The following is a 144,179-nucleotide window of genomic DNA, read 5'->3' as shown; positions in this document are numbered from 1 at the left end:
AATGGACAATTGAATCTTGTCACATGTGATATGAATGAAATCTGCATCTCGATACATATAACTGAAAGGAAACTTTCGACTCTCAAGACTCGAATCTCTGAAGATTCATCCTAATCTGAATCTACGAGGTCACTGCCACTGCAGAAAAAAAAAACAAGAGTGTCTAAAGGTGTCTTAAGGTAAGACACGTGTCTTAAGTGTTTTACGATAAGACACGAGTGTCTTAACAACCATGCATCCGTTGCTATAGCAAATAAGAGGGGGGCTAGAGGGCATCCTTGTCTAATGGACCTTCTCAACATAAAGCTCTGAGACATCTCACAATTCACACACACCTTTGCAGAGGCATTTGATAGTAGTTGAGCAACATAGGAGGTAAATTTCTTTTCCAATCCCAGGCTGTTAAGTGACTGTAGCAGAAAGTCCCAATTCATCCAATCATATGCCTTATTAAAGTCTATTTTAATGAGACATATCTCTTGATTTCTTTCTTTAGCATGAGTGCACCCTTCCCATAAGTTGATGATTGCCTCTAATAAATGCATGTTCTTGATGAATCCTTTCTGTTCCTCTAGAATCCACTTGTCCATCTTGTATCTCAATCTCAGAGCAATTGCCTTAGCATATATCTTATAGGAACAGTTTAGCATAGTGAGGGGCCTCTAATTTTTTAAGACTGTCCTGTCCCCTTCCTTTGGTATAAGTTTAATGACCCCTCCATTTAAATGCTCTGGGAGCAGCCAGTAAGGAGGGGCCAACAGTGTCCCAAAAGACTTTGTAGAATTCAGTAGGTAGCCCGTCTTCCCTAGGTGTTTTGCCATCAGCCATTGCAAACATAGCCTCTTTAAGTTCTTGAAGGGATAGGTCAATTTTCAACTGATTTTTGTCTAGGTTAGATATAGAGGATTTTTTGGCTGCATGGCACCTATTTTTAGCATCCAGGACCTTGGTGTCTATTATGTCCGCTGTGCTTAAAAGGTTTTTGAAGTGATTGACTATGATCTCCATATTTTCTATTTCTGATTTGGCCAATTCCCCACCCTCCTTTTGCAACCAAGGGATTTCCTCATGCTTCCTCTTTTTTCTGATCCTTTTGAAATTCTCCTTAGCTGGTCTGTCTATCTTGCCTGCCCAACATTCCCTGTAGTAGACCTTGGCATTATGAAGCTTGATTTGTTCTTGTACTCTGACCTCTTTTCTTTTGATCAATAACTGATGTTGGGCATTGATATCATTGCTTCTAGCTCTTTGTTCAAGACCCTCAATATCCTTCTTAAGCTTGTCCATTCTTCTTCCTCTAATGGTTGCTTTGTTCTTTCTGGATTCCTTTAAGATTGTTTGGACCTTTTCAATAGCATCCTTCCAACCCTAGGACACAGATCCAGCTATTGCAAAAGAAAGGTGCCATATCTCTATGATCTATCTTTCAACTATTTGAAGCTTGAAAAGGGAAGGATCAGCCTTAAACCAAGAGTTTCCTTTCTTCCCAATTCCCAAATATATACAAGCTAACATTGGCTTGTGGTCTGATAAGGTGAGGGAAGAAAAGGTGGATTGCTTGACTTGTAGGGCTTGGTCAATCAGAGATTGGGCAATGTAGACTCCATCTAGCCTGGCTTCTCTCCTCAAATTACCTACCTATAGGTTGCTCCAAGTGTAGATGCTGGGAGTCCCAATGTCAAACACTTGTAGATTTTCTTTGAGATCTTCCTATATTTGATGTTCAAAACCCTTGAGTACTAATCCCTTCTGCATTTATCTGTCCTTGATATTCTCAACCATATTGAAGTCCCCCATAATAATACAGTCACTTCCTAGATTCAGCATTGAATCCCAAGTGATTCTTCTTTCCATAGAGCCTATTGGGGCATAAACTGAAATGACTATGAAGCAAAAGCTTTTCATTCTGCATTCCAAAGCAAGCCATCTGTGGTTTGGTCCTATCTGCACTTGATGACACAATCCTTGTAGTGAGACAATATACCCCAATTGCAGTGCCACCCCTTCCTTCATCATGACTTGTGAAATACCAAATTCTTATGCTGTCTACCTTTTTTAGCCTATTATCCAGGGTGTCATTTGTAACTTTCACCTCTTGTTATACAAGAAATGTTGGAGACAGAGAACTCTCTCTCAGCCACTTGGCTAATTCCTGACTTCTCCAAGGGTCAGTTAATCCACAGACATTAAATGTGAGAAAAGTGAATGGTTTATTTACCATTCTTACTCTTTCCCTTTTTAGCCTTGGGGGTTGGGCTTTTGGGTGGGACACTGTGACCCTTTACTTGGGAGATCCTTCTCTTATTCAGAGTTGTGGCTTGTGATTTGGCAGGAGGTCTAGAAGGGTTGTTCTGTTTTTGGGCCAAAGGATGTTCTTCTTCTGAGTCTCCTAACTCTGATTCACTCATGCTGGTATCTACTTGATTTACATCCTCCTCAAACTCTCTAGACCAGCCAGGTTTGATTTTAGCTTCCTCCATTTGAGCATCCTGAATCTACTTCTTAGTTTCTTGGTCAATAAGAGCTTCAAAATTATTGTTGGTTGCCAAAGGAAAAGTCACTCTCTCCTTTTCTTGTTGTGCAGCAAGTTCTTCTAAGCCTCTACCTTCTTGTTTGAACTGTTATCTGTCCCTATTTCTGTAGTTTTCTCCAAGTTGCCCTGCCTTTGACAATCCACTTTGGTTTGGAAGATTGGCTTGCTGTTGGCTCCTGTACTGGTTTAGGTCCATTTCTCTTTAAAGGGCAGTTTTTGACTGTGTGTGTTGAGAGCCCACACAAAAAGCATGAATTGGGAAGGTTCCTATATACAAGGGGCTGCTCCATATAGACACTTCCATTCTTGTTGACTATCACCAGGGTTTCTGGAAGTTCCTCAGCCACATCCAATCTAACACACACCTAGGGATGACCTCTAGGATTAATGAATTGCTCCTTTTCCACATCTATCACTTGGCCTAAGCTTCTGCAAAGGTTAGGGGCTTGGTTCACTAAGGAAAAGGGAAGGTCAGGGAGTTCTGCCCAAACAAGTATAAAGGTTTATCAGGGTTGAAGTCTTGGGAAAAAAACTCTAAATAAAGGGTTTGATGTCTTATGGTCCATAGGGCATGGTGAAGAGCTTCCAAGCCATATCCTCAGTTTCAAATAAAAAAAAGAAGAACCCTTTTCTTAGAAATCTAACACTAGTGACTACAAGCCCTTTCCTTATCCAATTGTTTCTAAGCCATCCCTCTAAAAAGGCAATAGGGAAGAAGCTCCAAAGTTTTTGGCCTGCCCATAGGAAGGCCTTAGTGAAAATGTGCGATAAGAAAGGAAAAAAAGGTATTTTTTTAGACATTTCTTTTTATTTTAAGGTGATTGGTCCATTATGATCCATTGAATTCCTTATAAGCTGTTATAAGGGGATTTCAATGTATGCATTCATTTCTTTGGACTGCCCCCCCCCCCCCCTCTCTCTCTCTCTCTCTCTCTCTCTCTCTCTCTCTCTCTCTCTCTCTCTTCTTCTTCTTCGTCTCTTGGGTACGCCACATGAATGAAATTCATCTTATTTTGTCATAGAATGCACTACACATCCTTAAACTTATGTCTCACTCCCACACTCACTAGTGCAAGATCCAAATCTTCATAGCTCATCGTGCCTAGTCACTTTTAAATATCCATATAGATTAAGACAAGATCTCCATTTGGATGACACTGCTAATTGCTTCTACGATGTTAGGGATCGCATCCTCACTTTCACTTTTAGAATGGAATTCTGGCCAAAATATGCTCTGCATCTGTAAAGATAATGCTCTTGGGCTAGCTTAGCATTCAATGCCTACTGGAGTGTGATCAATGTGCTATGATTATTTGGGCCTCGTAATAACTTATTATCTAGGATAACCCTTTAAAGATGGTTTTGGGAAGAATCACTGGCACTGCCAACATTTCTCCACTAGCTTCAAAAATGGTGGCTTCCGAATAGCTTTGGTTCCTTCCAAAATTTGGTTGCTTTCTTGAGACTTACCTTTGCTCCCTTTGTTGTTCCAAGGCTCCCCAAAACCTTCCTGGGATTTGGGTGTGCATGTCCTTTCTACAATTATTGAAGAAACGTTTCAATGCTTTTCTCTAATTGCCTCCACAGTTCCTCTAAGTGAGCTTGGAGCCTCTTCAAGGAAGGTTCATGATATTTCTCATGATGCTCCTGCTCATTGGATACGATTCTCTCTCAGTATAGCTTGATTACCCCGCCCTCTCAAATTCCATGGGATGAGATCAATCATATCATATAGTTGGATCTACTCTAGCTCTATATGTCACATACTTGGGAGGAAAAGGGGGGGTCGGGGAGGAGGGGGGGCGGGGGCGGGGGTAGGGAACCAAGGGTTTCCTACCACAGTTCAATTCTATTGCAATCACTTCCTGAGCGTATTCAAGGATCAAGTGGTTATCAAACCCTAGTACCCGCAGGATAAACGAGTCTCACATGCATTGAGGATTGCAATTAGATAGCTACGCATCTCATTGCACTAATGAGAATTGAGATAGGGGGAGCCATAAGAAAACCTAGAGAGCAGTGGATTTGTAGGCTTTGCTCATTGGAGGATGTGGAGATCAAGGAGCACTTTCTTTGTACATGCCCAACCAACTATGAGATTTGTGAATTATGAGATTAATCGTATCATACAGTTAGACCTTTTCCAACTTCACACATCTCGTGCTTGGGGGGAGGATCAAGAGATCCCCACGAAGACCCAGTTCTATCATGACCACTTTCAAACGATATCGGAGCATGGTCTCATCATCAGGCCCCAGTACCTCGAGGATAGAAGAGTCTCACATGCCTTTCGGATCGCTATCGTGGCGGACAGATACAAGTCTCGTCCCACCAACAGTGGATTGAGGCTGCCATGGCTAAAGCCAAGACTTGGGGTGCAGAGGGGGTTGAACAGCTTGAGCTTCTGGGTGGAGGCCAATGGTGACCATTTCATCTCCCAAGAGATCATTGACTGAGATGGGCTCCTATTGTACACCCTTGCCCTTGGCGTGTGGATCCGAGTAAGAACGCTCGCACTTAGAAATCCTCATATTGGGCGAGCAGCTGACTGCAGTCTGGCTGAGCAGGGCGACTGACCGAAGTGGCGCTGGGCTCTATTCGTGCTCGCTTTGGGGTGACCTCTATCTCCTCTTAGTCGACTGGTATTGGTCCCGTGGCAGTTTTGTCGGCCAACCCATAGTAGCCGATTGGCAATTGCTGTTGTTGCAGCATGTGATAGAGAATGGGCATGTACAGCATGGGGTTGTTGATGACCTCACCATGTGTCTTGAGGTCTTCCTGCATTTGGTTACAAAAGGAGTCTATCTAGTTAGTGACCTGGGGGGCTTCCAGTCTCGCCAAGATGTTGGGCACGATTGATTGGTGGTGATCCGTGTGCTTGAATTGGGTCAATCACTGTAGGGCCCATGCTGACTTTTCCATCTCTGGCTTAATGATTTCTGAGAAATGAATGCATCCCTTGCTCTTCTTGCGATCATACTGGTAGATGTCAATGAGATCCTCGGGCATCTTCTTCTTTTGAGAGTATTTGTCAGTGATGATCGGTAGGCCAAAGGTGGCTCGCACCATGTCCACATTGAGGTGGTAGAAGTGGGGAGTGCATGTCACGTCGCAAAGGATGCCGACATTCATATTGGAGTTATAAGCTTGGAGAAATTCTCCCAGAAGCCTCATATCCAGGTGATAGGGAAGGCGGTCTGCCATGGGTCCTAAACCTATCACTGCGAGAGAATCTTGAACGGTCGGCTCCTTAAGCGCTTGATATGCCACTGCATTGTGGTAATGGAGGATGTAGTCATGACCCTTGTATGCATAGCGGGATGGCACATCCGTCAAGCTATTGGAACCATGCCTCTCCAAGCGGCGAGTGTGTTTGCGGTCACACAATTTTATATTCCCCTTGTGTGGGGGCCGGGGTGCGCTTCCTTAACGTCCTTTAGGAGGGAGTGCTTGTTGTTGTAGGCACCTCTGGGGTGGCCTGTTGAGTAGAAATTTCTTCCTCCACTTGCAAATCTTCAATTGGGAAGTCGAAGGGCATACAAATTGTGGCAGAGGACGTGCTCTGTGATTTGGAGGGGCCAGTGGCTTGCGTAATAGGGGGGTGGAGACCAAGCTCCCATCTCGAACTCAAAAACAAGATCCATGGGGAAAAATGATGGCAACTGAGTAATGAGGGAATCGGTAGAAGAGGAGGCTGAGGATGTGAACTGAGGGCTTAATTACTGTCTGGATGTAGGTAGGGGGCTAGGGGATTCCTAGCAAAATTTTGGCAGAGTTTGATTGTAACTGCTATGGCGATGACGTGGGGGGATAGGGGGCCTTTTTATAGATTTCACTATCCCTACAGTTAAGGGGATGGTGTAAGGCGATGGGACGTGGGGATAGAGGATAAGATGACGTTCAGTGGGTTTTTGGTAAGGCGATGGTCGATGGGTTGTCAATAAGGTGATGGTAGGCAGAATAAACACTAGGGCAATGAACCGTGGGGATGAGAGGAGGGCAACAACTGATGAGATAGCAGTATGGCAATAGCCGACGAGATAGCAATTTGCTGACTAAGAGAGAGGAGAAAAGGGAAAAAAGGGAAGAACGGGGAGGGTGGAAAGGACAAGGGGTGGGGGAAGGGAAGAATAGGAGATGAGAGAGAGAGAGAGAGAGAGAGAGAGAGAGAGAGAGAGAGAGAGAGAGAGGTGGGGGAAAAAAGGTTATGAAGGGGTGGTTGTGAACGTGAGGTGTACGGATTAGGTGTGTGGCAGACTGTGAGATCAGATTACGAGAATACAAAAAATGCAAAATGGAGGTACTAACCATAATCATCTAGTGTTGATCGTGAATACGTGTGGGTGTATGTGTAGGGAGGTGACTTGTGAGCTACGGGTGCATTGTGGTGACATGCGTACAGACTCACCTAGATGTGGACTCGATGATGATATGGAATGCGATGGAGACAAATGTCATACCACTGCATAGTGTGCTAACAACCATGTAGAGCACGTGTCTAACTTGTGTCTCATTCTGGTTGCCAAAGGTGTATTGGCACGGTGACGATCCTTTGCGAGAAGATATTTTGTCATGGGATAAGTGGGTTCTTGTGTGATTGCCATCGGCATGGAAACTTGCTCTCATGGTTTGGGCAGTGTCAGTGATGGTATGAGTGGAATATCCTTTGACAGCTCCTCCTCGAACTTGGAGGAAGGTTCTTGTGTAACTCCCCCCATTATAGGGGTCGATTCTTGTGATGCTTCCTCGCTGTCCTGGGTGATCCTCATGTTGAGTTGTACAATTCGCGGTACTAGGGCACATTTGGGACTTAAGGGTCTCTTTGTTGTGGTAGGTTCAACTATAGGTTCTTGTGGTACTGCATCTATGGTTGACACAGGTTCTTGTGTTACTACCTTCAAAACCCCTACGGGTTGGGATTTGAACTTCAGTACCGAGAGGACTGGCTTGCCTTTGTAACTAACTTGGTTTTCCAAGAGCTTAGTGGCGACCCAACGCTTGTGAGAATGCTGCGATTAGGGCCTGGGAGCCGAGGTAATGGATGGTGTTGTGTCCTCCTCTTTGGTGCGGTTTCCCTTGTAAGAGTCGTCCTCCAAGGAGTGATTAGGGAGCCATACTCTATTTGCATCTTTCAGGCCACCAGTTACTGTTGAAGTAGCATTGAGCACAAAGAATAACTTCTTGTACCTATGGTTCACGGCATTCCTGAGTGGGCGACAATAGTGGCGGAGTAATTTGCAATCGTACCTAGCCACCACCATAGTTGGTTCTCTATTCCTTTTGGGGTTGCGGACTTTCTTTGAAGGGTCGGGATTCTGAGTGTTAAAGGTGGATGGGGTCTTAGGTCTGCCCTCACTTAGAACTTCTTTGCCACATGGCCTGGTTCAATACTTAGCAAGTTAAGGCTGGTGCTCTTAGGTGGGGTGACAGGAGTTGTTGGTCTTCTCAAGGGGCAATCCTTGAATAAATGTTATATTCTGTACTTAGCACACAAGGGTATAGGGCTTGTCATGGGTGGAACAGTTGGGGTAAGATCCCTGTAAAGGAAATCCTTTAAGAAATGCATCCCCTGGCACTTAAAGCATGATACCAAAGGGTTTGAGGTGCCCTTATAGGAGAACTCAATTGCCCTATGCGGGCCGTGGTAGGTATAACATTGGATTGGGGGCCTTCGAGCAAAAGATTTCATGTCTCTCACCCTTGCAATCAACGGGGTGGTCTAGAACACTGGGACTTGTTGATCCTCTTGCAGGAGGTAGTGACTTAGGGTGCCACTTCCTTTCTCATAAGAGTAATAGTCTAAGTGTCCGTGGTCCGGATCCAGTAGTTCCTCCCAATCATTGGGATTTCCTCTACCAATACTTGATTGATGGGAGTTATACGGGGTGGGGGAGGTTGGGGACCCAGTATTGCGGTGGTAGGGGAGCCTATTATGCTCTGTACTACCCTAGACTAGCCAAAGGGGAACATTCTTTGTTTATAGGATAAGGTGAGGTTGTCAGGGCTAGTGGGGGTCTCAATTGATACATAGGTTGGGGCAAGGCCCTTGGTAACAGCATTGGGAGGTATCATGATTTTTCTATATATGAGTGTGTGTAGTAGAGGGTTGTCCTTTCCCTAAGGCAGGGACACTCATTGGTGGGATGGTTGGCATTACATATCCCACACCACACATTGTCTCTACATGGAAACAAGTTGGGGTTACTCGGCGCCTCCTTAGAGGTCCCTGACCTCCACTGTTGGCTAAGCTGATTCAATAAATTTGAGGCCAGCTCACTCATATCCAAGCCCTTGGGCTTGTTGTTCTCCTTCTTGGTTGGCTCCACACTGGAAGACCTTACTGATGGTGATAGTTATGATGGGGTCGGGGTTTTATCCTGGGTAATCTTATCCATCATGTTATCGCTTATACAGATAGCCACCTTGCTGTATAGTTCAAAGGAGGTAGGATTCATAACCATCAGCAGGTGGTCATGCAGCTTTGAGTCTACCAATCCGATGAGGAAGTGGGGTAGCAATCGTTTGTCGCTCATCCGCTCATATGGTTCGCAACGGGAATTGAGGTGTTTGATTCTAGCTATGTAATCCCAGAGGGATTCCTTGTCATTCTGCTTCACCTCATATAATTGTTTAATCGGGCTCCATTTATGTCCACTAGGGGTGAACCCTAAAATGAATGCTTTCCTCAATGTCTCCCAGATGACCTTTTCTTCTGAGGTGAGAGCCCTATACCATTGGCCTATCTTGCCATCCAGACTGCGGATCTCCTTCCATAAGGAATTTGGTCATCAACATGGAGACGGCTATGGGCCGACTCCTCGAGGGATGCGAGATCCCTGCTAGAAACAAAGGTGCATCCGAGGGTGGTGTGGCACCCCTTCCTAGTGCATTCAACAGGATGCACATTGTCTCATTTGATAGCACCATTTGGGAAGTTGGTGGAGGCGAGGCCATTGTGGGCCTAACAGGATGTAGAGATGGGGCCCTGGTGGTGGCACAATCCACTGAGTTTCTAGTACTAGCATTGGGGTGAAAGCACATGGCCCTCCATCTATTAGAGCAATAGCTATGGGCAAAAACGGTCGGACTTCTGGGTGGGTCACGAGGCATTTGCATGGAGGTTCCTTGCATTGGGCGATAGGGTGGAACTTGTGGTTCCACATAGTTGGTGAAGGTCGAGGGCACCTAGAAGGTCGGGAGTTCATAATAAGCCCCCCTGTGAGAGCCTCTTGCATCTCCCTAGCTAGGGTCTCGTCCCACAAAGTCCCTCATCCATGGGTCTTCATCCTCCATGCGTTCCCACTGAGGGTGCCTTGTGAAAGCTAGGTGGTTTTAGTCCCTGTCAGGAGGTGGTTGTTGATGGCCTTCCCTTCCCATAGACATACTGGGCAAAGGTGTTCTCCATGTCTGTTGAATCTATCCGGCCTAATTGTCCAAACATGTTGGTGATTGTACCTCTTAACCTGGATGCTCTAGAATGAGAAGGAGAGTTGGGGGGAGTCAAACTAGTGAAGGGGGCTTCAGAGGCTCTCGGACCCATGAGGCCTTGCATCTCCTCATTCAATCTCTTCGTTTCATTGGAGCTAGATGGATCCTCCTGTCGAGGTCCTATCACTAAGTGAGGGCTAGGAACCAATCTTTTGGTTTGGAACAATCCCCAATTGGGGCAAAGGTGGGATGCAGTGTAGCTCGAAGCACTGTCAAGCATGGGTTCCTTGGACAAAATTCTTCCAGATCTCAAGTGCATGTATAATCTCTAAAATGGCACACTCTGGTTGACACACTCTGGCTGAAGCTTTAATTCTGTATTTTTTTTGGACTACCCCAGAGATATCCCGACGGGCATGGGGATAGGACTAAGGCAACGGTCGTAGGGATGAAACTAAGGCGACGATCATAGGGATGGAAAGTGACACGTGTTAGTCGGATAGAATGCAGGTGGTATCCCCACGGCTGTGGGGTTGGAGCTATGGCTATGGGTGGTGGGATGATAAGGTCAGTGGGATGCCAGTATAGCAATGGGCGCGAGGTTGACAATAAGACAACGATCATGGGGATGAGCCTTAGGCGTCCATCGGCAGGTTATCTAGCTCAATGAGATATAAGTATGTTGACAGGTGTAGGGTTTACAGTAATACAATGGTCGTGGGGATGAGCCTTAGGCACCGATCGGTGGGTTATTTGGCTCGATGAGATACGCGTATGGTGACGGCATGGGGTTGACAATAAGGCAACGGTCATTGGCATAAGCTCAAGACCATGGGTCAACCATTGTCAAACCGGTGAGATCACTGATTTTGACATGTATAAATTAAGGCGGCAAGTTAGATGGCGGTTAGAAGTTAGGTCGTGGGGATAAGGACTAAGGTTGTGGGTCAACGCAGGTTTGATCGGCAGAATAGTGCTATGGCAATGACCCGTGGGGATAGGAGATGTCTGGGAACACAAATTCCGTCGACTTCTATTTGGTGATTTCTGGTGAATTTTGAGTTTTGTGCCAGCTCCAAGTGTTTGTGGGTGCTATGCACTATCTATACTAAACAAAAAAGAGAAAAAAACAACAACTTTGGATGCATAAATGAAAGATTTCTATAACTTGGGTTGTTCACCCTCAAGAACCATTTCGAAATTGAGCTTCCATCTCCATTTTTAGTGTTTTTGTTAGGATTTTCTAACACACACACCTTAGCAATCTTATAAACTACCTTCCTATCACTTCAAAACACTAACAAACATAAAAAACAAGCTTCCCATGCTCAAAAATGCTTTCCAATAGTAAATGACAATTTTTCATTCTTTTTTGTCAAACTCACACTTCCTCCCTCATTCCTCTCCTACAACTCGACTAACAAAGCTCTAAGTTAAGCTTGAAACAATATGAAATGGGTAGATGAGGAGAAGGCAAATGCAATGCAAAATCATACCTTGAACTCCCGACAGCAGCGGCGCCAAAGATGTGTAGACTCAATAGTAACTCACGTGTCATGGGGATCTTGAAGGAATGTCGATGGAGCCTCCACTCCAAGCTACTCCTTGTGAGAGCAATGCAAAGCATGAGCCGGTCGCATAAGTCACTCAAGCGGCTCCCGAATTGTTGCAATGTGTTTCCATGAGAGAAAGGGGGAAGGGGTAGAAGGGAGAAGAGAGGGGAGAGAGAAGGGAGAAGGGAGAAGAGAGGGGAGAGAGAAGGAGAAGGGATGGAGAGAGAAGAGAGGGAAGAAGAAGGGATAGAGAGTGAAGGGGGATGGAGTGGCAAACACAAAGGCACTACAAGGGAAACAAGGGAAACAAGAGAATACCCAAAGACACTCTTGGAACAAAGGCACTACAGGCACTACAAGGGAAACAAGAGAACACCCAAAGACACTCTTGGAAGAGAAGAGAGGAGGGTTTCATGACTGGTGCAGCATATCATTGCTGCACTTTCGAGGGAGGCAACCCCTTGCTATGGTCTCACGTAATGTTTGTTCTTGTTCATTATAGATATATCTAGAAATAAATGTTTAAAATGAGTTCTTTACTATGAACGTACATGATTCACTTTTAAGCTTCTATACTAGGTAAATAACTTTCGAATTACTGCCGTTACAATTTCATAAAAGAGATGCAACTAAAGTGAAATATTTAATTTCGAAGCGTTGTTTCTTTGATAAGAACTTCTTCTTTAAATTGCAAAATAGGTAGAAGATTATGTTTTGCGTACCTCTTCAAGAAAATATTCATTTCAACAATGAGCCCATATCAAACTTGTGAAGACAAGAACAAATTCAAAGTATCACTTGGTATCACATGCTAAAGATATATAAATGTGTATAAGCATGAGAAAGTGTGTGCATAAGAACAGGGAAGAGCGGGAGGGGGGGGGAAAACCATACGTAACGTATGTCGGAGAGTCGGCACAACTCTCTCCGAAATTCAATAATCGTAGGGAAATGTGCCTTTTCCCCGTTTAGTAAAAGATCATCTCCACAGTGTTGGCGATGTAGTACATAAGAACGCATCAAATTGTTAATGCATTGCACTATCAGACAGAGTGTTATAATATCATACTTACGTTGAGGGTTAGCTGTGTTCGCTCCTTTTATTTGCTATGGGTTTGACACAACCTTCCATGACATTAATGTGTTAATATAAACATGAAATGCTACAAGACAACAAATAAATGTGTGTTTTCCAACAACAATGTGCAATTTCCTCCTGTCAAACAATCTTCCACATTTGGATCGTACGCATCTATAAGCTAATGAGAGGAGGTTAGTAGAAGTATCCCATCCGCCTCCAAAACTATTTTATTGTGTAGTCTACCAATGATAGCAACTTAAAGTCTTCGTCTTACGTAAGCCACAAGCACTCCGGCTAAGTGATGGATAATCTCAAAATGCTAACATAAAGTCGTATATGCCTCATACTAGCACCTACACAAAACACACACAAAGTCCTGGGCGTCCTAGATAACGAAATTCAGTAGCAATAGACCAAAAGCTAGACACATCCTCGTGGAAGAAGACAACCCCAATCCTAAAATGTAGAAAAGCATTGCCACCTCGGAGCTACCATGGCCCTAGCTACTCCCTCTAGATGTGCTACAGCATCGAGCTCACTCGTCTTGTCCTTGTAAGTTTGTTGAAATCGTTGAAGTGGAACGACGCTGGTGCTGCATCGGTCGTGCAATGCACCTTTCGCCCTCTCCTCCCTCCCATCGGGCTGCTTCGTCTAACCCTACCTCCGATCGCTCCAAATCCAAAGAGCTACATAAGCTTCCAGAGTCCAAAAATTTCAACAAGCTCGGAGAGAAGGATTCCTGCAAGCCTGAGGAGAAGGAGAACTACAAAAACGGAGATAACGTCTTGAGGCCTATATCTGTAGACAGTGCCAAGCATTAACATGAGACCATCAACAACAAATTCGACAAGCAAACAAAGCCCGGAGGGCTTAACAAAGTTGGAGAGGCTCTCAAGACCGGCGAGATTGCTTCCCTCAACTTTAGAATGCACCACATGGCTGCATAGGATTTCAAAATTTGATGAAACTCTCTCGTGCTGGCCAAGTAAAAATTGACTCATTCTGTTGGTAAACTAACACACAAAAAAAGGGGGTGTTACGTGCTTTCTGGATTAAACTATATACCCAAGTCTCCTTTTTGTCAATTAGTTTAAAACTATTATCATGTACCATAAAAGGGGAAAACCTCAACCAATGAAGCATGATCAGGCATTGGATGCTTGACCAAGGGGCTGAACAATTAGACAAATCAACAGTGTGACGGAAGATGTATACAAGCTTCTCCATCAATCTATTATCAAAGACAAATGGCAGGGGAGAGTGGTCGAGGACTTAGCTCCTAGTTCTCGCTCTTAATACTGAGCGTCTTTGTATATATTAGGCAAATAACTCGACCAATCCAGGTGCTATGAGATTTCAAATGCATTAGTATTCCAATGTGTGGGATATCTTGTTCCCCTTTGCTATACATAACCAAGGCAGGGCACTTGAACTCCTTGTTTCTAGTATTTATGATTTCTTGCTTGGCGTCTAGTCATTTACTCTAGTCTAAAGGCTAGCTATGACTACCTCACCACATAGAGGTTAGACAAACAAAAAGCGTACACATCATTCTTTGAATATACCAAATCTCACGTAGCTAAAAAATTCTTTTCCAAAAAAAATGCCAAAAGAGAACGTAGAAGCTGCCTATAAAACTCTCTTTTCCAACATATGAAAGCTGCATACTACATGTATGCTTTCCTTCTTACAACCGTCCATTTGATGGGCTGTAAGGGGCTTAGCACATGGGAAGAAATAGGATGGGAATGGGAAAAGGTGGTCCAAGGTGGTCCCATGCATATTTCTATCCTATTCCTATCCCACCATGTACTAACAAAAAAAGAACTAGGGATGGGTTTAGGAGGAAGAGGACACATGGCATCATTTCATGTATTTAGGAGGTGGGGACCACATGGGGACAAGGACACATGTCATCCTTCCATGTTTTTGAATCCCTAAAAAAGGGGAACCCATTCTGGCTGCCAAGGTGTCGAGGCCATGGTCCAGGATGGGAGAAAAAGTGGCTACTCCCATTCTAAATCCATCCTAGACCACTTGGTGTAAGATGGGAGTAATGATGACAAAAAGATTCCTATCGTAAACCCATGCTAGCCCCATCCATGTGCTAAGGCCCTAAGTAAGTATCATCAGTCGCTACCTACGATCGCCATGGAAGGTAAATTTCTTACCAGCCAAGCCACTCCTACAGGCAGGCTACTGAGGACCTCGAGGAACATCAGTTCCAATCACCCTCTTATGTTGCTTATGAGAGTTGTGATCCTCACAATATGCCATGCTGCGCACAGTTCACATTTGAGGTGACATTGAGGGCACTCCGATGGCATACCACATGGCCACCACACTGAGGACACTACTTGCTCTTCTGAGCCTCCACCGCATCCCTGTGAAGGGTCAGCACCATCAATGCACAAGCTGCTACCAAGAGTAGTATTGCTGCTGCTTTGAATATTACTCAGTCTTTATGTCATTTCCTCTACGATCTGGGACTAATAAGAAGATTGTTGTGGGCTGCCAGGTACTAGATACGATTCCTCCTTATATGTTGCTTGCCTTGCTTTTGTGCTTTTTTGAACGGACGAAAAGCAAGAAAGCTTAAATTTCGCTTTAATTCCACGAACTTTGTCGCTCTGTACAAATAATGCACCATGTATGTATAGTACTTTTGATTTAGCTTTCATTGCTCTTTCAAGTGGTCTTTTAGAGGGAACAGAGCATACTTTTGATTCAGGTGGTTTTCTAAAGGGAATAGAGCATACTTCTGGTGCATCACTTGATGAACAAGAGACAATCTTTGGAACTATCGCATGTTTCACCCTTCACATTGAAAAATCGTTTAAATAAATGATCTTATAGGAAAGACCTAGCTAACATAAGAGAAGAAAAGAATTTTGAGGAGGGATTGGCAAGACTTGACTAGTTAGGCGAGTGCATGCACAACACGAGTTTGCATGATGATAGTGGTGCTAGGTGCTCTTCCAAACACAAGCGGGTAGAGGAGAGACCTAGTAGAGGAATGAGTACCCAAGTCGATAGTGGTGATGCTGCGTCAGAGTTGGATGGGACAAAGAAATCAGAACATGGTGAGGCACTGGGAGAACAGTCCTATGCGAAGATTTTGGCGCACAAAATCCGAGCAAGGTTCTCCCCCTAGAGATGGAGGCGGCGTCCAGACTATTGCATGCAGAGATTGAGCATCATGCCAAGGAAAGCGAGAAGAAAGGCTAGACGGAGCTGGCAAGCGTCACTCCATCACATGCGAAATATACCTGGAAGAGGTCATGCCTTAGTTGGAAAGGTTGGCACAAGGCAAGGTCTACCTCTTCTTCACCGGACGCACTCTATCATTGGATGAACTGTAGCAGATCTTCATGTATGAATTTGCTCTATCCCAGGATGCCTACTCAGCCAAATTCCTAGGAAAAGGCTTCTTTCTTATTCAATTGTCTCTTGGAGCCAGTGCGCAATGATATGCTGGGGAAGCCTTTCATGAAGGACAAATCGATGTGATGGGATCATACCAAGGGTCATAAGGTCTATGGTTGTGAGTGTGATCACATGAGTGAATATGTGAATACATGTGTGCATGTAGGTGTGCCTGATTAGGTGTGACAGATGATGTGTCAGTAAGTAGGTGTGATTGAGTGAATATAGGAGTGTGGTGTGTGATTGGGAGATTCTAGGAGACATTGGTGGTCTTCTTGATTGAGATGATTGTGGATCTAGATTCCACCTACTCATGGGTAGTTGCCTATATGTACTCCATTCTATGAATGAATCAATTGCTCATTGCCTTCATACTGTCTCTACCTGTGTACCTCCATCATGCTTCCATGCTTGCATCAACATGTGGTATCAGAGCCATATCATCCACCCTAGCCTCCTGCCCACGTCCTAGTGCCACCTCATCATCTTCTTCACCCTCTTCTTCACCTCTATCATTTTGCCCCTTTTTTGCCTAGAGCTTGTAGCCTCAAATTCTCCTTATTCCACTGTCAGATTTCAAAATGCTTTTGGCTACACCTTCTACCCACTAGGACGCACATTCTAACTGTTCGGATCTATGAAATTTTGATGCCATTGTCTGTGCTGCTTCATTCTTTGCTTGCCAATCTTGCTCACAATTCTACCTACTGGAGTACAATTTCGTAAATTCCTCTTAGAGGCAGCTGGGTGATGCTATGAGCTTGATGCTCATGAATTTTTAGCTTTGCTTGATTTGTATTTGAGGAGAAATCATCATTTCTCTATCCAAAATTGCACAAGGGTATTCCCATGTATAGTCATTGTCCATTCTCCCAATTGTAAACCAAGAGCCAAATTCAGAGTGAGATCATGTTGGAGCAAGTGTGTCCAAATCAGTCTACTGCCGATGCAACTAGAGTGAGTCTAGGTTGTGGATCATGTGTGTTGCCACTAGAGGTGGGCAAGCCATGAGGTTCCCATGGACTACTGCTAGGGGTGAGGTCATCACTTTGTGGGGGGGTTATGAAGGACAAATCGATGTAATGGGATCATACCAAGGGTCATAAGGTCTATGGTTGTGAGTGTGATCACATGAGTGAGTGTGTGAACACATGTGTGTGTGTGTATAGGTGTGCCTGATTAGGTGTGCCTAATTAGGTGTGACTGATTATGTGTCAGTCAGTAGGTGTGATTGAGTGAATATAGGAGTGTGGTGTGTGATTGAGAGATTCTAGGAGACATTGGTGGTCTTCCTGATTGAGATGAATGTGGATCTAGATTCCACCTACTCATGGGCAGTTGCCTATATGTACTCCATTCTATGAATGAATCAGTTGCTCATTGCCTTCATACTTGTGCCATCGTCTCTACCTCTTGTCTACCTCGATCATGCTTCCATGCTTGCACCAACATTTCATGTACGCGGGGGCGATGGTGCTGTCAATCCCTTGGAGCCCCTCCTTCTCCATTGATGATTTTCTTTTTCATGATTGCCTAGTGTGGATCGAGTTTCCAAGCCTTCCCCAGTTGCTAGGAGACACTATTGAAAAGTTGGCAACAACACTGGGTATAATCTTGCTTATTCCTCCCATAGCTAGGGATCCTTTTGACAGAAAAAGGGTGTGGATTGTTAAATTACACGATGCAACGGAACAAAAACTGAACAAAGAATAGAGAGTACACAACAAATTGGAGATGAACAAAATTTTCCTTCAATACTGATGTAATATAGATGATGGGTCTGTCCACCCATGCACTCCCATAGTGGAGCTTAGATGGTGATCTAGACAGATACTAGGTGAAGAGCTACTAGCTAGAAGATCTCTACTGGAAGATCTGATCTGGTACAATGGACTGGGGAGGTCGCCTCTTTATAGCTATGAGGGTAGTATTCGGATCAACGTAGTCGTCGGTGGAACCGACTAGTCAACCTAGTTGGTGAAGCCGACCAGTCAACCTAGTCGGTGGAACTAACTAGTCATCCATGGAATATTCAAGGAATATTTCCTATAACATCGCCTTGGGGGTCTCACCCCCGAACCCCCAGTAAGAATAAGGGGCTCCCACACAATCACCTTTCTACCATCAACGGTCTCATTTTGATAGACCTCATCTGACATGCAAGTCAGCCTCATTTTGATAGACCTCATATGGGGGCCTTAAACTTGAGCACCTTGGACCAATGGTGGTTACCAGGAGGGTGGGGCATTGAGCATATCTAACACCCCCCCTCAATGTCCACCCATAGGTGAACTACCTTCTTGGCCCAATGCCGAGTCTCTAAAGATGACCCTGAAGCTGATCCTTCCCGAGTGCCTTGGTGAAGATATCTGCTCCATTTTGCTCTGTTGGACAGTAGACCAATTTCACTATCCCGTCCTCGATCAAATCACGCACATAGTGATACTGAATCTCTATATGTTTTGTGTGCGCATGAAACACTGGATTTTTACCAATGGCCATGCAACTTTGATTGTCGCACCTCAGCACAGTTGCCTCATCCTCTTGCACTCCCATGTGCCATAAGATCCTCCTCAGCCACACTACTTCACAAGCAGCAAAACATATTGCCTTATACTTAGCCTCGGTAGAAGACAATGCCACTGTTGGTTGTTTCTTACTGATCCAAGAGAAGATACTTGAACCTAAAGAGAAACAATATCCAGAAACTGATTTCCTAGAATCAACATCTCCAGCCCAATCTGAGTCACAATGACCAACCAAGGAAGTGCCCGTACCATAGGTGATGCCATAATCAAGAGTGCCCTTCACATACCTGAGCACCTACATCCGTGCATTCCAATGATTATCCCGGGGCTTATTGGAGAACCTGCTCGAAATGCCAACAACAAAACCGATGTCTGGTCTGGTGTTGCACAGATAGATGAGACTGCCAAACCAACTTTCTGTACCTCCCGATATCTGCTAGTGGTGAGGCATCCTCCATAGATAGCCTCGCATTTACCTCCATAGGTGTAGCTATCTCCTTGCACTCAGACATATCAAATGCCTTCAAGATCTCCCTTGCATATTTCTACTGAGAGATGAAGATCTTGCCTGGCTCTTGCCAAACTTCAATCCCCAAACAGTAGTGCATCAAGCCTAAGTCTGTCATCTCAAACTTTGTGCTCAACGCCTTTTTAGTCTGCTGGATCATGTCTTCATAGTCACCTGTAATAAGCAGATCATCCACATATAGAACAATAATAGCAGATTTTCCACCTTTCATGTACACATACAAGTTAGCATCTGAGGCACACCTTTTGAAGTTTAATTTATGAAAGAATTTGTCTATCCGTTGGTACCATGCTCTTGGGGCATGTTTCCCTATACAAAGCCTTCTTTAGCTTACATACCTTATTCTCAGAAAGGGGGGCCTCAAACCCAGGTGGCTGAGCCATGTATACATCCTCCTTGAGGTCACCATTCAAGAATGTTGATTTAATATCCATTTGATAAATTGGCCACTTTTTATGAGCAGCCACTAATAGTACTGTGCGAATAGTGGTCATTCTGGTAGTTGGAGCAAAAGATTTTTTGAAAATCAAACCCTTCAACCTACGAAAATCCTTGTGCGACCAATCTGGCTTTGTACTTTTCCAATCGGCCTTGTACTTTACCTTCCAAACCCACTTGGTGCCAATAACCTTTCTATTACGTGGTCGATCTACCAGCTCCCAAGTTTCATTCTTCATGATGCTGTCATATTCTACTTGCATAATAGCGCTTTTCCAATCTCGGTCTGCAAGTGCTTCCTCCAAACTCGCAGGCTCCTTTACTTCTGCAATAATCTCAGCCATCAAGGCCATATTGACTATGTGACCAAAAGCCCTCCTTTCCTCCTTGATTCTCTGAGACTGCCTTAGTCCATCTGCATGCTGCTCAACAGACAAAGGCATCTGGTTATCATGGTCATAGTTTTTGCTCCTGTCTTGTTGAACCTCACCTCATGGTCAAGATCAGTTATGGAAGCAACTGATAGTAAATTTCTCTTGATTTGTGGAACATACAACACATTAGATAGTTTCTTAACATCTCCATTTACAGAAACAAATGAAAACGTACCTGTACCCTCAATAGGGCATTTTGCATTATTTCCAATCGTCACGGTGATGGGTTCTATAGAGGCTGCATGGAACAATATAGACCCTTCTTGTAGGTCATGTGATGGGAGGCACCACTATCCAACACCCATGAAATAGTGGTTGACGCTTCTTGAACTGAGGAACACTCTTCCTCAATGGCCAAAAATAGATCCAACTCTACTTCCGCTGTGTTAGCTATTTCTTTCCCCTTATCTGTCTTCTTTAGGGTACCATTCTTTTCATCTGCTTTCCTGACCCGGCAATTTACAATCACATGGCCATTCTTCTTGTAATAGAAGCATTCTCCCTGAAACTTCTTCTTGCCGCCCTTCTTCTTTTTGTCACCACTAGTAGAGGACTCACCTTTGGTGGAGGAACCACCTTTGCCTTTCGCAGTGGCAGAGAACGCAGCATCCCCATTGCCGCCTCCATCTCGAGCTTTAAGCCTCAATTCCTCCTCCATTAAATAAAGCACAAAACTCATCAAATGACAATAGTTGGGGTCTCACCTGAGTGTTAAGCGCTATTACCAGTCTATCAAACCTTGGTGGACATATCCGAAGACACTGCCGAGCTAGTTCTTCGCTAGTCTTTTATATCCCAGCACCAGCCATCTAGTCATGCAGATTTTTGATTCGGGTTATGAACGCCTCCGTTGTCTCTCCATTAAATTTCTTAGCTGCGAGCTGATTCTCCAAGTTCTAGATCCTTGTCTAATTCCACGTCTCATGTTGACTCTTCAATACGTTCCAGTCCACAGTTGCCTTAGATGTATGCTGAATCAAGGTAAAACACTATCAGTAGTACTTGTAACCAAGGCACACAGAGCATCTACATTCCTCCATTTCCAAGCTCGTAGAAGGTCGGCATTAGGAGGTATCGTACTCCTCGGATTTGTTGGGTCAGGGGTTCCTTGTGGTTCTGGGTCAACAGTTCCCAGTACTGTCTCCAGAAGCTCATATGAATCCAAAATAGCAGTAATTTTAAACTTCCATAGAGTGTAGTTCGTACCATCTAGCTTGCCTTCAATGAAGGCTGGTGGGTGAATCCTCAATGCCTAGATTTTTGGTGCAGTAGCAGCTGCTGTTGAACTCAAGCTACTTCCTGTTGTGCCACTTCCTATTGCCATCACTCTGTATGCTGTTGAAGCCCTCGCCTTCTTTGGACTCTTTATGAAAGGCCTGCACACGTCGGCCAAAGAGATGCGGAATCTTTGGTAAACATAAAAAAATCTTTAAGGAACTGGGGGGACATCTGGAACCCAAGATCCACGAATTGGTCCCCCTTGAGTAGCTACATATTAGGTTTTGGCTAAGTCAAGGCGAATCTGAGCTATGGGTTGCTGTTATGGAATGCATCGCGGATGACTAGCCAACTAACTGCATCTCATCTTCTGAGGGTCAACAAACCCAATGGCTCATGGGAAGGATAGGCCTTAATGGCCTCTCAGCGAGGATTGTATATAGGAACCTTGAGACTATGGGGCCTCAGTTTGCAACCCTCAACAAGAAATGGCAAGTGTGAGAAGAGGCCATGTGTGGTGGCAGAATAGGTTCATAGACATTTGGAAGTAGTGAGGGGCAGGGAAAGCCAACTTTCTACTGTGAAAGATCACAAATCTATGGTTGCCTACTGTTAGAGGGTCGCTTGTGAAATGAATCCCTATTTTTTCAATTTGCCCTATATGCAGTAAGGCTGTGGAAGCCTTGAAACATTTGTTTTGGTCTTGTCCAGTTACCAAGGAGGTCTGGGGTAGAGTGGAAGCTGCCATCAGAAAGGCAAGGGTCATGTCTCAATTTTATATCAAAGGAAGATGGAGGATGGTTCTTCTTAGGGAAACCTTCAGGCTCCCCTCTACCCTCCTACCTTCCTGGCAATATGTTTGTGTGGCTGTATGCCTCTCCATTTGGGAAATGAGAAATTGATTGGCTTTCAAGGTCTAGGTTGCACTTGGCCATAGGGAGTCCGCCATCATAGCTATGGTCAAGGCAAACCTCAGAGATCTCATTATCTCCTTAGTATTGGCTCCTTTGTCTAAGCTTTTGCTATTCCAGGCCTTATCAACGTAGGCCGCGGGTGCCCCCCTTGTAGTCGGCCCAATTTTGTATTTAGTCTTTTCTTTTTGAGGCATGACCAGCCCCCTAATATATCCGGCTTTTTTTTTTTAACATAAGAGAAGAAAAGTCTTCTACGAAATTAAAAAAAAGAGGCCACTCATGTCACTCCTTAACACCTTGCAAGTTGCTCCTATACACAAGAAAGAACCCATATTCACAAACAAACTATCATAATCATCAAATTGAGGCAAAAATTTGGATCATTATCATTTCGCTTAACACCACTTAACATAAAACGTTATGTGCATCCTAGCTTTGAAAGGAGATCAAACACATTGCCTTTTAGGGAGATTATTCCCTTGTTAATCTAGGAGATAGCAAGCAACAGACTACATGAAGATGCTAGTCATCATGAGAAAGCTTTTAATACTACCACCAATGAGAAAGGTAAGAGCAAGTAGGAGAAAGGATAGCCTAAGAAGAAAAGTAAAGAGGCTTCTTATGAATTGTGATGGGGAGAGCAAGGAAAAAAAAAGAAGCATTACTTCTACCTGGCCAGAGTAAAGACAAAGAAAAGGTTCTTGACATAATGGATACATCAACTACCATGGTCATCACTGAGATTCTTGAAAGTTCCACTTTCAATCTCATAAGATCTGCTCATGATTGAAAGATACCTGAGAGGTGGACCTACAAGAGCAACTATGCATTCATGACCAAAGTGATGGAGTTTGATGAGCCAACCTCCTTCAAAGATGCAGTGCAAGTCCTTGAGTGGCAACATGCAATGGATGAAGAGTACAATGCACTTTTCAAGAACTAGATTTGGACCTTAACAGATCTTCTTGCAGAGAAGAAGCTCATAGGATGCAAATGGGTTTACAAAGTCAAACTCTACTTAGCTAGTGAGGTTGATAGATACAAGGCTAGGTTGGTAGCCAAGGGATATGCCCAAGAGTATGGCATAGATTATGAGGAGACCTTTGCACCAGTTGCAAAGATGACTACCGTCGTCTAGACAGCCATAGCTCTTGCAACTCACTTTGATTGGCCCATCCACCAGATGGATGTGAAGAATGCCTTCCTTGATGGTTTTCTAGATGAGGAAATCTACATGATATAGCCTCCAGGATATGTTGTTACTGGGATGGAACAAAAGGTCTGCAGGTTGCAGAAATCACTTTATGGTTTGAAATAGGCTCCTCATGCATGGAATGCAGGGATTCATCGTCACTTTCTGACATCTGGTTTTCAGCCCATCAAATTCAAATCCATCTCTTTACATCAGAAAGACTACAAAAGACATCCTTCTTGTAGTGCTCTATGTTGATGACTTGATCATCACCGGCTCCAATGGACATCTCATCTCAGAAACAAAGAGTCAGTTCACCTCAGAGTTTTACATGAAGGATATGGGATAACTCCATGATTTTCTTGGTATAGAAATATGGAGAGATGGCACAGGGATCACACTTTCTCAGGGAAAGTACACTCAAAAGGTACTTAAGCAGCTTCACCTACATGACTGCAAGCCACTCCCTACCCCTATCGAATGCAATATCAAGTTGTCACCACTTGACACTTCTCCAACTTCAAATCCTCTACAGTATAGACAACTCATTGGTAGCTTGATCTATTGTACTATCACCAGACTAGTATATCATGCTTTGGCCTCCCCTTGGAGATAGTGAGTGATCAAGGAACTCACTTCATCAACGAGACCACACAAATCCTTAGGAGTGTGTTCCTAACTTATGTAATGCCATGACATGTACAGTGGAAGGCAACCAAAATGACTAGGAGCACAAGCTGACCTTCTTCCTTGTGGGCATATCACACTGCATATAAAGTAGCAACTAATTGCACCCCATTTAGTCTTGCTTTTGAGGTGGAGGCAGTGATCCCTATGGAGTTTGTAGTATTTAGCCTATGGGTGGTCATGAGGGAAAAATTATCCGAGGAAGCCATTACAGAAAGGCGTATAGAGCTTGAAAATATCAATGAGACTAGGCTAAGGTCCGCACATGGGCATGAAGGCTGAGAAGTTATGAGATGGGAACCCTGGTTTGATCACAAGCTAAAAAAGGACCTGAATGAAGGTGACGTTTCATTATTGTATAGGGTAAGGAATACTAAAAATATGTTGAATCATTATAGTATGGGTCCATACAGGGTGTGGAAATCAATCCACAAGGAAAGTGTCTCATTGCGATGTTGAATTGGATGGGTATATCAACCACAATAAGCTTAAATGCTACTATGGTACCAACTCAACAAGCCCTCCAAGACATCCATTTGAAAAAGGAACAAAAGAAGGAGCTTATGCTCTTGAATAGACAAAACCCAAGAGGAGGCTAAGGCTAGAAATGCCAGCATCATAGCTCATGCATTAGTGGAGTCTAGACCTAGGGGCTAGCCACAACTTCCTTGCTCAAGAGGTATGGGAACTACTATAGGAGGTACCTCTCCCTCCTCAACTGCCTATGATTAGATCTGTAAGTAGACAAACAATGCAGGTTATGGGCTATGTCGCCATCACAATGTCAATAAGTAATCATTCAGTTGGACACTAAAGTCATGCCCAATAGGACCAGTGAGGAAAATGTCATCTTGGGTTATGTTGCCATTACAATGTCGGTAAATAATCATTCAGTTAGACACTAAATTTTTTATCATGCCCATTGGAACCAATGAGGAAAAAGTCATTTTGGTCAAGACATGGGGCTATCTCATCAACTACTAGGATGGCTGGCAAGAGAGGATAACAATGTTAACAAGTGGCAGCTGCACATCAGTGGTGGCCCTCATGCACAAGGATAATAGTAAGAGGCCAACCCCAATAGCTATCGCAATTTCCTAGTCATGTCGACTCTCTTGATTCCTAAAGATAGTGCAAGTCCCTCATCCTCGAAGGCCCCAATTCAACCAGAGTGCTCGCACATCAAACAAGTTTGGAGGAAGAAGAATCAAGAGCAAAAGCCTCCAACATTGAATGACACCACCACCTCCCATCAATGTGCCTTACTAAAAGCCCACCCTAAAAAAAATTGAAGAAAGTGCCAAGCATGACCAAGGTGACAAAGCAGATCACACTAGGTTCCAAAGGCCTTATTACAAGCCCAAGCATACTACAAGGGTACTACTAGGTTCCAAAGGCCTTATTACAAGCCCAAGGGTACTACAAGGGAAACCAAAAATTATGGTTGCCAAAGCCCCACTCCCATACCCCCAGCAAGTCCCCTCTACACAAACTGACCATGTGCTAATCTGACCACAACTGGCATGGTGGCCCAAGTTTGAAGAGTGACCTACTACTTGGATTACAAGGACACCTGTAGTAGCCCCATAAGAACCTGCTTCCAAAACGGAGGTAGCTCCACACAGGTCCTACTACAAGGGTGGATCTAACCTCATCATCAAACCCCCCTCAATGCTTCAATCATCTTGATTAGGACCAAAGGACTTCAAGCAAGGGACAACAAGATAACATCCTACTTTTTCCAACTCAGCAGTACCACAAGAACCTATCCCTATAATAGGGGTAGCATCACAAGAACTTGATGTAGTAAATGTGCAGTGCCACTGAATGTGACAGTGCTACCATGAGAGCCACATTGAGTTCCTACAAGAGTTATTATCGACAACCCCATGGAGGCTATAACAAGACCCTCTCCATGAATGGCAGTGGCATGTGTGACCAACTCCTTCATATCTTGGTTGGCAATGAAGTATGCTTCTCTAAAACACTCTTGAAGATTTACCACCACTTGATCACTCACTTGCACTCATCTCACTATTTAGGTTTACGTGAATCTCAAGGGTAGGCACATCACAAAACATCGACAAGAAGTCTTGTACTTAAGTCTCAACAACCACATACCCCCTGTCAATAGTACACACAGAGTCAACATACAGTAGGTGATTAGGAAATATTCTAGTCCAAGGGTCCATCAGTCCCATAACATCCAACTCACATCTTCTAGCATGAAAGCATAAGATAGGCCCTCAAGGTTTTATTTTTAGGGTGAATCATTCCTCCCGTCCACATCACCAACCGAGGGTCATATCACGTTGATTCAGAGTCAAGTATAAATTTCAAGAAATGTCAAGGAATGTCTAAAATGTCTAAAATAGTTCAAAATTTTCAAAAAATAGTCAAATATAACACCACACTAAATTATTAATTCAGCTCATGCTTAATTGCTAATTTAGTGCATGTTGAAATAATAACACAGCGCTTATGGAGATGCTAATTCAAGGCATGTGGGGATAGTTCTTAGCACCCGGGAAATTTAGTGTATGCTGAGATAGCTAATTCAATGCACACATTGAAATAGGAAATCTATAAACACCCCCTTGGGCCAAAAATGCTGAACTTGCAATTGTAACTAGAATTTGCTTTAAAAAATCCATAAATCTTACAACTGCCCACAACTTATCTCTAGCTTCCAAACCTACAAAATCTTTATGTACACCAGCTTGGAATTCTTAGACACCTCCCTGAGTGATCTTTTCAAGATTTATCACGTGCTCATCCAAATGGAGTTCAATACATCTTACGATGGTACTACTAGTCTTGCCAATCCCTCTACTAGCCTCGCCATCCCTTCCACCAATCCATTTATTACTGCAGTGCCCTCCACGTCCACATATCCATCATCATCTATTGGCCCCCTTTTCTCTTTTCTCCTATCGTGCCCCATCATACAAGAGGAAATAAATCCTTATCTAGAGCCCCAGTCATAGCCCATAAGAGTCTAGCTAGCAATCCACCACATAGCCAATAAAGAGAAGGAAGACAACCATTATGGTAGCACCCCTTCACACAAAACATTCAATGACCATCAGCAGCATGTCCCCTCTGGGACAACAATCGCTATAAGCACTCAAAGGCATCATGCTATCCTCCCTTTGTAGATATAAGCCTAATCTAGTCTTTTTCTTATTCTACCACAACACCCCTTGCTTTCAAGCACCAAAGTAGTGCCATATCTTGAGGCACTTGGAGTCATGCCAATGGTGGATAGACTTCCTTCCTTTCTTCATCGCAATATGGTGGCTCATTTTGTATATCACTTTCACATCAACAAAATGTTACATTTCTAGTTAATGATGAAAGGGAGGACCACCCACTTCAACTCAACATCGATGCCATTTGGGCTATGTTTAGTATCCCCACCATGATGGAGCCATTTGTGAAGCAACAAGACTTAAAAGTCAAGCTAGCTTGACTCATAGATTGGGATGGCAAAAACACAAGTGAGTGATTCCCTTCAATGACATTAAGGACCCTTTGTACATCAACCCTATCTGCAACTTTAGGTTTCTCATGAAGGTGGACATGGTAGATTGTCCTAATGTCATTGTGCCTAACCTTCTTCTCCAACTCTCCAACCCCATATGATACCACACAAACTAGGCGGAATACTTCTACAAGGAACTCTAGCTATAGTGCCACAAGTCGATATAGAAGATTGGAAATCTAATGCTCTTCATGCTGCTCATTATGCATATGCTAAAGAAGCAATGGTCTCTTGGCCTTTAAGGAGTAGTGGAACACAACCTGCAACCTCTCTAGCCAGTCTAGCAACAACTTCTCAGGTCTTAATAGTAAAAGAGCACATTGAAACCAAAAAAGAGTAGGAAAGACTTGAAGCCACGGCCAAATGGGCTAAGCATATGGCTAAATGGGCCAAGGAAAAGGCAGTAGACACTAGATCAGGCCTCCACATATTTCTTTACACCTCTCAAGTAGGCAAGAGTAGCCACCAAGTGGCCACACCCCCCATTGTGACCACCACAGTCTTAGAATAGTAGCAATTATAGCAACAAGAGCCCACTGATGAGTAGTTCTACCAAGATATGTTATTTACCTTTGACAAACCTACTAGTCCAAGCACTCAATTCAAACCCCCCACATCTTTGAGAACATGGAGGTGTTGTTATTCAACATTAAAGGCAAGGCCCTGATAAGACCATGCTATAGCCTCTTGGATACACCTTATTAAGGCTCGCATCTCTTTCCTACAGCTCACTAGAAATCTCACTAGAAATGGAAGACATGTTTACAACATTTGCAAAGGGAGAAACAATGTAAAGCAAAAAGGCTCCTTGTAGAGTAGTAGTAGTTAGCATGGCAGATGCATGCATTTGAACATTGCCATTAAAGTGAAGAACATGCGCTATGGTGTCACAATTGATGGGAGCATTTCAAGCAGCAATATCATGTCATTCTGATGACTGCTAGTCTTGAGTTTTCAAAAGCTTTAGCCTGCACCCAAAAATTTGACGACTCTACCAACACCTCAAGAGATCCACACCCAAATCAGTGTACTCTCTAACTTGAGAGATAGCCTACAAAAAGTGAAAGGGGTGTCAGAGACTTAGATCAAGTATCTACAAAGTGCACGACATTAGCTATGTTGGTGTCACCTAAAACAAATGCAAAACATCTTGGGTACGCAACATCAAATATGTCAATCAAAAGGAATACTATGGCTCCAACGATTGGCCACAAATTGGAAGCGATGTAGCTCCTATCCCAATGTGGGAATTATGTAGGCATTAATATAATGCAATAAAAGAAAAATGAAATAAAAGAAAATCATTCTAAGTGACATTGTTTGGTCATAACAACATGAGAGTTTTCAGGAAATCTACAAAAAAGAGACAGATGCAAGTAGTTTGATGAGCACATCATACACATGCATGACACAATGCATGTCAATAAATGTCATTGTAATAAACTAGGCTATCTAACTAGCCTAATGGTTGCAATTGTTGTTTTCTAATCGTTTCATTGTTGTTAAATATCCACCAAGGATTTCATAATAAAATAATAGAAAATATATATGTGTTAGGTTCAAGTATTGGGCTAGCTTGAGTCCTAAACTTGTCCATTGATTGTCCTAAATAGCCCTTTGGTTGGAAAGAAAATGAAGAGCAAACAAAGCCAAGATAGCGGCTGCAACCAAAAGGCTCACGAGTGGAGATGTGTCTAAAAATCTTTTTGATGTCTAGATACGGATGCCATTTTATTTTATGCATTGGATATGTTTTAGAGTCTTGCAAGGGATCAAAAAGACCGTGAAAGATATCCAACACGTGGAAAAAAATAGCATCATTGGATCCAATGCATGAAAGAAAATAGCATCATTGGACAGACTTTTAGGCATATCCAATTCTTGAAGGAGAATCAACAAGGTGAATCAACATAAAGGACAATTGAAGAAGTACTCAATCTTAATTGTACGGATGTTGCTACACCAAGCCACATGTATGTATGTATACTTCACATATATTCTGCATCATGTGTTGTGTTTTGCATACGACCAAAGTCAATATCAGCTCCCTTGAGGGAACCCCTTTGGGTGCAAGGGCCATATTGACAATCCATATACGTCTCGGTGGCATCATTCACCTACCAAAAATAAATAGCAATATATTTTGTAGGTACAATGCAAAATATAGTTTAATTGCCATTCTTTGTGTGCCCAAAGTTTATCTCCCATGGGGTTAATCTGATAGTCCTAATCTAGCTTGGTGGTTTCTTATGTACTATGTTTTGTTATAGTTTAATGAATGTCCTTAGCTTGCCCAAATTGCTTTCCAAACCAATGTACTGGTTCAAAAAGCTTTATTTTTTAATAAACCAATCAGATGGTTGGAGGAAAACATTTTTAAATAGTTTAATTTATGTTCTTAGGTGCTACTACCCCATGGTTGAATGAGCCCAGTGGTTGAAAGAGGATTGAAACAACATGTTCTTATAGTTTAATTTATATTGTTTATGTTTAATTAATTTAGTATAGCTGAGAACTCTAATCATTTAATTGATTAAAGGAGATTTGAGCATTGTAAGCCCTAGTACGAGCACTAGTACGTCAAGAAACTCAAAGATGCAAAGACACAAAGAGAGGAATGTGTGGTGTTACAAAACACATATAGACTTTGAACTAGCCTTGCAACTTTGAATGACTTGATATAGAGTCATGCCGAAGCATTTTTTCATGAAAATAAACGCCCATAGATGTAGTCATGAGATGCAATCGTGTTGGAGCATTGCTTCATGGAGATAGATTCCTATATCTCATAGATGAATGCTCAATTTGCAGCCACTTGGATCTTGCTCACACAAGGGAGACTAAGTTTGGTAGCCTAAGATCTATGTGGGAGTGGGTCAACATGCCTGTCCAAAAAAAATAAGGGAAGACAACTTTTTTTTGTTTAAAATGGAAGAGATTTTGGAAAAAGTACCAAAAAAGTGCAAAAAGTGCTAGAAAAGAACCCAAAAAGATTATAAATAACCATAAATTGAAGTGCTCTTAGATAACCCTAAATCCTACTGGATCACTTAACTTGTAGAACCACTGTGCTGACTGTAGTTAGTCCTAAACCACTTATATTTCACAACCATTTTGATGGTTGCTATTAGCCCTTGGGTCAGGCTAACACAACAAGGTCCATACAGCCAACCTACTTGAAAGCGATGGATGAACCGAGCATAGTTTTATAGCAAAGCTACAAGAGATTATGGCAATCCCACTAATCAATAGTAGCAGTTTGGCACACCAAGCAATACTACACTTAGAAGGCAGTTTTGCTTAGATGTGATGCGGTTGTAACAAGAGAGCAATGTGATGAGTTCTCTTCCTCTCACTTGAGCTTGCTAGGATAGGAAGCTACTGAGTGTTCATTGCAAGCCGAGGGGGCTTGGTTGTAAACGAAACAATACAAGCAGATGTCTTTGATGATGAATTGGAATCAGTACTCTTTCTTAAGTGTGTGTAACTTGGTATTCTCCTGTCACCATGGGGTTCTCCTATAGACAGATAACCTCAAACTATGAGGGTTAATGTTGTCATTTGTTAAGCCAAGTCGAAATTGGAACGCCTTTTTCGGGTAGGGTTCATTGTGCCAATTGAGAATCTAGAGTGGATCTCCCCAATCATCATTATGCCCCAAAATAATAACAAGTTGTGGATGTGAATGCTGCAACAGTGCCAGACCCATTTCCACTTCCATACATGGACTTCCATTTCCATGTTAGATGAGGTAGTGGGGCATGAGGTCTACTCATGGGTACAGTGGATACAACCAAATCAAGATGGCACCAGAAGACTAACCCAAAAGAGCTTTCATTACCGCATGGGGAGTGTATGTTTATACCATGATGTGCTTCAAGTTGCGGAATGCCCCATCCACATTTCAAAGAGCCATGCAAGAGATCATTGCACCATACTTGACAGAGTTCATGTGGATCTTTCTTGATGACCTAAGCATGTTCAAAGAATCACTTGGAACACCTACGATTGTGTTTTTGAATGTTGTCAAGACATTTTCTTTAGTTTAATCCTACAAAATGTGCATTGGCAATCTGCAATGGCCACTTGCTTGGGCATGTCATTAGTGTGGAGGGCATCACAATAGATTCCGACAAGGTGGCAGTGATCATGCAGTTGCCTGCACCAACAAGCCCAAAGGAAAGCTTGTGGTTCTTGGGCTAAATCTGCTAGCATGAGATGGCACCTATGGTTCCTAGCTCACATGGCCATCCCATTGAATGCTTTGGTGGCAGTGATCATGCAGTTTCCCACACCAACAAGCCCAAAGGAGTGCTTGTGGTTCTTAGGCTAAATTCGGTAGCATGAGATCGCACCTACGGTTCCTAACTCACATGGCCATCCCATTGAATGCTTTGGTGCATGTCAAGCCAAAGGCCTTGTTTATAGTCAAAATAATGTGATAAATCCTACGATCAAATAAAAGTCCAACTATCCATAGCACTAGTTCTAGTACTTTCAAATTGGGATTCAAATTGGGAACAAACGTTCCATGTCTTTGTGGATGCTTCTAATCAAGCAATGGGTAACATCTTGATGCAAGAAGAGATGGTGGGATGGTACCGGCCCATCTACAACACCAATTGTAGACTATCCATAGCAAAGAAGAACTACTCAATGATAAAACATGAGGGCTTGGGGATGATATTGTTTTGTGAACAAATTCTACCACTATCTCTTGGGCCGCTGATTCATGTTCCAGGTGGACCACTCCACATTGCTCTATTTGGTCAAGCAAATAGAATCTTACCGATCAACTGGCACACTGGATGCTACTTCTACAAGATTTTGATTTCAAAGTAATACACAAGTTAGGATCACAACATGCAGTTGCAAACTATTTGTCCTAATTGGAGTCTAGTGAGCCTACAACCAACATTGAAGATGAGTTTTTGGATGAGGAGCTATATATGCATGATATTGAATTCAGTCTTGAGTAGCTACACAACTCATCGAGAAAATGTGAACCCTGATCACTAACAAGATGTATAGGATATCCGTATCTGCAAATGATATTTTCAAAGATAAACTTGGCAGTGTTTTGAGTCAAGTTATCTTAGAGTGCCTTAGCTTTGGCCCACTTAGTAGCACATCAATAGCCATAATAATGTATTTGTTCTGTGTAAACCTGGTAGGTTTGAAGGGGCCAACAAAATCCAAACCCCATCTTTCAAATGCTTCCCAAGGATGAGTAGCTTGCAATGGCATAGACTAATTTGATAATAATCATCCAATGCGCTGACAAATATCACACTGCATACACTTAGTTTAAGCATCCTTAAATAAGTTTCCCATGGGCTCCACGATGGGGGCAGGGACGCCGGAGGGAAGAACGGAGGGAGGAAGAGGGGAGAGTGGAGAATATGCATCGCAAGGGAGGTGCAAAGGTGGAGGGTTACGAATTTCATCCTCCTTCTCAATGATAAACATAGCCTCATTCTTAGCATGCTCTGAGCAACTTCTGTTATCTTTCACTTTCATAAACAATACTAGACACAAGCACAGTCACTTTTTGCTCTACATATTTGATCTTAGAGCTACTAAAGCTAACCAATGAGTATAGATCCTCTTTAAAGGTGACATTTACTATCTGATTACTAGTCTACTCATCTTGCTTGAACTTGTCCTCCTTCTTTTGGTTTTAATCAAGCTCTTTTGTTAAGTAATTGATCATTATATGTCTAGGCATGTCACCAAAGTAACACTTTTTTTTTCTTGCTCTCCCTTGCCTTTCTCCTACTGCACTTACCTTTTTTGTTGGTGCTAGCATCAAATGCCTTCTCATTACTAGCGTCTTTATATAGTCTCTTGCTTGCTTCCTCATAGATTAACAAGGGTACTAAGCTCCCCAAAATTCAATGGTTTTTTATCTCTAGAATAACATAACGTTTTATGTTAACTGGTGTTAAGAAAGATGACAATGAGTCAGGATCTTTGCCTTTGATGTTGATGAAACATTGGGTTCTTTTGTTAGCACTGGCTCTCCTAGAGATAGTGCTTTAGGATTGAGTTGAGTGGGATTTTTGTGATTATTCTTAGTTGTTTGGGAATTTTTATCATGAATTTCTAAAATTCTTAACCTCTACTTTTAGATGGTTGTTGGCTTTTCAGCTTTTAGCTTGTGTGTGCTTTTTACTCCCCTCCAACATGGCTATAAATCAATTCAAGGGCTCCACTCTCCCTCCATGCTTGAGCTCTCCCTAGAACAATTGCCTTGGCTTCCTCCAGCTACAAGTCTTCAAGTCACTTCAAGCTTTCTGATCGCTCATCCAGGTCTCGCGTGTTCATTTGTGAGCAAGGCACTAAAGCCGATTCGCTTGATAATTGCTGAAGCCATTACTTGAAAAAAAAAGTTGCTATCCAAAAAACCGTTTTACAAGAAAGTAGATTCGCCTGTAAAAAAAAATCCCAAAGCCTAATGGATCTTGCAAGTCCTCAAAGCATTTCTTTTTTATTATTTATTACTAAACAATCGATAGTGTCTAAAGACCCATAAAACCCACAAGTTGGAGCCAAGTACTTTCATGCAGGTATCATTCGTAAAAGCTTAAAGGAAAGATAGCACTGATTTACGTTTTAAATTTAGCCTTTTTTAAATATAAAAAAGTGGCTTTGTAGCCAGTGTGAGAGCATGCAAATAACTATAGAAACTTGGCAAAGCCTAATGGATTTGCGAGTCCTCAATGCGTTTCTTTTTTATTATTTCTTACTAAACAATTAGCAGTGTCTAAAGACTCATATAACCCACAAGTTGGAGCCAAATGCTTTGGTGCATACATGCACGCTTCTTGTGTATGGGACCAACTTGCAAAGTGTAAAGGAATGGCATGTTTAACCTCTTTCTTAATTAAATTGTGTATACAAAAGAAGACTTTGCCTTCTCTTATGATAAATCGTTCTTTTGATTCTTATTCTAAGAGCGAATCATCAGATTTGTGCCTATATGGCAATCCATAAGAACGACAAAGCTCACAGTCATATCCCCTAATGGAATTCAAGAGAAAAACAAGAAGTTCATAATGGCGAAAGCAAGCTTGATGATTAAGCTTTTTGCTTAGCATTCAAAAAGCACAAAAGCAAGGCAAGCAATACATGTATAATTTGTCGCAGAGGAAACAACATCGACACTGAGAAATATTCATTATGGCCAAAGGAGCAGTAGTGCTACTCTTGGCAACAGCTTGTGCATTGATGGTGTTGTCCCTTCATGGGGATGGGGTGGAGGCTCAAAAGAGCAAGCAGTGCCCTCAGTGTGGCAATCGTGTGGTGTGCCCATCAAAGTGTCCTTAGTGTCACCTCGAATGCGAGCTATGCAGCATGGCATACTACGAGGTTCACAACTGTCATAAGCAACATGATCACTGTAAGCACTCCCAAGGTGATTGTAGCTGATTTTCTTTGAGGTCCTAAGTAGCTCTAGCCAACGCTTTGCAAGTTAGAAATTTACCTTCCTCGGCAATCTCAGGTAGCTTTCTTCTTAGGCTGATACTTACTTTCATTTTGCTTGAATGGACGGTCCTTTGGCTACTAACAAAAGCAGGGGGGAATCTTTTGGCGAGCTTTTTAATGTGAGCTTTTTTACCATTTCTTTGTTTTTGTGAGCTTTTTTTAGAAATCCATACATGTTTTTATTATAAGAAAGATGGGGAGGTTAGAAAGAGGGGGAGAGAATATAGGATATGTTCATTTTCATAGCATGTGGGAGGGGTGGCAGAGTGTATACTATGCACAAGGGGGGGCGGATATGAGTGGCAGTAGGAGGCAAAAAATTATGGAAGATATGTCCATATTCAAAGTAGAAGGGAGGAACTATGGGAGATATGTACATTTTAAAAGTGTATAATTTGAAACTTTTGACCTCATATTTGGATTCCTCGTCGAATTCCGGTCATTTTGAGTACCAACATGACCATATTCTGATAAAAATTGAAAAAATGGTGTTTTTGTCATTTTGGCCTGTTTTGGGCCTATTTTGAGTCTAGCGCAAACTCAAAATGGGCCCAAAACAGGCCAAAATGACAAAAACACCATTTTTTCAATTTTTATCGGAATATGGTCATGTTGGTACTCAAAATGACCGGAATTCGACGAGGAATGCAAATATGAGGTCAAATCTGTCAAATTATACACTTTGAAAATAAATAAATTTCCCACATGCTCTCCCTTCCCCTTTACATTTAGTAGATGAACATAACTTTCACATTCCTCATCCTCTCTCTCCTCCTTGCACTCCTCTTTGCATACCTTATAAGTTCCCCCTCTACATTCTCCACTATGATAATGAATATATGTTCCAACTCCCCTCCCCTCCCTTCTCCATGCCACCTTACCCATGCGCCTGCCCCTTTCCCTTTCCTTTATCTTTCCTCCCCCCCTCTCTCCTCTTAACTGCAACCACAACCCAAACTTTCAACCCACCCCACTCCATGAACCCCCCCCCCTCTCTCTCTCTCTCAGGTGAATGAAAAGCTCGCAATATTCATGAAAATTGGAAAAAAGCTCATGACAAAAAGCTCACCAAAAAATCACACCCACAAAAGCATAGACTTTCTTTATAACTTTGTGCTTTAGACTTTAGAGCTTGTCACTTTTTTATCCCTTTACATACGCAGCACCCCTCATGGGGTGTTGTTATGAAATAAGTTGACGTTAGAATAGAAATTGTTCCATGAGAAGGCATGTACAAATAATTTGAGACAACTAGAATGGTAGTTGGGAATTCTTTCTATTTGTCTTTTTCTATGCTTCAAATAATGTTCTTCAAATAATGTTATTACTTCAAACCTAAACTAAATTGAGATTCTTGTATGCACAATCTTATTACCAAATTGTTTCCATGAATTATAACAGCTTCGAAAAGTTGGCATTTAAAAAACTAAGTTTAGATGGTTCTAGAGAATTTTGAATCAACCACTCTGATATGCCTTTGTTTGATGCCAGCTTATTATTTCCAAATTGAATTGTAGATCTTATCATTTTATTGACTTGCAAGTGTTGACTCAATTGTCAATTTGGTGATTTCCACACCTTGTCCTATTTTCAAATTAATGGGTGCTCCACTAGTACAGATGCATGTCAAAGTTTATACATTTGTAGCTTGTTCTATCTTCCACACACCATGCTAATTAATAATTAATTGGTAATAAAATAGTTGTTTCTTTATAAATTGAAATAACATGTAAAAGAGGTGTTCTAAAAAAACATTTGAATTTGAATTATTTTTTTGTATTTCAATGAGAAAGTTGGTTGGTCTTTACAATAAAACCTTCTATAGAACTTTATAAATGTATCACAAAATTTAAGTGCAAATACTTAAACCTCAATGTGTTCTAACTTACAGTGTGTACTACTAAGAATTATGGGACACATTAAGGCATTATGGAGTTTGCCTATGGTAAATAATGTCAATTTCGGAAAATTTGGAAACAAATTAGTCATTCATGAGTCAATTCTCCAATTTCAAGTTTTATTCATTTGTATCTCATGCTTGAACCTTTCCTTTCCGTGCTGAAATTACACTATTGCATGAGACACATGTCTTGGATCTAATGGATTTTGGAAACAAAATTATTCATTCGTGTGTCACTTCTCTAATTTCAAGTTTTGTTCAATTGTATCTTGTGCTTGAGTGGGAAATTTTTATTTTTGAACCCTTTCCTTTCCATGTCAAAATTACACTATTGCATGAGACCCATGTGCTTGGATCTAATGGATTTATCCCCCAACAATCTTCATATATTTCCTATGGGGTTTTTCCTTCTTACAAATTCATGCCTAGAACTCAATCAAACCATCTTGTACCTCCTAGGAGTCTCATCCAAGTCAACCAACTGAACTCAAGGATTTTCCCATCCATATTTGGGCAATATTTGCATTCTTACTTGGCCCAGCCAAAATTTTGAGACTAGATTCACATTTTGGGACTTCATGAGTACTAGAATGGTTCGAGGACATAGTTATGTATGGGCTAACAAGATCCAATGTAGCCTTTTTTCTTTGATAATGTGAAGTTTAGGGAATATACCCAAAGTATTGTATATGGATAACTTTCGCGATTCATACTTATGCATTACTCAATGAATTTGACAAACTTGGGATCTACAATAGTCTACACATTTTAAACTTGAATGTGAGATCAAAACATTACACAATTAGCATTTAAATGAGGTCATTAAACTATTGTAAATGCTATTATGCCTATGAAGGATGTATCTTGGATGACATAGGATATCTAAACTATTTTAAAAATGAAAAGCAATTGTCCTACTACTTGAGCTATAACAGTTGACAAACAAGAAGGTTACCAATAGAGAATCCCTACTATGGTTTAGGGAGTGTCTACTATTGCACTACAATTTGCACATACATTTGAGGTACACTTTGTTGAGATATCGAGCTCCACTCGCGATATGCCAGGGTGACCGTTGTGTATTTATGTCACCGACTTGTTAGCTGGAGATGCGGTTGGTACACCGCCCACGAATAATAGCTGGATGATAGCTATCCTTATCTACACTAGTTCATGGCTCAGTTAGTATGCCACCTTAGTTAGTTGAGTTTGGTTTGAGACCACATATAGGGTTCTTCTATTTCTTTGTACTAGAGTTCTTTTGGTTTTCACAACTAATAAGAGGAAAACTGTTTTCAGCCTCCACCTTTGTGTGTATTCCCCCATTGTGATTGTGAGAAAGCCTCAAGTGAGACTCCTTCCCTCTCTCCCACTATCTTCACATGGTATCAGAGCCTTGTTCGTGGTAAGGAGCTCAAGAAAGCAAGCCAAGTTCGTGGTGTCCTGGTAAGAGGACCAGTGTTGCTTTCCTATTTTGAGTTTGGGAGCAAATATCTGTAGGTAGCACAGCCAGAAGTGCAGGAGTGCACTGTTTCAGATTGAGATGCCCTTCGCGGTGTGGCGAGAGCGCAATATATGCTGCGGGGCCTGTTTTGAAGGCAGAAGTTCTTCGCAGGCACTCAGAAAAAGGCCTTGTTTTTTGCTGTGCGACCACTGCGCGGCTAGTCGGTGGAAAGGTGCCGCAGAAATTGCATCGTATGCCTGTGTGCAGAGATATTGGGAGTTGCAGATTCATGCATGTTGCCTGTTGATGCAAAATCGTCACTAGGAAGTGACTGTGTGGTGAAATACCACTTTCGTCAGTTTTGCAGATCTGCCCGTGTGAGGCAAAAGCTGTGTTTTTTGCAGTGACAGAATATTTTGCAGTGTTCTGTAATGGCATCTGATTCTCTTTCACAGATTGTCACTGAAAAGCTTGACAAGAACAACTTCCAGGCATGGAAGTTTAGAATGACGAATTTCTTGATGGGAAAAGGCTATTGGGAATTCATTACAGGAAATGAAGAAGAACATGTTCTTCCTAATGTTCCCAGTCAACAGGAAATGCAGGCATTCAAAGGATGGCATGAGAGAGCCAGGAAAGTTATGTACTGGCTATCTATCAGTATTTCGGACTCCATGATTGTGCATATTCAGGATGCAAGTATGCCAAAGGAGGCATGGGATACTTTGGCAAAAATGTACAGCACAAATACGCAAGCCAGGAAAATGCAACTCAAACAGGAGTTGCACAATGTGTAGAGAGAAAATTTGAGCATAAATGACTACCACATGAAAGTGAAGAAAATTGCAGATGCACTTGCTTCCATTGGGTCGCCAGTGGATGATGATGATTTGGTTTCTGTGACCTTGAATGGTCTAGGAAAGGATTATGCACAGTTCCGGACATCCATTGCCGTCCGTGAAAAATTTCCTGATTTTGAGGAGCTGATTGCTCTTCTAATTTCTGAAGAGCAGAGAAATGGTGGTGCATCTTCTTCAGCAGGAACTTCAAAAGAAACTGTCTTCTACTCAAATGCTGGCAGAGGTACTGGCAGAGGTAGAGGAGGCCGATCTGCAGGCCGTGGTAGAAATCAGAATATGCAGCAAACGCAAGAAAACCAGTCCTATGCAGGAGGACGTGGTAACTCTAGAGGCAGGGGGAGCCAAAGAGGCCGTGGTGGATGGCAGAGAAGCCAAAATGCAAACAGCAATGTTGAATGCTACTATTGTGGCAAAATGGGTCATATGGCTAAGGACTGCTACAAAAAGCAGAATGACATTATGAATGGAAAATTGCAGCAAGGCAATTATGCATCTTCTAGCAGGCAGGGTGATGACAGAAATGAGCATCTTTTTATGGTGCAGCATATGACCAATTCTGTGACAAGTGCAGAAGAACAAAATGATGTGTGGTATGTTGACTCAGGTGCATCAAACCACATGACAGGTCATGCAGAATGGATGCAAGATGCAAGGAAAATGGAAAAGCCAGGATTTGTGGAGATTGGTGATGATACTGCACATCCTATTGTGCAGATTGGCAAAATTCCTTTGTCTATGCAGGATGGGAAAAAGAAATACTTGTTTGATGTATTTCATGTCCCTAACATCACCAAGAACCTGGTTTCTGTTGGTCAAATGGTTGAGCAGGGCTTGCAGGTCAGATTTAATCCTCATGGATGCTTTGTTGAGGATATGAAAAATAATGGTCACTTGATAGCAAAAGGAAAGAAGAAGGGCAGGATGTTTACGTTGGATGCGGACATGCCTGAATTGAGTGCAGCAATGTTTGCACATGGGACTGGTGTAGTTGCAGATATTGATATCTGGCACAAACGCATTGATCATGTTAATATACAGCGACTTAAATCAATGCAAGCCCAAAATATTGTTACAGGATTGCCTAAATTCAAGGTTGCAGAAATGCACAAGGTTTGTGAAGCCTGTCAATTTGGAAAACAGGCAAGGAAACCTTTTCCTAGGCATGTTCAAGAGAGTAAAAAGCCATTGGAATTAATCCACTCTGATGTGTGGACTACAAAAGCTGCATCTATTGGAGGCTGCCACTATTTTGTCACATTTATTGATGACTTCAGCAAAAAACTGTGGGTGTATTTTATGAAAAAGAAAAGTGAAGTGTTTGGGCACTTCAAAGCTTTCAAAGCTATGGTTGAAAAAGAAACAGGCCTGCAAATAAAATGCCTAAGGTCAGATGGAGGGGGAGAGTACCTCTCAAATGAGTTTACAAGGTTCTTGCAGGAGCATGGTATAAAGCAGCAATATTCATGCAGTCATACCCCACAGCAAAATGGAATTGCAGAAAGGAAAAACATGCATATTGGAGAGGTATCTCGGGCTATGCTAAATGAAAAAGATCTACTAGATTATTATTGGGCTGAAGCAGTTGCTACAGTAGTGTATATGATGAACAGGACTCCCACTGCAGCAATACATGGCATGACGCCAGAGGAGATGTATACTGGTAGGAAACCAGATATTTCTCATTTGAAAATTTTTGGTTGCATTGCCTATGTCCATGTGCCAGATGAGTTGAGGTCCAAGTTGGATCCAAAAGCTAAGAAGTGCGTCTTTATTGGTTATTCTCTGCAGCAAAAAGGCAGCAAAAAGGGTATAGATGCTATAACCCTTCTACACGAAAGTTCACAGTGAGCAGAGATGTTGTTTTTGATGAGATGAGCAGCTGGTATAAACCAGTAAATGTGATGATTGATGTAGATGCACAAAATGGTAATGCTGCACAGAATTCACAGCAGCAATCACAAAATATCAGTGGACCTGGAGTGTCCTCTAGCAGTGGTTCACATACTTCGCCATGGACAGGCAGATTGAGATCAGGAGAATCCCCTCAAAGCAACCTCAAAGTAATGCAGAGAGTGGTATGCAAGTATCACGAAAAGGAAAAGAGAAGGTAGATCAGCCCATGTTTGATGTGAATGCAGGTCACTCTTGTGTGGATGGTGAATCCAGTGGCTCAGAACAGAGCATTGATGATGAGTTGGGTATTCCTTCTGTTGTTACACCTGGAGTAAGGAAGACCAGGGATGTTTTGAGAGCACCTGGAAGTGAGCCTATTTTGCGCAGGTCTACCAGGGTCAGGTATCCTGTGGATAGGCTGAAATATGATGGATTTACAGCCATTCACTATGCCTATATGGTCAAAGTGATACAGGAACCAGAACCCACTTCTTTTGAGCAAGCCATGGGAAATGAAAAATGGGAGAAAGCCATAGATGAAGAAATGGATGCCTTGGATGCTAATGCTACATGGGAATTGGTGCCTTTACCTAAAGGCAAGAATGCAATTGGCTGTAAGTGGGTTTATAAGATCAAGCACAATGCAGATGGTTCTGTGAATAGATACAAGGCAAGATTAGTTGTCAAGGGGTATGCACAGACATATGGCATTGATTATGAAGAAACTTTCAGCCCGGTTGCAAGGATGGCAACCGTAAGAGCACCCATTGCTATGGCTGCATCAAAGGGATGGTCTTTACATCAGATGGATGTAAAGAATGCCTTCTTGCATGGTGATTTGCAAGAAGAGGTCTTTATGGAGCAGCCAGCAGGTTATGTTCATGCTATTCATCCTGAGTTTGTTTGCAGGTTGAAGAAAGCCTTGTATGGCTTGAAGCAAGCACCTAGAGCATGGTCTGACAAGATAGGACAGTATCTTGTCACTATTGGCTTTCAGATTTCCAAGGTAGATTTCTCACTCTATGTGAGAAAAACAGAGAAAGGGATTATGCTGCTGGTCATTTATGTTGATGATTTGATCATCACAGGTGATAGTGATGAAGATATCCTTCATGTGAAAATGCTATTGAGGCAGAAGTTTGAGATGAAGGATTTGGGAGAGCTGCGTTATTTCTTGGGCATTGAGGTGATTAGATCACCAAGTGGGATACAGCTCTTGCAGAGGCAGTATGGATTGGACATGCTGTCCAAATATGGGATGACAGGCTGTAAGCCTATTTCAGTTCCTTTGGAGCAGAATGTGAAGCTGAGCGCAGATGCACGTGAGCTTCTGGAGGACCCTACTATGTACAGACGCATAGTAGGAAGTTTGATTTACATGACTATTACTAGGCCAGATTTGAGCTATGCTGTTGGGTTGGTAAGTCAATTTATGCAGGCTCCAAGGAAACCGCATTTGGATGCGGCTAGACGCATACTCAGGTATGTGAAGTCCACATTGCAGTATGGACTTTTTTATGAGGCTAGGATTCAGATACAGTTGCATGGATACACTGATGTTGATTGGGCTGGTAGTATTTTTGATAGACGATCTACCAGTGGATATGTGTTCTCTTTTGGGAGTGCTGCAGTCACCTGGAGCAGCAAGAAACAGCCTACAGTTGCCTTGTCGAGCACAGAGGCTGAGTACAGGGGTGCAGCAATGGCTGCATGTGAGGTAGCTTGGTTACATAAGCTACTCTATGATATGCATTGGGCCAGTTGTCATTTATTGTGACAACATGAGCAGCATACACTTGGTAAAGAACCCAGTCTTTCATGCCAGAACAAAGCACATTGAGGTGCATTATCACTATGTGCGGGAGAAGGTTTTACTAGGTCTTATTGATCTAGTTTATGTCAGCACAGAGGATCAGGTAGCTGACATATTTACGAAAGCATTGGGCGCAGAGAAGCTGCGCAACTTTACAGACCTGCTTGGTGTGCAGGAATTGGGATTGAGCTCGAGGGGGAGTGTTGAGATATCGAGCTCCACTCGCGATATGCCAGGGTGACCGTTGTGTATTTATTAGTTGGAGATGCGGTTGGTACACCGCCCACGAATAATAGCTGGATGATAGCTATCCTTATCTACACTAGTTCGTGGCTCAGTTAGTATGCCACCTTAGTTAGTTGAGTTTGGTTTGAGACCCACATATAGGGTTCTTCTATTTCTTTGTACTAGAGTTCTTTTGGCTTTCACAACTAAGAAGAGGAAAACTGTTTTTAGCCTCCACCTTTGTGTGTATTCCCCCATTGTGATTGTGAGAAAGCCTCAAGTGAGACTCCTTCCCTCTCTCCCACTATCTTCACACACTTGGTAACTTTTTCTTATTTTGTTGGAAAAATAAAATATTTGAAAAAATACACTCGACACTTATGAAGCTACTACATGGTGGTCTTAAAACATTGATCTTTGGAGATATTTGTAGTTTAATTTCACCCACAAATGGATGCATTAGAAATAATTCAATTCATATATGTGCAATGCACTTTGAATAAATCTAATACTATTTATCATTTGCATTGGTTCCTTTTCCACTCACTTCCTTGCAATGAGACTTATAAGCATGTCAAAGGTGGCTCGATTTCTTAATCCACGAGTGCATTTTGTTGGCAAGCATATTTGAATTTTGAGAAGAAGAGCGAGTACATGCATGATTAGAGAGAGGGAGACAGACATTAAAAGATATAAGAGAGAAGAGAGAAGAGAGAGAGAGAACACTCGCCATTATTGGGCAAGCTCGCCAAAAGATGCTTGCCAAAAAAGATCCCCCTTAATCCACCACTAGTAGCAAGTCATTTTTCTTTTCACTTTTTTAGTCATTTGGGTTTCTTTGCACTAGTTTAGGAGGCACAAGGAAATATGATTTAGTGGCATGTATTGCCAGAGATGGCAAAACATGGCTACTATGGCTTTCCAATATTGGTGCATCCATCCAACTGGCAAACAACCAAATGGAGTCCATGTTGTAGAAAGTTCCAATCCTTTGAGAGAAACCTTTCCACACCAATGCATATCAAAGGTCTTCCCATGCTTTCCACATACCCTTCCAAAGCTCTGACCCCTTAGCTGTGCTCTATTCATTTCCAAAAATAGTAGCTCCTTCAAGGAAGGACTTCCAATGTTTGCAGCGAGACCGTTTGACCTTGGTTACATTCCACCTAACCAACTCTGCCCATGTAAAACTCTAAGTTGAGGAGGGCCTCCATTGTCCCATGAATTTGATTGAAGATTTCTCAATGTCTACTATTCCCAGTCCACCACACTTTTTGGGAATAGTGCAAAATCTCCATTGAACCTTAGCCACTTTTCTCTGACCAAATTCACCTCTCCACAAAAAATTTCTAAAGAGCGCATTGATTTTCTCAAAAGCCTTCCTTGATGGGAGTGAACAAGATATAAAATAAAGAACTTTTGGGTAGATGTAGTGATTTAATACAATTTTCCTTCTAGTTGCAGGCCCTACCATTTTTCCATGTTACATCTAACTTTGTACACTACCCAATCCCATATATCTTTGTTTGAGCATCTAAGCCATATGTGTATGCCTCCTAGGAGGCTCCTTCCCCCCTTTTTTTTACCTCTCATCACAAGGCAATAGTTTGGGACATCCTGGCTCTTGCACATACCCTACAAAGGGCTAAAAATTTTGGGGGAAGGAGCCTCTCAAGAGGACGTATATCATGTGCTCCTAGGAAGCTCCTTCCCCCATTTTGACGAATGAAAGCTAAGGAGCCCCACAAACTTTCTTGAAATTTGCTAGTATTTTCATCTTTATGTGGCATCAATTTTAGACTTCTTGGTCACGATGCCTTTGCCTAAAATTGTGTGTCCCAATAAGACTTCTTAGAACATGCAAAATAGATATTAGTAAGGTTTGAGGGAGATTTGTGTCTCTTGTCTCTTAGCACTTCTAGATTACCTTTTTGTAGGAACTCTAAGTGTGTGGGATTTATACTAAAGATAGAAGATTGATCTAGGAATTTGTCATTGTACTCTTGGAAGGTTTGCATTGTGAAGCGCTTGTATGTGACTAGCGCATTCCTTGACTTGAATGGCATTATCTTGCTTGGTTATGTTCCCCATTTTGCAATGAAGGTAATCTTCTCTTGATTTGCTTCAGCCAATGTGATTTGATGGTACCTAGTATATTTGTCCATTAACAAATACACCTCATGCCCCACTACTTTGACTAGGATGTTGGCCATGTGGCAATGGGAATAAGTCTTTGACCATCTATTCATTGAGCTTTTGATTGTCTCTCAAGTTTCCATTTTCTTTGGCATAGTTACAATTTGAACAACTAATTGCTTCAATATACCTAGCAAATAAACCTTACCTTTAGAAATTGGTCAATCTTGGCCTTTATCAACTTGACATAGTTGGGGCTCATTTGCTATGGAATTGACATTGCATCTAGTATAAGGGGAATTTGGTGTTGAATCAAATCTAGCCTTCAACTCCACATATTCCCATGCAAGTACATCCTTATAATCTATAGAGAGTTCTTGGGCTTTGTTTGATAGTTCTTCATTGATTTGGATCACCTTTGGCTCTTTGCACAAATCCACATTGATTTCCTTGATGGCTTTCCTATTTGTGATTTGGCCACTACCATTGATTTAGTATGTTGGTTCTTCTAGATTTCTCTTTGTCCTTCTTTGTTCTCTATGAAGCCCTTTAGGGAGGGCAAACAATTTGTGAGACCATGGGATGGTCTTCAAGCAAGTGTTAGCGGTGGTCATCCTACCTTTGTAGTACCATCAAGACACCACAACCGACCCTACCTTGTATATATTATGCCAATCTACCCTTAGTACATGGTTAGCTTCTCCTTCTCACCTACACATTTGACAATGTAAAACTCCACACCTTCACTATTGGTTTCCTTAGCATTGATAGCAAAATTATCCCTATATTAAGGGAATCACTTTATGCATCATGTCCACCTTTATAAATTTGATGTTGGATTTGTCATTGTTGATACATTCGGAAGGAATATGATTCACATGTGCCCACTTATCAACATGAGATTTGTTGCTACAGTGCCTTCAATGTTCTTGCATACATGTATTGCAACAATAAGATGATAATTGTCTTGTCATCAATTAAGTAGAATTATCCTTTGAAAAGCTACAAACGCAATACATGACTGAGATCCATGAGCATGTCAGCATGCTCATTGATTAAACCTATCCACATCACCTAGCACAACCTACCAAAATATCGTGTTCATGTCTTGATCTATTGATGGGCAGCTCTCTCTCTCTCTCTCTCTCTCTCTCTCTCTCTCTCTTTGTTTGCCTTGCAATGCACTATCTATATATTAAACAATCTACTAAAACCATGCAAAATTTTGACACCATCCATGTTTGAGAAAAGTGTGTATATCAATACAATACAGGTAGTACTATTACAAGAGTATGCATAGAGTAGATTTAGAGAGAGACAAGGCCTACAAGTGCCCTACAAAAGCACAAGGATCAGATCCAATAGCTGTTTGAATCTCCAAATCATTCTTGAGGGGCAAATCAAAGCAACTTCCCAATAAATAGGTTGATTGCCTTATCTTGACAAGGGTACGAGGCCCAAATAATCATTGAAAAAACTCCCTCCAAAACTTGTATTGACCTCCAAATTGTAACAACACCCCACCACACAAGGTGTGTTATGACATCAAAGATACATTGCTAGTAGCAATGCAAGGCTACTGCCTAGTAAGAAGGTAATGACAATATGGGTCTAGAGTTGAGGCATAGGGTGATGAGGTATTGGACTCTCTCTCTCTCTCTCTCTCTCTCTCTCTCTCTCTCTCTCTCTCTCTTTGTGTCTCTCTCTCTCTCTCTCCTCTCTCTCTCTCTCTCTCTCTCTCTCTCTCTCTCTCTCTCTCTCTCTCTCTCTCTCTCTCTCTCTCTCTCTCTCTCTCTCTCTCTCGCCCCCCCTCCCCCTTTATTTGCCTTGTGATGCACTATCTATATATCAAACACTTTCCTTGAACCGTGCAAATTTTTGACACCGTCCATGTTTGAGATAAGTGTATATATTAATACAATACGGGTATTACTATTACAAGAGTATGCATAGAGTAAATTTAAGGGAGAGACAAGCCTACAAGTGCCCTTACATTAAATTGTAATTTGTGGGAAATATCTTGGCCACTAGTGAGATTTTTTGGCCACACTGAAGCCCATTCTCGCCAGATCCCACATAGGAAGAATGTTTTTGTGCCATTGGGCTTATACTTTGGCCAGTCATACAACCCTCTAGCATAAATCATTAGACTGCATTAAGTTGGACAAAACCCATGCCCCTATACCAATGCATAACTCAAGCCATCATTTTGGCCCATTTCCTCCACCACTATTTGATTCTCCTCCTAGACCACATGGTGGATTAGATGGTCCTCATTGCACAATTATTTTAGAGCTAATCAAGTCACACATGTCATCCAAGTGGCCATCACTCATCTCCTCACCGTGGTGGTTGTCCTCCTAGATCATGTCCTCCACCATGCGGGATTAGGTGGTCCTCATTGCACCATCATTATTAAGGCACACATGTTAGCTCAGTGTCCACCATGCAAGATTGGTGGATATAATTGTCCACATGTTTAGGCCTACCAAATTAAGTCACTAGAATTTAACTGCCAACAATCACCAAGTGAAGACCCATGCCATAATAGATATTAGTCACACCACCTATAAATTCAAACCATCATAGTAGCCCGTTTCCTCCTCCACCATTGTGGGTAGAATAATATACCAAGTCATCCACAATGGTGGGCCTTCACCATCATTTTAAGGCATTTTTCCCTGCAAGCCCTTCCACCTCAATCATTTTTAGGCACATTTCCTTGCAAGCCTTGCTACCTGTATGCTCACTCCTTATATACTTGTTCTTGTTGTCATTAGCCAACCTATATGCCAAGTGCTACTACTATTCCCCTAAGGGTGTAATAGAAACCAAGCGTTACTTACTTAAGATTGTAGTAACATGGACAAAAAGTATGAAGACATATGTAGAATGAACATCAAAGAACATAAACAAGAACTTGAAGGAAAAGCTAAGTTGTATTGTAGAAGTGGCTTTGGGCCCGATTACAAACAATCTAACACCATATGATCTATGTTGTCCCATACACCTCACTATCTCATGCAATATCTCATAACACTCTCGATACTGTGTTTCCTTCTAGCCTAAGCTCTCACTCCCGTTCTAGACTATGTTAGTCATTATCGCTCTTTTAAAGGATGTGTGTCTAGCCTCTATTTATGAGCTGGCTACTTTTGACCATAGTAGCAAATTCTTAATCTTCTTGCAAGGTTTGTGCTACCTATTCATGTTCAGTGTCACCACCGTTGCCAATTGCCATGAGGGTCATGGCTTGCCACCTCCTTGTCACCCCACCACTTGACATCCACCTTGACACTACTACCTCAACCATGTCCAAGGCAAGTATTCATGTGGTTGTTGAGGGTTAATACTCGCCTACACTTATCTTGGAGTGATTCCTCATGGTCCAAACCCTAGAGGATACTTGGGTAAGGGCCTCGGAAGGACCAATCTTACTTCAAAGCTTTGGGATTGAGATGTCTGCCCGCAGAGTGGTCATTTAAGTTCCATAATGCCTCTCTTGCTTGGCTATTGTAGGGCTCAACATTGAGGGTGTGGGATGGTCATAGCTAGTGTGGTGCTTTCTTGGCATGTGGGTGAGTTGTTGAGGTTTTTAGGGTCATGTTGGGCTTCAAGAGGATGAAGGGGGCAATCGAGTTAGGGCCCAGTTAGGGTCTGCGGAAGTCACCTTGGGCAGCTAAGAATATATTGCATTAATTTCAAGTTGAACCTTTAAGTAGAGCTACTACTCTTCCTTCCATTTCTTAATGATGTGCACCACGTTTGGGGGTATGGTGACCTTGTGGAAAAACTTAAATTGTACTTGTTTGTGGGCTGTCTGGTTGTCTATCCACTTTCCATGAGTCCTTTGCAAATCTCCATGAGGGGCACCCACATTGAGCATGACTTGGTGAAGGCAATTGCATGAAGGATTTTGACAAGCCACACGAGGTTGGAAAATTAGGTTGGCAGGGTCTTGAAAGTTGGGATTGATAGTATGGTAATTGATTCCACGATGACCCGCTATGCATCTCAATATTTTGCTATGTCTCTTGGTTTTGAGACCATATTTATAAGTCATCCGATTGTACAGACTTACTTTCACTAGGAGGTAGTCAAGGGTGATCACTTAGGTAGGCAGTTGGTGCAAAGATGTTGATGACGATGTGCTTAAGCGCCTTGGCCTCTAAGTTTTGGTATTTGATTTGCAAACTTTCTTGCCCTACGATGGCTTGAGGGTATGTTGCATAGAGTGGGATAGCTGATAGAGTTGATGGTATGACATCCATTAGTATGGGGAGCCTTGTAAACCACCTCTATTGGATGAGGAAATCTGAGGCTAGCATGGTGTAGGGAAAGGGGGAGGCTTGGGATAGCTTGTCCCAAATTGGCCGGGGGCCAGTAGCTTGGTTGTTTCCCTTTGGATTTTGATTGGAGTTCGTGCAGTCTATGGATCCATATGGCCTTAATATGAGTTTGGAGGCCACTGTATGTGATCATGATTGTCTAGAGGGTACCCTAGGCATGAAGTGTGATGATGCTATTCCATTTGCTTAAATCTAGCTGATGCTTGACCCTGCATTGGGGGGTAGCAATCCGAGAGGAGGTACCTAGCTTGGATGTTGCAAAGTAGGGACCCTAGGATCTGAAGTGCCATTAAGGTCTTCCAAGTTTCTTCACCTTGGAAGCTTAGAGGGCTATGCATCAAGGACTCTAAGTGCTCGCACCACGTCTTGGATTTGGATGAGTGCCCTCACCACCTTCTCATCCCTATTTGACTCATATTAGGCAAGTTTCTCTCTAAGTATGTCGCACTTGGTAGTGATTGCCTCTATCTTTGCATGCCTCAGTCACTCAATTACCTCCTCTTCTAGCAATTTTATCTCCTTGTGTTGGGCCTTGTAGCATGTCCTTAGGCATTTGGATTTTGTTTCTAGCTCCTATCTTTGCTCCTTGGCCTTGCACTTCACCTCAATTTCCTTTGTGTGGCTTGCTCACAAAGTGTGGTATTCTTTGTGGAGTGTGTGGAGCTCTCTGGCTAACTCCATAAGTCGATCTTGGAGTGCACTTTAGTTCAACTTGAGCTCAGTGTTGTGTGCTTAGAGTTTGCTTTCCTAATGCTTAGCCTTCTGATCATTGTGGAGCAACACTTGGGGAGGCACCTAGTGCGCAGTATGTGCTGCAAGGTTTTGGTTGCCCTTACTCCCTATTGGCTAGACATGTTCCATGCCTCTTGCATTTGATTGTAGATGAGGAATTTTGACTTGAAGTAGAAGAGGCTATTCACTTTGGAAGATTCATCTAGGTGGCTTGCTGTTCTTTGAGTGCACTCATTGCAATGACCCTAGGTCATTAGGCTAGCTTTAATGTGTTGTGGGAGGGGAAGAATGAGCCATTTAGCTTGCATTTGATGTTTCCTCTCTTAATTTAGTGGCCTCTTGTTGACCAGTCCTCTTAGTGTTCCTCCCCTCCACCCATGCGCCTTGCTCATCATCGTACTCCTTTGTGTCTATTGAGGCATTAGACTCCTCTTTGTGTGCCCTAGACTCTCACATCCAACCACCTTGCAGTAGCTTATACATCAAGGCACCAAGGGGGGGCATTGAGATATGTGGTGCCTTGGGCAATGCATGAGTAGAGGATTGGAACCAAGAGCTTGCTTCCCACAAGTTCAAGGAGATTGTGTCCCGAATTAGAGCAAGCAATGCAAGGATGTACTTCACTTCTATAAAGGGGCCACACTTTTGAGCAATAAAATACACAAGCTCTCAAGTCTCTCTACGAGTATGAGTCTCAGTCTTATAACCTAATTGAACTTGAGTAGTCTAGTTCTTTATCGTATGTGCAATTAGATTAGTTTAAGCTCATTGTAGCCATGTATGTTTGAGGCGCTCATGTTTTCACATATATGTATATGTGCGTGCACGTGCGTGTGTGTATATGTTTTCGTAAGTGCATGCGTGCAGTAGGCACGTGTGTGTGTACAACACTATTAAATAAGAAACATATAATAAAACTCAAATATAAAAAAATTATAAGACATGCTTCAGAAATAAAATAAAATAAATAAATAAACAAATATAAATAAACAAGTAAGTACAAGTACTCGTGAGCACTGCCTTCAATTGGTTCCGTCAAAGGAAAACAATTGTCAAGATGAATGAATGATTAATTTGCAACACCTGTGATAGAAGGCCGAGTATAGGAAAGTTCGAATGATTTGCAAACTGAGAGAGAGAGAGAGAGAGAGAGAGAGAGAGAGAGAGAGAGAGAAGTAGGGGGCCACGTGGCGAAAAATGGTGTGGGACACTTTTTTATGAAAAGTGTAACGATAGCGCTACCTAGAAGGCAGTGCTAATAAATAAATAATAATAATAATAAATAAATAAATAAATAAATAAATAAATATATAGTGGGTGTGTAAAATGATCTTGTAAGAAAAAGGGCAAAGACACGCTCAATTTGGTTTTAGCTGAGAAAACACTGCATTCATTTCGGCCTAGAAAAGCCCACGTCGCTAATGGGCACGCAAATCCAATTCTTTCGTTTCGTTTATTCACTTTGACGGCAATATGCTCGCATGGCAACATCCGCTAATACCAGTGTGGACGCTGCAGTCCAAGCCACCAATGACGATGCTTCTGCCAGCAAATTGCAAGTCTCCTTTCCTTTTAAACTCGGAATTCGTGTCCTGTGTGGTGGCTTTTGGATACGTTTTCTGAATTTATTTCCCAGAAAGAAGTACTTAAACTCCAGTTTGGCTTTTCACATGCATATGCTGTCCTCTCTCTGCCCTGGCAGGAGTCATTTTTGTTTTATCTGGGCAGACTAAGTACAATCTGATTAATGTCGAAACTTTACCTGGAGGCTTCGTGACCCAGAAAAAATGAACGGTCTGGCCCTCATTAAGTAATCATCTGGAAGTATACCTCTTTCTGCAAACAGAATCAATAAAAGCTGCACACTACTCTTGCTACAATGTGATGATTATGGAGCGATTATGCAGCAAAGCTTTTACATCATTCAATGACCTTAGCGGATTCTTGAACACGTTTTTCGTGGCCGGACCTTAAACATTAGGCGATTATCCATACTTAAAACCAGAATATTTTAGGAAGTCTCTCACCAAAATGGATAAAGCAAGAAGTGTGCACTTGTAGGACTTGGAAGAGGTGGCATCAACCTTTATAAGGATTCCAAGACCTGGCCGTAGAGGAGGGTTAAAGTGTGTTGACTATCCAATGAGGATGCCCACGTCTAGTCAGTTGGTTGGTATAACTATTCTGAACCAGATCATATATTGGCTTCTTTGCAAAACTAAATCAGTTGAGTCTCATCCTTATATGCACGATCACTTGCAAATACATCGTTGAACATAGCAAACCTTGATGGTTCCGCATGATGACCCCAATCATCATGGAATTAGATAATTGCTAGCAGTTTCGCCACCCAGAGATGAGTTCTAAGCTCTGAATCATCTCTGAGACTGAGGTCTGGATCATTAGTCTTGTTGATAGAGAGGGCGTGTGTTCTATACCATAGTACTGCTCTGAGGCCCAATTACCCTAAGAATAGAGGTATCCATGTCCACTCTTTCTCAAAGCATGTTTTCCAAGACGTGCACAATGGGCCACCTACGTTTAGAACTGTTTCGTATTTCAAGGACAGTGCCCCAAAGCAGTTCTAACTTGGATAGTTATGACCGTTGGTACATTTGCAGTTCTCTTATGTGTCTAGAGCTCAACTAGCGTTGGCTTCAATCTCACTCATGGCTATTAGTAACTTTGTGTTGGTGTGCATTTAAATCGTGGTCTACATAGCCTCAATCCTAGGTTACTTTCAGGCCTGTGTTAGACTATAGTTAGGTAGCTAGGTTGTGTCAGGAACATAAGATCCTCACCCACAAGTATTACATTTTCTTGCTTGGATAATGATTAAATACTTTTAAGAAGTTTTCAAGACCTTAAATTGTAGATATGAAGACAGAGATCAGTATTGCATTCGTTTGATATTTGTAGCCTGAATGACGTTTTGACACCATTCTTAATAGAAATTCCTGAAATATTTTCTCATGGATAAGCTATATATAGCTAAAAATTTAGTTATAAAACTTATTACTTTATGTTTGGCCAGCACTGATTTTGCTCTAAGTCATGAATTGTTTGATGCCCTTAAATGAACAGCATTAACGCTGTCATCACGTTTTCCTAGATATGACGCAGAGTGTTTTGAACATTGAGCATACATATTTATTGGTCAAAATTGAGTTGAGCCTGTGTAAGCTCCTCAGCTATCCATACTTTGGTACCCTTCAGCTTGTAAGATTGACATCAGTTGAAGACTGAGAGTCTTTTGGTTTTGATTTAAACTCTCTGATTAGGGCTACGCCTTCACGGTAAACTGCCCATTTTCCATCCTTTCTGGCAGCCTTGACTTTAGCTAATTCAATTGCCTTATTCTTGAGTTGAGCCTATGTAAGCTCCTCAGCTATCCATACTTTGGTACCCTTCAGCTTGTAAGATTGTCGAAGAAGCTTGATCCGCATATCTTTTGACTTCAGTGTAAGGATTACATGACCTTTATAGTGCATAATAGAAGTTGGCCTGGAGTCGTCATCATCTTGCTCATCATCATCCACCCATTCAATGTTGGGCAAGCTTGCTTTGATCTTTGTCAATATTTCACTATATGTGTCCTCCTCTTTGTACCAATCTTTTGGGAGTCCCCCTATTCTAATCTTCAGCGCATTATCACTTCTAGCTTCGTGTTCTTTGATCTCTGTTTGAATATCAGACTCAGTAGAACGGAGTTGTTGAGAGGAAGCACAGGACTATCACAGAGACATGTTTGACCATGTTGCGAGGGAGGAATCTCTCGAAAGCTTACTGGGAGTGAAGCCGTGAACAGTGCCGTTCACATCCTCAATAGAACCAAGACCAAGGTGGTTGGTGACAAGACTCCATACGAAGCTTACTATGGTAAGAAGCCCACGATATCTCGTTTACGGATTTTCCGTTCTAAAGCATTTGTTCATGTACATAAAGATGAGCTGACGTTCCCATAGCCGAAGATGTATCTTTGTGGGATACAGTGAAGAATCCAAGGCCTATCGCCTCTTTGACCTGGAAAAGAAGAAGATCCTTATCAGCAGGGACGTGATCTTTGAGGAGTCAGAGCCATAGCCTGCAGAAGAGGTTCTTGAACTTCCGTCATTAGCCCCACCCAAGGTCACCATCCAAGAGGTGGAGATGACTGAAGACCCCGAGGAGGAGGAGCCTGTTGTTCCAGAACCGGCTCCCAAGGTGACTCCAGCAAAGACACCTCCATCAAAGAAGAAGCTACTGTAGTGGTGTTTGAAGACTTTAGCAGACTCACGGGTCACGGACATTCCCGAGAGCAGTTCTAGAGTGCAGTGGTCTCAACGCAACATGAACACTCCCTCCGTGAACTACGCTATGGTGGCTCAGCTTGAGGAGCTCCGTTCCTTCCAGGGAGGAAAGGATATTCCAGAATGGCAGGAAGCCATGCAGGCAGAGATGGATGCCATTTTAAAAAATGACACTTGGGATTTAGTGCCCAAACCAACCAAGCGGAAGGTCATTGGGACTAAATGGGTGTACAAGCTTAAGTTCAAGTCAGATGGGAGCTTGGACAAGTACAAAGCGAGATTGGTGGTGAAAGGCTATGCACAATCAGAAGGACTTGACTTCGACGAGACCTTCACTCCCACAACTAGGATGGTGACCATTCGGACAGTCATTGTCTTGGCTGCTCATCACAGTTGGCCTATTTTTCAGATGGACATCAAGTCTGCATTTATTAATGGAACCCTGGAGGAGGAGGTATATGTGGCACAACCACTAGGATTTCAATTCCAGGATCCCCAACAAAAGCCCGCAAATTGAAGGAGGCCTTATAAGGGCTGAAACAGGCCCCCAGAGCTTGGTACCAGCGGATAGATGTTTTCTTTCAGAAGATCGGGCTTTAGCGGAGTCCATCAGAGGCAAATCTTTATCTTGACACAGAGAGGGATTTGCGGCTGGTATTGATTCTATATGTGGATGACCTCATCATTACAGGGGATCATACGAAGAAGGTTGCTCAGGTCAAGAGACTTCTCATGGAGGAGTTTGAGATGATTAACTTAGGCATACTTCACTACTTTCTTGGGATTGAGGTGAAGCAGGGAAATATGTAACAACTAACTATCTAATTTCTACTGCAGATCACGGGAGCAGCACCATGAATCACCTCCCAGCCAAATCTTGCTGAGGCTAACAAGCAGACAGAGATTCTCTGTTCGAAATCATACGTGAATAATTTCCTTCTCTTCTCTCTCTAGCCTCAACAAGCCCCAATTCCCTAGATAGATCTAGATGCCACATGTCATCCATATAGGGCCTTCCTAATGCAACATTTCACCCCTCTTTTGGGATGCATTAAATTCTTTGCCCCTAGGCACAACCTTTGCATTAGGCCCTTGGCCTTAGATCTACCTAGTCTGGTGCTATCAGCCCTCACCTAGGACCTTGACATTAATTCCCTCCCGATCATTTACATGAAGCGCAAACAAATATATTACAAAGATAGATCCTTTAAGGGAAATGTCGACTGATTCTTCCGAGGTCATGCTACCTCGGCTAGAGCGTAACATTCCTTCCCTCTTCAGACATCAGCGTCCTCGATGATAAACTCTGGGAACACTCTCCGCAACTGATATACGGATTCCCAGGTAGCTTCGGATAGAGGTTGACCATGCCATGCAACCAACACCGTGGGTATCTTCTGATTTCGTATTTGCATTGTTCCTCGGTCCAGGATTCTTGTTGGTTTGCACCTTGCAATATCCTCTATCTCCTGAAACAAAACCACACCTTCGATTAGTGAGTCACCTGTATGTAAAAATTTCTTTAAGCGTGAAACATGAAAAACCGGGTGCACCTTACACCCCTGTGGCAATTCTAATTTATAGGCTACACTGCCTATTCTCTTGAGAATTAACCACGGCCCACAGTATCGAGGTGATAACTTAGCACACTCTCCTGAAGTCAACGACTTGGAGTGTGAAGGAACTCTGAGAAAAACTTTTTCTCCTTCCTTAAATACTCTTATAGACTGGTTTTCATCCGCATACACCTTGGCTCTATCCATAGCCTGGCGGATATTAGCTCTCGCAAGTGCTAGCATCTCAAAGTACTGAACACTACTCTTAAGTGTTCACGATGCTCAGTAATACTTTTACTGAATATCAGGATATCGTCAATAAAATGTACTACGAACTTTCCGATATACGGACGTAGCAAATCGTTCATAAGCATGACGAATGTCGCTGGAGCATTGGTAAGTCCGAAGGGCATTACCAAAAACTCATAATGACCAAACCTGCTTGTGAAAGCGGTTTTATGCACATCCTCGGCTCTAATCCGGATCTGATGGTAGCCACACTTAAGATCTATCTTGCTGAAAATCACGGCTCCATGTAATGCATCTAGCAAATCATCAATCCGAGCCATCGGATACCTGTGCTTAACAGTGATATTATTCAATGCTCTGTAATCTATACAGAGGCGAAACGTACATCCTTTTTCTTCTTTAATATCATTGGCGAAGCTAAAGGTGAGAAACTTGGTTGAATCTGTCCCAACTTGAGGTATTCTTCTAGTTGTCTACGCACCTCCGCCTCTTCAGTAAAAATCATTCTATAGGGAGGTCTACTTACAGGTTCTGCCCCCGGGATCAGTTCAATCTTATGTTGAACTTTCCGCTCTGGAGGTAACCCATAAGGTAGTTCATCCCTAAAACATTCAGAGAACTCCTCTGTTATAAGATTAGCCAGCTTGGCCATCTCACCACTTTGTGCAAGATCAGTGCTAGCCGAAGAATCATCAACCGGCTCTACCAATGCTGTGCAAAGGAATTTAAACTCTTCCTGAGCTTTTCGGATTTCCATCACGGAAACCAACGGTCCCTCAGGTATATCTTTTTCACCTCGCAAGACATAAAGCACATCATTTGTCACCACAATGTAAATATCCTAAGTCAAAGTACAGTTGACCATTTATTTGATCTTAATTAAAGAATGTTATATGTGTTAATTACGGTCAAAGAGTCATTTTAATGGTCAAAGGATTGACTACGGTCAAAGATACTTGACTCCAGTCAAGTAAACCTGACTACGGTCAGAGAATGTTGACTTTGGTCAACAAGACTTGGCCTGCGCCAAGAGGGTTAACCCCGGTTAACCAAGATGTGCCAACTCCGGTTGGAGAGACTTGGCTATAATTAAAGCGCCTTGACCTTTGGTCGAAGCTCTTTAATTATAATCAAGAGTGTTGACCTCGGTCAACCAGAGAAAATATATATATATATTTATTTATATATATATTTGTTTAGATGTGCACATGTGTTCAGTGGGGACGCCCACCGTGACTAGGATTAGTCCACAGTGTGTTATTTTGCATGCAAAGCGCTAACAATTAATGGGTACCATGGTGGTGCGCTTTAATTAATTGTTGCAGGTACTAGGAAGGATTATTTTTCCTAAGCGAAATGGGAGCCTGACAAGCACCTAGGAAGCGGTTCGTGTGACCGAGAGCCTTGAAGACTCCAGAATGGCCCTAAGTGGCTTGTAATAAGAGTTAGTCTAGATTGTAGACAAGTGGCATGTTGCCAATTTGAATGGGGTTTGAAGCCCTTGTAAAGAAGGATTTCTTTTCACGTATGAGGAGAGAGACTTACGAGACAGCTTCCTGCTGAACTTTTGTAACAGTTTTTCTGAAAGTAATAAAGACCTTCGGGGGGGTCCAGCCCGACAATTTGTCCTGGGCCCTAGTGTTTGTCCAGAGAGAGGGAGAGCTTTGGAGAAGGGAGAGCTGTGGACAGTTTTTAATTCAGTTTCGGTTGTATCATTCATCTTGAATTGATATACGTGCTTTTTCCAATCAATGGCTGGATTCTTCCTAGAATGCCACGCCATACCCAGGGCTATATCTGCATGAGCAAGCTTGGTCATTTCAAAATCAAGCTTCTCAACATAGTCCTGAATCCAAAGCTCCAACTGGGTAACCCTTTGGTCCCATACTTCAGTTGAACTTCCATCTGCCATCCTGACTGTATACGCATAGTCAGATGGACTTGTCTTTAATTTCAGCCTCTTCACGAGCTTGGAGTTAATCACATTGTGAGTTGACGCCGAGTCAAATAACACAATGACATCATGATTGGCCACTTGCCCTTTCATTTTAATTAACTCCGTATCATTAAAGGCTGTATACCCTGTTGCTGCGGGCTTAGATAGGATGTTATCAGGTGCACTCGTCACTAGCTTAGCAACAGACACACATAACAAACAAGGTACTAACCTCTGAGAAGATCCTGCTAGCTGAATCTGCATCTCTTCCGCTCTGGGACTTCCCTCCATCTCCATGTCGCACTCTGAGATCACCATCTCAGCCATCCGACGATCTTTGTTAGGAGGACAATCCTTCCACTGATGAGGCTGAAGGCAACCAAAACATAAGCCTTCTCTCCTTGCTTTTTCCCTTTGTTCTGGGCTCAAGGGAGACTTAGACCAAGCCCGAGCTGCCATTGGGGTTACTTTCCTCTTCACTCCAATGGTGGTACTTGGTTTAGGAGTTTCAGCCGGTCTTGCCTGCTTGGCTTGACCACTCAGCTGCGAACCACTCCCTCTACTAGCCCACTTCTTCTTAAACCTAGATTTCTTCGGATACCCATACTGGGTTCCAACCTGTGCAAACCCACTTGGCTTGCTGCCCTTGGCATCCTCATAGTTCAGGGCTATAGCTATTGCATCATCTAACGTGTTCGCGTACTTGGCCCGAACTTCCATTTTTATTCGATTATTCAATCCAAATATGAAATCTTTCACTTGGATTGATTGAGGCAGGGGTTCGTCAACCTTCATTACACTCTCTCGAAACTTATCAGTGTATTCTGCCACTGATAAATTTCTCTGACGAAGGTTCCTATATTGATCCCAAGCTCGGGATGCTTCGTCAGGAGGTAAGAAGTGTTTCCTGAACTCTCTTTTAAACCCCTCTCAAGTTGTGGATGCTATACCATCTTTTTGTTGTTTAATCCACCACCGATTCGCTGCCTCACTAAACATGTGGGTGGCCTCACGGATCTTCTTAATGTCATTTCTGATTTCACAAATGGCGAACGCCTCGTCCCATTTGTGTAACCAGGTCTCAATGACATCGGAGCTACGGTCGTTCATCCGACCAGAATACTTTTCCGGTCTGTAATTGGCAATATTTGGCACTTTAGCCTTCCTAAGCTCGACCGTATGGACACTAGACTCCGGTTCCATTGGAGCCTTTCCCTTCTCCTCTCGAGAAGGTCTGGCAGACATACTATGTATCGCTCTCCTAAGTTCGGACTGCCCTGCATTGGCCTGTAATTGCTGCGCTAACAACTGTTGCAAGGCATCCTCCAGCAATGCAATCCTGCCAGATAAAGTGTGAGCTACTGGGCGCGACACCTGCTGGGTCGGCCGGACTCCTGATTCACCAGGGTCCCTCCTGGAAGCTCCTTCTTCTGCTTCCATTCTGTTCAATGGGTGTTTTGGTTTGTTTTGTTTTGTTTTGATTTGTTTTTGTTTGTTTGTTTTTTTTTAATTTTTAAAAACACCACTAGAAAGCTGTATTTACAAGCTGACACAATTCAGTGTACTAACACTCTGACACAATTCCCTATACTAGGAAATTCTTGCAATCCCACATTCACACTGATCAGGCATTTAATACAGGCATATATCTCAGATGGCGCTTTTCCCTATACTAGGGAAATTCCTGCAAACTGACTCTGACTGAAGCACACAGGCATAATTTGCCCTTGCTACAACATTAAAGCCTCATGTAGGCTGATCATTCACGAGATCCTGTCTATGAAAGTAGAGCACCACCCGACTAAATCGAGAAGAAAAAAAACAACACGAAACTAATGGAGGTCAAAGAAAGCTCCCTGGTCATCAACGATTTCACCACTTCTTGGTTCCTTGTAAATCCCGCCAACAGTCCGTAGTCACAGCCTTGGATCTCCCTCGACAGTGATGAGTGTTTGCGCGGCCTTTTATACTTGCCTACCCTGTTCAAGCCCTGCGCTTCTGCGCCCAATCTGCGTCCCAGAGTGTCGCTGGATCGTCGCCCCAGTCACTGCTTACGAGCAGGTTGCTTGGCGTTGGAGATCTCTGAGCACACGTGTGCCAAAGTAGCAGATCACGGGCTAGCCAGCTTGCTCTGCGCCACCTCTGCGTTCCAAATCACAGCTTACGTGCCAAATGATCTCCCCGCTCACGAACTACTGCTATCTGTTCCAGCACCACTCCAGGCCTGTTGTCGATCACGTGAAGGACCGAATTCCTTGCCTATCATGTGCTCCACGCTATCGTCCGCTGCGTCGTTGCAGTCTGCCCGTCGCGTGGGGTTTATGACCAAATGTTAAGACTAGCTACAACTATGCCCCACTTCCCGTCGCAATCTGCGTCAACAGAGATCACTTCGATATTCGTCGATTGCCCCGCATGGGATCTCCGTTAATGTAGTCCAGCACCAATCGATGCGTAGGCCAATTGTCCGTCGTCACGTCGCAGCATCACACAGTCGGCCCGTCGATTTGGCGCTCAGGTCCTTCGACGATCCATCTCTATCCATCACGTGAAGGTCACAGTTGGACGACTCGCCACCTACGCTCCACGCCTATCTGTCGTCAGCCACCAGGCCTCATGGACGTTTCCTTATAACCTGCGACCCTTCAATTCCATCGAATTGCCTTACGGGAACCCTCCGCTCCAGCAACAGCTTAGACACCTGCGTGTCCCGCTTCTGCACGTCACATCTCCTGTGCCTGGCCTGGGCTCTGATACCAAAATGTAACAACTAACTATCTAATTTTTACTGCAGATCACGGGAGCAGCACCATGAATCACCTCCCAGCCAAATCTTGCTGAGGCTATCAAGCAGACAGAGATTCTCCGTTCGAAATCATATGTGAATAATTTCCTTCTCTTCTCTCTCTAGCCTCAACAAGCCCCAATTCCCTAGATAGATCTAGATGCCACATGTCATCCATATAGGGCCTTCCTAATGCAACATTTCACCCCTCTCTTGGGATGCATTAAATTCTTTGCCCCTAGGCACAACCTTTGCATTAGGCCCTTGGCCTTAGATCTACCTAGTCTGGTGCTATCAGCCCTCACCTAAGACCTTGACATTAATTCCCTCGTGATCATTTACATGAAGCGCAAACAAATATATTTACAAAGATAGATCCTTTAAGGGAAATGTCGACTGATTCTTCCAAGGTCACGCTACCTCGGCTAGAGCGTAACAAAATAGCTGTATCTTTATTTCATAGGAGAAATATTGCAGGGAATTGCTCAAACGCTTTCAGATGGAAAATTGCAAAGCAGCAGTGACTCCCATGGAAACTGGTCTGAAGCTGAGTGTGCGTGATCCATCTCAGCCGGTTGATTCATCACTGTATTGACGCATGGTGGGGAGTTTGCTTTACCTCACCAATACTAGACTGGATATTTCCTACGCAGTTGGATTGCTCTGTCAGTTCTCCGCCACACCCAAGAAGCCCATTGGGACGCAGGTATGAGGGTTGCTAAGGTACTTGAAGGCTACCTACACCTACGGCATCACTTATACGACAAGAGGCATTGAGTTGGGAGGTTTCTGCGATAGTGATTGGGCAGGTGATATTTGAGAGGGAAGTAAAGTGGGAAGAGAGCAAGAGAGTGAGAGTGAGAGACACACTATTGCGGGTGTGAAGAGATGAGTGAGTCACACCACAAACTCACTTAAGTTTTATTAGGATTAGGTTTACCCTATGACTGTCTTAAGACAGTCATAGGTGTCCTAACTTTAATTCTTTAATATAAGGGTAGGCAATGTGCCTTTACCCCAACAACCTCCCACCTAAAGGCCAATGTGCCTAAAGGGGAGAAAAGAATAAAAATACAGCAATATACAGTTACTGTATACAAGACCATAAAGTAAGAATGGTCTCATCCTAATCCCATGATGTGGCGGCAATGTGCAAACCGCTCTGTAGGCAAGCTCTTAGTTAGCAAATCTGCAGGATTATCATCAGTATGTACTTTCACAAGCTCAAGACGCTTGTCTTCCAGTACCTCCCTGATGAAATGATATTTCACTTCTATGTGCTTGGTCTTCTGATGAAAGACCGGATTCTTTGCCAACATGATAGCACTCTGACTATCACAATGCAGAACTGGCATATCGCCTGTAATGCCCAAATCTCCCACCAGCCGAGTAAGCCATATTGCTTCCTTGCAAGCCTCAGTGGCTGCAACATATTCAGCTTCTGTGGTTGATAGTGCAACGCATTTCTGCAACCGAGACACCCATGATATAGCACCTCCTGCAAATGTAAAAATATAACCGGTAGTAGACTTCCGGTTATCTGCATTCCCTGCATAGTCTGAATCTGTAAAACCATGCACCAATGCATCCTGCCTACCATAGCATATGCACAAGTCTTTGGTACCTTTGAGATACCTCAAGACACCTTTCACTGCTTCCCAATGCTGCTTGCCTGGATTTGCCATATACCTGCTGATGACTCCCACCGCAAAAGCAATATCCGGACGAGTGGCAACCATGGCATACATCAAAGATCCAACTGCAGATGCATACGGAACCTTGGCCATTTCAGCCTTATCATCATCTGATCTGGGGCTGTCCTTACTGCTGAGTTTTAAATGTGGAGGCAACGGGGTACTAATGGACTTTCCCCCCTCCATTTTAAATCTCTGCAGTACTTTGTCAATGTACTCTTTCTGTGACAGAAACAAAAGTCCCTTGGACCTGTCACGAGTAATACGCATGCCAAGAATATGATTTGCATCACCCAAGTCTTTCATGTCAAAAGACTTATGCAGTTGTTTCTTCAAAGCACTAATCTCATGCTGAGATTTACTGGCAATAAGCATGTCATCCACATATAGAATGAGTAGCATCAAACTGCCATCCTTTGCCCGTTTGGTGTATAAGCAATGATCGGTCTCACACCTATGATACCCTTGGGACTGCATGAATGCATCAAACTTCTTGTACCATTCTCTTGGTGCCTGCTTGAGTCCATACAAGCTCCTTTTGAGCTTACACACAAGCTGCTCTTTCCCTTTAACAGCATATCCCTCTGGCTGACTCATATAGATCTCATCATGGAGATCTCCGTGAAGAAAAGCTGTCTTCACATCCATCTGACATAAATCCATGTCAGCATGAGCAACAAGAGCCAACACTGCTCTCAAAGTAGTCATCTTGACTACAGGGGAAAAAATCTCATCAAAATCAATGCCCTTCTCCTGCTTAAATCCCTTGGCAACCAATCTGGCCTTATACCTCGGTAAAGCATTGGAATCCACTTTGACTTTGTAAACCCACTTACATGGCAAAACTTTTCTGCCTGCAGGTAACTGCACCAAGTCCCATGTATCATTCTGAAGTAGAGAGTCCATTTCTGACTGCATGGCTTTCTCCCACTTCTTTTTCTCTGATCTTCCCATAGCTTCCTTGAAGCTGGAAGGCTCACCACAATCTGTTAGCATGATAAAATCAGCCACATTATTGGCTCCTGGAACAAACCTGGCAGGAGGCCGTTGTGCACGGGTGCTCCTCCTAACAAACTGTTCCGGATTAGGCTGCTGTCCAGCCTGTTCTTCATGCATAACAGGTGGCTGTACCACCGTATCTGGCTGTTCTACAGCCCCATCTGTTGGCACATCCAGTGGTGCATTATTGGCAAAATTTTCTGGCTGATTTTCAGCCTGTATACCCTCTTGAACAGGGTGATCTGCAGCAGCCTGCTGCTGCATATAAATGGGCAATCTGTGCTGTCCAACATCATCATAAATAACCCTCCTGTATTCCACAGGTTGCACGGGTTCCTTGTGTACACTATCTTCTTTAAAGATGACATCATTGCTGCGTATAATCTTCCGTTTAACGGGATCCCATAATCTGTACCCCATTTCACCTTCATCACCATATCCCATAAAGATGCATCTGATAGACTTTGGATCCAGTTTGGTGCGTAGATCTTTGCGTACATGAGCAAAGCACTCGCAGCCAAATACCCGTAAGTGCTTATATGAGGGTGGCTTGCCAGACCACACCTCCTCTGGCACTTTCAACTCCAAAGCCTTATTTGGTGACCTGTTAATAATGTGAATTGCTGTTTGCACGGCTTCTGCCCAAAAGCCATGGGGTAATGCAGCATAAGACAACATACATCGAACCTTCTCCTGAACAGTTCGATTCATCCGCTCACTTGCACCATTTTGAGATGCATTATGAGGGGCTGTGAGTTCCTGTTTGATGCCCTTAGCTTGGCAAAACTGCACAAAAGCATGTGACACATACTCACCCCCATTATCGGATCTGAGGCATTTCAGCCTACGACCTGTCCGATTTTCAACCTGAGCGACAAACCTCTTGAAAGCATTTAGGGCATCTCCCTTATGCTTCAAGAAATAGACCCACACCTTACGTGTAGCATCATCAATGAAAGTAATAAAATATTTGGCACCCCCTAGTGATAACTGTGGCATCTCACACAAATCAGTGTGCACTAGATCAAGTGGTGCTCTATTCTGGGGAGTCCTCCTCTTATGAGGAGTCACAGAATGCTTGCCAAATATGCAATGATCACAAGTAGGCAAATCTGAAAATGAAAGAGATGGCAGATAACCCAAACGTGACAGTTCTTTCATTCCTTTAACAGACATGTGTCCCAACCGGCTATGCCACAATGAAACCTTTGGCAGCTCGGTTATGGCAACAACATGATTACCGACACTGGAAACATAAAGAGGGTACAAGGTATCACTCTTAAAACCCTCAGCCACTACTGTCTGGCCATCAGTAATCACCCATTTGGAATCCCCAAATGTGGTGTGGTAACCACTGTCATCTAATAAGCCAGTGCTAATGAGATTTTTCTTGATTTCCGGCACATGGCGAAAACCATCAAGCATAAATGACTGTCCATCAGGAAATACTATCTTTATACTGCCAATCCCTGCAATTTGACATGCATAGTTGTTCCCAAGATGAACAACTCCATGAGTACCTGTGTAGGAAGTAAACCACTCCCTGTGAGGTGTAACATGAAAAGAGGCACCTGAATCCAAGAGCCAGGTGTGCATGTTATGGCCATCAATAACCAAAGCATGTGCTATTACAGCAGAAGAGCATAAAACATCATGTATGTCACTGTCACTGTCCTCTGCTGCAACATTCACTGCATCTAATTCAACTAGCGTGGCCTTGCCTTTGCCTTTGCTTGCATTTCCTGCATCCTGTGATTCAGCCTTCTTGGCTTTCTGATCCCGTATGAACTTGAAGCACTTCGACTTCACATGTCCCTTCTTGCCACAATAAAAGCATTCAATGTCCTTTTTGCCACGGGACTGACTGCGGGATTTGGACTTACTAGCAGATTTCCCCTTCTGCTGAGTCCTGCCTCTATCCTGTACCTGCAAAGCATTTGAAGACTTGCTGCCCGCATTATTCTTCCTGCTCATCTCCTCCATAAGAAGAGAGCTCTCTACATCAGCATACATAAGAGTAATATTCGAATTAGACAGGGTGGTCTTGAAAGTGTCCCAACTCTCAGGGAGGGTACACAACAAGAAAGTGGCCTTGAACTCCTCATCAAGATTCAACCCCTGTGCAATCAGCTGTGTAAAGATAGCATTGAACTCACTCAAGTGTGAGGTCATAGCTGTACCTTCCTTCATGCGAAGATCGACCAGCTTCTTCAGCCAATAAACCTTACTGGCTGAGCTCTTTTGGGCATACAATTCCTCTAGTCTCTGCCATAGACCATAAGAGGTCTTTTCAGCCTGTACATTGAACACAAGAGTGTCTGAAATAGTGAGCATAATAGCTGCCCTCGCAGACAAATCAAGCTCTTCCCAATCATCAGCTGCCATATCAGATGGCTTGACACCCTTTACCCTTATGGGCTTAGCAATCTTCTTTAACAGAAGAACATTCAAGCACTGTTCTGCCCATAATGCATAGTTATGTGCTCCTTCCAGTTTCTTTATGTTCAGAATTGAAGAATCACCTCCTCCTGATGCCATATCAGATGAGGAAAGTACCTGACTCCCTGGAAGTAAAAAGACTGAATAATAAAGTTCTGATTTCTCAGAAAAGTCTGCTCTATTCAAGAGCCAGTAGCACTCTCAAAAGTGCTGTTTTTACTGTCAGTAAAATCTGCAGCAAAACAGTAAATGTCCCTGCAAGTACTGTACCTTCTGACAAACTGTTCTGAGCTCAAAGAGGCATAAAAAACAGTAATTTCAGACTGCTGCTGCTGCTCAACAAGAGCTTAACAGTGCATAATTATCTGACAAAACCACTCAGACTGCTGTAAACACTGCTGTACTGACTGTACTGACTGTACTGATCACTTCTCCCACCTCAGATGAGGTATGTCACTGTCTCAAATTGCAGAAAATACTTGACTAACACCCCAAAAACAGTAAATGACTCTTCAGCCTGTTACAAAACCTGCAACAGTAAATGGGATAAATCCCAAGCAATCACCCTTATACCAAGGGGAGAAAATGCATCTGAAGATCTCTGTTGGTGACCCAAGTGCAATCAAACAAAGTCCGGGCAGAAGCCCCTTGATCTGACACCTGAATCAAGTGGAGAACACCTCAACAATGAGGTAGCAAGCAATATGAAAATCTCTCTGACTCTTGTACCTGACAATGTGCAAAGCATAGACTGCCTCTGTGTACTCAGTAACAACACAAACCACAAAGTACAAACACCCAGAAGAAAATCTTTTGAGCACTGTCAACGATGGGCAGTTAGGGACCGAGTAAACTCGATGCGCCCTGACCAAGCGTGGCTCAACTGAGATTTTCAGAGTGTGTACAAAGAATGTGACCTGCAACAAATGTCACCAAATGCACTGCGGAAATAAAGCAAATGTGTGCTCCCTGGCTACACACTGCCTCAAGGCATAGACTGCAAACACATCTAGGCAAAAGCCCTTTGATAATTTCACCCAAAACTGAGATTTTTCCTCAGTAAATGCATAGAAACTCCGGCTGTCCTGCTGTACTTGTGTCCTTGCAGCAGCACACTTCCCCAAAAAAAAATTTTGGACAAAGATCCCAAGAATGTGTACCTCCCTGCTGTACACAGATCGAGAACAAAAGACTGTGTAGCTTCCTGTGGGTGTGGCGGCGTCGTCCGTACAGCTGTACGGAAATCCGTACGACTGTACGGCAGTCCTTGGTGTAGGTTCGCCGCTCTGTACCACTGCCTGATGCAGGCCGCCCTGGAGCTGCCCTCGACACAGCCCACACAGTGCTGGTTACCAGGAGCTGCAGCTATCTGCCAAATGCGCCGCCTGCGCAAAAAACGCCGCCTGCGCCCTGAACTGCACCGCGCCGTCGCCGTTCAGCTCCCGCGCCGTCGACTGGTCTGCACCGCCCGCCTGCTGCTGTCGCAGTTCGTCCGTACAACTGTACGGACGACGTACGGTCGTACGGCGCTGCCCGTACGTCCGTACGGAAAAGGGAGAGAAAGCTAGGGAGAGGAGGAAGCTAGGGAGAGGAGAGCTCTGATACCAGTTGAGAGGGAAGTAAAGTGGGAAGAGAGCAAGAGAGTGAGAGTGAGAGACACACTATTGCGGGTGTGAAGAGATGAGTGAGTCACACCACAAACTCACTTAAGTTTTATTAGGATTAGGTTTACCCTATGACTGTCTTAAGACAGTCATAGGTGTCCTAACTTTAATTCTTTAATATAAGGGTAGGCAATGTGCCTTTACCCCAACAATATTGATACTTGAAGATCGACCTCTAGATACTGTTTCTTACTCTCATTAGGAGCTGTGTCATGGCTGAGTAAGAAACAACCTACTGTCGCCCTTTCATTTGTAGAGACAGAGTACAGGGCTGCTTGTACAGCGGCATGCGAAGCATTGTGGCTCAGGTGTATTTTGGAGGACATGAATGTGGCCCAAGAAGATGTGATGGTGGTTATGTGTGACGACCAGAGTTGCATTAGCGATCGCCAACAACCCCGTGTTTCACGGTTTGCTATCTTTCTCACCCCTTCTCTTTGAGTGTTGTTTGAGCTGCGATCAGGAGTGTGAGGTGTGAGTGATTCTATCCTCTATTTCCAACACTTGGGCAGTGATTTTTTTCTTGTCTTTCACCTTGGATATAAAGTTCCATCATACCCATCCAATACGAGGGTACCCATGGATCCAAACAAATATGACATGAGGTTTTTGTTGCAAATATCTACATTGGACCGTGTTTCCACCGTCAAGATGAGAACTAAGGTGGACATGGCAAAAAATCCGAGGTTAATTGCTGTCTAATTGATTCCACAAAGGCATTGTACCCTGTGCTTGTCAATGCTTGATCAAGAGACTATATAAGTTATGGGGAGACCTTTGCGGTAGTTGTGGTACTGTATGAGAGGGTCTCAAGAATGGGTCTCACCGTGTTAGGATGGACGAAACAAGGTTGTCCTTTGTCACCGTCTTTGTTTGGCCTCGACATCAATGAGTTGTTCATGCTCATTCGTATTCTCAAGGGAAAGGGCTCAACCTACTGTTGCCTACCAATGCTGTGTCATGGGACTATGCATGACTCTCCTCAACTGGGAAACATCATACTGAAGATCAGGCCCTGTGTGACACAAATATATCAAGCATCCAAAATCTTGCTGATAGAGAGCAGTCTGAAAAGGCTTAGTGGCATCATCCAAGGAGAAACCGAAACCAGACTCCACGGGAGTAGAAACTAGTTTACAATCCTCAAATTGAAATCTGTGTCCAATGCATTTGGACTGGCTCATTATAAGACACCCCTCAACATGAGCAAACTGAATGCCAAGATAGTATTGAAGCTGGCTCAAATCTGTCATTTCAAATGACTGCTGCAAATCAGTGTTAAAAGGCTGCATATGCTTGAGTGTAAGGTGCAGTCACAAGCGTATCATCAATATATAGAATAAAATCTGCTGCAGACACGAAGAGTGCTCTCTGTAGGACTGTTCTGAAAATCCATGTTGATAAGATGAGCATGTACCTTGGCATACCAAGCCCGGGGTGCCTGCTTCAAACCATAAGGGATTCGTGCAAATGGCATATCTAATTTCAGATCCTTTGATCTCAAGACCAGAAGGTTGAGAGACATACCTGTCCTCATGCAAGCCTCCATGAAGGAAAGCCGTTTTGATATCGAGTCGATGCAATTGCCCATGATGATGGGCTGCAATAGCAATGGCATACCTAATAGTAGTAATGCATGAAGTGTGTGCAAATGTCTCCCCAAAATTAATGTCCCACTCCTTAGAATCAATGCCAAACTTCTGAGATGGGCTTTGTAGTAGTCAACTCTACCGTCAGCTGTCCTTTTGAGTCTATGTATCCACTTGGTGCCTATAGCACGCTTGCCTTTAGGCAGATCACACGATCCCAACTGCCATTGTGTTGAATTGAGTCTCACTAAGATTTCATACCTTCCATCCAACAAAGGCATCCTTGTGACATAGTGGCTCTTCATTCCAAGCTGTAGCAATCAATGCAATGTCCACGAAGTGTCCTTGCATGTGACGAGAAGCTGCTCTTGTACGGCCAGACAAAGGCTCAGCTTGTTTACTGTCCTTTAATGTATTTAACAGCCACCTAGGGACTGCTTTTTGTTGCCTTATAACAGCCCTCTCTTCAGTCACTGCTTGTTTTGTGGTAGCTTAATGTTGAAGAATTCAGGCTGAAAATAAGAATGCTGTAAATCACCTGCTAGTGGCTGAGTTGGAGCCTCCACGGACTCATCATAGTCTGAAGCAGACTTGAACAAGGGCAGTAATGTATCAAAGACATCAGAATCAACAATGGTTGGCTGTTTTTGACTGTCCAGCGATGGCATCACATAATTTTTGGTAAAGACAACATCCCTACTGATAATAATCTTCCTAGTACTTGGTTGGCATAGCGGATAGCCTTTGCTTTTGAAACTGTACTTGAAAGCTTTGACATTCGGCTTGGAGCCATCAGTCAGATGTCTTTGCCATCCAACTTTGTGGTATAAGTACAATTCAGTTCTTCCAGATCGTGAAGGAAATTAGATCCATATTCAAATTTGTAACTTTTCGTGGTTTCAAAATTTTGATTCTGTAATCCATATATCTGCTGAATGTAAGAAAAAATTATGGTAATTATCTTATTGTTTTTGTAACAGATCATGTGTGAAGAAAGGTTACATTGTAGACAAATATGTGCAATTTTTTGTTCGACGGCCACTTAAGAGATCACCTATTATCAACCGTGGTAAGTTACAAAATACTGGCAAACCATTTTTTTTCCCAACTGCTTGCAATGTCGCTTCTTCTTTAATGTGCTTTTCTCACTCTTGGTCTTCAATGATGTTATTTTATGCCATCTTTTTGTCAAAACCTTCACAGGGCCAATCTTGTTCACACTCATATATCTGTAATTTGCAATTTAACTTGTTGCTTTGACGATTTAGCAAGTAGGATTTTTTTCATGGTTGGGATTAAACTTATATGGCAGATTTATTATGCTATACAGCCATTATGACAGGTGCTGTGAACAAGAACAGACAAGAACTTTCACAAAAACTGGAATCTTTTACTGGGTGATCCAGCAAGTCACAATAGAAATAAATACTGTTCCTTCTATTTCAAGTTAAGAAAGCAAATCTAAACAATGTGATGGTTGTTAAATGTATGAATGATCACTGGTAGAATTCACATTGCAATTTAACTTGTTGCTTTGACGATTTAGCAAGTAGGATTTTTTTCATGGTTGGGATTAAACTTATATGGCAGATTTATTATGTTATACAGCCATTATGACAGGTGCTGTGAACAAGAACAGACAAGAACTTTCACAAAAACTGGAATCTTTTACTGGGTGATCCAGCAAGTCACAATAGAAATAAATACTGTTCCTTCTATTTCAAGTTAAGAAAGCAAATCTAAACAATGTGATGGTTGTTAAATGTATGAATGATCACTGGTAGAATTCACATGGTAATCTTTCTCCGCCAAAATGTGACTTTAAATAAAGAGATGATACAATAGAGATGTAAGCCCAACAAAGATGGATTCCTATCGTCGCAAGCTCTAAATGAATTCATAGAGGGAATATATCACCACCATAGATACTACAGAGTGGGTCTAGGAGGCCTTTTGCAGGCTGAGAAAGAGAGGGGTCATCGGGGGGATGTGGTATTGGATGGGCTGGAGTGGCAGAAGATCAGGATAATGGGTCGTTAGGGCGAGGTCTGGACTATTGACCTGGATATAGTCTTATGAGGTTGGGAGCACATTGGCGCCTTTGGCTATGGGAGGGCCGGCCTCTTTGGGATATTCAGTGGGACTCGGGTGAGTGGTTTTGGCATGCTTCATGTGGGAGAGGAGAGCACACATGTGAGTGTTTTTCAGCCTATGGCTGATTGTATTATATGTGTACTATACTCCCTTAAAGGCACACTGCCTTTAAGTGGGAGGTTGTTGGTGTAAAGGGTAGTGTGCCCACCCACTTGTACAGTGCCCATGTATACTCATATATATATGATAGAGGAATAAGTTGGAGCATAGGCTGAAAAACAAGATGACCAGACCATCATCCTATGCCCATCGGCACTTTACAATGTGCAAAGTGCATAGAGGATAAGTTGCTAGCAGACATCAGGTTTGCAGGATAGAAAATGACAAGCTGTAGATGCCTGTCAACCAAGATCTCATGCCAGATCTCACTGGGAGAGTGAACTCTCACCACCACGTGCTCCTGTGCTAAGTCCATAGCACCCGAACTGTCATTGTGCAAAGAAAATGTCTCTGTACCACTTGTGACCATAAGCACATGATCTACAATAGACCTCTGCTGGTCTACCCAACCTGCATCACCTGCATGCTGCTCCTGGAAGTATAAGTGTTACCTGATTTCTCTATCCTAACCTGTACTACTGATCACGGGAGTAGCACCACGATTATCCACCCAGCCAATTCTGCCAAGGCTTCAAGCAAGAGATAGGGAGAGCTGAATCGAAATCACGTAAAAATCCCCATCCTTATCTTCTCTCACTAGCCTTGACAGACCCCAAATCCCTAGATAGATCTAGATGCCACATGTCATCCATATAGGGCCTTCCTAATGCAACATTTCACCCCTCTCTTGGGATGCATTTAATTCCTTGCCCCTAGGCACAATCTTTGCACTAGGCCCTTGGTCTCAGATCTATCTAGTCTGGTGCTATCAGCCCTCACCTAGGACCTTGACATTAAATCCCTCCCGATCATTTACATGAAGCGCAAACACATATATTACAAAGATAGATCCTATAAGGGAAATGTCGACTGATTCTTCCGAGGTCATGCTACCTCGGCTAGAGCGTAACAATAAGGACCTGATGTCCACAACCGCTTCCCTACTGCCAAAATTTGCCATAATCATGCTACCAACTCCCACTGCAACGGAAGCAAGAACCGGAAGTGTAGCCCCAATGGCAAACATGTGAGAACCAAGTCTCAACACAGTCATGGATGCATGAAGTACTATGGCTGCCATATCAACCATAACTTGCTGTTCAACTGATCTGTGATCGTCAAACCTGCTATGTTTCAAGTATGGAGCCAATACAGGCAATGTAGTACTCAGTAACTTCCCCCTCTCCATACTGAAACAACCAAGTATCTGACAAACATCATCAAGACCATGCAGCTCCCACTGCAAAGCATCCCTGTCCATAAGGAACCATATGGCAAGTAACCTCAAAAGGATAGTAACCTCCTGAATACTGAGACCATAACCTGTCTCACTGCGCATCACATCCTGAGCTCTCATAACGGTATCAAACCTATGAAGCCAAGCTCGAGGGGATTGCTTCTGGCCATGGAGGCACTTACGAAGCAAACATATCAATGATTCCTGCCCATGCGCAATATGACCCGAGTCAATAACTGCAGAAACCACATCTATCTTGGCATAACCAGCCAATGGATCATACCGGGCATCATTAGCCAAGGTATCCTCCTCACCATGCATAGCCTCATCCTCATCTGCAAGAGGCACTCCGCATCCTAGGAGTAAACTGTAACTGTCCATAGAAGATGCATCAACAATCTCCATAGGAGTATAAACCTGTGGAATACTCGAGACATGTGACCGTCTCTGACCAAAATCAGGAAGTAATCGTGGCTGTCCCAACTTTATAACCTGCTCACCGTGGGAAAAACCTCCCACTCCAAGGGATATGGGCTCCCCCTACAAAGAATTCGGAGGTATCAGTGCACTTACACCCTCCTGGAACACCACTCTCCTGCTATCCATAGTCCTGGGCTGTCTAAACATAGCATCCTCTCTGAAATAGACATTATGGCTGCATATCAACTCTCTAGTTGAAGAATCCCATAACCTGTAGTCCCTACTGGACTCACTGTATCCAAGGAAGATACACTTCCTCGATCGGGAACCATGAGCATAAGCCTCGCAGCCAAACACACGTAAATGCTCATAACATGGTGCCCTGCCTGTCAAGAAGTCAAATGGCACTCTATCATTCAGAGATCTCCTGGGTGACCTATTAAGCAAGTATGCAGCTGTCTTACATGCCTCAGCCCAATAGCATTCGGTAAGACCTGCATATCGTAGTATGCTACCAATCCTGTCCAATAGAATCCGATTTATGCCTTTTGCCAAGGCATCGTGAGCAGAAAGATGAGGGGTGGTTAACACCCCATTGATACCAAGTGTATCACATAGATGCTGAAATCTAGGAGATGTAAACTTTGCATCACCATCAGTCATCAAGCTCAATAGCTTCTTTCCTGACTGATTTTCAGCATTACCCAAGAAGCGCTGAAATGTATCATATACATCATGCTTTTGACGAATCGGATATACCCATATGTACTTTGTAGCAGCATCGATAAATGTCGCAAAGTAAGAGGCGCCACCCAGTGAAACGGTAGGCATAGGCCCACAAACTGCACTATGAACCAACTGCAATGGCTCAACATACCTCTCACTGGCTGTCTTCCTCACAAAAGAGGATCCTGACTGCTAACCATCATCACAATCATGATAGAAAATTTGAGAGACATCCATAACAGGAATGTATCTCAATGTTGTAAGGGCTTCCATACCTGCAGTAGACATATGTCCAAGTCTGGCATACCATAGACTAACTGATGGCTGCTTACTAATCATAAGCATCTGATCCTGGACACCTGATACATGCAATGCATGAGAGAATCCAACCTGTGATCCCCTAGCCATAACCAGATTGCCTCTAGCAATCTTCCATGCATGATCACCCAAAGAGACATGATAACCTGCCTCAACCAACTGTCCAATACTGATCTTGCTCGTAGCAAGTCCTGTTGTAAACAGCAAAGTTGTAGCTGGTAGAAAGATCTACAACTTGTCAGTTGACCTCAAGAGCCAAATCATTGTGGATTCTCAGATATTCTCACTTGAAAAACAGCTTTCTGCACATTGGTCACAAATAGACAGTAGACTGCAACTTTTTGTGGTTTTGCAGAGGCTGTAACTCCTGCAGCTTATACCGGATCAACTTGCTTCCAAAAGCAAAGTTGTAGTATATTTTGTGAACTACAACTTTCCAGTTTGGCACAAAGTGCAATTCTGCACCAGGAAAGAGATATTCAGTCCTGAAAATGACTGTTTTGTCATAAAAACAGCAACAGCAGCTTCCTTGAATGTTTGCTGCCCTTTACAGCAGTCATCTGCTCCGGCAAAACAGCCCCAAAAATGGTCAAAATACATCGAGCAGATCACCGTGTATGTCAACTGCAACACCAGCAAAATGGCAAGTACAATGCCCAACCAAATCAGCCCCGAGAATACTCACAGATCAGCAATAAAATAGCCCAAAAGCACTGGCAAAACAGCCCCGAAATGTGCTCCAAACAACGGCAAATCACTGACAATACATCCTCCTCAGCTGTTCAATGAACTTACATAAACACCACCATACATGTAGGTGTAAAACCATCAAAATGTCCATTGAATCACTGTCAAAATGACTTCAAAGCATGTGTCCTCAGTCGACAAAAGTATCTGCAATGGCCTCTGACAAGAGAACTCCTAACTTGAGTCTCTGTTAGCCTACTGTCACTCGGGGAGACCTACACCTATCCCCGAGCCAAGCCAAACGGGAAAACACGAGCTAACAAAGATCAACTGCAACCGAAAGAAGCTGCATAGTGCACAAGCACATATCCCACACAATGTCCACAAGGCGTACTTCTGCAAAATGTCCCGCAAAGAGACCGAAATCAGCCAATGCTCAGCTCCAAGACCTCAAATGCAACACCGGCTATCTCCCAAGCATACAACTGCATCAAACATGCAATCCACAGGCTCCCCAACAGTGAGTTGCTGCTAGTGCTGGGATGCTCTTGTTCCTTTGCTCACATCTCTTCCTTTTGAAATAGCCTGTTTCGTGCCATCCTCTCAAGGGCACCTCTAGTGTCCACGGCTCCATCAGTGCCTCAGACTTGAAATACTCTCCTGCTCACGAGCCATCTGCAGCAGCTGCATCTACAAAGAGCTTCCCTACAGCCCTCCATGCAACGCCTCACCTCCAATGACGAGCAAGATTCACTTGCAAGGGGATCTATGGCTGCTCCACGGCTCCATAAGCTGGCAACACACGACATCATCGATGATCTCCATCGACGGTCTCCTTCCAACGCTAGGCGATCGACTCCACAACCCTTCTCATAAACGAGCTTAAGGGCTCACAGGCAATCCGAAATGCCACCACCAGCTGCTCAACAAGCTCTTGGACGGCTTCCGAACAAGCTCCGCAAAATGGCAAAGAAATATGCTCAAAACAAGACGTGAGGAGCTTCAAGAATGGCAATGTGCCTAAACCGAGATGCCTCTGAAACTCAGCAGGATGCAATGTGGCTCTGATACCAGTTGTGGGAGAGGAGAGCACACACAAAGGGATAAGGAGACACCAAAAGTGGTGGAGCAAAAGCTACTCCAGCTTATTCCTCTATCATATATATATGAGTATACATGGGCACTGTACAAGTGGGTGGGCACACTGCCCTTTACCCCAACACTTCAGTAGGGCACTCAGATAGGTTGGAGGAGGTGCCCTTTTCATGGGGGTGATGCGTATTGGATGGGCTGGAGTGGCAGAAGATCAGGAGGTTTGGGCGAGGTTTGGACTATTGACCCGGACATAGTCGTATGAGGTTGGGAGCACATTGTTGACTTTGGCTATGGGAGGGATGGCCTCTTTGGGATATTCAGTGGGACTTGGGAGAGTGGTTTTGGCATGCTTCAGTAGGGCACTCAGACAGGGTGGAGGAGCCCTTTTTCTCTTATACTACTCACATTGGCCAGCACTTACAGCTAGAGGCAGCAACCTGGACCCCCCTTGAGGGAGTGCTGTTGGGTTGAGCAAGATGTGCCCCATGAGGTTATTTCATGCTTTTGGCCTCGTTTATGGACCAGCCTGAGGCCACGGGAGATATCCTTCTTCTTGTGGATGGTGGCATAGGGAGGCTTGCCCATCAGCCCTTGGCTAGAGTGGATGTGGGTCGTCTTTGTTGTATAGATAGAGTGCAAGAGACGATAATCCACTGTCTTTGGAGTTGCACAGCAGCGCATAGGATATGGGCAACGGCTTTTAGGATCATGGCCAGTACACAGCGGATGCAGTGGGACTTCACATCGGGGATTGTCATGTGGCTCACAGGGGGGGGCATCTTTCTCCATTGATACAGTCTCTAGCCTACAGGATCAGGGCCAGCATGTCTCCAGGATTGAGGCATATATGATGCATCGCCTCTTTCCCATGTGCACCCCCCGATCTCGCCAGAGATCGTGTATAGGAGACGGTCTCCAACATCACTGCTTGGAACATCTGGATTGCCCGTTGCTGTCAGGTGATGGGAGGCCAACAGTTCTCATCGGTGGCTACCCTTGTCGAGATCTGGCAGGACATTAGAGCAACCGCCGAAAGGTGGGAGCATTTCTGCAAGGCTTGGCCTGCAGGCTTTTTTTACGTCATTACTGTGAGAGGTATTTGATGGATGTATAGACCACCATCATGGTTGTTAGCCCTCGTTACAGAGATTCCCTAGGCAGTGAGTTGGGTTCTTTGGAAACAGGCTGTTTTTTTTCTTGACAACCAGTTTTATTTTATTTTCCATGATCAGAACCTTTCGGTTTTGCTGATTTGTATGGTTGTTTTCAAGCTTTAATAGAGATCTTCTCGGAGAATCTATGATTGACATCTTGATGACAAGAACCAATGGAAGAATCTTGAACCAAAGGGGAACACTGATGTAGATCCAACTTCAAATTTACATGTGTGCACAAGAATAAACTCACAAACACAGCAGCCAAGTTGCTGCCCGGGAAGCTTAATGGTGAGCTGTAGCTGCCTAACATTCAATCTTGGCTGCATGCTCCTCTGCGAGCTTCTGTGTTTTCTGCATGTGTTTTAGCAAGAGCTAAGTGCCATCTACCCCCCCGGGCGCTCAAATTAGCTTTCCGTAGCTGGCCGACCAGCCCCTCTAGAATGGCCGACCGATACAAGTCCCTGCCGACTTTCCACAGAGTGGACCTTTTCCCTGGGCTACCAGATCTGGGGGCTATAAATGCCCCATTCACTCCAGCAATGGGCCCTTTGCTGGGCACACAACCTAACCCAGCCATGAACTGTTCTTTGCTGCTGCTTCTGTCCATTCCAGCTCTGCCTATGTGGTCTGATCTTGTTCTCTGATTCAGCCATGTTGCCTGTAGGTATGCCAGCTCTTGACGCTTCCTTTCTTTGCTGCTTTGCTGGCGATGTGGTAGCATTGCCTCTGCCCACATGTCTATAAAGAAAATACTTGGAGACAAATAAAACAATACTGAAGACAATCAATGGCTGAAGAAGATATATATATCACAAACGGAACTCAGTACAAGTGAAGATATGAGAGAAGCTCTGGAGGAAACAAACGTCAGTCCTGACAACTGTAGTGGACTTCTGCACTAGCTCCACAAGTTGGAACTGAACCAAATCTGAGACAGCAAACTGATGCAGGGGTTGCTGCAGATTTGGAATAGAAAGAACAGAATCTGGAGCGGAAGTTGGAGGTAGATCTGGAGCAGAAGTTGAGGGCAGATCTTGGAGCAGAAGTTCGGACAGATCTGAAGCTAAAAGAAGGCAGATCTGGAGCAGAAATTGGAGCTGATCTGATGCAGAAAGGAGAGCAGAACTGAAGCAGAAAGAAAGGCTGTTCTGGAGCAGAAAAGAGGGCAGATCTGGAGCTGAAAAAGGGGACAGATCTGGAGCAGAAAGGAGGACAGATCTGAGCAGAAAGGAGGGGCAGATCTGGGGCAGAAAAGAGGGCAAATCTGGAGCAGAAAAGAGGACAGCAGAGGAGGCAGTCAGGAGGCAGAAGTTGAGGCAGCAGAGGAGGCAGCCAGGAGGCAGAAGTGGCTCAGGGTGTGCAGGAACCTCTGGAGCTGGAAGAGAGATTGTGTATGAATACCTAGCCCCCCCCCTTTAAATAGGAAGGGGCTTTAAGTCGGTCAACCAACAGGTTGACCGACCTGGTCAGTTTTGACCGACCAGGTCAATCTGGTCGGCCAGATCTGGTCAGACCAGAAAAACATTTTTTTAAATAATTTTTTTAATTTGGTTTATCCTCTGAACCGGGGCTTTTTGACATTTCTTTGGTTGTGGTGTTTGCCTCCGATTCGGGGTTTCTTTGACAGGATTTGGAGAGGCACCAATGGTGTTTGTACCTGTTTATGTGGTCCTGGAGAATTGGAGATTGCCTGGCTTAACACCCCCTCTCAATGTCCAATGCAGACAGGAGAAGCAAAGAGGTGTTCCATGAGTGATCTATCATCTTCATCAGCCTTTTTTTTTTTTTTTTTTTTTTTGGGGGTTTTCATTTACATGGAGATGCCTACAGAGTAGGTTTTCATCTTCACTAAATGCCCAGATGATGGTACAAAAAAGAAAGACTTGAAGGAGTGCCCTCGCAGGGGATTTGTTCACTTCCTTAAGTACACAAAGAGAAAAAAATACTGTTAAAGAGGAGGAGGTAAACCAATCCCCAACCGTGGGCAGAGATGCTCAAGAGTAGGGCGATTAACCGGCTTGGTAAGAATATCAGCATGATTATCGGCAGCTGGAACATAGATCAACCGAATAGTACCTAATTCCACTTGCTCGCGAGTAAAATGAAAGTGAACACCGATATGTTTGGTGCGGTTGGAAAAAATGGGATTGCCTGCGAGAGCAATGGCACTTTTGTTGTCGACGTAGAGGATCGTGGGTTCAGTACAAGGAAAGTGCAATTCTGCCAAAAACTGTCGGAGATATATGGCCTCTGTGGTACAATCATACAAGGCCCGATATTCAGCCTCAGTAGAAGAACCAGCAACAGTCTCTTGTTTACGGCTAGACCAAGAAACAGGTGCCGAGCCAAACGAGAAAATATAGCCGCCATGAGAACGACGATTGTCCGGGTCACCAGCCCAGTCGGAATCAGTGTATCCCTGTAGGGCTAGTCCTGGTCTGAAATGTAAACCATAAGAGTAAGTACCACGAATGAACCGCAAGATATGAATACATGCATGCCAATGAGTGAGCTTGGGTTCATTAAAATACTGACTGAGAATAGAGACGGAGTAAGCAAGATCAGGACGAGTGTGAAGGAGCTAGAGGAGTTTGCCAACAACCTGGCGATAGAGATGTTCATCAAAGGGAGGAGACTCCAAGTCTTTTGAGAGCTTTACGGTTTGATCTAAGGGAGTGGCAGCCAGCTTAGGCTCATGAGGAATGATTTGATCAAGGAGTTGAAGAGCATATTTCTGTTGAGAAACAAAAGTACCACCAGAATGTTGTACAACTTCCATGCCTAAGAAATAGGAGAGCCGACCGAGATCAGTCATTTCAAAAGTGATGCTGAGTTGAGTTTTAATGTACTGAAGTGTAGTGGGAGTGGAGCCTAAAAGCAAAAGATCATCGACATAGAGTAAAATAAAGCAGACCCCCTCTGACGAATGATGGATATATAAATTTGGATCAAAGGGAGTAGAATGAAAACCATTAGTTTTGAGGAAGGTGTCTTTTTGGTGGAACCATGATCGAGGTGCTTGTTTGAGTCCATAAAGAGCTTTGCGGAGACGGAAAACCTTATTTTCATGGTCAGGAGGAGAAAAACCTGGTGGGGGAGTCACATAGACTTCTTCATCAAGGTAGCCATTGAGAAAGGCACTCTTGACATCCATTTGATAGATAGTCCAGTGGTGATGAGCAGCTAAGGCGAGAAGAAGACGAAAGGAAGTTAACCGAGCAGTAGGAAGATGAGAAATAGAAGGACGATAGCCATAGAAGGCCTCAAAAGGCATCATGTTCAGGATGGGTTGAGTAGGACAGCGATTAAGGATATAGACAGAAGTATTGACGGCTTCGGGCCAGAGACGTTCAGGCAACTCGGCTGCAAAAAGCATGGAACGGGCCATGTTCATGACAGTACGTTGTCGCCGTTCGACACGAGCATTTTGGGAAGGCGAATTTGGAGATGTAAGATGGCGTTGGATACCATGCTCTTGAAGGAAGTGAGTGAATTCATGGGAAATGAATTCACCACCATTATCACTACGAGCAATCCCAATAGACTTGCCTGGGAAATGAATTCACCACCATTATCACTACGAGCAATCCCAATAGACTTGCCTGTTTGGTTCATAACCAAGCGAGCCCAAGTAGCAAAGAAAGAAAAAGTGTCGGATTTCTCTTTCATGAAAAACACCCATTGATAGCGAGAGTAATCATCCACAATTAAGAGGAAATAATGTGAACCATTGAGGGAAGGAACAGGAGATTTGCCACTAATATCGAGATGAATTAGACGCAAAATCTCACTGGCTCGAGAAGTGGAATGAGAAGGAAAAGGAGTGCGGCTTTGTTTACCTAATTGACAGGGATGACAAATATCTTTAGCGCGCGATAATTTAGGTAGGCCATCAACTAGATGATCCCGAGACATTTCATATAAAGAGTCATAGGACAAATGTCCTAGACGATAATGCCATAATCGTTCTGTGTCAGTTGGATCTTTGAGGGTAGCATTACCGTAAAGCCGATGAAACTCAGAACCGCAATGGGAGGGAGTCGCAAGAAATTGATTTATAAAGTACAGACCATTAGGTTGAGCATCACCTCGAGCTAGAAGGAGTCCCGAGGACTCATCTATGATGTCAACATGCATCTTTGTAAATAGCACTGTGCGACGAAGGAGGCAAAGTTGATGAACAGAAAGAAGATTGACCCCTAATTGGGGCACATAAAACACTTGATCCAATTGAGCAAGATTGGGACCTTTGTCAGTATCAAAAGTTATTGAACCAACACCATGAATAGTAGCAACAGAGTTATTGCCACACCGAACTCCCCCTGTTGCCGGTTGGCGAGAAATGAAGAGATCAGGATGAGGGGTCATATGATGAGTGGCTCCACTATCCACAATCCAAGAAGATTTAGAGTCACATGGAAGAGTATGAAAAGCTAACCCAGATAAAGGAGAGGAGGAGTCAAGCTCGGTGATATGGATCAAGGCTTGAGAAGTGAAGTCTAGAGAATCTCCGGTGGACCAGTCAGACAGACCTTCAGGAGTTATAAAGGGAGGAGATGGAGTGAAGTGATTAGTGACATGGCCCTGGGGTCTCCAGAGACCAGTGTTCGAAGGAGGAGGAGGAGGACCACCCCTAGGACGCCAACGAGGTGGCTGAGGAGTCGTGGTAGGGGACTGTGGAGTCCAACGGGGTGGTTGAGGAGTTGTGGTAGGGAGCTGAGGAGTCCAACGGGGTGGTTGAGGAGTCATGGTGGGAGGCTGAGGAAGAAGGCCTTTGGCTTTGGAGCGACATTCATCGTCAATATGCCCAACTCTCTGGCAATGCTGACAAAACCTATTCTTTTTGGGAAGGGAGTGCCAGGCGGGTTTACTACTAGAGGGGTTAGGAGTAGGAGAGGGCTTTCCGGAGCTTGGTTGATCTTTTGGAATCCCGGAGAGAAGAGCCCCCTCTGAAGCAGGAATGCTATGTTTTTGGTGGACCTGAGAGTAAAGACGAGCATAACGCAAAAGTTGACATTCAAACTCATAAAAAGTAGGAAGAGAAGGTTGAGAAATGATTTGTTGCATAAAACTGAAATACTTGGGCGGAAGTTTATTTAAAAAAAAAGTAACTTGGTCATCCTCGGATTTGGGAGGACCAGTTGTGGCAAATTCAGCAACTAACCGCCGGTAATCGGCTAGTTTAACCTTGAGATCATCGTCAGCAAGAATCTGGAATTGTTGGAGATCATGGTCAAGATTGATGCGACGAGTACGATCTCGAGCTGCATAGCGGTCAGTGAGATGTGCCCATCGCTCAGAGGCAAGATCAAAATGCTGTAATTGAGAGTGAAATTCAGGTAAAAGACCTTGCATAATTTCAACAATGGCAGTGGCATTACGATGTCGCCACGAACGAACTACCTGAGGAGGATAAATATGAGGATCAGGTGGCGATTCGGTACCTTGAACGAGTTCCCATAGGTCTTGAGAATGAAGCACATGGCGCATAAGATTTGACCATGTGGTATAATTAGACCTGTTAAAACGAGTCATATCAGTGAAAGCATGTTTGGCTGTTGCAGAGACAGGGTGAGGGGAAGAAATAGAATGATAGGGAGAAGTATGAGAGAAGCTCTGGAGGAAACAAACGTCAGTCCTGACAACTGTAGTGGACTTCTGCACTAGCTCCACAAGTTGGAACTGAACCAAATCTGAGACAACTGATGCAGGGGTTGCTGCAGATTTGGAATAGAAAGAACAGAATTTGGAGTGGAAGTTGGAGGTAGATCTGGAGCAGAAGTTGAGGGCAGATCTTGGAGCAGAAGTTGGGACAGATCTGAAGCTAAAAGAAGGCAGATCTGGAGCAGAAATTGGAGCTGATCTGATGCAGAAAGGAGAGCAGAACTGAAGCAGAAAGAAAGGCTGTTCTGGAGCAGAAAAGAGGGCAGATCTGGAGCTGAAAAAGGGGACAGATCTGGAGCAGAAAGGAGGACAGATCTGAGCAGAAAGGAGGGGCAGATCTGGGGCAGAAAAGAGGGCAAATCTGGAGCAGAAAAGAGGACAGCAGAGGAGGCAGTCAGGAGGCAGAAGTTGAGGCAGCAGAGGAGGCAGCCAGGAGGCAGAAGTGGCTCAGGGTGTGCAGGAACCTCTGGAGCTGGAAGAGAGATTGTGTATGAATACCTAGCCCCCCCCCCCCCTTTAAATAGGAAGGGGCTTTAAGTCGGTCAACCAACAGGTTGACCGATCTGGTCAGTTTTGACCGACCAGGTCAATCTGGTCGGCCAGATCTGGTCAGACCAGAAAAACATTTTTTTAAATAATTTTTTTAATTTGGTTTATCCTCTGAACCGGGGCTTTTTGACATTTCTTTGGTTGTGGTGTTTGCCTCCGATTCGGGGTTTCTTTGACAGGATTTGGAGAGGCACCAGTGGTGTTTGTACCTGTTTATCTGGTCCTGGAGAATTGGAGATTGCCTGGCTTAACAATGTCAGCCTCTGCTTCAGCACCATGTATGCTTCCATGCTGCCCCCTTATACACAGCCATGTCAGCTCTTGTAGATGCTGCCTATGTGTCAGTCTATGAGCTGACCATATATCAGCCAACATGGATAATTGCAATCTTCATCACAAAACACTCTGCAAACACTCTGTCTCTTGCTGTCCCTCTCTCCCTCTCTCTACAGATACACTAGGGCCCAGGACACGTCGGGCTGGACCCCCCCGAAGGTTTTTATCATCAAGAGAATCTGAGTACAAGAGTTCAGCATAGAGCTGTCTCTACAAGTTCCAAAACTTGCATTCTTTTTACAAAGAGCTCATGGCTCAATAATTTGGCAACATGCCAAGTGTCAAAATATCTAACTAAAATTGAGTACATGCCACAACAGGGCAATCTCTAGGGTCTTCGATGTTCCTTGATCACACAAACATCTTCTGGTCACTCGCTAAGCTCCTTAGTGTTTGGAAAATCAACCCTTCTTAGTACGTGCAACAATTAATTAAAGCGCATCACCATGGCACCCATTAATTGTTAGCGCTTTGCATGCAAATAATAAACTATGGACTTATCCTAGTCACGGTGGGCGTCCCCACTGAACAAACATGTGAACAAAACATAAAACATTTCTCTGGTTGACCGAGGTCAACACCCTCTTGATCATGATTAAGGAGCTTTGACCAAGGATCGAGGTGCATAAATTATAATCAAGTCTCTCCAACCGAAGTTGGCACATCTTGGTTAACAAGGTTAACCCTCTTGGCGCATGCCAAGTCTCGTTGACCGAAGTCAACACTCTCTGACCGTAGTCAACTTTGTGGTTCTCTGGTTAACCGCAGTTAACCCTCTTGGTAATAAACCAAGTCTCCCCAACCGAAATCAGGCTTACTTGACCAAAGTCAAGTATCTTTGACCGTAGTCAATTCTTTGACCATTACAGAACTCTTTGACCATAATTAACACAAATGAAAACTCTTTCATTATGATTAGATAAATGGTCAACTGTACCTTGACTTACGATATTTACATTGTGGTGACATCCCCTCGGCTTCTATTCAGTTGACCTCAACTGAAAAGCTTCCTTATAAACATCCAAAAGCTGTGGATGAGATCGGACAACATATCTTCATCCATCCACTTGGCATCCAATGTTGTATAATTCTTGAATTTTACAAGATACCTGTAAAACTCCTTGCCCTGAGAGCCTTTGCATACAGTATGGTACACAATTTGCTCTAGCTGAAGGACCTCCTCCAGCTCATCCACTTCTGGTGGATCCTCTGATATTGGCTTTGTAGAGGCTTTGGCCTCTGGAATTTCTTTAGAAGACACACATGGAATGCATTGTGAAGCCTCCAATGCTCTGGCAATGCCAACCTGTATGCGACCTCATTTATTCTTTCTGTAACCCTGAAAGGGCCATAGTACTTGGAAGATAACTTTGCATACACTTTGTATTTGCCTTTAAACTTGCGGAGCCTAGCTTTCTCGAACTTCAAAAGTACCCAATCCCCTTCCTTGAGATTTAACTCTCCTATGCTTATCTGCAGCTCTTTTATGCTTCTCTTGAGACCTTTCAATTGCTGTCCGGACTTGGCTAAAAGTTGTTTGGAGGTCTCTCACAAACTGATCAGCTGCAAAAATTTCATCTTTGGTCCTTAGGATAGGTGGCATAATCACGTTCCCATAGATGATCTCAAAGGGGGCTTTCCCTGTAGAGTTGTGTACTGTATTATTGTAAGCGAACTCTACCAATGGTAGGTACTTTTCCCAGTCTGAACCTTAGTCATCCATGTAGCATTTCAGCATATCCAATGCTGTAGCATTTGCTACTTCACTTTGACCATTTGTCTGGGGATGGAAAGAAGAAGAAAAATTCCATATTATCAAATAAAGCTCTCCAGAATAGACTGGTCATTCTGGGATCTCGATCACTGACAATGGACTTAGGCATACCATGGTGCTTGAAGATCTGTGCCATGAAAAGCTTAGCCATATGATCTGCTTTTATGGTTTTGCGAACAGGAATGAAATGAGCTTGCTTGCTGAATCTATCAATGATAGTCCAAATCCCATCATTCCCTGACTTTGATCTTGGCAAATAAAAAGTGAAGTCCATTTCAATACTTTCCCATGGTGCTTGAGGCACAGGAAGAGGCATAAGTAGGCCAGGTGCCTTCTGTCTATCATACTTCACTTTTTGACACGTAAGGCATTCAGTAACAAACTCATGTATATCTTTCCGCATCCCTGGCCAAAAGAAATACCTCTCTAGTGCTTGAGTTGTTGCTGTAATTCCTCTATGCCCAGCATAGGGAGGTGCATGGCATTCTTCCAAAGTCTTTTTCCTCATCTCTTGGGTGATGCATAGGCAATCATCTTTCATTAGATACCCATCTTTCAGGGAATAATGATTGGTGGACTGCCCCTCTTGCATTTGCTGTAAAATCTCACCAAAATCTGCATCATTAGCATATTGCTCTCTCATGTCTTCCAGGTCCTGATGATAAGCAATAGTCACCTAGGGTCTTCGGGACAAGGTATCTGCCACTCTGTTCCAAACTCACGGAGTATGGACAATCTGAAAATGATACATTGACAGTATATTTGCCCATTTCATATGCTTCTCGGAGAGTTTTGTCTGAGTCAGGAAATATCTCAGACTTTGGTGATCTGTTTTAATAGTAAATCTGCACCGAAAAGATAATGCTTCCATGTATGGATGGCATGAATTACAGCCAGTAACTCTTTCTCATAGATTCCCAGGTATCTCTCTGCATCCTGGAGTCTCCTGCTCTCATAGGCCACTACATGACCATTCTGATGCAATGCAGCCCCAACACATTCCCCACAAGCATCACAATCCACATCAAATGGCTGATACAAATATGGAACTATTAAGATTGGCTTTGTGGTCAGCCTCTTTTTGAGTGTGGTGAAGGTTGTCTTTTGAGGAATTTTCCATCTGAAAGCTGCATTTTTCTTAGTAAGATCGTGGAGTGGAGCAGCTATCTCCGCAAAATGCCTGATAAATCTTTTGTAGTAAGAACACAAGCCTAGGAAACTTCGAACTTCATGCACAGTTTTCAGCTCTGGCCATTCCTGAATGGCTCAGATCTTTGCTGGATCCATCCGTATCTCCATCTTTGGATATTATATGCCCCCAGTAATGGATCTCTTCAAGAAAGAATTCACTTTTCTTGCTGTTTGCATAGAGCTGATGATTTCTAAGTTTTTGAAACACTGTAGCAAGATGTTCTTTGTGCTTTCTTCGGATTTGGAAAAGACAATTATGTCATCGAAGAAGGTACCAGTGAACTCAGTGCACTGTCTGTAGGGTCAGAAGATACGATCCAGCATCCTATTGAAAGTAGCTGGGGCATTTGTTAACCCAAAAGGCATCACCAGATACTCATATAACCCAAAAGTAGTGCGGAACACTGTCTTATGCACATCCTGAGGTTGTATCCTCACTTGGTGATAGCCACTCTTTAAGTCTATCCTGCTGAAAACTGAAGCTCCATTTAACTGATGCAACACATCATCAATGCGCGGAATAGGGAATCTATTCTTGATGGTCATTTTGTTCAGTGCGCGGTAATCGACGCACATACGGAATGAGCCATCTTTCTTCTGTACTAGCAGTACAGGGGAACAAAAAGGAGAAGAAGTGGACTGAATCAGCCCCTTGGACAAACAAATCCTGCACCTGAGTCATAATCTCCTCTCGCTGAGTTGCACTAACTTTGTATGGGGGCCTATTGGGTGGCTCGCTGCCAGGAATGAGTTCTATGCCATGATCCTCAGGTCGCTCAGTGGGTAACTCCCCTGGCAAACCGTCAGAAAAACAATCTTGAAAATTTTCAAGAAACTGAAATTTATTCTAATCTGCCTCACTTAAATCAGCATGCATTTCCATCTCTCTCTCTTTTACAAAAACCATGTAAGCTGAAACTGCAGACTTTATTTCTTTTCCAACGGAACTATTTGATACAATGGGAAGAGTTTCCCCTCTGTTCCTAGCAACCACACGGTGTACTTTGCCCCTATGTACAAACTCTAACACTCTTTCAGGAAGAGTTAACTTCACTGCCTTGCGATGAAACCAAGGCATACCCAAAACTACATCATGATGTTTCAGTGGAGAAATGAAGAAGTCTTTCTGATCCACATAACTCTGTACATGAAGACGGAGCTTCCCTATCAAGGGAGGGACGGGCACAAGGTTCCCACAGAACATCTGATCAGCATCCAGAGCCCTGCCCAACTCCTCCGTCTTTGTTCCCAGCCTTAGGGCTAGATCCTCTGATATAAAGTTATCAGTAGCCCTTGGAGCAAATAAAGTCAGCGCTTGCTGGTCTCTGACTTCGCCCCATGATAGCAGCAATTCTTCTTCCTCTAGGTTTGAAACATGACCCAGTATGTCAGGAATTCCTCCTGCCATTGGCTTTTGCGGTCCCCGTGGCTTCTCTGCCTCTTTTCCCTTCGAAGTTGAAGGCTTTTTTGGGCACTGGGCAGCCACATGCCCCTCTTTGCCGCACCTGAAGCATTTACCCTCTTTCCTGAAAGTTTCAATCTGTTCAGGGGTAAACTGTGGTCGTCCCTTATAGGGCTTTTGCACTTGGTTTCCCCTCTGCTTCTGAGGCTGAAATCCCCTCTTCAGAGCCTTGGGAAACTCTCTTGTTTCAAACTTGGGGGTCGCTAGCTTTTGATCCGCCGGTAACCTTGCCTGTAATGAAGGCACACTAGTAGGATCCTGCATGTACATGAGACTAGCCACATTGGCTGAATGCATGAGATTTGATATTTCTTTAATATCTTTAGTGTTCACTTGGGCCGGTATCTTTGGAGTGAGTCCGGCCCTATACTTCCTGAGTTGTCTTATCAGAAATATTATAGAAGGACATGATCCCGAAACTGTTTGGGAATAAACTGTTTATAGAAAGCTTTCTTGAAGTCCTTCCATTTCCTAGGGGCTACATAGTTGGCTGTTTTAGCTATCCACCATGCACTGGCTGTACTAGTCAAGTGTAAACCAACCATACGGAGCTTTGAGGACTCACTGAAATTTTCTAGGCTGAAGGCAGCATTAAACTGCCTTATGAATTGTATTGCCTTTTCAGCTTGGCATACTGGCCATTGTAAGTGGCAAATCTTATTGACTTCCCACCGTCCTTGAATTCTTTAGTCTCTGCCTTCTGCTGGACTTCTTCTTCTTCTTCTTCTTCTTCTTCTTCTTTGGCTTTGAAGATCCAAAAGAAGAAGATGATGTTGAGGGTGAAGAGGTAGAGCTAGAAGTTGAAGACGAACTGGATGAACTGTGATGATGCTTCGCCGCCTTCTTCTTGGTAAGAGGACCTGCTCTTTTCCTCTTTTTGCCCACCACCACTTCTTCCCGATCTGCTCTAGAGGGAGGCTTCTCTGGCTTTCCCTCAAAAAGAGGTTGTACCATCCTGCGAAACGATCGCTTGTTGCCTCCCCAACTGAGTAATCAACTCTTTGTAGGCATTCTCTTTATTTATCTTATGAGTGACTATCGTGAGATTGAAACTGCACTATGTTGTGTTTTTAGAGGATGAGTCTGGGAATGTTCTTGGATTTATCTAGGTATATTCTCTTTATTTATCTGTATAGCCTCAGCTTGCTGTACGTGGTTAGACTCTGCCATTCCCTCATAGGATGATTGGGCATGCTGCTGTGAAGCCATCTCTGCAACCAAAATATGAGAAATGCAACTTTCTCACACACACTCAGCCTTTGCTTTTCCAAAAGAAATACCTGTATTGCATTCACACTTATGCCAATACAAGTTATCAACTCAAGGCATGAACTCAAAACTGTGCGCCTCTTTTCTGGCTATTGCAAATGACACTCACAATGCATATGTTTTCCCCTTTTTCACTGCTCAAAGGCATGCATGTTCTTTACTTGTGCAAATTTCTGCTTTTCCTGTTTTTTCTGTTTTTTCTGACAGAGAAAGTACTGACAGTGTACCTTTTGATAGGTGAAAACTCACAGGAAAAACTGTCTTTATTAAAAAAAAAGAAAAAAAGACAGTAACTGAATGAAGTAACCGGCTGGTTACACTAACCAGATCAATCCTGTTCTGGTCTGGTCAGGTTGACAGACTAGCTAGTCTGTAACTTGGCCACTAACTAAACCAAACTGGTTAACTGGACCAGTCTAGTCTAGTTAATTAGACAGTCTGGTTAGGCTGTCCTCTGACCAGATCTCTAACCAGGGTCAGCTAACTGTAGTTAACTTTACCAGGTTAGTCTGACCACTAGTATGCCATCTCAGCAGTCCAGCTGGCTGCCATCTCAGCAATCAGCCACGTGTCTGCCATGTCAGCTGGTTTGCCTATCTGCCACGTGTCGAAGCACCACATCAGCCACGTGTCAAAGCACCACATCAGCTGGTTTTCCTATCTGCCACGTGTAAAAGCATCACATCAGCCACGTGTGTGCCACGTCATTTGTGTGCCACGTGTCTGCTGACCTGCCACCCATCATCTGTTGCCTGGTTGGGCACCACATCAGTGCCACGTATCATCGCACGTGTCAGAGTATCTGTGCAAAACACCACGCCCTCGCCTCGGTGACCGTCGCTCTGAGCCTTCACGAAGATCCGTTGAAAGTCTTCGTCAGCATCTTTGTTAAAAAAATTTTCTTGTCGAGGTCTAGCAAAAGGTCCCCCGTCACCGGACCTAAGTATCTGCACGGGAGCGGTGCTCACAATTCACCTTCACGCCACTTTTTGCAACCCACGCTACAACGCCTGCGTCGCCTGGAAACTCCAACTTTGGGCAACTTCCACATCGTCACCTGCAAAGATCTCCACGACCAAGCCTTGGGTTACCTCACGGCCTTCTCCCTGAGAGCACGTCAAGCTGTCAGTCATCGAAGCGCTCCGTTAGCGTTCGACTCTCGTGAGGAAAATCTGGTCAGGTAGCGTCCCCTAGATCAAGCTTTGCGTGATTGACGTCAATACGTCGATTAAACCTTGCAAGCCCCTTCCAGACATCGAACGCTTACGTATCACCCTCCTGTAATGTACGCGAAGGTAGTTGGTGTCACAACGATTGGCATAGGCTCACGAGCCTCCACGTCAAAGAGTCTTCTACAGAACCCGTCGCCAAGCCCGTACGTTAGGTGCTCATCACCGTTCGACCGGAAAAGAAATCCCAAAGCGTTCTGTTACTCGAGAACCCTTTCCCCCAGCCAAATCCCTCCGGCTCACATAGCATCTACGTCAGGACAATAGCGTTTGGAAAATCAACCCTTCTTAGAACCTGCAACAATTAATTAAAGCTCACCACAATGGCACCCATTAATTGTTAGCACTTTGCATGCAAATAATAAACTGTGGACTAATCCTAGTCACGGTGGGCGTCCCCACTGAACAAACATGTGAACAAAACATAAAACATTTATCTGGTTGACCGAGGTCAACCCTCTTGATCATGATTAAGGGGCTTTTTGACCAAGGGTCGATGCGCCTTAATTATAATCAAGTCTCTCCAACCGAAGTTGGCACAACTCTCCAACCAAAGTTGGCACATCTTGGTTAACGAGGTTAACCCTCTTGGCGCATGCCAATTCTCGTTGACCGAAGTCAACACTCTCTGACCGTAGTTAGCTTTGTGGTTCTTTGGTTAACCGCAGTTAAACCTCTTGGTAATAAACCAAGTCTCCCCGACCGAAATCAGGCTTATTTGACCAGAGTCAAGTATCTTTGACCGTAGTCAATTCTTTGACCATTAAAAGAACTCTTTGACCACATTTAACACAAATGAAAACTCTTTAATTATGATAAGATAAATGGTCAACTGTAGTTTGACTTAGGATATTTACATTGTGGTGACAATAATCCTCAGCAAATAGATCCTCTCATGTCCACATGGCAGCTCTCAAATCCCCCCATCCTACACAAGTTCCAACTCACTTTTCTCTCTTCATTTGGGAGCTTACATGTGGGACAATGAACCATCTACTCCAACACCCCTCTGAGTGTCACACTATGGGCCCACAATGAGCCAATGACATAGCCATTCCATCTGCTTCCTTTCAAAAGGTCTCCGGAGCAGATTGAGAAGCTTCATGAAATCTTGTCCAGACACCTGCATACATTGCACCTCCATGTCCATCTCTGCATCGTCCTTGAACTCCAGGAACCAAGCCGATACATAGGTATAACCACAACACCCTCTTTCAATGGGATCACGAAAATCCTTCAGAAACCTGCCTTGTAGATTATGACACCCAGGTACACACAATAGATACATCCAGCTGTCCCCATTTGAAGCTCAGGACAAACCAGACCCTGCAAAGCACCATGTATCATCCTGCAACTTGCACTTCGTAAACACAATTGTACTGCTCCCTCTCCGGTCGAATGAGCTCCACTTAGGTTCAGCTCTTGAGCCCACTAAGGTGCCAAATAAGCACTTCCAATCACATTTCTCCCTGGTCTCTGACACATAGTAACCAACATAGTCCAATATCATGCCTCTGGTCCTCCTTGAGAAATCTGCAATATCAGCTTCGAATGGTAGAGTGGATTTTTTGCTGTTATATATAATCTAGCATTCTGTGAATTGGATAGATGATTCTTTGTTTTCAGTTTGAGGACAGGACTTATCATGAAATGGAGCCATGTGCATGTTAAGTCTCTGTGTTTTGGCAACCAGCAACAGGTTGGGAGTATCACTGGAAATCAGAAGGAATTAAACTGATTGCACTGAATGTTATTTTGTTTGGCTGTAAAAGGGTACTATGCTCGGTGGGCTGCCATGAGGAAATTATTGATCCAATTTTTGAAAGCTGGGAATTCTGAAAAATCTGGTTACCTTTCCAAAAAGCAAGTTCTATCTTTGGGAGCAGGATTTGATACTACATATTTCCAGCTTCAGGTATCCTTTATAACTGTGTTGAAAGCTGGTTCGGTGTTGATGCAGAGTTTTTATTCTTAGTCTAAGTATGAATTATAGGATCGTGTAATTCATACCATCTCAGTTGTCATGGTCGGTTCCGCTAGTGCGTGGCTCAAAGGGTCTCTTTATGTCATGTGCACTTTTCCTATTGTAGAAGGAAAAAGCCTTATCTGCTTTATTCTTTTGTAGGATGAAGGGATATCGCCAGACCTTTTTGTGGAGGTGGACTTTAAAGAGGTACCTCCTACCTGTGAAATGAGTTTGTCATGAAATGAATATCACACTATTTTCATAACATTGTCCTTCAGTAGTACAAGGTAAAGTTACCTGAGAATGCTGCATAAGCTTCCGTCGATCAGCCATTTGAAGGTCCTGTCTGACACTGTCTTTGCAAGGCTCGTATCTTTTTTTGGGAGTTTCCTACACATCCATCTATATGCTCTGTTCAAGGCCAGAAGCCCATCTTAATAGATTACAATGCATTGCTGAGACTGACACATTTCCTGTTTATTTATTATGATCTTTTTCTAGTAGGTGAATTAATTCTTAACACAGACCGCATTACATGCTATTTTATACATGTGCAGTCATCAGTTAGAGCAGTCAACACTTTCTTATTTCGTGTACACATACTTAAGTAAGAGTTTGTAGGTCTAGTCTTTGGTTTGAATCCAGTATCCTTTCCATAAATTTGGAGAGGGCACACAGCCATTGATCTGTTCGCCAGACTGTGTTGGGGGAGGATTTTTTGCCATGCTAGCCTTCGTAATCTCTGCCTGCCTCACATACGGAGTACTGACAGAAACTCAATACAAAGACTGTATGCTCATTGTGGTCTGTTTCTGTGGATATTTGTGTGTATATGCATGTGTGAGATCTTTTTGACTGGGATGAAAGAGTAGGATTAGCATTGCATTAGATAGATTCATTGTCAAAGATGTTAATGATTTGATCATCTAATATGCAAAATCAATAGTAGAAACATCAGAAGACAAGTTTACTGCCAAGATCATGTCACAGTTCATTATGCTTGTGAAAACCTCAATAGTGCCAGTAAATTGCACTTCAAAATAGGTTCAGACTATTTTGGTAGGATCACAGACATTACAAACCAACCAATGTCCATCGGTCAAGTAGTAAGAAAATAGCACTTAGGAGTCTCAAACTATGACTAGTTTGTAATAGCAATGGCTAGGAGGGATGCACTACCTTCTTTGGAAATCATGTTTGACATGATTATACAAGAGCAATTGAGAAGAGGCAACAATATTGAGTCTCAAAAACGACTATGATTAGCTTGTAATAGCAATCGTTATGATGGATGCATTACCTTCTTTGGAAATCATGTTCGACATGATTATACAAGAGGAATTGAGAAGAGGCAACAATATTGAGCCCAAAGTCATAAACACGTTTTTTTTCAAGAGGAAGAGATTCTAAAAAAGGAATAGGTAGAAATCAAAACTCTTCACGTAGGCAACATGTAAGCCATTCACATTGTCATCAACATTTAGGTCACCAACATCAAGGCCCTACCAATTAGAGGAGACATAAAATCCTAGAGGTAGAGGTTACTCTGATAAAGAAGTTATTAGCAAAATTCTCCAAAGAGAACCAAAGGCAGAGGTGGCATGTACTATGTAAAAACCACATAAGCATGTATGGGAACTCAATGGGCATTTATACACCCCTTTACCCTTAAGTATGTACATTTTCTGCAAAAGATATGTCACTGTCTAGAAGATGGCATCAATCTAGAGTGGTATCGTGGTGAACTCTGCCTGTACAATCTGATGGGGGATTGAGGGTTGAGAGAGAGAGAGAGATTAACGTCTGCAAAAGGCCTCGTGGGCCTATGAGACAAAGTGCGGATCCAAAAGGTACCTCATACAAGCCACTGAGGGCTGAAGCAAAGGGTTCACTAAGACCCTTGCTGAAAACTGAAAACTGAAAATTGGAAGCTAAAGCTAAAGTGCTAACATGCTAAACTAGTGAACATAATACTAGAGTAGCAGAGTAACAGAAGAGTGTCAGGTGCTCAGGGCTAGCACTCCTAGTACATGCTCAGGTTCCACATATCCAAGTAACCTGGTGGCACTCTGATGAGATGTGAGAAGCTCTCGTATCTATGTTTGTAGAGCTGTCTTGCGACGTGGGGGAGGGCGTGGTCTCCTCGACCTCTGGATTTGGTGGGCTACGTCAAGGGTGATGCCTCGTCTCCCGCGGTCGCCTCTAAGAAGGGATGAGATCGACCGGGACCTCGATCGTGCGTCTCTGGTCTCTCTCCGTGTTGCACGTGGAGTGTGTGTCCCTCGTCTGGCCGCATAGTGGTGGACACTCCTACTGCTGATCCATGATGCTCTCATCTCATCAAGCTCCTCTCCCTCAGCCACACTGGCACCTGACTCAGAGGCATAGAAGTCTGTAACAAAAGTCTGTGATCTGTCAACGGTGACTTGTCGCATTAGTCCATGTTGCTCTCCGACATTGTGTCTCTGTCAGCGCATCTCAAGCAGGTAGAGCCCAACACAAACTTGATTGTGAAAATGTATCAGCTGTGTGAGTGGACCAAAGCCATGTCCCTCCTGAAAGAGGCAGTGATATCATCCTCGGATCTCATAGTAGACTGGGCAGATACATAGAAAATTCTCCTCGGTCTCGATCTCCCCCATCTGGCATAGTGTGCAAGTCCTTTGCTCTCTGGATATGCTTGCAGCTCTCCTCTCCCTGCCTCAATCCGTAGCTGATGTGATAAGGCTCGTAACTGACCAATGGCGATCCTCAGTGCATGTGAAACACTCCTGTCCTTGAGATACTGAGGTCTGATGACAAGACCGTGCTCTGAGATCCTCAGGAAGTGATCATGGCAGAATTGGACCTTGGTGGAGAGCTCCTCTCGCCTCCAAGCCCTAGATGTATGGAGCTAGAGGAGGTCCAACCGTATGATACGGTTGATCTCTTCTCGTGGGATCATCTCGGGTGGTGCGTCCAGACTGTACTGAATGCCGTGACTACCTAATCACGTCGATATCTGTGCGTACCATGCCGTATCAACACCAGTCGCTGCTAGTCGCCTGGTGGACTTTAGTGCTAACCTCGGTAGTCTCCACTAGGGTAAGGACCAAACTCTGTGGAGGAAAGTCACTGTCTGGAAGATGGCATCAACCTGGAGAGGGGTCATGGCGAACTTTGCCTGTATAATCTGATGAGGTATTGAGGGTTTACTCCGAATCATCTTGGATTCCATGGTCACCTGTAGTCTCTCAAATCTCTTCCACTCAGTCGCTGAAATATCACTCCCCTAGAAAGGTGCTGCGTACATGGCAGTCGGTCTCACCAGCGTGGCCAAGAGCCAACCCTTCGTCGGGGGGTCCTGGAAATGTGCTTGGAAGCATCGCCTCTCTAGTCGGGCCAGAGCACCCCGTCGTGTTTGTTGTGCCGTACCCGCATGGATCATCGTGAAACCTGGTCTAGTGAACAATATCCCCAAATATGTGTAGGATTCCACTATCTCTACAGGCTCACCACGGTATGTGAAACTATGGTGACGGGACATTGCTCGCGAGGTGTTGAAGATCATAACCTTGGTCTTCCCAAGGTTAACAGTCAAGTCTCTCTCCCTGCAAAACATCTCCAAAGCCTCTAGATGTTTATGTAGTCCCTCTGTTGAGGATTATATGAGGACTATGTCATCGGCGTATAGCAATATCTGCATCATTAGGTTAGATAGGAGTGAACCCTCTCCGCCTAGTCGATCGTTAAAAGAAGTGATCTCGTCGATATAGATCCCAAAAAGGGTTGGTGATAGGGGGCAGCCCTGCTTTACTCTGATGGTGCTCTCAATCCAGTCTGATAAGCCTCCTAGGGTGCGTATCCTCCCTCTAACAGACTCATAGACTCATGACTCCCCAAATCATGATATTTGGGGGCAGTAGCTCTTGTAATCTCCTGATCAGGCGAGAGCGTGGGACAGTGTCAAATGCCTTACGAAAATCTACGAAGCAAGTGTAGACTTTTGGATGCCTCGACTTCGCCTCCTTAATAATAGCCCTGATGGTGAAAATGCGATCTAGGGTGGAGTGCTATCTCCGAAATCTTGCCTGCCCAAGTGCCGGCTGTCTGTGACCCTTTGTGTGGTTGCTGATCTCCTCTCTAGTATTGACCCGTATATCTTAGCCAAAGTGTGGCCTATCATGAGAGAGAGAGAGAGAGAGAGAAAGAAAGAAAGAAAGAAAGAAAGAAATTTTATTAAAGGTCCACGGAAGGCCATACATGGCCTATGGGACACGAAATCATCCGAAAGGAAAATACATCATCAACGATGCGCCAACTAGGTGGCCTCATCGTAATACAGCTAAGATGCCAAAAATGGCTACAAAAATCCTAGATACAAAATGAAATGAAATAGAGTACCAAAAATGCCTAGATACAAAATGTAAAATATGAAATATGAGAGAGAGAGAGAGAGAGAGAGAGAGAGAGAGAGAGAGAGATGTATTAACGTCTGTAAGAGGCCTCACGGGCCTATGAGATAAACTAGTGAACAAAATACCAGAGCAGCAAAATAATAGAAGAGTATTAGGTGCTCAGAGCTAACTCTCCTAGTACATGCTGAGGTTTCATATATCTAGGTAACTTGGTGGCTCTCTGATGAGATGTGGAGAGCTCTCGTATCTGTGTCCGTCGAGCTGTTTGTCGATGCGGTGGGGGGCATGGTCTCCTCGATCTCTGGATCCGGTGGGCTGCGTCAAGGGTGATGCCTCGTCTTTGTGGTCACCTCTGAGGAGGGCTGAAATAGACCGAACCTTGATCGTGCATGCTTTGGTCCCTCTTCGTGTCGCACGTGGAGTCTGTCTCTTGTCTGGCAGCATCGTGGTGGACACTCTCACTGCTAATCCATGATGCTCTCTCTCATCAAGCTCCTCTCCCTCAGCCTCACCGACAACTGACTCAGATGCGTAGAAGTGTGTAACAAGAGTTTGTGCTCTTTCGATCTCAATGACCTGTGGCATTAGTCCTTGCTGCTCTCTGGTTTGTCGCATCAGTATATCTCTTTATCGTCGCATCTCAATCAGATAGAGCCCAAGACAAACTTGATCGGGAAAATGGATCAGCCATGTTGGTGGACCAAAGCCGTTCCCCTCTTGAAATAGGCAGTGATATCGCCCTCGGATCTCATAGCAGACTAGGTAGATACATAGAAAGTGCTCCTCAGTCTCGATCTCCTCCATCTGGCATAGTGTGTAGATCCTCTGCTCTTTGGGTATGCAGCTCTCCAACAACACATACTAGTTCTCCTGAACAAACCTTAATCGACAGGTGACGTTGCACAACACGTGGTAGATGATGTTGCAAGAGTTAACTTAACCTAATTGATCTAGTTGTGGGTTAGTTATCTTAACTAAACCAGACTATAAACTATCTGGTTTAGTTAGTTAGAAATTTACACTTGGGAAAAATTTCTCCATGTCATAATGGCATCTTGGCTCCAAGAGTCATTGAAAGGCCCCGAACTTTAGTGATGCTCCTCTGCTATGTTGATATAACTAGAGGATGGTATAGTCGTCCATTGGCTGTTGACATTCAAGGTCATTAGCGTCGTGAAAAATTCTTTAAAAAGTGCTCAAGTGGCACTAGTGTAAGTCTGCTATACACTGTCCAAAGGCATCATAGCTCCATTTCTGAGGTCAGTTTTGGCATCCGTTGTCAACCGAAACCGATACTTTTGCTTTGTATACTTGCTGTGTTACTTGCATCCTGGGTAGCAATAAAGTTAATGAGGGCCAGGGAGCCTTCAATTGTTGGTCTTTGTAGGATTGATGAACTTCTACATAGGGTAGATGAAGTCATGAAAAGACGAGGATGAATGAGCAAGTAATTGGCACCACTATGTAAGACCACAGTCTCATCGTGCTTAGGCTCAAGCTGATAGGTAGCAGTCACATCAGCTTGAGATTAGGATAGGTAGTGAGCTAGAAACCTTGTGAAGCGCTGTAAGAGGCTGATCTAAACATTGCCCTTGGGATTTGTTGGCTTCGTAGCTTAAGTCAGAAGCTCTTCTTTTTACAAAAACAACAAATACATTACGAAAGTATAAGAGGCATTTGTCTTTCTACTTCTAATTTTATTGGCGCAATTAGAGAGGTCTCTTTTGGTAACAAACAAAGGGTGCCCTCTAGTACCCGCATACTATGGTTTATTTGTTGAAAATAAAGGGGATCTTTCTTACTTTAAGAATCATCCAAGATTTCTGAAATGCTTCCAAGCATTAGAGGAACTGCTTTTACCAATGTTGATGAAAATGCAATGTACAAGACATTAAATTGGTCAAGTTTAAATGTGAAAATCATTGCCCTACTTAGAGGTTTGCAATGAAGTCTTGATTTTTTTGTGGAAAAATTTTAAAGCATCATGGATGGATAGATTTTAGACACATTTTTTGGAACAAGCTATATAATAACGTAGGAAACCAGGGATTTTGTTTTTAGGTAGAAGATAAATCTCTCCTCAACCTTTTTCAAATTGGCAGCAAATGTGCTTGTGAAAGCTCGTGAGTGGTTTTTTTTTTCACAAAAATTTGAACGGAATCATACACTTACAACTACTTTCTTTCTATCCTTGTGTAGGTGACAAGCAAAAAGGCTATGATCATTGATGCCTATGAGCAATTGAAGACTAAGCTTCAATGCACAACATCCATCTCTAGAGGTGAGTTTAAAGTTGAAATATCTTTTTTTTGGGGGGGAGGGGGGAAAGTTAAAATATTGCCAATGACAAACCACACATTTGCAATTTTTTTGTTGGGTCGAAATAAATTTATATTGTCTTGGTTGGAAATGGAATTGAGAGAAGACAACAGGATGGAGCTGAAGGCTAGAATGAAGTTGCAGCAACACAAACAAACTACAAAGCTAGGGTAGTCATGGAGGCAAATCCCTAGGATGGACCCTAACTAGGGTAAAAAGATGTGTGGTGACTAACTCACCCACAAACTCAACCTCTAACTGAGGTTAGGGGTAAAAAGGGAGATGGAGCTATGCTGCGGAAAAGGGACACCTAACCTCGCCCATAGGGTGTGGCTGAAAGGGGTTGCTAGAGGTTGAGAGCGGTGCTGAAATGAGGGGGGAACCCTCTTTATATAGGGGTTGGAAGGGCCTCTTTTGGCCGACCCAACCCAGCCCTAATTGGCTGAGCAGCCAGACGGCTGGTTGGCTGGGCTGGTCGGACTGTTTGGTTGGCCCTAGAGGCCGACCTGGAGGGGGTTTGTTACGAAAATTATATCTTGCTTTGGACATTATTATTTTCAAGTGTGACTATGGCAAAGTACTCCATAGGAGCGCACCGGACGTGGCGGGGGTCCTAGTGGATACTTTGTGTGGTTAGTTGGGGACGCCTGACTAGCTTGTGTTTTGCCATGCTAGATGGTCGGTATTGTGGGTGATTCCATGTTAATACTGATGTCGCTAGTGTTATTGGTGTAGTGCTTGATTATTGTGCTTTGAGCGCGGTTATGTTGGGATCGGTTGATTCGTTCAATCGATTGTTAATAACTAATGTAATTGGCGGCTTGAGTACAGGTGATGGAACTCATAGCGAGGATTGGAATTAGTGCGAGGGTACCGATCAAGGTGTCGCACATCGCATTATATATGGCCATGGGCCAATTTTGTATTTGCTTTATTATTGCAAGTTTGAGCAATATATTTTGTAGTGGACATAATTTATTTTTGGGCCTTAAGATGGCTATGTAAAGCAAATCCCTCATTTTGGAAGAGAGGGATAATTTTGGCTCCTTGGTGCTTTTATGAAATATCATAAATACTCTAGATGAGGAAGCGTGAGCCACTGATCTAGGGAGGGGAGATTATACCCAGTTTGCTGTCGCTTTCGTGGTGTGATTGTGTTCTTCTTCTCCAATTGATTAAGTGGTGAATTTGTGTGTGAAAAGAAATACCTTTTGGTTTCAGTGGTATCAAAGCTTTGGTGACGCTCTTGTGAATGAAGGAAAAAAAAAAAAAAGTGAAGCTCCTTCGTGAGGGATTCAAGAAGAAAGAGACATCTTGGAAAGAGAAGTCTTGTGGAGGAATTCAAGAGGACCACCTCATAGAATTAGAGCTCGTGAATCGTGGGGAAAGAATCCCAAAGAAAAAGTGTGTTTTTGGAGGCCAACGAAGCCTCGTTTGACGCGCCTTTAACTCCTCTGAGTCCTCTCTATCTAGCCTTGGAGCAGCTGCCGTGAACATTGATACGCGCTGTTGCAAGGAGACCTTGCATCATTAATCCACTTTGGGTCGTGCACCCGCTTCAGCGCAGCCTTTTGCCTTGGGACCTCTGCACGTCCACTGCAGACCTACCGGGAGCGTCCCACTGCGTACGCCTGTCTGCGGACCTGCAACCGCCTGTAGGATTTCGGCTTGCATGCCATCTTGAACTCCGAATCCTACACATTGAAGCTGCATGCAGGCAGCCTCTGGACTGCTGCCATCGCGAACAGAAATCCGTAGACCGTGACACTGGGCAGATTCTATCGCGCCGCGCTACCGCCATTGGGAAAATAGTCTTTGCAGAGCCTTTATCTCACTGCACGCAGTACTCTAAGCACTTATAACTCAGGACAGTCATATTGGCCTTCACGCGCACCATCCTACCACGTCCTCACGGACTCCGGAGCACTGAGCAGTCTCTGACTGAGTCTGATATCCTCGGTAGCTCTGCCTCTACTCAATTCTCATAGTGCGCCAGCTTACATCTTCGTCCGTGCCCTCAAGGAGTCTGACTGTCTGAGACTCTAAGCTATTTTGTCTGCCTCGGACGCCGAACCCATACAAGCCTTATTACTCTGGTCGACATCCATATACAAGTCTGCATTATTGGCTGGGGTTGTCAAGCAAAAGGTTCTTCTTTGCCAAAATTCAAGGTATAAGGCTCAGAGGCCTCTATTTTAAAAAAAGAGAAAAAGAAAAGAGAGAGAGTTCTAAAGTTCTGAAAAAGAAGACGTTTTCCTCTCTTTGGTGATGTGCAACACAAAAGCAAAGCCACTCCACCGACTAGCAAAGGGCGTATATAAAAAAGAAAAAGAAAAAAGAAAAGAGAGCAAAGCAAAATCTGAAGAAGCTTGAATCAGGTTGGCGATTTGGAACCACGAAATCACCGTGCAATTAATTGGAGATTGATCGAGCGCATAGACGACTACAAGTGACATCATCAGTCACATATCTCCCACTCTAGTCCTTTCTATCTCCGATCAAAGAGCGATAAAAGTGATATCTTTGCTTTATATTTCATACACTTAGTATCTTCCGCCATTCGTTGTCTTACCATACACTTGAATCACATTTTTATTTCATCTGTTTAATTCTCATACAGTTATTATCCTTATTTCCCTCTGTTTCGCTTTATTTGTATTTATTGCATTATCATGGCGCATCGGCTACAACCACCCACGCCTTAGGAGCAATTAGACGCACTTCAGGCACAGTTGGCCAATGAGCGTGAGCATAGGGAGAGATTGGAAAAGAAAATCAATGGTAAGAAAAGGAAGAGGCATTCATTTGACGATGCGTCATCCGACGATGATTCCGACGATGATCCTATTATCAGGACAGTCAAAGCCACACTAAGAGCACATAATTCGAGGAAGGAGAGTAAGATAAGTAGAAAAGCGCTCTCATTTTAAAATTTCGATGGAAAGAAAGAAGCACGCACTGTCTTGTCTTGGATCAGTCAACTAGATGATTATTTTTCAGGGGAGAAATTCTCTGAAAAAGATAAGATTAAATGTGCTGCAAATCATTTAGTAGAGAGTGCTGCACTTTGGTGGAACATCACTAAGCACAGTAAAAGGTGACCAAAATCTTGGAAGTCTTTTCAAAAGCTCTTTTAGCTGAGCAGTAGAGGTTGGATTCCCTTAAGAGCCCCCCATTGGGATAGCTTCTTCATCACTGCAGATTTGCGTAGGAATTTCTGGAGGAGGCTCTAGAAATCCCTTAGAAATAGAAAGATCACTCTTTTCTTTTGGCTTTCTATTCATGGAGGGATTGTAGTGAACTTGTGGAGATCACGATTTGGGGGTGATCCCACTTGCCCTCGTTGTCATTCTACAGAGGAGTCAGTGCGACATTGCCTTTAGGACTGCAATCAAGCGAGAATTGTTTGGAAAGGAGTTGCTCGGATACTCAGCATTTTTCATACTTCCCCTTTCTTCATGACTTGGGGCTTGGTCGCATGGTTATCCCTTACTGGGCCCCAGGTGCTTTACGAGGGTGAGCCTTCTTCTTGGGCACTCTCGATCCGCCGACAGGAGATAGAGCCCTGCTCTCTTTAGGATGTACCACATATTCCTTTGAGAGCTTCACATGCTTCAGTGGACACCTCTTGGGAGATTTTGGCTAGCGTTTCATCTTGGCACATTTGGAGAGCCAAATGCACAGAGGCCTTGGATGACACCCAGATACACCCATCACAGGTGTTCACGGGTATTTGGAGTGACACGGTTCACACTTTGATAGCCATATGGGCTAGCATGCAGGGCCCTTCACGGGCAGCCTCTTCTAGGAGGACTGTATTTCTTCGAGTTTGGAGGGGTTCTCTCTTTTTCTCGGAGACTGCTATCGGATTGAGATGGCACTATTAGCCCCAATCCTTTCTTTTTGGCTCTTGAGCTTTTCATGCATTGCATGGTGTATCCCGTATTCCCGTATGGAGCTTTCTCTAACGGTTTTCTTTAATACTTAATAGAAGTCTCTTTTTTGCCAAAAAAAAAAAGAAAAAGAATCGAATGGACAAACTGAAGTTACAAATAGTACTATTCTGGATATGATAAGAGCTTATGCGGGAAGTCAACCAAAGACTTGGGACAAATATCTTCATCTTTTACAGTTTGCTTATAATAATACTCCTCATTCTGCAACTAAAAGAGCACCCTTTGAGATTATCTATGGAAAGGTTTTACTTATTCCTATCACACGATTGACCCATAGAGTGGAGCCATGCAGATGCATTTACCCATGACTATGAAAATAGCCATTACAATAGCTCAAGAGAAGTACACAACACAAGCAAATAAGAAACGAAAACACATGCTTTTTAAGGAAGGTGATTATGTACTTCTTCGGATTGAGAGAAGAAGGTTGAAGAGTGTTGAGAAATGGCCAGTAATCAAGATGTCCCCACGTTTTTATGGACCATTCAAGGTGATCCAGAAAATCAATGATCTATAGAGCATAATGCTTTCCATATCTGCCTCTTAAAGTCCTTCAAAGGAACTTTACCTATTCATCCTGTCTATGAAGAGGCTCCATTGATTATTGATGAAGAAGAAATTCTAGAACCTGAATGCATTATTGATCATTAACAAACCTCGACCCGAAAAGGAAATGTCTATACTAAATACTTGCTCAAATTTAAGAATCATACGAGAGATGATGCTCAGTGGATGCCTGAGCGGTTCTTTCGAACTTTTCCAGACCTCATTAGTTCTTATAAGCAAGAGGGATGTTACGAAAATTATTTCTGATATATCTTGCTTTGGACATTATCATTTTAGTCAAGTGTGACTATGGCAAAGTACTCCATAGGAGCGCACCGGACGCGGCGGGGGTCCTAGTGGATACTTTGTGTGGTTAGTTGGGGATGCCTGACTAGCTTGTGTTTTGCCATAGATGGTCAGTATTGTGGGTGATTCTATGTTAATACTGATGTCGCTAGTGTTATTGGTGTAGTGCTTGATTATTGTGCTTTGAGCGCGGTTATGTTGGGATCGGTTGATTCGGTGATTCGTTCAATCGATTGTTAATAACTAATGTAATTAGCGGCTTGAGTACAGGTGATGGAACTCATAGCGAGGATTGGAGTTAGTGCGAGGGTACCGATCGAGGTATCGCACAATGCATTATATATGGCCATGGGCCAATTTTGTATTTGCTTTATTATTGCAAGTTTAAGCAATATATTTTGTAGTGGACATAATTCATTTTTGGGCCTTAAGATGGCTATGTAAAGCAAATCCCTCATTTTGGAAGAGAGGGATAATTTTGGCTCCTTGGTGCTTTTATGAAATATCATAAAGACTCTAGATGAGGAAGCGTGAGCCACTCATCTAAGGGAGTCTGCTGTCGCTTTCGTGGTGTGATTGTGTTCTTCTTCTCCAATTGATTAAGTGGTGAATTTGTGTGTGAAAAGAAATACCTTTTGGTTTCAGGGTTGAGGCTGCCTATAAAGGCACAACCTCCCCAAGCCCACTTACTACACCTGGTGTTGCCCTTTGGGAGCATAGTGCCCAGAAATGGTGTTTCTGGGCACCCGAAACGGTTCACCCGAAACGTTTCGCCGTTTCGGTGCCTTTCCTAAGACTAGAAACTGCGTTTCGGACAGGCCAAAAAAAAAAGAAAAGAAAAAGCTGCTTTTGTAGTGCCTTTGGAATTTAGCCAAGGAAACGTATATATAGAGCAGCAATGTAAGAGCTTGTAGACACCAATGCTCAGCTATAGAAGCAAAAGCAGTAGCACACACGCATCCCCTCAACCACCGAGTAAGAAGTTAGAACCCCATCGGCGGGTAGGGCAGTTTTGCTCTCCCTCTCTAGCCTCTCCTCTTGCTCTCCTGTCATCCTACAACCCCCCTCTCAGCCCGCTGCCCCTCCTCTTTGCTCCCCTCTCTAGCATATCCTCCTTGCTCTCCTCAGCCCTTGCCCTCTGAGTGCCAGGACCGCACCTCTGAGTGGCCGACAACACTTTATTGCCGACTTCATGCCTCCACTGCCTCATCCATCCTGATATCTTGCTGTTGCTGGGTATGATGATGATATTGATGATGATGCTGAGATTGATATATAGTCGACCACCGACATCACTATGCTGAGATTGATATATAGTCGACCACCTAGGACTTAGTACTGCCATTCTGCATTTTTGGCATTTTGCATTTTGCATTGGTATGGACGCTCGTTTAGTAGCTCCACTACCACAGCTCGTTGTATCAGGATTTTCACAGTCTCATAGACCCATCGGTCTTCTGAAGACTTTAATAAACTTTCTTTCTTTCTTTCTCCTATCCTCCTTGTTGTCCTCTCAGGCCTTGTTGTTTGACATATGTAATAATAATAATTATATATATATTATATATTTTATTAACCTTAAAAGCTGAAACTCCGTTTCCACTGTTTCTTCTGGTGACCGAAACTCTGAAACACCGTTTATCGCCCGTTTCCGTTTCCCCATTTTCGAAACTCCTACGAACTATGTTTGGGAGCCCCGAAACTTGTCAAATATGCTGTGATTTGCTGACAGGCAGTCAGTTGTCACTGCAACCTGGGCTTGACCTAGTTCATGTGACATTCTCCTCTTCTGAATTTGTTGCTAGGTGGAAACCTCGCAACGCTTTTCCTTGGCGACCCGAACTGTTCCACCGTGGCCTGTGAGGACTTGGGAATTGGGAATGGATCCCCATAGCTTATGCCTGAATCGTCCATGGACTAGGGCTCACAATGGGGTTACAACATACCACAAATGGGGTAGACTATGTGTCACAATGCTCCCTAGTGTAGGGGTGCATGTGACATTCCCTTCTGCTTCTGGATGATAGTAGTTGCTGAGGAACTGAGTAATTTTCCAAGCAAATGTGCTCATGATGACCACAAACTGTTGCTCAAAACTTGACTGTCCTCCCAAAGAATTGGGGAATAATAGTCTGGCACTTGGATTGATCTGGTACCGCTCCAACAGGCTGAGGAATGAATGCTTTGCAATGATAACACGGTGGCTTCCTAAGAACCAGTACTGCTGTGAAGACTGGAACTTGAACTGCTGAGGCCAGTCATCCCACCACACTATACTGTGAACTCCTAATCATTGGATGGTATGGCGCTTTGATAGGCTCCTGGAAACATGAATTGCATGCTATCCTTGTGAACTGTTGAGGACTGACTGGGCTGCTGACGTGGAGGCACTGCACTACCAACTGCTGGCATGCACTGTCCCCACTGCGGAAGATCCACCGACATGGAAATGCTGGTGCTACTCCAAGAACTGGTGTGGTGATGATAAAACCATTGAGGCTAGGCAACCAAAATTGAAAATCTGGAAACTCAAGAATACTCACATGCACTCATGGAAACTTGGTACTGCTGTCTGCATGACTGTGGTGAGGGAAAGATACATCTGTCTCCTCTACTAGCGTGATAATTGCTGAGGGTAAAAACTCTGCCACCCTCCTAGAATCTAGAACTATGTATATAAATGTGTCCCGAAAAACTTGAGTGATGCTGGGAGCTGCTGAAATTGTTGTTGTGTCTCTGAGAAACTCCGAGAGAGGTGGAACTGTGGGTCTCCCCAAGGAGTTGAGAGGCGATTAGCATTGCAGAGCACCCGTCAAAGGAGTAGACTGTAATGGATGCTCGCCGAAGGAATGGAGGAGCTGCTAGGCACCCCTCTAATCAATCTATTGAGTGGGATGCTGCCTGAAAGGCCTGCGAGATGTCTGGAACTGCAGAGAACACCTTGATTATGGCTCCACTGTTTCTCCCTCCTTCATGTGAAGGCCATCCCATGCGATATGGACCTCATCTACAAATTGCTTCGTGAGAAACTGCTGATAGAAACACTTTTTGAATTTCATCCTGGTCTTGGGAGCAGCTCCATCTAATAGTTTGGCACTCCACCATGCGCAGACTATGCGTGTAAGGTGTAAACTCACCATCCGGAGCTTTGATGACTCTTGATAGTTATCTGTATCAAAGGCCATGTCAAACTGGCGTATAAACTGCGTAGTCTTCTCAGACTGCCAATACAAGTTTTCACGATGAAAATGAAGTTCTTCGCGGCAGAATCAAAGCCCAGGGGTGGGGAAAGCACAGGGAGTGATTGTTAGAAAAAGAGAGTGTGAGAGCAAGAGAGCTGAACGTAGTGCTTGCAGTAGAAGAAGTGAGTAATACAAGAAGTGGGATAGGTTTTGTCTAAGTGACAAAATCTTATCCTTCACTAACCGTAGTTAGTGAACTAACTATGGTTAGGGGGAAAAACCTTTAAATGAGGGAAAAGTGCCCCTAACCTACTTATTACATTACATTGGTCACTGTTGAATTATAATAATAATTCTAACACCCCCCTGCAGTGCCAATGTCATGAACAAGGAAATGATCAATCACCAAAAGGAGATAAGTTCAGGGCACTGCGAAATGCCTCAAACTTTTCATGTGGAAGTGCTTTGGTGAAGATGTCTGCAACATTGTCATGTGTTGACACATAGATTATACTGATCTCTCCTACATGCAACTTCTCTCTGACATAGTGATAGTGAACCTCAATGTGCTTCGTGCGAACATGAAACACAGGATTCTTTGCCACTGCTATAGCACTCTGACTATCAGTGAGAATCGGAGAAGGACCCTCCAATAAAAGATGAAGATGAGCAAATAAACGATGCAACCAAACACATTCAACTGTCGCTGTGAAAGCTGCCCTGTACTCAGCTTCACATGAGGAGGTAGCCACTGTAGACTGTTTCTTGCTCAACCAAGAAATGCAAGCATGTCCTAGAAAGAAACAATTCCCACTGGTGGACTGCCTAGTATCATAGTCTCCAGCCCAATCTGAGTCACTGTAAGCATGCATCTGCAAGTCACCCCCCCTGGGAAACATCAAGCCAAAAGACTTTGTACCTTGCAAGTAACGGAAGATGCGTTTTACAGCCTGCCAATGCATAATCTTTGGGCTGTGCATATACCTGCTCACCTGAGAAACTGAAAACTGAGCATCATGCATTGTAAGCTTCAGCCTCGGCTCCATGGGAGTGGACATAGGCTTGCAATCATGCATGTTGAATCTGTCCAAGAGCTTTTGAACATACTTGGACTGAGACATAACAATGCCACATTTCTCTTGAATAAACTAGATCCCCAAAAAGAAATGTAACAAGCCCAAGTCTGACATATCAAAAGTAGCTTTCAATTGGGCCTTGAAATCTGCAATTACTTCCTCATTTGATCCGGTGAGCAGCATGTCATCTACATAAAGAATGATGACCAGAATATCCCCCCCATCCTTCTTGATGTAGAGGGTGCTCTCAGTTGGACTATTGTGCAGCCCCTTGCTGGTCAGAAAGGCATCAATTTTGGCATACCATGCACGTGGGGCTTGTTTCAGCCCATACAAAGCTTTATTCAGCTTGCATACCTGAAGTGCATTTCCTGAAATTTCAAAGCCCGGAGGTTGTTTGACATAAACCTCTTCCAACAAGTCTGCATTAAGGAAAGTTGTTTTAATGTCCAACTGATGAACATTCCATTCAAAATTTGCAGCCATGGCTATAACTGACCTGATGGTGGTCATCCTGGATGTAGGAGCAAAAGTCTCCTCATAATCTATGCCTTTTTTATGAGCATATCCTTTTGCAACCAGCCTTGCCTTGTACCGATCAACGGACCCATCTGACTTTCTTTTGACTTTGAAAACCCACCGTGTACCTATGGCATTTTTACCTGGTGGCAAATCCACAACATCCCAAGTTTGATTTTTATGAATGGACTGCAACTCATCGTGCATGGCATTCATCCAATGCACATTATCTTTTGCTTCTTCAAATGTCTCAAGCTCTTCCTCATCAAGAATAGTACCTGCATAAGCTGATTCAATTGAATGAGCTCCCCCCATGTGCCTGACTGCACTACGAGTTCTGCCAGGCAATGGAGCTTCAAGCCTACTCTCCCTGAGAGTCTGAAGCAACCAATGCGGGGCTGTTTTGGCTGCGTGTATCTCTTGAATTCTTGCCTGACAACTTCATCCACACCCTGAGGTTGTACCAATTATTTAGCATTTGTATGTGCAGAATTTTCAGAGAATATGACATCTCTACTGACAAAAATCTTGCGTGTAGCAAGATTGTAGAGACGATAGCCTTTGCTTTGTGAACTATATCCCACAAAAATGCATTTTAGTGCCTTATCTGACAACTTGTGTCTAAACTCCACATGCACGTGGGCATATGCAACACAACCAAAAACTTTGAAGTGGTCCACTGAAGGCTTTCTCCCATGCCATGCCTCATAGGGAGTGATTGTCTTCAAAGCCTTTGTAGGAGCCCGATTTAAAACATAGTTGGCACACATGAGACCTTCCAGCCAAAACCTGTGAGGCAACTTCTTACTTGTGAGCATGCATCTATCCATTTCCATGGCGGTGCGATTCTTCCGTTCAGCTTTGTCATTCTGTTGAGGTATAAGCCTCACTGTAAGCTGATGCATAATGCCTTTTTCTTTAAGAAATGTCTCAAATTCATGAGACATATATCCTCCCTCGATCTGTGCGAAGTGTCTGCACCTTGAGTCCTGTCTCATTTTCAACCATAGCCACAAAGTGTTTGAAATGCATAAACACTTCTGATTTTGCCTTGAGACCATAGACCCAAGTGTAGTTGGTAAAGTCATCTATGAATGTAACAGAATAGAGATAATCCCCAAAAGCAAGTGTCCTCATGGGACCGCAGACATCACTTTGAATAAGCTGCAATTTTCTTGTAGCTTTCACTGCACCATCCTTCTTGAAGGGAAGCCTATGCATTTTGCCAAGAATGCAACCTTCACGTGCATGAGGAGGAGGCAACTCCAGAGGAGGTAATGCATCAACCATATCATGCCTCTGAAGTGTCATTAAGCTGCCATAGCTCATGTACCTGGCATGCCATAACTCCGCATTCTGCATCGCAGCAATGGGAGTGCTAACTGATAATGCAAGATGGGATCTTTTTTCATATAGATCAAGCTGAAAAAGACCCGAATACAAAGTGCCAGACAACCTCAAAGCATATTCATTTTCTTTGTCTCTGACTGCACACTTGTCATCATCAAAAACAACGTGAAATCCTCCTCTATTGAGTGAGGACACTAAAAGCAAATTCTTCTTTATACCTGGCACAGAGTACATCTAAAATTCTGAAATCTGTGCCATCAGTGGATGTGAGAATAATGTCTCCCACTCCACACACTGAATAAGAATTATTTGCACAAGTTACCTTCTTCTTGGTGGGTGAAGAATGCAGAGTTACAAACAGATTTTTCTTGGAAGTGATATGCTTTGAAGCATCACTATCAAAATACCAAGTATGTAGTGTCTCATCAACACTGAAAGAGCATTCAACCTTTGAAGGATCGTAACTACAAGTCAAAAAAGCATATGGGTCATCATCATTAGTGGCTGTAGTATTTGAACTACCCACTGAAAAATCTGAAGTGCAAGACAAAAAGGCATAGTGCTCTTCAACCAAGTTGGCTGCAACATCTCCTCCATCATGGCAATGTGGACCTGATGCATCTGATACAGCCATACCGGAATCCCTTTTCTTTTCTTTGGCTATGCGCTTCTTGCACTCTCCAATATAATGACCTGGCTTCTTGCAATAATGACAGATGCCCTTCTTTTTCTGCTTGTTTGTATCACCCTGTGCCTTATAAGAAGGTTGTCCAGAATCAGCTTTATGCTGATGTGTGGGCTGATTGGCATGTGGCTTATGCTGCCCTTTACCCTTGGGCTTGAACTTGGAGAGCATAGCATGCTTGCCAGCCCGGGTTGCCATATTTCTGCGTGTTTGTTCCTCCTGCAACAGAAGTCCTACCAACTCGTGAAAGGCGAGAGGATTGCTGCCCCCCCTCAATGACAAATTCAGCGAGGTGTGGAAACCAAGATAGGACTTAGGAAGAGAGTTCAGAGTGGTGGAGATCATCTCTAAATCCGGAATGACTTCATCAATGTTCAGCAATTGTTCCCTGAGATCCTGAAGCTTCGTGAGGTGAGAATTCATGGAATCTCCCTCCTCCATATGTGTATGGGAAAGTTCTTGCTTCAGAAAGGAAACTCTGGCATCGTTTCTTGTTGCAAACATACTCTCCAGTATTACCCAAGCTGCCATAGATGTCTTGCATGACCGAATATGAGGTATAATGAACCTCTTGACAGAAAGAGAAATTACTGAAAGAGCTTGTGCATCTCTAGAGTCCCATCTTTTCTGCTCTGCTGTGGGACCTCCTGGAGCGGCTGCTCCAATCACCTGTGCTGTATTTGTACCTCTACCCCTGCCTCCAGCTGTAGGAGTGACAGGTATAGGCGTTGTATCTGGTCTTTCTTCATCTCCATTGACATAATCCCAAAGATTTATGCCAACTAAGATATTGCGAACCATGAAACTCCACAAGGAGTAGTTGGTGCCATCCAACTTATCCTCCTGTGTGAGAACCCCGAACACGTCATTTGAGTTGTTCTGTGCCATTTTTGCCAGATAAACTCAGAAATACAGCAAACTGAACAAGTAAAATCCCTTCCTGGGATGTAAGATGCACAAGTAAAATCTGCAAAGAAAAATATGCCCACAGTGACAAATACTGTCACAGCCTGTCAAAGGACCACAATGCTCTGCTCAATGCCCAAAAATCTACAAATAGAATCTGCAAAAGGTGGCAAAAGTCTGCAATTTGACTCGTACTGAGTCCAAAACTGTTTGCAGACTTCCAAAATGCCCTTTTACGTCCAAAATTGCAACCCAAATGCAAAAGCCCCAATTTCTTGTGGGAAATTGCATACAAAAGAGGGAAAATGGTCTGAAAACCCCAAATGTTGCACAAATTGCACTCTGCCTGCAAAAGCCCCAAATTTCACTGCAAAATTGCAGTGTGATTGCAAAAGCCCCAAATTTTGGACAACCTGCAACCCAAATGCAATGTCTGCCCACAAATACAGAATGCCCCAAATTCTCTACAAGATCTAAGCCAAACAATGGATATCTGCAAACAATGCCTGCCAAAAAACCAACTGCTAGAGTACCTGCTAGAATATAACCTGCACAGAAGTGCGGATGCCAACGAAAAGTACAAAAGCTTGCAAAATGTACGGATATCCGTATTGTGTACGGATTTGCAGCAACCTGTACGGATGTAATGTACGGATGTACGGATTTTTGTGTACGGACGTATGGTCCTCCTTCTTGTACGGACAATCGGCGTAGATTTGTACGGAATAAGTAGTACGGCACAGGTACGGTGGATGTATGGACTAGCTGCGAATGTACGGTTGTACGGCGAATGTACGGCTGTACGAAACAGTCCGTGCGACTTGTACGGACAGCAGCGCAGGAGCAGCGCGTACGGACGACGAGTTGCAGTATGGAAGTCCGTACGTTGTACGGTGACTGTAGCTGATGCAGATTGTACGGACGATGTAGCGGAAGGCTGTACGGTCCAGGAGCGCAGGTTGTACGACAGAGTGTACGATACCTAGAGGCTGGTGCGCAGGTTGAGCTACGCGAGCTTGGGAGCTGAAGTAGAAGATGTGGGAGCTAGTCCAGAAAGCAAGAGCTCAGGATCTAAGAGCACTCTCACACACGGACAATGGCAGAAGTCCGGGGAGAGAAGCAGATGCTCTGATACCAAATGTTAGAAAAAGAGAGTGTGAGAGCAAGAGAGCTGAACGTAGTGCTTGCAATAGAAGAAGTGAGTAATACAAGAAGTGGGATAGGTTTTGTCTAAGTGACAAAACCTTATCCTTCACTAACCGTAGTTAGTGAACTAACTGTGGTTAGGGGGAAAAACCTCTAAATGAGGGAAAAGTGCCCCTAACCTGCTTATTACATTACATTGGTCACTGCTGAATTATAATAATAATTCTAACAGTGATGTGGGAGTGAATAACAGCCTGCTTTGATACCAAATGTTGGAATGGAAGCCGGAGAAGGGAGCTGAAACAAGCTGGAATGAAATTGCAGCAACACAAACGAACTACAATCATAGAGACAAAACCCTAGGATGGTCCCTAACTGGCATCAAAAGATGTGTGGTGACTAACTCACACACAAAGTCAACCTCTAAGTGAGGTTAGGGGTAAAAAACCTTAATAAAGGGAAAAAGTGCCCCTAGCCCCTTATTACATAGCATTGGCCACTGCCTTAAAGAAATCTAAATATTTCTAACCACCTTTACGATTAGAATGGTAAAGAACTACAAATGTGTGAGAATATGGCTTTTAAACTGTTTTTTCATTCACTCAGGTTCCAAAACTTTCACTCAACTATTTATCTTATGACTTTGGCTGTCGTAATACTAGTTGGGCATGCAAGACATTTTTAAGGAGTGAATTACGTCTTGTTAAGAGAGGTAGTTACAACAACATGGAAATATTTCGGTATGCTACAATGTTTCTTTCAACAAAAGTGACGTTTATCACTTCATAAGATACCAAGGGTGGAAGAACTAAGGAAAGAAGGTCCCTATCTTCTTTAAAACACCGTTTGGTGGGGGAAATATGTCATGCATGGAGGCTTTTCAATGTCGTTTCTTGCCATATTCATCTTTGAGGATGCCTCTTTGGCTTGGGTGTTCACTTGTTATTGGATCTCTTCAACCTCCTTTGCATGGCAAAGGATAACCTCTTTTTGGTTTCGTGCTTTTTAAAATGCTAGGTGGTCTTTCTGACCTCGTTTTCTTTTTTTCTGTGTTCTTTGTGCCTTTTCTTTCTGGAGGTCTTTCATCTCTTGTTGCTGGGAGGCTCACACTCATTGCTTTAAACTTTTCGAGCTTATGACAACTTATATAATATCAAGAGGATCAAAATGTTAGTGAACATCACATGTCTCTTGAGGGTTGTTGTCAAACACCAGATTATACAAGCACTATAATTTGAGGTAAATTACAAAGAACTATAATTTGAGGTAAATTACAAAGAGTAGTTGGAAAATGCCCAAACCATTAGGTTGAAAACAAGAGAAGTTGCAAAGCAGGTCTCTCAAATCTGCTTAGTTGTTTACATGAGCTCGGATTCCCTTCAATTAGTGAGAAGAGCTTCATTCATGTACCTGCTGATTATCCTTTTTTCTCTATCAAATCTGCAATTGAAAGCATCAAGAGGCAATCATCTGGGCCTGCAGCTTCTGACTCAACATCTTGACTTTTCAAATTGCAATCTATGCAGAACAAGGGCAAATTCACAGCGAACAGTACAGACTATTGCCTGTTGACCTACGTGATATTGATTCCCTAGACATAATTATGGATCAGGCAAAATTAGATCCAAGGTGAGAAAGGACTTGTTCCAAGGTTGAATTGGTCAAACAGCTCTCTGTAGTTTTGAAAGGAGATTGGTTTTAATCCTAGAAAAATCAAGTGAAAGCTGTATTAATTGTAAATGCTTCAGGATTTCAGGGACTTACTTGTTTTTGGGTTATTAGTGTACCAACCTTGGTGATTGCAGAATGTGTTTTGATATACCTTGATCCAGATGTGAGCTGTGCCCTTATCAAGTGGGCAGCAGAGAAGTTTCCAACCTCAATTTTTGTGATATATGAACAGGTTTTTCTAGCCTCAACTTGATAATGGAGTCGGTGTTTTGTTGGCATACACAATGCCATCTATGTATAAGAAGTCCAGGTCTGGTTTGTAGATATAGCTTGTGTTAGCCTAGATCTTCCCTCTGGTTAAATTTCTCAATTTTCTTTCAAATTCCAAATTTACTGCAAACTGTGTCAATAAGACTGACTTGTTGATCTCATAAAGTGGCTGCTGGCAGATTCTTCCTGATGATGGATTTGGACAACAGATGATAAGGAACTTGGAGGTTTGTTTACTCATTCTTTATAAAGTTTATGTGAGTGTATTGGGACATGTCTTTCGAGTTAAATGCATACGATTGGTTGTCGCTTAAAATTGTGGAATAAGTCATCAGTTTTAGCTTACATTTTCTTGGAGGGTTTGTCTAGATGAAATCTCTTCTTAAAGGTGGAGAAGAAAAAGGTGGCAGCATTTCTAGGTCTGGCTTCTGGTTTGTGTGCTCTATCATCAACCCATCAAGGGCAAGGGCATGGAAATTTGATTTTACGACTGCTGGTACAGATTTCTATGCTAGTGATGCTCACCTCTTGTCGTGTACGGTACAAAGACATCTTTGGTTTAATAAAATATATTTTTGAACCTGATCCCGGGAGCCCATTGCTCCCTATCCCAACCCTGCTCTGTCCTGCAGCCCCCTCGTAGCTTCTTCAAGCTGGGGTGGTGCTGAGCTGCCTGCTCAGCACACAACCACATCATCTCCCCCCCCCCCTCTCTTCCTGGTCCCTCTTTTTTCTTTCACCTATAGCTCTGCCTTGGTTTGTTGGGTGGTTTTCACCCTGGCTCATCTTGAAGCTGGTCTCTAACCTAGCCAATCAGCTCCTCTTGGGCTGTGACTATGGCTGCCCGTCACTACATTGGGGGGATTTCAGGGAGTGCTTCATCAAATGCCTGGGTCTGTTGCGAAGTCGCTTCTCTTCCACGTTTGGTTTGCAGTCCAATGGTTCAAGCTACTAGATGGCTCCCTTGTCTCAGGATGTGGTGTGGGTTTTCTCTTTGGAGGAAAGTAGGTGGTGTCCCTTGGAAAGAAATGGGTCCCCTCCCCTATTCGCAGGCTTGAGTAGTTTTTCTGCTTTGGGTTTTGCGTTTTGGATTTGTAGTGAGGGTTTGGGATTGATTTTATCTCCCACCTCACATTTTTTTGGGAGTTTGTTGTGGAGGCTTGGGATGGAGAGTACTATCCCACCTCTGCTAATGGTCTCAGTTTTGAGTGGAATTATATCACTTCTTGCTGTAGGGGACATCTGTGGTTCTTGACAGAGGTTTTTTTGTGCACAGAGAGTTTATATTCCAAAAAAATGGAGAGGACTGCTCATCTGCTCAGTCCAACCTATATAAAATATATTACATGGGTAATGCAAAGTGATTCAACCCAAACCTAATGATATTGGATTCAAAAGGATACAATAGATTTGAGAGCCTACTCCCAATGGGCTCTATTCAAACAGTTTTCGTTATGAACCAGGGCGGGGGCATGTAATGCTGCCTCATACCATACTTTATGACTGGTAGAAGATTCTACAATCTTCCAATTTGATAAATCTATCTACTTGATCAATGGTGGCATGAGAGTCACTGTAAAGCTTCTGTTTTCCACAGTGTCAACCATCTTTGTGACAATGCTCCCTGTCTCGCAGCTAATCACCTCCAAGTACGCATGCTATACTTGATCCTGTAGATTGTGATATTCGAAGCATCTGCCATAAGGAGCTAGAGTAGTTTTGAGGTGTGATGTGGAGGATATCGATGTCTAATAGAGATAAGTCAGCCTTGATCCCTCTCTCCATCCACCTTATTTGGAATTTAGGCAAAAGGACTTGCTTTTGTATTAAGATGAAAGCTGATGTGGAAATTTATCCTCAACATTGTTAATAGTGCCAAGTCAATAACGCTGAGCACATGCCATGTTGGCTCGTGGCATCCATTGCAAATGGGAGAATATTTCCATGGACATTGTGGTAATGAAACAATATTAAATTATTATCGTATTTCACATGTGTTTGCGGGATGCAAGCAAGGGCGAAGGAGGGAGGGAGAGCAATTCCATAACGCATGTACAATATCTCCCCGCAAAACCCAAAGTGTGATCCGCTCTCTTCATGGTCCCTCTAGAAAGGTCCCCATCCCCTACCCTCTAGACATTTCCTCTCCCTCATTTACACCAAACCTTAGCCTTTTAAAGCTAGCCATCATTCTTTCCCCCCTTCCCTTGCCCTGGGAACAAATCCCAATACAAAATAATAAATTTTGTAACTTCCTCTAGGTATCTCTGATTTTCATGTTTCTTGTAGCATTGTGGAATTTCCCATCTTTCTCCGGACTCCATGGCGAAATGGGGTTACGTCTTTACACATTAAAACACCTTTTTGCATGAGTCAAAATTTAGCGTAACATATTCCCCCTCGGCAGCTACGTAGGAAGGCATGCTTGGCAGTCAAAAGTAGAAAATGTTGCATATCTCCTTAAACCTCTCAAGGCGGATGCCGGAAATCCATTTACCCTTGAGTGCCTTTCCATTAAGCTCCTTCAAATCATATGTTCCATTTGCATAGGCCTTTAGGATCACATAAGGCCCCTCCCATCTCACCAAAAACTTGATCAAGCTGGTTATCATGCTTTAAAACTAAATCTCCCTCGTTGTAACCTTTTGAATGCACCTTTTCATCTGCTCTGGCCTTTGTTGTTGGAGATATCATAGCCAAAGAGCATGTGATGTATGGTATGTAGTACTAGGGGATCTAGTACTAGTACTTGTGTGAGTCATGTGTGGCAGGACTTATTCCTTATGCACTTGGTGCAAGTGTGTAGCCTATAAGGCTTGTACTTGTCTCATTTAGTGGTGATCAATGAATGAAAGCCTTCATGGATTCTACATTTGTCTACCACTTCTTCACTCCCTAGCCTATATCTCTCTCTCTCTCTCTCAATCACACCATGTTTCTAACATGGTATCAGAGCAGGTTAGCCCTCCCATAGCTGCTCTGCCACATCATCATCTTCCTGCCCTAACCCTGATCGTCTCTAGTTGCCGCCTCCTTCCAGCTGCTCCTATCCCGATTGGGGTTTCTGGACAGCCGCCTCCATTGCTGCCTTCATTCAGCCTCCTCCATAGCCACTTCACCTTCATTTCTGCCTGTCCACAGCTAGTCACCTCTATTTAAGCTCTCTTGGAGCACTAGGCGGCCCATTTCCGTGCAGGTCGGCACAATTTTCAGGGTCTGCCAGCACATGTGAAGGTTTTTGCCGCCAGAAATCAGTCTCTCGTTGCTGCTGCAGCATAGCCAACCACCTGTGCCCACCGCTTGCAGAAGTTTGAGGCCTTTTGAGGACGTTTCCGATCTGTTTTGAGGCTGCTGCTGCATTTTCGAGCCATTTTGAGGCTGCTGCTACATAACCGCCTGCAACAGAAGCGCTTTCGAGGTGTTTCTGGCCCTCCAGCACATCAAATCCAGCCGATTCTTTGCTTGAAGACCTGCTGGAGCTGTCTTGAGGTCTCTAGCACACCTACATCAGCCGATTTCCATATTGGTGCCCTGCTATAGCATTTCGGACCTGCTGTAGCGTTTTGGAACACCTACAGCTACCTCTTTACTGATTTTAGACCTACTGCAGGATTTCCAGCTCCCATTCTGGTTTAGTTCTACATCTCGGTGCATTTTCTTGCTGGATTAGGGTTTGCATTTTGAAGCCTCCGAGGTCATCCACCAGCTGTTTCATACGTTTATTTACACATTTCTCAAGCAGCTGATCCATTTCAGAGCCCTAAACCAGCCTCTTCATTTGCTGGTTATCCATTTCAGCTTGTTGGTTTTGCTACCTCAGATTGATACTATGGAGCCTTGTCCTCGTGTTGAAAACTCATCAACACAACTCTTAGCTAGGGATGAGCAGAATGACAAAGCAAGGGCGCTTATTGGTGTGAGATTTCACTAAGATTGATTTGCGTACGGGTTATCACCAAATCCGTATCTATGCTAAACACATAGATAGAACTTCATCTGCTATGTTGCATGATCTATTCCTCTCTGAGGTGGTAGATGATGCTTAGCTCTCTGTGTTTTTGTGTTGAGTCAATAAAGGTTCTCAGCCTTGAGTTGTCCCTCTAAACTGAATGTATTTGGAGGCAATAAGAGGTACTCTGCCCTGGGTTGTCCCCCAAAAATGAATGTATTGTCTTCTACTTTGGTTTGATGGTATTGACCACCCAGTTCAGAGTAAGGGGGGGTGACGAGTGATGATTTGCCCCTGCGGGTCGCAAGCTGACTGAGAAGTCACTATCACACGGGAGGTGTTGGATAGTTGGACTTGCTCTTTTTAGTATTGTGGTGGAGGGGGGATTGGTCTACTCCTCACGTGTTGGGTCTCGCACTCTTTGCTTTGAAGGGGTGTGTTGGAGATATCATAGCCAAAGAGTGTGTTGATGTGATGTTTGGTATGTAGTACTAGGAGATCTAGTACTAGTACTAGTGTGAGTCATGTGTGAGTGCCACACGTCACTATGGGACTTATCCCATATGCACTTGGTGCAAGTGTGTGAGTGTGTAGCCTATAAGGTTTGTACTTCACTTGTCTCATTTCGTGATGATGAATGAATGAAAGCCTTCATGGATTCTACATTTGTCTACCATTTCTTCACTCCGTACCCCCCGTACAGCTTCTCCCGTATAGTCTCGACTGTACATCCCCATACATCTTCTCCCGTACCTCCCGTACTTCCTCAGCTGCACCTCCCGTACAGCCGTACACCTCTTCGTCCGTACAGCCTCTCCTGCTCGTACCACAGTCGTACAGTCGTACAGCTCTCCGTTCGTACAGCATCTCCCGTCCGTACTTTCGTACCATAGCCTCTGTCCTTCGTTGTCCGTACTACCTCCGTACCTCCCGCCGTCAACACCTCTCCATCTATCCGCCCGTTCGTTCCTAGTCTAGTCCTAGTCCTCCCTAACCCCGAGTTGGGCTAAACCCCCAACCCAACCCGGGGGTTAGGTTAAGCCAGGGGGTTCATCATACAGCTAACTATGGACTGGCCTACCCTCTCCTCCACGTCCCCCTCAACTCCCTCAACTCCTTCAACATCCATCAGGACTCGGTGCTCTACAGTTGCAGCTATGACACCCTCTCCATATGCATGGAATTACCAACAAGAACTCTCAAAACGACCCATCCTCGAGCAACAGGATCATATTTTTTTTCTTTAGCAGGCAGTGAGAGAGCTACGATTGGAGCTGGCAGAAGTAAAGGCCCGACTTCACATCCTGGAAGGGCCTGGTAAGCAGGCAGTAATTTATGAGGCTGTAAAATCTTGTAAGGATTCGCTAGTCTCTACAGTCAAAGATCTTGTTCACACTGAAGTACAAACTGCTAAGAAGGAAGTGATTGTGGAAGTGGACAACAAAGCAAGTAAGTCTGATATCCAAGCAGAGATTAAAGAACATGAAGCTAGATGTGATAATGCGTTGAAGATTAGAATAGGGGGGCTCCTAGAAGATTGGTACAAAGAGGAGGACACATATAGTGAAATATTGACAAAGATCAAATCAAGCTTGCCCAACATTGAATGGGTGAATGATGATGAGCAGGATGACGACGACTCCAGGCCAGCTTCTATTTTGCACTATAGAGGACATGCAATCCTTACACTGAAGTCAAAAGATATGCGGATCAAACTTCTTCGACAATCTTACAAGCTGAAGGGCACCAAAGTATGGATAGTAGAGGAGCTTACACAAACTCAACTCAAGTTTAAGGCAACTGAATTAGCTAAAGTTAGGGCTGCCAAAAAGGATAGAAAATGGGCAGTTTACGGTGAAGGCGTAGCACTAATGAGAGTTTAAATCAAAATCAAAAGACTCTCAATCTTAAACTGATGTATGGATGTTTACTCTTCCAGAATATCATGTAGGTACTCTAAATAATTGGGGTTGCTTTTTGCACTCCTTGGGAGCTGCCATGTGCCCTCCCTAAAGCATATGTACTAGAGGGTTTCTTGCTGTCCCATAGACCTTTTGGTCTCCAGTGGACATTAATAGACTTTCTTTCTCTCTCTCTCTCTCTCTCTCTCTCTCTCTCTCTCTCTCTCTCTCTCGTTCACACCATGTTTCTAACATTTATGATACTTTGCTGTGCTTCGTTGGAAATTAAGGCTGCCTCAGCGTAGGCATTCCAATTCAATCAGAAAGATAGCTTTTGTTTCATATACCAAATGGAATAGGGTGAAACTTGTGGCCACCTCGACTGTGGCCACCTCGAGTAATACTATAGGCCCATAAAGTATAGGCAACCATTTCTCCCCTTCATTTCAACTCTCCTCAATCATGTTCACAATGATGGTACATAGTATTCCATTGGTCTTGTGTAGCAAACCATTGTAGTGTGGATAGTATGTTGAAGAAAAGCATGCAAAGAACCTTGCTGACAAATAGAAGGCGTCTTGTGCTAGGTGATGACGATGGAGATAGTGGTTTACCCTTTGGTTAGATATAGATGTAAAAGTATGTCATGCATGCAGTGGCAACTTACTTTCATGCATACATGCAAAAATAACTGCACTTTGCCCATATGCAAAAGTGGAAACATTGTTTTGCACAAAAGTAGAGACTTGCGTGTAAAGCTGGCTGTCTTTACCCAAAAGTAGAACGTTCCAGTAGCTTTCGTTGCATTGGCAACTTTTACAAAATATAGTAATTTATTCCATTCAAAGGGATTATACAAGAGATGGGAGAGTAAGAACTCTATCCTAGCCTCTACAATATTTCAGAAAAGCCAAGGGGCGGTCTAGTGGCACAACATCCCGAGTGGTGTGTCGAATGAAAAAATAGGGAGCAATCCTAGGCCCTCATGAATGACGATCCTAGTAACTTTTTACATGCACAAGCTTGCATGGCAGCCACATGGGCCCACATGCAGTTGCATATGTAGTACTTGATTTGAAAACATAAATACAAGAGGCACCAAAGGGGTGAGTTTGACCTTGAGCGAGACTCGTTTGTAAGATTCACATCATACCAAAAAAATTGTCACCTTGAAATTGTTGTTGTTGAGATTGTTATCTTTGTAGGCCCTCCGTTTTAAGGCAATGGTATGTAGTTCTATGCTCCTAATCTTCCAAATGTCATCGCTTTGTGCACCTATGATATATTGTAATACATTCACAAGATTAGCCCATGTACGCTAAACGACTATATACATTCATAACAATGTGTGGATGTATCCAAAGAACAAACCAAATCATGGATAGAGAACAATCTTAGCCATTTAAGTTATGCACAATCAATAGTGTTTCAGCTCCAACTATCAATTCACACTATAGACTCCATCACGACTAGCTACTATTTAGACATCCCCACCGATGTCATTAGCATCCAACAGTGGGTGTAGACCATAGCCAAAACATATGCTCACACATACAAATAAATTCATAATCTAGCCTAAAGCTGGAAAACAACCCAACATTGAGACCAATTTGGCATAATGGGGTCTTGAAACATTGCTTTAATAGTCTTGCATACGATCATTAGGATTGTCCTTAGACAAGGAAAGCATTTTTCAATTTAAAGCCCCTACCCTCGTTTTACAACCACGGCGCTTGGTTTTTCTAGTAAATCCCAAACCCACTGCACTTTTTTGGTAATCCCAAACAATTGAATGTATTCTAGTCTTACAAAGGTACATTTAAAAAAATGAAATATATGCAACCTGTCCTGTAAATCCACGGGGATGGTAACCACATTCATCTTGTAATAATTTTGAAGGAAACCACCATGCCGGTAGCAGTTAATCCTAGGCAACGTATCGTGTGCAACCAACCAGCGTGTTGGTTGCGATCCTACAATAGCTTGTCTAAATGCATTGTCGATATGGCCCTTGAGGGGCAAGGGCCATATCAACATGCCAGTGTACATATAGGGCATGTCGATATGGCCCTTTCCTCTATCTGAGAAGCTTTGCATGGCAAAGAATGTCTACAAATACAGCACTGTCTGGGCGGCCAGGCATATGATTAATTGGCAGCTCGAATTTTGATTAATTGGAGATGGCTCATGATTATTTGTATGGCACCACTAGGCCTTCAGTCACCGCTGTGGTTGGGATTTTGATTAAGTTAAGGTGGCTTATAAAGATGGCTCATGATTATTTGGATGGCACCAGCGTGCCTCCAGTCACCGTGGTAGCTCAAATTTTGATTATTTTAAGGTGGCTAATTGAGATGACCACCGGACCTTCAGTCACTGTGGTAGCTCGAATTTCGATTAATTTAAGGTGGCTTATTAATATTAGAGTATATTTAACCGTGGTCCCGAACATGATTTGGCTACTTTACTCCATGCTCCCTCTGCTCTGCTACTTTTCTCCACGCTCCCCCCTCCAGCTCTCATCCACTCATTTGCTCCCTTGCTCATCCGCTCCGCTGCTCACCCACTCTCTTTTCACCATGCCAGGAACTGTAGGAAATACAATCAACAATACTATCCCCCTTGGATACAACGTGATCCAAATCTTGCCTGCTTTCTCGTACAATTTCATTGTGTTGCACTCACCAGGACTTGAAATGCTTGCTCTTTTGGAATATCTTTGTAATCTCCACATAGATTCCCCCTCACATCTCCATGTCACCACCTTGGATGGCATGCACACAGTTGGCCTCTTTATGGTTGTGCATATGGATTCCCTGGAGATGTTGACAAAGGGCTAAGGATTTTCAGAGTAGAGCTTTTTCGTGTTGTTGGGGGGGGGCTAATTTTGAGTCTTGCATTTGTGCATGGTATTTGGCCTCTCCACTGTCTCCTCCATTGGCTCCCCAAAAATTCAGATGCAGCAAGCTGAGTTCGCCTTTGTGAATACGATAATGTATAGTGGTCTATTAGCAATCAACAATACTAAGTTGTACAAATATCCTCTTTGCAACTTTTGCTCAACGAGGCTCATAACCACTCAACAATGGCTGAGTGGTCATCCTCGCCGGATGTAATCTTTTGGTCTCTAAGGCTCTTAGAAATTATTGAGTTTTTATAAATGTAATCTCTTTTGTTCAATTTTTTTATGAGGCTCTCAGCAAGTGTTGAGTTGTTAGTTTTTATGAGCTGTCTGTGGATGTATATATAATTCTCTTTTGTTCAATTTTTGCTCGGTGACGCTCTTAGCAATTGTTGAGTTGTTGTAAATTGTCTTTGGATGTAATCTCTTTGTTCAACATTGCTCTCAGTAATGGCTGAGTTGTTATACTCGCCCGGTGTAGTCTCTTTTAACTTTCAACTTTAATATAAATAATGATCCTTCTCTTGCCTCCATGTTAGGTTCCTTGGACCTCCCTACACCCTTCATGTTTAGTTTTCAATAGTAATTTTGTCTTTTTGCGAGTTACACATGTTTGTTATCACAATGGCAATGATAGGATTAAAGCCAAATGCCTCTTTGAATATCATTTTCTTTTCGTGTCTTCTTGCAGAGTAGGGGGTGTCCATTATTGGGGCTTCATGACACTCCAACTCTAGAGGCCAAAAAGAGACGTTTTACTGATTTAGGTTGGCAGGTATTGGATGTTCTTTTTGTTCAATCAATGAATTAGCTTGATTATCAGATGCATTTTGGCATAGTATGCTATTTGACAATGAAGTATATATTGAATGTTTTCTACTTATGACGTATGGTATATAATTTCGTGGAGAGTGCTCTAGTTATCACCAAAACAAAAAAGGTGAGCTTAGGGGTTTCTTTTACATATGGCTGTAAAGATTACTAAAAAACTAAGGACCAATGGGTGAAGGCCACAACATTGAGGAATTGAGGTCAATAATTATTTATCTGTAATTCTAGTCCAGGCGGTAATTAGGTAACCAAGTGTTGGCATATGGTGGGAGGCCACGAATCGAAGGGGTAAGTAGTTCTGGAACCAAAATGCTTAGCATATGGTGGCAAGCCACGACCTACACACTTGAGGAGCTAATTAAGGAATTAAGTACATACCTCAAGTTATGTTGAAAGATAGTGACAAGGATAATGCTCTACAAGTGATCATCGGTTTGGGCATGAGGATCCTATTCTATGACCACATTTGGTATTCATATGGGGTCATATATCCTTACCATGGTATAGTTAGGACTTGAGGCACCCTTGGTACAGTGAGGGTAGTCTTAGGGATGAGAAACTTAGGACACATATGCCTATATAAGTTTGACTATGGGCTCATTTCCTGCATGTTGGGGAGTTGGGCTTGTTTAGAATACCCAGCTAGGAAGGAGCCCATTTAGGCCTATGTCTTTCTAAAGACATATGATGCGTTGATGGGGCTGCATGGTATGGGATGTGGAGACGTACCTAGGAGTATGTTGGTCCGCGGTTGCTTGACCTGTAACTTGGAGCATTGTTGCTAGACACGTTAAGGCACGCCATGCTAGACACGCTTTAGAAATGGGTGTTTTAAGTGCCTTAAAAGTAAAATACTTATGACACATCAACTTTATTAATTACAAATATCTAGTTAAAAAATATATAAAAGGAAACAAATGTATATTTTGGCTATGAGCATAGCTATAGCCATAAGTCACCATTTATTAGTAATTACATAGAATCTAAACATTTAACACATCTCATCTAGTATGTATTTAACTTAAGAATCTAAGCACTTAGCTCACTATATATTGAAGATTTAACATTAAAAATTATACTAGCTGCTTATGCTTGGGCACTGATGATGACATAAGTCTTGCTTTGCTTGCTAAGTATGTCTTTTGTTTTTCATAAAAGTTTTTGTTTACCTCTTTTTTCTTCTTTTTCATTTTCTCTTTTATTTTCTGTATAGATTTTTGATCTTTAGAACAACAAAAATTCTAACAAAGAATCTAACAACAAAAAACGCGTTATTTTAACATAGAATCGATTGGAGATTTTTCGAAAAAGATTCCCATGACATTTTCACAAGCAGCGGAGCTTCCCGCGGCACCTTAGGAAGAAGGTGCTGAGGAGTGTTTCCTTGCCACCTTTCTTGGTGGCAAATTAACTTGATTGTGCCGTGATTCAGCCCTTATGCGTTTCTTCTGCCTCACTCAGCCTCCCCCCTCCTCCGCTCAGTCCCCCCTTCCTCCCTGGACGCTCTCCCTCTTTGTCTCCCTCATCCTCTCTCCCTCCACTCAAATGCTCCCCTCTCTCACTTCCTCGCTCAACCTTGCCTCCTTTCTCTTCTCTACTCAATCTCTCTCCTTCACTATCCTCCCCTCAATCTCTCTCCTTTACAATCTCACTTGCTGGCAGGAGTGAGGAGATGGGAGCAGAGGCAGCCTTATATGAACAACATGGAAATTTTGAGAACCAAGAAGCTTCTAGACTTTGAACCGTGCCACCTTAATTTTCCATCGATAACCTTAGTATGCATTAAATTTTTGCCCTCTCACCTTAAGTTAATTGCCTCTCACCAGTCCCGCAACAAATTCTAATACCTATTTTCCAACATCGTGGGCACCTATTCAAGAGGTTGGAAGTTGCAACTCAAATTGAATCAAAATTCAAGTAACAAGAGGGCTATATAGCTTGCAAGGCAAGTGGATACTATCAACATGAACACGAAATACTGAAGTTTGTGAAAATCTATGATAGATCAATCATCATAAGTATCATGACTAAAGTCTGATACTTCATAAAGCAAACATTAAGAAGATGATAACTGAACTAAAACAAACACCATAGGGTTTTAAAAACCTAGCCCACGTTTAATTTTTAAATTTCAAAACTCCAAAACCCTTTTCTAGATGAAATGCCTAGCAAAATCTAGAAACGCTTTTAGAAACATTGTGTATTAGGTCGGGACTCGGGTTCACACCACCTACCTCCCCAAGGGAAAATAGGAGCATCTGGGTGTCATTCACACCATCCGTGTAGTCTTTATATATAAGCTTTACACAGTATTACAACTTGCAATTGGTTGAGTAGTTGACGCTTGCACTATGGGGTAACTCGCTAGAGTCCGATTTCTTGTAAGCGTGTTTTGCGCCCCCTTTTTTTTGCAGCCGACCACTCCATGGATGGCCTTCAAGGGGCAGACAATCTTTTGTTGTCAGCCCCATATTGGGCCAACTAGGACAAGAAATATTTTTCTCTTTTCAGAAGCATGTCCGAGCGAGGGGTCTGAACCTACCCTTACGGTGATGGGGCCAACATATTCGTCCCAAAGGGATATAGCAACCTATGACATGTACAGAGTGATCCCTCACATAATAAAAGGAGCCAAGTGTAAAGCATGTCGAAATGCCTCAAACTTGGGCCGTGATAAAGCTTTCGTGAAAAGATCTGCCAAGTTGTCCTTGGTGGGAACATAGGACAACTGGATGTCTCCACCAGAGAGTCGCTCTCAAACATAGTCATAGTGGACTTCAATATGCTTTGTGCGCGCATGAAACACTGGGTTTCTAGCAACTGCCAAAGCACTCTGGCTGTTGGTGTAGATCATAGTAGAGTCAGGTTGAATGATATCAAGATCTGCAAGTAACTTGCGAAGCCAAACACACTCTACCGTAGCTATGAAAGCTGCTCTGAACTCAGCCTCACAACTGGATGTGGTAATTGTAGGCTTCTTCTTGTTGAACCAAGAGATGCATGAAGCGCCAAGCATAAAACAGTTGCTGCTGTGTGACACCCTAGTGTCGTAACATCCCGCCCAATCGCTGTCCGTAAATGCATGCAAAACAAGTGGGCCTTCGAACCATAGAGTAAACCCAAATGCTGCGTGGCCTTCAAGTATCGAAAGACCTACTTCACTGCTTGCCAATGCTGCGATACTAGGCTTGTGCATGTACCTACTTGTTGGCTATGGCAAGCAATGGAAGCTAAAAAATAGAAGCAAGAAGGAGGAAAATGAGATGCTGTAATAGATTGCTTCAAAAACTGAAAGTAGAGGCTCAAGGGGGAGCCAACATAACAAAACCCTAGGGCTAACTGCCCTAACTAGACTAAGTGTCCTAACTGGCCTAGGTGGTACATGTACTAATTGTACCAATAGTCCTAACTGACTATAACTAGGCCTACAAGGCACATACCAAGGAATAAGTGGCACCTATGGATAGCCCATAGAATGGCCTACAAACCCCCCTCCATGGTATGGGCTGAAGTATCCTGGACATGCCTCAAGATACCTAGACATCTAATGTCATGGTTGCACATGTTCATCCTGTAGGAATATAGCAACCTATGACTGTACAGAGTACAACAGATCAAGTTACAAAAGGTACTAAGTTTAAAGCTTGCCGAAAAGCCTCAAACTTAGGTCGAGGTAGAGCCCCTTTGTAAAAAGATCCGCCAAGTTTTCTTCAGTGGGAACATAAGACAACTCAAGATTACCTGTTGATAATCGCTCTCTGACATAGTGATAGTGAACCTCAATATGCTTTGTGTGAGCATGGAAAAGAGGATTCTGTGCAACAGCCAAAGCACTCTGACTATCAGTAATGATGACGGTAGGAGCAATCTGACACGCATAAAGATCTGCAAGTAGCTTCTGAAGCCAAACACACTCCATTGTAGCTGTAAAAGCTGCTCTGTACTCAGCTTCATAGCTAGAAGTAGCAACTGTACTTTGCTTCTTGCTGAACCAAGAAACACATGAAGTACCAAGCATAAAACAGTTGCCACTATGTGATGGGAGAAAAAGTCTCCTCAAAGTTAATGCCATGCTGCTGAGCATAGCCCTTAGCAACAAGACGGGCTTTGTAACGGTCCACTGAACCATCAGCTTTCCGTTTGATTTTATAAACCCACTTAGTTCCAATGGCATTCTTGCCAAGAGGTAAATCACACAATTCCCAAGTGTTATTCTGATGGATGGAATCCAATTCAGCTTGCATGGCCTTCATCCAACAATCATTCTGAAAGGCATCTTGATGACATAATGGTTCTTCATTGCATGCTGTAGCAACCAAAGCATAAGCAACAAAACTAGCATGCTCTTTCCGGACAGTTGCTCTAGTATGGGCTGGTAGAGGAGTATCATGTTTGCTGTCTTTTAATGTGTCAAGGAGCCAACGTGGTACCTTTTTGGGATCCTGGATTTCAGCTCTTTCTTGGTCAAGAGCCCCGTGCAAATGGTCTTGATCAATGAGAGGCATATCAGGCTGAATATTTGGCTGCACATGTGGCTGCAAATGACCAACAGATGGAGGAGGTACATCCTCAGATGGAACATCATCCCAAGCATCGGATAGAAACAAAGGCATCAAGCTGTCAAAGATGTCTAGGGCATCAACAACGGGCTATTTTTGACAGTCCAGCAAAGGCATAGTGGAAGATTCATCAAACATGACAACCTGACTGACAAAACACTTGCTCGTGCGGGGCTGATATAGCTTATAGCCCTTGCTCTCTGAACTATACCCAATAATAATGTACTTGACAGCTTTACCATCCAACTTAGTGCGTGTCTGTGAAGGCACATGAGCATAAGCTAAGCATCCAAAAGCCCTCATGTGAGAAATGCGAGGCTTATGACCCGTCCAAGCCTCATAAGGTGTGATAGTCTGCAATGCCTTTGTGGGACATCTGTTCAAGATGTAATTTGCACACATGACCGCATCCAACCACAACTTGTTAGGCAAATGTTTTCCTTTCAACATGCACCTAGCCATCTCCATCACAGATCTATTTTTTCGCTCAGCCACGGGATTCTGTTGAGGAGTATACGGCACCGTGCATCGATGATGTATGCCACGGGAAGCCAAAAAAACAACAAACTCCTTTGACATGTATTAACCCCCCCTGTTTGTAAGGTGAGCAATGTGCAGCCCACTCTCATTCTCAGCCAAGGCAATAAAGTGCTTGAAGCATGAAGAAACTTCAGATTTGGATTTCAATGCGAAAATCCAAGTGTACCTGGTGAAATCATTAATAAAAGTGACAAAATAATAGAACCCCCCAAGAGCTGCAATCCACATGGGCCCACAAACATCACTATGAACCAGATAAAGCTTGCGTGAAGCACCAACTCTCCCATCGTTGGGAAACGCAGCACGATGCATCTTACCAAGCAAACATGGTTCATAAACATGCTTTGTAGGCATATGCATTTTGGGAAGATCAACAACCACACCCTCCTTATATAACTTCACCAAGGCTCCAAAATTGAGGTGTCCAAACCTCTCATGCCACAAATGGGTATCTGCCATGGTAGAATCAAGAGCAAAGGCATGTGCATCTGCAAGTGCAGCATCATCATCCAAACATTTGTCATAAGCATCAAGTCTATAAAGACCTCTAGTCAATGTGCCAGTCAAGACCATGGTAAAGGCATGTGTAGCATCATACACTGCACACCTAACACTATAAAAAAGAACCTGAAAGCCACATGTAGCAATGGCTGAAATAGAAATGAGGTTCTTACGAATGCCTGGAACATAAAGCAATGCTCTAGCGTAACAATACCACCAGAGACAGAAGTAAGTGCAACTTGCCCAATACCTTTCACGGTAGATGATGCATTATTAGCACATGTGACACTCCCCCCCTGGGATGTATGCTCTAATGAGCTAAATAACTTCCGGCAGGAAGTGATATGCTTGCTAGCACTACTATCAAAGAACCAGGCATCATGAACATCTGAAACTGCCATACAAGCATCATGAACATTAGGATTATATTGACATGTAACTAAGAAAGCCCAATGGTGGTCTTGTGTGAAATTAGCGGACTCATGTCAATTCATATCAAGGCTTTGCTACTACATAGAGGTTGGTTGCAGGGGGTGATGCCAATCATTTCTCATTTGACCAGCTGGTTGCTCTTCTTCTTCAGGAGGAGCAAAGTCGTGCAAATTGCAATGCTTCTATGGCTAGTGGTCAAGCATTTGCTGCTCATCACAAACATAAAGGTAAAGGCAAGGTTTCAGCTAGAAAACCCTCTCATTTCCATGTTGATCATTCACATGGTGCCTCTTCTTCAGGGGATAACAAAAAGAAGAAGAGATGTAATTATTGCAGGAAACTTGGGCATGATATTTCTGAATGTAGGAAGCGAATTGCATCTGAAAAGAAAAAGAAAGAGTCTCGTCTTGCAGTATTTGGTTCTTCTAGTGCAGAAGATCCAGACAACCCATCAAGGGTATTAGAAACAAGTTGAGAATTAGGCATAATCTCATCAATGTTGGCCAACTGCTCTTTCAAATCCTTCACATTAGTGAGATAGGCATCCATGTTACCACCCTCTTCAAGCTTCAAGTCTTTCAACTGCTTGCGGAGATAGGCAACCCTCGCCTCATTCCGCACCTGATATAGAGATGCAAGCTGATCCCATGCTTGCGTAGCTGTCTTGCAAGACCGGATATGAGGGATAATAACTTGCAAGTGAACATAAATATGGTAGTTCTTCCATTGAGGCGAGGATCGCTAGAGTATTGAGCACTTTTATGCGTTCTCCTTTCTTCATGACTTGGGGATCGGTAGCGTGGCTCTCTCTTTCTGGGCCTCAGGTTTCTATGAGAGACATGACTCTTCTTGGGCTCTTTCGATTCGACAGCAGTTGGTTGAGTCATGTTCTTTGGATGAGGTTTCTAGCTCTTTGTATAGACCTGTGCATGCTTAGATGGATACTCCATGGGAGATTCTAGCTAGCATATCAGCGTGGCATATTTGGAGATCTAGATGTATAGAGGTATTGGATGGTTCCCAGCTCCATCCGGCACATACATTGGCTAGTATTTGGATGGACATGGTATACACTTTAGTAGCCACTTGGGGGACTACGTAGCGGTCTTCACGAGCAGCCTCTACTAGGAGGAATGCATTCTTGAGAGTGGAGAGGTTCCCAATTTTTCTTAGAAGCCCCTACAAGGTTGAGCTGGCATATCAGCCTCAGTCTTGGTTATTTTCTTGCTCTTTTACAAGAGCCTGATTTTGTTTGGGTTTATTTTCTCATGCTCTGTATGATGTATTTCTCCACTGAGTTTTGCTCTCGGAGGTTCTTTCATACTTGATAAAAGTCTATTTTTGCCAAAAAATAATTGAATTATAGAGTCTGTATTATGCATTCAGATTGATTCTCCACAAGGCAACAAATTGCTTAAACACAATGTATACTTCCGATTTTTGCTTGAGAGCAAACACCCAAGTAAATCTTGTGTAAGTCATCTGTGGAAGTAACAAAATAAGATAACCCCCAAGAGATTGTGTCTGCATTGAACCGCAAACATCTTTGTGTACAAGTTGCCATTTTCTTGCAGCCCCGACTCCACCTTCCTATGAAAAAGAAAATCTATGCATTTTTTCCAAAATACACCCCTCACATACATGCTTGGGAGGGGTCTCCATACGAGGTAAGGCATTGACCATCTGAAAAATTTGCAATAACAAAAGAGTGCAAAAATTGACATGCCCAAACCTGGCATGCCATAATTCTCCATTCTCCTACTGTTGCACTCTGCACGACCGTGGAGGCAGAGTATCTAGTTGCTTGCATTGCGACACACAAAGGAGAATGGCTCACATGGATCCTAGACGACATGGGTCCTAGTCAGAGGATTTGACCATCCTACATTGCGACGATCAGAATTGCATAGCCATTGCAAAGAACCTAGTGCTTCATGCTAGACCAAAGATTTGTTGGGAAAAAGATCATCACCAAAGAGATCAATCTTCTATATTGCGTGACCAAGGAGAATGCTTCAGAACATCTTCACAAAAGCATTCAGTTTGGAGACACACGAGAGTATATATTACAGCTTCTTAGCATTGGACCAAGTCGATAGTTCAGAGTGTGGACATCAAGGGGAGGTGTTGAAGGCCAATACTGCACCCTTTGCTAGCCTTCACTATAGCTTTGTTGCTCACTTGTAAGGTCACCAAATGAGGAGAAACTGTTACGGAAATTATATTTTTGATATATTTTGCTTTGGACATTATTATTTTAGTCAAGTGTGACTATGGCAAAGTACTCCATAGGAGCGCACCGGACGCGGCGGGAGTCCTAGTGGATACTTTGTGTGGTTAGTTGGGGACGCCTGACTAGCTTGTGTTTTGCCATGCTAGATGGTCGGTATTGTGGGTGATTCCATGTTAATACTGATGTCGCTAGTGTTATTGGTGTTGTGCTTGATTATTGTGCCTTGAGCGCGGTTATGTTGGGATCAGTTGATTCGGTGATTCGTTCAATCGATTGTTAATAACTAATGTAATTGGTGGTTTGAGTACAGGTGATGGAACTCATAGCGAGGATTGGAGTTAGTGCGAGGGTACTGATCGAGGTGTCGCACAGCGCATTATATATGGCCATGGGCTAATTTTGTATTTGTTTTATTATTGCAAGTTTGAGCAATATATTTTGTAGTGGACATAATTCATTTTTGGGCCCTAAGGTGGCTATGTAAAGCAAATCCCTCAGTTTGGAAGAGGGATAATTTTGGCTCCTTGGTGCTTTTTATGAAATATCATAAATACTCTAGATGAGGAAGCGTGAGCCACTCAGCTAGGGGGGGGGAGATATTATACCCAGTCTGCGGTCGCTTTCGTGGTGTGATGGTGTTCTCCTTCTCCAATTGATTAAGTGGTGAATTTGTGGTGAAGATAACTTACCTTTTGGTTTCAGTGGTATCAGAGCATTGGTGATGCTCTTGTGGAGAAAGAAAAGAGAATATCCCCCGTGTGAAGTTAATGAGAAGAGAGAAAGCCCTCGGAAAGAAAGAAGGAAAGAAAGAATTTCGAAGCCGCGGTCCTCAGAGGAGTCAGAGCTCACAGCCTCACAGTGCGCAGACTCCAAAGTCCAGACGCCCATCATAGGCATGCATTAAAGCTGCCTTGGCGTGGAGCATACCGCTAAGCCTAGCCCTTACCAGCCGCCTCTATTAAGACTCTGTCGCTTGCAAAAATTCGGCTCACGTGTGTTTCCTTGTATTCCGAATCCCACACTGCCCGCTGCAGGCCTTCTATCATCGTGGACAGCAATGCGGTGCAGCCCCGCAGTCTCCATAGCGCCGCCGCCATTTGGGAGACAGACTTTGCAGAGCCTTTATCTCACCGCATACAGTGCTTTAAGCATTTATAACTCAGGACAAATGTATTGGCCTTCACGCGCATCATCCTATCGCGTCCTCACAGACTCTGGAGCACTGAGCAGCCTTTGCCAAAGGATTGACCTCGACTGGGCATATCCGCCGTCGCCATCATCTCTGAAGTTCTGCACACGCCTCCTTAATTTACGGACTCTGAGGATTGATGCGCAGCGTCTTTTAGTCAAAGGATTTCTTTGACTTTTTAACAAAGCAAATCGATGATATTCTGGTGTTTAGTAAAGACGTTGAGGAGCATAAGGAACATCTGAAGCTAGTCTTTTCACTCTTGAAAGAAAATCAATTGTACATAAATCGTGAAAAGAACAGTTTTTTTCAAGATCAGATAGAGTATTTGGGTAACATTGTATCCGCCGATGGGATTCGAGTAGATCCAAAGAAGATTGAGTGCATAGTCACATGGCCTAAACCCCGAGATATACATGAATTAAGATCATTCTTGGGATTGTGTAGCTTTTATAGAAAGTTTGTCAAGAATTTCCCATACATTGCACATCCATTGACAGACCTTCTTAGAAAAGCTAAGCATTTCTTATGGACTGAGCATCAAGATAAATCTTTTATAGCTTTGAAAGAAGCTCTCACATAAGCTCTTGTGTTGCAACTACCTGATTTCTCTAGACCATTCTTTGTAGTTGTAACCGATGCTAGTGGATATGGAATTGGAGCCGTACTTATGCAAGATGGACATCCAATAGCATATGAAAGCCGAAAATTAAAACCAGCGGAATGCAATTATAGTACATATGATAAAGAATTAACTGTTGTTGTGCATGCCTTATGAATGTGAAAACATTATTTGATGGGATCTGAGTTTCTTATCAAAATTGATTAGCAAAGTATCAAGCATTTGTTGACTCAGCCACTAATATCCGATAGGCACATCAAGTGGGCATCATTTATACAGAGTTTTCAGCCCATGATTCAGTATCAACCTGAAAAAGAAAATGTAGTTGCTGATGCTCTTAGCAGAAAGCCAAGCATTAATCACATCACTGTTGTAGAGACCCAGCCTTTTGAAGGTATGAAGAATTCTTATCAAGGGGATCTAGACTTTTCCGATATATGGAACAAATTGGAGAGTAATAATTGGAATGCTATGTTGGACAATTCATGCAATGATGGATACCTCTTTTATCAAAAGAAATTATGCATCACTCAACCCTTTAGACAAATTGTAATGGAGGAAATGTACCAACCACCATATATGGGACATAGGGGAGTGATTGCCACTTTACAAGTGATAGTGAGGGAATTTCATTGGCCTACTATAAGAAAAGATGTGGCTACGTTTGTAGCCGAATGCATCACTTGCTAGAAGATCAAGAGTTACAAAGGAAAGACCCCAGGATTGCTAGTGCCTTTGCTTATTTCTACGCAACCTTGGGAATAAATATCTATGGATTTCATAATAGGTTTTCCTACTACAACGAATCAAAATGATATGATTTGGACGATAGTAGATCGCTTTAGTAAGCAAGCTTATTTCATCTCATGCAAGAAGACTTTAACAACCCAGCAAGCTGCACATTTATTCATCAAGCATATCTTTGTTCATCATGGCTTGCCAAAGATTATAGTGTCCGATCGAGATTCGAAGTTTTGCAGTAATTTTTGAACTGCATTATTTCATAATCTAGGCACTAAGTTGGATTTCTCATTAGCTTTTCATCCAGAATCGAATGGACAAACTGAAGTTACAAACAGTACTATTCTGGATATGATAAGAGCTTATGCGGGAAGTCAACCAAAGACTCGGGATAAATACATTTATCTCTTACAGTTTTCTTATAATAATACTCCTCATTCTGCAACTGGAAGAGCATCCTTTGAGATTATCTATGGGAAGGTTTTACCTATTCCTATCACACGATTGACCCATAGAGTGGAGCCATGCAGATGCATTTACCCATGACTATCAAAATACTCTTAAAGAGGTTCGAGAAGCCATTGCAATCGCTCAAGAGAAGTACACAAAGCAAGCTAATAAGAAACGAAAACACATGCTTTTTAAAGAAGGTGATTATGTACTTCTTTGGATTGAGAAAAGAAGATTGAAGAGTGTCGAGAAATGGCCGGTAATCAAGATGTCCCCACGTTTTTATGGACCATTCAAGGTGATTCAGAAAATCAATGATCTAGCTTATAGGCTTGAATTACTTGATAATTGAAAAATACATAACGCTTTCCATATCAGTCTTTTAAAGCCCTTCAAAGGACCTGTATCTATTCATCCTGTCTATGAAGAGGCTCCATTGATTGTTGATGAAGAAGAAATTCTAGAACCCGAATGTATTATTATCATCAATAGACGTTGACCCAAAAAGAAAATGTCTATAATAAATACTTGCTCAAATTTAAGAATCATTGGAGAGATGATGCTCAGTGGATGCCTGAGCGGTTCTTTCGAACTTTTCCAGACCTCCTTAGTTCCTATAATCAAACACGCAACTGAGGTCATTTACAATCCAAGCAAGAGGGATGTCACGGAAATTATATTTCTGATATATTTTGCTTGGGACATTATTATTTTAGTCAAGTTTGACTATGGCAAAGTACTCCATAGGAGCGCACCAGACACGGCGGGGGTCGTAGTGGATACTTTGTGTGGTTAGTTGGGGACGCCTGACTAGCTTGTGTTTTGCCATGCTAGATGGTCGGTATTGTGGGTGATTCCATGTTAATACTGATGCCGCTAGTGTTATTGGTGTTGTGCTTGATTATAGTGCTTTGAGCGCGGTTATGTTGGGATTGGTTGATTCGGTGATTCGTTCAATCGATTGTTAATAACTAATGTAATTGGCGGTTTGAGTACAGGTGATGGAACTCATAGCGAGGATTGGAGTTAGTGCGAGGGTAGTGATCGAGGTGTCGCACAGCGCATTATATATGGCCATGGGCCAATTTTGTATTTGTTTTATAATTGCAAGTTTGAGCAATATATTTTGTAGTGGACATAATTCATTTTTGGGCCCTAATATGGCTATGTAAATCAAATCCCTCATTTTGGAAGAGAGGGATAATTTTGGCTCCTTGGTGCTTTTTATGAAATATCATAAATACTCTAGATGAGGAAGCGTGAGCCACTCATCTAGGGGGGGGAGATTGTACCCAGTCTGCGGTCGCTTTCGTGGTGTGATGGTGTTCTTCTTCTCCAATTGATTAAGTGGTGAATTTGTGGTGAAGATAACTTACCTTTTGGTTTCAGAAACCATGAGCAGGTAGTGTAGGTGAAGATGAGATGTATAGGCATATATGAAATCAGCTGCATATTTAGGGCATCATATGACTGTCTAGATCATCTCTATGCATCCAAAAGGATGGAGCAGGGTGGTCGATGCCCCATCAGCGTTACACCTATGGTAGAAATTGCTGGACATCAATGCTCCACCCTCATTATCTTTCACTGTATTTTAGTTTCTCACCTATAGAAGCCATGAGTATGTTAGGACAGATTGCATTAGCATCAGTATGCAGCCTTCCATCATCATGATGAGATGGGCTGCACATTCAGGACAGCATGAGGCTATCCCAAGATCATTGCTATGCGTTCAGAAGGATGCAGAGGTGGGATTCACATAGGGTGATGACGTGGCCTATAGGACACTCGGTGCTGATGTGGTACTGTAGGGATGCTCTTGACTGCCATATAGAAGTAGGGATACTGGTGTGCAACATACAGTCTGCTGATGTGGCATCATACGGATGATGACATGGTAGGACTCTATGGCTGCTGGCATGGCAGACGTGTATGACTGCTGATGTGGCAGACCCATCGGACGATGATGTGGCAAGTTCCATTCCCACTCTTCATCACTTCTGATGCTTCCCTCTTCATCACTTGAAGAGACAAGGCATAGTGCATCCTTGCACTTGTTCGTTCTCCTTCGTCTTAGAGTTATACAAGGAAGGCTACTGACGTTCAGTGGAGGACATTGTGGTTTCCAGGAGCTCTACTTGTGGTGGAGTTTTATTTTCAGCTTGTCTGGGCAATGTTCATGCAGATCTACATTTGTTTTTTTCTCTGTCTCTCTCATGTGTGAACATTTTTTGGTATAAGATTGCTTATGCTTTGTGCATCACTTGCATGGTGAAATTTCTCTCACAGAAATATGGGTGTGAGAAAGAAAGAAAGAAAGAAATTTTATTAGAGTCTTCGGAAGACCGATGGGTCTATGAGATTGAAAGAAAACTGGATACAAAACACAGTAAGGGTGGAGCTATTGAAACGAGCATCATCACCCGTGCTGAATCCTAAGTCTAATCATACATAATCAAATACATCTGGATGTAACAATGAAAAGAAAAGGACTGGAGCGGAGCGGAATCCTCCGTATGTCATGTCCCCCTGGCTGGTGCATAGCCAGTGATGGGACGCTGGTGCCCGTCAAGGGGTGCCGTGCGTCTCGGTCTCCTGGACGAGGCTTGACGCAAGACCAGAGCCACCGTGACTCCCGTGGGACGTATCCCGGGTCTAAACAATGACGAGAGGTTCTATGTGAGCACATGATTAGTGTTTCACATGGGCACCCATATCTGGGGCAGATTGTAAGCTCGGTAAAGGGAAAATGGCAGGAGGGCTGAGTCAGGTTAGGGTCACAGCCTGCAACTGGCAGGTCTGTAGGGTCAGCAGCAGCAGATAGGTCAGCCAGATGGAGAAGGAGATGTTGGGGAGGCTAGAGCTATGAGCTTGCCACTTTTGTACAATCGACCCAGATTGGAGTTGCCTTCCGGTGCTGAGTATGTCCATGTCATTCGACCTGTATTGGAGTTGCCTTCTGGTGCTGAGTACGTCCATGTCAATCATGTCTTGGTTCATGCTGTCTTTTAAGAAAATTTATTTGCAAATTCGACAGAATTGGCATATGATAGCAAAACCATTTCTTGGGACAACTGTATTCTTTTTTTCTTTCTTGTTTATAAATGTCATACATGCATATATGGTTCTTTATGCTTTGGACCAGTTGGGAACATACACAACCATATTATGCCTTCATGTAAAACGAACACAAACCCTAACGGGACTGGTTTGGTTTGCTAGCTACTAATATTCAGGGAACACGAATGGACTAGAGATCCAAGATCCTTTATATATCTGTCAGCATTGCTACATATTTTTCTTGAGAGGACACTTCGCGTGTTAAAGATCGCACTAAAGGCTATTTCTGGAGCATTTAATGTCTCTGTGCAATTGTCCTTAGCTATGTCTGGCATGTCGTATCATGTAAGGATTGATATATTAATAATACTGTTGAAGTGTGGGCATTTGTTGTTGTGAGGAGTCGTTGCAGAGTGCAGAAGCTTTAGACATGGATACTATATACAACAAACACATTGATCCCCATGATCGGAAAAGGTGCATTAACATTCTCTTCCATGACAGTTCAAGTGGGGCCACCATGTCATGGATTTCTTCTTGCTTTTTCTGATAGTTTTTATATATAACCTTTGTTGATCGAACCTTTATGGAAGTAAAATATGCACTGAGTTAAACTCCATGCTCATGTGCTCTTTTTTATCTCGCTTGTAGCAGGATTGAGAGATTAGAGTTATTTGATGAGTTTGAGGAGTGGCATATAATGCAGGTATGTGTCTGTGCTTTTTGATTAAATTGTTTTGCATAAGCTATTGTCTGGCTGTCATCATGACTCACAGCTTGATTAAGTTGTTTTCGGCAGAAGCAGTAGAGCATGAAATCTAGCATTTGACATGGACGTGCCCTGTTGTACCTCATTCTTATCATAGTGCTATGCTCCCTAGATTTTGCATTTTTCCTTTGCCGAGAGTAGTAGTAAGAGTGCTATCACTCCAATTTTCATAGCAAGTTCTTTTGGGGCATGTTTTGGGCCATATTTTAGGGCTTTATAGCAAAATGTGAAGAATTTATAGCTTTTGGCACTTTAGTTTCAATTTGATTTGAAGACACAGCTTTCTTAGACAGGACGCTTTCCATGATTGATCATGTACAGAACAGTACTCTGATTGCTGGTTCTGCCTACTGCAGGAACATTACTGTATATCATATGGGATTAATGATCTGTTGGTAAGAAAATTGTGTTTCTGCATGACGAGATTGTTTAATACAGATCTATAGTGTTTGCCGTTCTTGGATGTTTATTTTTAGGTTGAATGGCCGCTTAAATCATGCAGGGTCTGTTTGAGAAATTCGGCTATCCACAAAATGAACAAAGCGAACTCCCAACGGGGAGTCTTGGTCCAGTGAGTTAATATGGTCTAACAGAATGGATTCGTCTGCTCAACCACATTGGAATCGGGATTGTGGAGTGGGTATGCAGATTACTTTTGGACAATTCTTAGAGTTATAATACTCTTTAGAGCACCAGTCAGGTTCGTTGGAATCTTCATTTTTCACTGTTGCCTTTTTTTGGTTGCGATTTTTGAATGTATATAACTTCATAGGAAAATCTAGCCAGCTATACATATTGTGGGACCTGCAAGAGACGATTGCAAGCTTCAGCTTTGGATTATGCTCTAAACTTTTCTCCCGCTCTATGTAAGAATTTTTTATATTTTAGCATTACTAAAATCTTCTTGTTAGGTCCAGAAATTAATATCTTTGAGAAAGGGAAACACCCGGAGTATGCTGTGTTGAATATTATATGAATGTCTCACATTAACTCAAACATCTCTGGTATGGCATCTCTCATCTTTGCATGAGTACTTTGATATCTCAATTAAGAAATTTAATTACATTACTTCTTCAAATGGGCTACAACACAAGAATAGCAATGAAGAAATGCAGGTATGTTCTACTTTGTAATCTTTTTTTCTGCAATCTTGCATTTGGGTAAGTCTAGGATCCAAAGTCCATTGTCTATTATTTTCTTAGCTTTGTACTGTTTTTGTGTCATCTGGTCTTAAGTAATTGACACGACCCCGCAGGATCTGACCCTATCACTGACCTTGAAACTCGTCCTCAATCAAACCAGAATCATAGCACAGGTGCCTCCCTTCCCGACCAGCCCACTCTTCCCTAACCAGCCCACTCTTCCCCACACAGCCAATCACATCAACAACCCAAGCGTGGGAAGTTATAGTCAGAAACAACACATACTCATATCTCTTGCTGAAACATCAAGTCTTCTCATCGCCTACCCTTCTTAGGGAATCTCGATTTCCAAGCACGTAGCAATGGAGAGAGAGCACACAGCCTATGGACGTCTATTTCTTCCACAACTCTCCCAATCATGAGCGCGCATCATCAGCCAACGATTCAGCCCATACATGAGCAGAAATTCAGATTTACAAGAGCAATCTCAAAAAGCATACCTGGAAGACATCTTTTCTGCATACCTCGCGTTGAATTCAATTGTGATAGGACAGCTCTGATACCAAATGACACGGCCCCGCAAGATCTGACCCTATCATTGACCTAGAAACTCGTCCTCAATCAAACCAGAATCATAGTGTAGGTGCCTTGATCCTCCCGACCACCCCCAAGCACGTGGGCTACAGCTCGACTCATCCATAGGCGCGTATCTAACCTAGGTGTCCTATACCACTTGAGCTCGTCCAGAGGACCTTTGATACACCACCTATGATCCGCCATGTAGATGGCCAGAGTCCCAGCTTGAGTTCAAGCCCCATCCATCAGTTAAGGAGCGCTCAATTGATCTACACAATAGTACTGGCCCTCCCTCTATATAGAAGGAAACTCGCTATAGATAGCACAATGCTATAAATAGCTCCCTCCATATAAAGTGAGCACTATATATGAATCAATCTCTATATATAGCAATCTCTGCTCAAAATAGCCATATAGCCCTATGCTATCCCGTAGCTCACGTTCACATGCTATCCAACCCTAGGTACATCCTGCACATGACAGTAATGTTTTGCTTTGATATATGTCTCGCTCTCATATCTTTAGATCACAGATTCTCCACGTGCAAGCTGTAGACCTCAGATTCACCTTCACTTTTCACGATCTCACTATTGGGGATATCTCCACTGTGCTCATCCTTTTCGCTAGAGGAAGTGATAGTCTCAAGAGGCACCTTTTCTACTGCAGGTGGCAAGCCTTTGATACATATCTTCACCTTTGGGGATTAGACAAATCCAACCTCAAGTAAGTGACTGAGGAAGCAAAGCAGAGTCTAAGGTCCATTGGAAGGCAAATTGCTAGGGGCATGGATGAACTCCCAAAAGCATGCGAAAAAGGACACTATTGGTCTGTCCTCACCTAGGCACTTTTGTGGTGGGAGGGCTTTGAGTGCTTCCAAGAGCTCCTCATCTCTTTATGGGACATCCACTTGCCTAATAATGCTCGAGGCGATTGCTATGTTCATATTGAATCCGAAGCTGCAAGGACCTACTTGGATTCCTTAGATTAGAACAACTATCAACAAAAGGAAATGTTCATCTTTCGAAAACCCCATGCTGCTCTCATCACTTAAACATTGTAATAATTGAGTCCCTACAAATGTGGGCTAGTGATCTAAAAAAATATCTTGGTTATAATGTCCTTGCCAGTATGTCCTGGAGGAATGATAGGAGAACTATGCCGTGCCGATCTTAGTGGCCAGCCATGCGCTTGTCTACAGGCCACTAAGAGGCCGAGTCCTTCACTATGAGACTCTCTATGAATGTCAAACCTCGTCTCAATGCTTCCTATTGTTGAGGCAACGATGCCCTTAGAGTGCTTGCAACTAGATTTCTTCACACCAATCCTTTGAAGCGCATCTGCTACGTAGCTAGCAAAAGCATCTTGAGGAACCCCTTTTGTTGTCGCAAATCACTACTCAATATCATTAGGACGATGATGAGACTTATGCTCCAGTAGCAAAGATGGATTCCATATAGTTCTTGATATCACTATGGACACTCAGTAGATGGAATGTGTATAGCTAGATGTCAAGAATGCTTTTTTCAATGGCTACTTAGACGAGGAAGTCTACATGCAACAACCAGCAGGTTATGTTGAACCAGGGAAAGAGAAGTAGGTTTGTCATCTCAAGAAAAGTCTCTATGGCTTACAGTAAGCACCTAGAAGTTGGTATAGCATAATCGACAAGTATTTTGCTAATCTGGGATACATGAAGTCCAATGTAGATCATACTCTCTACTACAAAGTTCAAGGGGAAGACGTCACTATTGCACTTTTGTATGTAGATGATTTGATTATGATCGGAAGTAAAGATAGCTTCATCAAGAACGTGAAACAAGACTTATGAGTCTACAGAGTTTGACATGAAAGATCTTGGACTATTGTCATGGAATTGAGTTCTAAAGATACTTAGATAGCACCTTCATGATTCAACTAAAATATGTTAACAGTCTCCTAAAAAAGTTTCATATGGCAGATTGCAAGATTGCACCCACTCCCATGGGATAGAGTTTGAAACTTACAAAATATCCAAAAAAGCCTACAATCAATGATAGATACTATTGGCAACTCATCAAATCACTTATATATCTGACTATGACAAGGCTAGATATTTGTTATGTAGTTAGTTTACTTGCACGGTTTAGTTTACTTGCACGGTTTATGGCAAATCCGAAATAGTCTCACTGGAATGCAACCAAAAGAGTCTTGAGATACATCAGAGGTACAAGATAGTTTAGAATGGAATACATAGGAAGTCATCCAAGATTGCATGGATACTATGACAGTGGGCTATGAAAGAGATCATGAGACTAGGAGATCCACACAAGGATATGCATTTTTCCTTGGTAAAGGTGCTATAGCATGGTTGTCAAACAAGCAACCAATTTTTCTTTGTCTTCAAATGAAGTAGAATATAGGGCATGGCATACCGCACCTCGTGTTGATGCAACAAAGCATCGAGGATTTGCACCTCCTTCTCAAGTAGTCCATGATGGGGCTGCTCTAAATGCAACACAACTTGGGAATGAGCTGTCATTGTCCTCCCTACCAAAATTCCCATGGCTTCGCCTCTACCACTGGCCACAAAGACGAA

General features: G+C 43.2%; 1 protein-coding gene across 1 annotated transcript; it reads left to right on the top strand.

Annotated features, from left to right (window-relative positions):
* Positions 1-51,690: 51,690 nt before the first annotated feature.
* Positions 51,691-140,840, top strand: SBI1 (Leucine carboxyl methyltransferase). Its single transcript, XM_087394382.1, has 13 exons — positions 51,691-51,900; positions 70,526-70,614; positions 92,685-92,827; positions 93,038-93,085; positions 99,475-99,556; positions 114,793-114,895; positions 115,049-115,169; positions 115,387-115,434; positions 124,651-124,734; positions 139,530-139,594; positions 139,772-139,823; positions 140,243-140,281; positions 140,389-140,840. The coding sequence occupies exons 1-13, from the start codon at positions 51,827-51,829 to the stop codon at positions 140,464-140,466; spliced, it is 1,026 nt and encodes a 341-aa protein (XP_087250508.1). The 5' UTR covers positions 51,691-51,826; the 3' UTR covers positions 140,467-140,840.
* Positions 140,841-144,179: the final 3,339 nt, after the last annotated feature.

Source organism: Dipteris shenzhenensis, chromosome 2 (genome assembly GCF_047967505.1).
Source record: "Dipteris shenzhenensis isolate YYH24624 ecotype China chromosome 2, Dip_SZ_1.0, whole genome shotgun sequence".
Classification (NCBI taxonomy): domain Eukaryota; kingdom Viridiplantae; phylum Streptophyta; class Polypodiopsida; order Gleicheniales; family Dipteridaceae; genus Dipteris; species Dipteris shenzhenensis.
The sequence above is the reverse complement of the archived record's forward strand: the minus strand, read 5'-3'. Positions and strand labels throughout refer to the sequence as shown.

Coding starts and splice junctions, on each gene's coding strand:
- SBI1 (XM_087394382.1), top strand. CDS start 51,827: ATGGCAACATCCGCTAATACCAGTGTGGACGCTGCAGTCCAAGCCACC. Junction 51,901..70,525: donor GATGCTTCTGCCAGCAAATT/GCAAGTCTCCTT, acceptor TTTTTGTAACAG/ATCATGTGTGAAGAAAGGTT. Junction 114,896..115,048: donor CAGGCAAAATTAGATCCAAG/GTGAGAAAGGAC, acceptor TTGGGTTATTAG/TGTACCAACCTTGGTGATTG.